General features: G+C 45.7%; 2 protein-coding genes across 5 annotated transcripts; one reads left to right on the top strand and one right to left on the bottom strand.

Annotated features, from left to right (window-relative positions):
• Nucleotides 1-43,406: 43,406 nt before the first annotated feature.
• Nucleotides 43,407-100,286, bottom strand: VPS11 (VPS11 core subunit of CORVET and HOPS complexes). Its single transcript, XM_056544812.1, has 16 exons — nt 100,112-100,286; nt 91,784-91,933; nt 82,983-83,118; nt 76,264-76,427; nt 75,403-75,635; nt 75,071-75,278; nt 72,510-72,661; nt 71,886-72,072; nt 71,532-71,675; nt 48,612-48,776; nt 48,318-48,479; nt 46,138-46,277; nt 45,811-46,013; nt 45,120-45,291; nt 44,785-45,007; nt 43,407-43,955 (listed from the first exon to the last, which is right to left on the bottom strand). The coding sequence occupies exons 1-16, from the start codon at nt 100,250-100,252 to the stop codon at nt 43,791-43,793; spliced, it is 2,745 nt and encodes a 914-aa protein (XP_056400787.1). The 5' UTR covers nt 100,253-100,286; the 3' UTR covers nt 43,407-43,790.
• LOC130294643 (protein kinase C delta type-like) lies at nt 85,694-134,582 on the top strand. 4 transcript variants are annotated; one of them, XM_056544815.1, is made up of 4 exons: nt 100,310-101,334; nt 102,016-102,130; nt 131,189-132,060; nt 133,211-134,582. In XM_056544815.1, the coding sequence occupies exons 2-4, from the start codon at nt 102,107-102,109 to the stop codon at nt 133,233-133,235; spliced, it is 921 nt and encodes a 306-aa protein (XP_056400790.1). In that variant the 5' UTR covers nt 100,310-101,334; nt 102,016-102,106; the 3' UTR covers nt 133,236-134,582. The 4 variants fall into 4 exon arrangements, with proteins under 4 accessions (XP_056400788.1, XP_056400790.1, XP_056400789.1 ...); XM_056544816.1 differs by lacking the exon at nt 100,310-101,334 and adding an exon at nt 101,366-101,830 and having other exon boundaries at nt 101,941-102,130; XM_056544813.1 differs by lacking the exons at nt 100,310-101,334; nt 102,016-102,130 and adding an exon at nt 85,694-87,498.
• The last annotated feature ends 9,597 nt before the right edge of the window (nt 134,583-144,179 follow it).

The raw sequence follows: 144,179 nt of genomic DNA, 5'->3' as shown, positions 1-144,179 counted from the left end.
GCTCCCCCCACATTTGTAGGCAGCTCCCCCCCCACAATATCAGGCAGCTCCCCCCAACAATATTAGGCAGCTCCCCCCACAATATTAGGCAGCTCCCCCCAACAATATTAGGCAGCTCCCCCCCCCATAATATCAGGCAGCTTCCCCCCCCCACAATATCAGGCAGCTTCCCCCCCCCACAATATCAGGCAGCTCCCCCCCCCCCCACACACAATATTAGGCAGCTCCTCCTCCCCCCCCCCCCACAATATTAGGCAGCTCCTCCCCCCCCCCACAATATTAGGCAGCTCCTCCCCCCCCACAATATTAGGCAGCTCCCCCCCCCCATAATATCAGGCAGCTTCCCCCCCCCATAATATCAGGCAGCTTCCCCCCCCCCCCATAATATCAGGCAGCTTCCCCCCCCCCACAATATCAGGCAGCTTCCCCCCACAATATCAGGCAGCTTCCCCCCCCCCACAAAATCAGGCAGCTCCCCCCCCCCCCACACAATATTGGCAGCTCCTCCCCCCCCCCCCCACAATATTAGGCAGCTCCTCCCCCCCCCCCACAATATTAGGCAGCTCCTCCCCCCCCCCACAATATTAGGCAGCTCCCCCACACACACACACACACACATTTGTAGGCAGCTCCCCCCCACATTAGGTCAGCAGTTCCCCCACCCCACAGACATACAGCTTCCAGCCATATACAGTGTATGGCTGGAGGCTGTATGTCTGTACTGCTGCCCCCACAATGTTCCGGTCATCGCTCCTCCGGCCCGGGGTCACATCTACTGCTATGGCCCATGGACCATAGCAGTAGGTGCCGGGACCGGAACACTGAAGAAGATGACGCGGTCACTTACCAGGCCCCGGCCGGCGTGCGTTCTCCTGCGACGATCCTGCGGTCCTCTTGCGTCTCTATGGTTGTACGCACGGGACGTCAGTGACGTCCCGTGCGTACGACCATAGAGGCGAAGAAGCGAAGGATCGCAGGAGGACGCCAGGGAATGGTGAGTGACCGCCGGACATCCTTATGTCCCGAAAAGATTTTTCGGGACACAGGGATGTCCGGGATAGGATTAGGAATACTTTTTATGTGCCCGGGCCGGCTCCCATGTGTGGCTGCAGGCGGGGGCCGGCCAGAGCATATAAAAACTAATACTGTATGCTAAAAATCAGGGGGCCTCCAGCTGTTGTGAAACTACAACTCCCAGCATGCCCGGACAGACTTTGCCGGTCCGGGCATGCTGGGAGTTGTAGTTTCACAACAGCTGGAGGCCCCTGGTTTTTAGTATACAGTATTAGGTTTTATATGCTCTGGCCGGCCCCCGCCTGCAGCCACACATGGGAGCCGGCCCGGGCACATAAAAAGAAGTATTCCTAATCCTATCCCGGAGAGCGCAACACCCCCCCCCCCCCCAGATGTTGCGGCCGGCCCCCCCTGCACCGCCCACGAGTGCCTGTTTGTAACTTGTGCTGTGGGCGGGCAGGGGAGGTGGGTCATTATCGGCAGATTTTTAGTTGTTTCGGCATTTTGCCGAAATAGCTATTTTCGGCCGATATGTATCGGCCGCCGATATATCGGTGCATCCCTACTTACAGCAGAGTCACCTGCACTAACTTGAATTTATAGGTAGATAGTGCAGGTGACCTGGTTTCAACCGCTGCTCACCATGTGATCGTCAGTGCAATCGTTCCGGAGACATACTACAGCAGCCGCCTCCATTGCACACAAGAACCCACAAATCAGCACGGTAAGCAGCGCCAGAAACCAGGTCACCTTGGTGTCAGATTCCCTTTACAATAAAAGTACTCGTACTTGGTATCGGTGAGTACTAGAATTAAAGTATCGGTACTCTGTCGGGACATCTATCGGGACATCCCTAATACCCATGATTATTATACCGCTTTAAAAAAATCGCAAACTTTTAAACCAAATTAGTGCGTTTAAAACCCCTCTAGTTTGCTTAACTATAACTTTCATTTTTACCTATATAACCGGCGGTATGAGGGCTTATTTTTTGCCCCGTGATCAAATTTTTTTTATACCACATTTGCACATATAAAACTTGTAATACATTTTTAATCAAAATTTTTTGGGGAATAAAATGTTATAAAAAAAAAAGCCACAATTTTGGACTTTTTTTTTTATTTTTATTTTTTTACGTTCACCGTATGGGATAATGAACATTAAATCTTAATAGTTCGGATATTTACGTACACGGCGATACCAAATATGTTTCTTAAAAAAAAAAATTGTTACACTTTTTGGGGGTAAAATGGGGAAAAACAAATTTTTTTTACACTTTTTTGGGGGGGGAGGGGATTTAAAAAAAAATTTTTACTTTTATTTTTTACTTTTATTATTCCACTTTAATAGTCATTTGATTGCGAATATTGTTCAGTGCTATGCATAGGACATAGCACTGATCAGTGTTATCGGCTATCTTCTGCTCTGGTCTGCTCGATCACAGACCAGAGCAGAAGATGCTGGGAGACGGACAGAGGCAGGTGAGGGGACCTCCGTCTGCCATTACAGATGATCGGATCGCCGCGGCAGCGCTGCGGGCGATCCGATCTCCCACATTAAGTGCTGCACTTCTGCAGATGCCGTGATCTGTATTGATCACGGCATCTGAGTGGTTAATAGCGGACATCAGCACGATAGCGGCTGTCCGCCATTACCGGCGGGTTCCTGGCTGCTATCAGCAGCCGGGACCTGCCGCGCATGACCTGAGCATCGCTCCAATGCTCGCGGTTATGTATAGGACGTAAATGTACGTCCTGGTGCCTTAAGTACCACCTCACAGGACGTACATTTACAACCTGCGTCGTTAAGGGGTTAAAGGGGAACTCCTTTAACTTCTAATAAAAAAAATCTTAATCCTTCCAGTACTTTATCAGCTGCTGTATACTACAGAGAAATTTGTGAAGTTCTTTCCAGTCTGACCACAGTGCTCTCTGCTGACACCTCTGTCCATGTCAGGAACTGTCCAGAGCAGGAGAGGTTTCTATGGGGATATGCCTCTAATCTTGACAGTTCCTGACACTGACAGAGGTGTCAGTAGGGAGCACTGTTGTCAGGCTGGAAAAAACTGCACCATTTTCTCTGGAGCATACAGCAGCTGATAAGTACTTGAAGACTTTAGATTTTGAAATTTAAGTAATTTACAAATCTGTTTAACTTTCTGGCACCAGTTGATTTGAAAATATTTGTTTTCCACCTGTTTCCACCAGAGTTCCACTTTAAAGGACAACTGCAGTGCAATATACACTTATCCCCTATCTAAAAGATAGGGAATAAGTGTTTGATCGCGGGGGGTCCGACCGCTGGGACCCCCCGAGATCTCCCTAACGGGGCGCCGCCATTAGCGCTCATAGTGAGAGCTAAGGCGCGTAGCGTCGACCTAGAGGTCGACTGTGACGCCCCGTCTCCTCCCCATACAGTTCTATGGGGGAGCAGGGGAGGCACGAACACTGCCTCCCTGCCTCTCCCATAGAGATGCATGGAGGAGGCGTGCTGGCCGCGGCCCTGTACAGGAGATCGTGGGGGGTCCCAGCGGTCGGACCCCCCGCGATCAAACACTTATCCCCTATCTTGTAGATAAGTGTATATTGCGCTGCAGTTGTCCTTTAAGGCCCCTTTCACACTTAATGGCAGTTCTCAACAGGGTGCTGCAGTAGTGTGAAAGTAGCCTTAAAGGGGTACTCCAGTGGGAAACTAATGTTTTCAAATCAACTGGTGCCAGAAAGTTAAACAGATTTGTAAAGTATTCAAAAAGTGGGTGCAGCTCACAATCACTGCCCGAGGTAAAATGGGCCATCACCTATACCCAAGGTGTATAATAAAATTTGGAACTGTGAGAAAATATAGCCCAAACCTCAAGGAGAGTGTGATATTATAATTTTAGTAATCAAAGACCGTGCCTCAAATAAAAGTTTTATTTTTTGTTAAAAAGACAAAGATTGCATAAATTCTCCTCACAGGGCCCTTGTGGGAAGAATGTAATATTAACCCTTTAACGACGCAGGGCGTAATTGTACGTCCTGGTGAGCTGGTACTTAATGCACCGTCCTGGTGCATTTATGTCCTATGTCCTATTTATGTCCTATGTTTATGTCCTATGTCATGCGTGGCAGGTCCTGGCTGCTGATAGCAGCCAGGGACCCGCCCGTAATGGCGGACATCCGCGATCGCGCAGATGTCCGCCATTAACCCCTCAGATGCCGTGATCAATACAGATCACGGCATTTGCAGCATTGTGGTACTTTGAATGGATGATCGGATCATCCGCAGCGCTGCCGCAGCGATCCGATCATCCAGCATGGCAGCCGGAGGTCCCCTCACCTGCCTCCGCTGCCTTCAACGGGTCTTCTGCTCTGGTCTGCGATCGAGCAGACCAGAGCAGAAGATGACCGATAATACTGATCAGTGCTATGTCCTATGCATGATAAGAGCAGACAATCTCCAGACAGCAAGGCGGGATGGATAGGAGCACTGAGACAAGGTAGAGATTTAAAATGGTTTATTTCCCATCATGCAACGCGTTTCACGGTTATCCGCTTCCTCAGGCAATCTCCCACCTTGCTGTCTGGAGATTGTCTGCTCTTATCTTGTTTGTACCCCAGCGGGAAGAAGCTGCAGAGACACTTTGATGAAACATCTTGTTCCATTGTTGTACTTAGCTGTAAGCGCAGTTTACATTTAGCGTTACCGATTACACTCTGGTGTTACACTACGGAGCGCATCCTTTATGTGCTTTTTTATTTCAATGTCCTATGCATAGCACTGAACAATATTAGCAATCAAATTGCTATAAATAGTCCCCTATGGGGAAAAAAAGTGGAAAAAAAAACTCCCACAATAAAAACGTAAATTGTCCCTTTTTCCCTATTTCACGCCCAAAAAGTATAAAAAAAAAATAAAATAAATAAAAAATTTTAATAAAAAAAAAAAATAAATTTGATATTCATATTTGGTATTGCCGCATGTGTAAATATCCCAACTATTTAAATGAAATGTTAATGATACCGTACGGTGAACGGCGGGAACGTAAAAAAAAAAAAGTCCAAAATAGCTGCTTTTTTTTTTTCATACTTTTTAAATTTTTTTTTATTTGGAATAAAATGTTATTAAATTTTATATAAGCAAATATGGTATGAATAAAAAGTATAGATCACGGCGCAAAAAATGAGCCCTCATACCGCCGCTTATACAGAAAAATGAAAAAAGTTATAGGCCTTCCAACTAGGGGGATTTTAAATGTACTTATTTGGTTAAACAGTTTGGGATTTTTTTTAAGCGCAACAGTAATAGAAAAGTATGTTATGATGGGTATCATTTTAATCGTATTGTCCCAAAGAATAAAGAACACATGCCATTTTTACCGTAAATTGTACGGCGTGAAAAGGAAACCTTCCAAAATTTGCAAAATGGCTGTTTTCTTTTTTATTTCCACACACAAATAGTATTTTTTTTTTTTTTGTTGCGCCCTACATTTTATGGTAAAGTGAGTTATGGAATTACAACAGACAACTGGTCGCACAAAAATAAAGCCCTCATACTAGTCTGTGGATGAAAATTTTTAAAAGAGTTATGATTTTTTGAAGGCAAGGAGGAAAAAAAAGAAACTTAAAAATAAAATTGCCTGAGCCCTTAAGGGGTTAATGCATAAAACATACAAAATAATATTAAAGAAAAAATAGGATTAAAATCACATATACTGAAGTGTAATGTGCTTGTACTGGCAATGATCTTCATGATTCAATCTGTAATATGTATCAGTATGAGCATATGTCCATATACAGTCATTGGTTATGTATATACAGTGTAGAATATGGTTACCGCTATGATGCAATACTCCTGATTTGCCCGTTCTGGTTCCCATCTCCTTGCTCTGTAGTGATGGTGCTTAGCAGAGCTCCGGCTGACCGTTGTGCGCTGGCAGACGCTGTGTGCGGCTGGTTCAGACTGCGCTGAACCTGAAGTGTGTTGCACGGTATTTGCCAGAGACTGACATGATGGCAGATCCTCGTGGCGATGGCGTCTGACGTCAGCCAGGAGATGGTTGTGTAGAACAGTGATAGGTGGTGGATCTCAGGAGCGACGATATCAGCAGGGAACCAGAATGTTGCGGTAAATGGATTTCAGGAACGGCAATTCTATTAGATGGATAGCGGTCCTTAGCTTTTGTAACAATGATGAATAGCGGTTGGAAATAATCCGGACTCACAGTGGCTAGCAGACAACTATATCTTCAGTGTGGCTTTTGGCTAAACTTGTTTCAGGGTGCTCAGGCATTAAGTATTCAAACCATTCCTCAGTAGCTATATCGTAAGTCAAAAGTTCATCATGCACATATATATATCCTTTAGGCTGAATTTGTGCAAGGGGGCGTGAATTCCCACGCCCCCCCCCCCCCCGCACCTACAGGCGGAGTCATGCAGGAGGCACCAATATAAAACGCCCCCGCAACATACAGGTGGGGCGGACGTGGTTTTCAGGTCGGAAGGAATGCAACAGCGCAAGGTCCCATGTCTACTAGGATCTGGTAACCCGGGCTCCCCGGCCCCCCTCACATAGCACTTTTATCACCGTCTGCTTTATCACTCGTCCAGCTGCGATCCCGGAGCCTGGCGGGTGACGTCACTCCCCCACGCCATGTGGTCCTTCATCCAGCATTCTCACTTCTAGCGTGGTATGCATGGTCACAATTCTCGGGCGGCGGACGGGGGTCCACCGACCCCGGGACCCGCTTCGGCTCCCCTCCGGCGGTGTGCTGGGTTGCTGGGGCCACACTGCCGAGCCACGCAGTTGGCGGAGAGCCGGAATCTCTGCCGCGGCTGGCTCCCTGGCAACACCACGCAGCCAAGCCGTGGCAGCGGCACCCTGGGACCCCGGGGCTCACGTCGAGGCGGGTGTCACCCCACGCGGCCAATGCGGGGTGAGGCACATGCAGGTCAATATAAGTAACCTGTTAAGGAACGATGCTGTCACCTCCACATCATCCATGACAGCCCAAGCAGTCACTATAACTTTGTACTGCAGTCACCCAGCACCCACACGTGCAGTCACTCAGAAGCTTTCACTCCGTACAGTCACTCGTAGCTTTCACTCCGTACAGTCACTCGTAGCTTTCACTCCGTACAGTCACTCGTAGCTTTCACTCCGTACAGTCACTCGTAGCTTTCACTCCGTACAGTCACTCGTAGCTTTCACTCCGTACAGTCACTCGTAGCTTTCACTCCGTACAGTCACTCGTAGCTTTCACTCCGTACAGTCACTCGTAGCTTCACACCGTGCAGTCACTAATAATAGCTTCCATACTGTGCAGTCACTCATAGCTTTCACACCGTCCAGTCGCTCATAGCATTTATACCGTGCATTCGCTCATAGCATTCATACCGTGCAGTCGCTCGTAGCTTTCATACCGTGCAGTCGCTCGTAGCTTTCATACCGTGCAGTCGCTCGTAGCTTTCATACCGTGCAGTCGCTCGTAGCTTTTACTCCGTGCAGGCACTCGTAGCTTTCACACCGTGCAGTCACTCGTAGCTTTCATACCGTGCAGTCACTCATAGCGGTCATACTGCGCAGTCACTTAGCGTTTCATTCTTCCAGTCACTAGTAGCATTTCATGCCGTACAGTCACTCATCAACGTTTCATACCGTGCAGCCACTCTTAGCTTCATACCGTACAGTCACTCTTACCATTTATACCGTCACAGTCACCCACAGCATTCATACACTGCAGTCACGCATAGCTTTCATACCATGCAGCCGCTCATAGCATTATACCGGGCAGTCGCTCATAGCATCATACAGTCCGCTCACTCATAGCGTCATACTGCGCAGTCACTCATGTCATTTATACTGTGCAGTCGCTCGGCACCCATACCACTATACTGTGCAGTCTCCTAGCATCTATACCATGCAACTACTCGCAGCACTCATACCATGCAGTCACTCATAGAATGTTTTCCACACGTAGCTTCACACGATACTTAACTCATGGCTTCACACCGCACGCAACTTGTATATGGTACATTTACTGCTCTTACGTTATGTCAGTACTATACCGCTCACCGCTTTATACTGCACATATGCTCAAGCATTTACACCGCGTATAAACATTCATAATATTTATCCTGCATAACAGGCGCTCTTAGTGGCACAGGCAGGGCATATAGTTACAGTGTTGTATAGAGCACACACGTCATAGTATTTCAGGCAGTAGGTTCAGCACGTCGTTTACAGCACACACGTGTTCAGGGTCACGTGCAGCAAGTACAGTCACGTCATTATATAGAATACACACCCAGTGTCACGTTACAGTGGGTACAGCTGTGGTATCGTGTGCGGTTCGTGCGCTCTTGGTATCACTTACAATGGGTACAGTTAGCTGTGGCATTCAATACACACGGTCAGTTGCACACAGTGGGTACACTTATAGTATCACACACAGTACACACGCTCATACTGTTACATACAGGGAGTACAGTCACATTGTCATATACAGCACACACGCTCATAATGTTATATACAGTGAGTACAGCTATAGTATTGTTACAGTTCATATGATAATAGTTTCCATGCAGTGGGTAGAGTTCCATTATATTCACACAGTACATACGGGTATCACGCCCCATCCTGTGAGTACAAGCATAGTGCTGAACGCTCATACCACCTAGCACCGCATTGTGCCCGTCATGGTCATACTGCACTCACGTGTGCCGCTGCATCCACACATGTGCGCATACAGGTTGCACTGTACGTACGCTCATAACTGTTGTCGTATTGAGCGCCTCGCTGGGTTACCACACACGCTCAAAATTAGTACTGTTCATACGCATAACCTTACTCAGCATACCTTACACACGCTTGCAGCTTCTTACTGTACAGATATTCTCAGGTTGTACGGTACAAGCACAAAAAGTCACTCTGCACACACGTCTGTACCGGCTATTAGTCCCTGTAGCTGACATACCACACTCTCGTTACCATATTAACTGCTCAGTCACAGATCAAGCATTCGTATCTCGTCATACGCTCACCACTTACCTTCTAACTGGTCCCACAGCATGCACTAAAATTGTGGTTGCTGACACGTTATTCTGCACATTCATACCACGACACAAGTGGTCTACACCCACGTCACCTGCCACGTTCTGCAGTGAGACGCTACTTATTTGTTGTTATTGACATATCTTCTGAATAACACATAGGTGGTTGTTTCCCCGTCATACATGCCACGTCTGCAGGAGGCAGCACTGCGTAGTGGCTGTTACTGACATTTCTTCAGAGCACGATATAACGAAACACAGATGGTCGGCATACCCCTCATATGCCATGCCCACAGGGAGTTACACCGAGCAACAGTGGTTGTAGACTCCTATCAGATCTCAAACTTAAAAAAAAAAAAAAATGAAGGGAAATATGTAAACTCTTTTGTATGTACTTCACAACACGTACCCACTGATCAATGTTACTTTCACCACTCTTGTTTGCTTACCACAGTTATTCGCTTCACACACTGATGCTGCTACTGACACGTCTTCAGAGCCTCGCGCATCCTCTCACCCGCCAAGTTCCTCAGGTCTGACTCGCTTCAGTCGGGGTCCTGGGGAAGTCTGTTGTTCCTGACTCTGCTTCAGTGCAATATGACTCGACACACATAGGCAGCGGGTCAACCGTCTGGCTGACACCGCCTCAGTGAGGGCCCCTGCGTATGCTGTTCTGACTCTTCTTCAGCGCAACAGCATACACTTAGTCTCATCCCACTACACCAGGCATAAATCATGTCAGGCACCCAGCTGCCATTTCACTCCCGCATTACAAAAAAAAAAATATATATATATATATAGATATATGAAAGAAAATCTGTACACTCTTATGTAGGTACTTCACAACACGTACCCACTGATCCATGTTACTTTCACCACTCTTGTTTGCTTACCACAGTCACTCGCGTCACATACTGACGCTGCTGCTGACACGTCTTTAGAGCCTTGCGCGTCCTCTCACCCGCCAAGTTCCTCAGGTCTGACTCCCCTCAGTCGGGGTCCTGGTGAAGTCTGTTGTTCCTGACTCTGCTTCCGTGCAATATGACTCGATACATATAGGCAGTGGGTCAACCATCTGGCTGACACATCTTCAGTGGGGGCCCCTGCGTATGCTGTTCTGACTCTTCTTCAGCAGCATACACTTAGTCTCAGCTCATTACACCATGTATACATCATGTCAGGCACTCAGCTGCCATTCACTCCCGCATTACAGAAATAAAAAAAATAATAATAAAGATGAACCCAGGGGTTGCATACCATCTCCACCTGCCACGCCTGCAGGGAGATTCACGGCTTAGTCAATGTTTCCCTAACACAGGTCATAGAGTTACAATTTCGCGACTCATAGGTGGTTATTTCACGCATTAATCTGTCTTGTCCACTCATGTCAGCGTCACGCAACAGCTATCACATCCACAGACACAAGGGTTACTCAAAGACCTGTGATGCCTACAGGTACGAGGTTCCAACCAGACTGCCTTTCCAGGCACAGCGGTTACGCAAAGACCTGTCACATCCACAGGCACGAGGGTATGCGAGACCTGTCAGTCTACAGGTACGATAGTCACATAAAGGCCTTCCACATGCACGAGGGCATGCAAGGCCTGTCAAAATCTACAGGTACGATAGTCACGGAGAGGTCTGTCATGTCTGCGGACACAGTGGTTCTGTTGATGCCTGTCTGCAAGCATGATAGTCCTTAGGCTTAATTGTTACTGAGATCTGTCGAGTCTGCAGGCACGGTCAGGATGAGGAGGCCCGTCATTCGCTGCAGGGAATTACTCCTGAGACCATATTCGTGACGGTATGTTGGCAGGTTAGTATATGGCTCACAGTACAGTCCAGTCAACTCTTCATATCACTTAACTAACAATGCAGATTTTGCCACTTATCAGCAAGGACAGGAGGACATGTTATGCCCGACAAGCTCTATCGGTTTCCCCTTTCTGCAATTACCACAGTGAGCTTGTCAATATGAACAAATCAGTTAGCACGTAGTCAGGTCCCGTTCCAGTGCCGGGCCGGACGCAGTAGGCGTCACCAACATATCTTCTCAGTGTCAGGTACTGCCTCATGCGGTTGCCAGCCGGCAGGCACAACTCTCTTGGTTTCCTTGAGCCTAGCAAGAACAGTTTAGGGGAAGATAGACATGACTAATTGTGGTGTTGGTTATTATGGTCAGGAATGTTGTTATTAATTCTACTTCTTGATTCTTTGCCCTCTATAGGCGTGCCCTCATACGCGGTTATGGGCACAACTCAACCGCTTCATCAGTCATTCTTATTTATATAGGTACACAGTTTTGTATGTAGGGTGCAATCTCAAGTACGGAACATCTCAAACCGCTTGGTAAGTCAATGCATGGTTTGCATAGTTGTGCATTCAGCGCTTGCTACCACAAGCTCGAATGTAAGCCCTGAGCACAAATATATATAAACCTAATAAGGTCTTGATTAACAGGTGCTGTGAATATCTTCTTTAAAATAAGACTATGGATCTTAGAAATGGATGAGAGAGTGAACAAAAATCATTGGTAATAGGCATTAGTTCACACTGGATAGAAAAAAATTGCATGGGCAAAATCAAACAGTACATAGGGCACTTAGTAACTGATGGAACACATGTGAACAACATTAGTGCTACAGATATATGGAAACCAAAAGTACACTTAAAGGAGTACTTCAGTGCAACATAACTTAGCCGCTATCCAAAGGATAGGGGACAAGTTATGGATCACGGGGGCCCCCGCGCTCTCATGGACGGGGCCGTGGCAGTCTGCAGGAAGTACAGTTTTGTCCCCAACAGAAAGCCATGGCAGACACACCCCCTCCATGCATCTCTATGGTGTACATGGAGGGGGCGTGTCAGCTGCCACATCATGTGGGGACAGAAAGCCCTCTTTCCAGCATACTGCCACGGCCCCGTACAGGAGATCCCAGGGGGCCCAGCGCTCTGACCCCCCTGCGATCTATAACTTATCTCCTATCTGAAGGACTACAGATCTCCTTAAAATAAAATAATGGTAATAATAGTGAATGTTGCTGAATTATAATATAAAATAAAAATATAAATTGATAGTGATACAAATAATAATAATTTGTTTCTCACTAGAGAAGTATAAGTAAGAATGTAAAAGAATAAAATGAGAGTAACATTGAAAGAGGATACAATGAAGGTAACAGTATAAAAGGATAGCTTTGAGATCCTGTAGAATAAGTAATGAGTGAGAATTGTAGATGAATATAATAGAAGATAAAAATAAATAAAATTAGAAGAATAATAGATAGCAAAAGGTAAATGATATTAGAGTATTATAGATATGCAGATTGGTTATGTATATGCAGTATAGAATATTGTTAATTTCAACATTTCATAATCCTATAACCTATGACTGTATATGGACATATGCTCATATTGATACATATTACAGATGAATCATAAATATAATTGCCGGACTATGAGAAGGCTAGCTAAAAAAGCACATTACCCTATTCAGTATGTGATTTTAATCCTATTTTTCTTTTATATTTTGTATGTTTGATACATTAATATTACATTCCTCCCACAAGGGCCCTGTGAGGGGAATTTATGCAAGCTTTATCTTTTTAACAAAAAGCAAAAACTAAATAAAAAACATTTTTTAATTGAAGCACGGTCTTTGATTACTAATATTATAATAGCTCTCTCTCCTTGAGGTTTGGGCTATATTTTCTCACAGTTCCAGATTTGTAAAGTACTTCTGTTTGAAAACCTCTAGCCTTTATAGGAGGACATTTATCATTATATGTCTATTGTAGACACAGATTTACCCCTTTCCACTGCTTCTCTAATTTACACCCTTGTGCAAAATTTACTAAAAAGACACATGTCCCTTGATAAATTGTGCACACCAGTAGAAACACCGCCCTTGCTCTACCGTGCACTCCATCTCTGCCTCACATGTAGTAGAGCGCCCCTTCACAGACCAGTGGCGTTTTTCCGCAGCGGAGCCAGAGAATTCTGACTTCCCTCCCATCCTCGCCGGTTTGTGCCTTCTTATCGATCAAAGTTGCCTTATGCTAACATTATTCTAGATCTGTAAAGCCTAATTATCGGCTTATCTAACAAATAATAGGGTTAATTAATTAGTAAACTGTTCCCCTGTCCATTGATCGGAAGATCTTGAGGCAGCAGGATATATCTCTGTTGAAAACTGGGGAATGTAGTCATCAGGGAGAGCATCAGTTGAATAGCATTTTTTGCATGGTTTGAGCTAAACTAGATTAGACTTATGTCAACCCACCGTTCGTGACATTCCTGCATTGTAAACTTCAACCATGACAAAATGAGAATAACAAATAGCTTGAAAATATTAAACTGTAATTGGATAGTTACAAAAAAATAATAAAATTCAAGATTGGGAAAAACCATTAAAAAAAACATTATATAATATGCTCAAGCTTATTTAAAAATACTTGTCACCTAGTCGAGTATAAAGCCACTATTTGGGAAAAACAATTGAAAATTTGTAGGCTGTTCTAAATATGTATTACATATTGCTGGATGTATTCTGACACATTTTTACATGTCCTCCGTGATGGTGTATATTTGCGCAATTAAATCGGGACTTGCGCAAAGTGTGTGCATGTAAACATTAAAGACGCAGTTAATAAATCGATGTACACTGCATTATCAGCTCTAACATACACCGTGACTTAGAATTCCACATGAAAACTTCTATCAGAAATTACACAAAAAAAAAAACACTCAAATAAAGCAACTGCACAAAATATTTTACACAATATAGACAGTGAAAACGTATACATAATAATAAATGTCCCCCATAGAGTAGGAACTCTCCAGGGTAGAATCTAGCAAACCTCTCATGCTCTAGACTGTTCCTGACACGGAGAGAGATGTCAGCAGAGAGTACGGTGTTCAGACTAGAAAGAACTGCACAACTTCCTCTGGAGCATACAGCAGCTGATAAGTACTGGAAGGATTAAGAATTGAAATAAATTATTTACAAATCTGTTTAACTTTCAGGCACCAGTTGGTTTGGAAAAAAAAAATAATTCCCACCAGAGTGCTCCTTTTAATAGAAAAAATTCAGTCTGCCTAGCAATTCGAAGAGGTTTACTCCAGGATCTTTCCCATACCCAAGTCTGAAGGCAGAGAAAGGCTTACAACAGATTTGACTGACCTGAATAGTCAAGAAAATAATCAAAATGGACACATTTTCATCTGTAATTATATTGCTACAACAGACTTCCAGTAGCAGTCCAGCAAAAAAAATTTTTTTATTAGGGTGGGATAATGTGCTACCTTAAAACCATTGATGCAACTTCCTGAAATGGGCCCTGGCCCACAGAATAACCTCTACCAGTGACATGAGTAGACAAAGAAGTCTCAAAGCTGATCGCACTGTCATACAAGGATGAATGATGACTTTATTCATAGCTGTCTTGAAAGATGTTCCCCTTTGTGGTGAGCGTGTCATTTTAGTTAAATTCAGAAGGACCCGAAAATCCAAATATGCAAATGAATGGTCTGGTGTACTAGGGGCATTTTCAGCCCTTTGGTGCATTCTTCTGCCTGCCCATCTCTGCCCTGTTTAATACCCCCTTTATAAATGTTCATGGCTATGAGCTCCTTTCTATACAGGGAACATGTAATTCAAGATCCGCCCACGCCTGTCACATAATCATTATCACAGATCCTTCAGCCACATTCTCTTGTTTTTTAAAAGTATTTATTTAACATTTTTTCAGAGTAGGCAAACATAAAAATAGTTATAAGAGCACGCCTGGAGCAACAACAGCGCAGGCCAGTGGAGGATAAAACAGTGGCATTATAACCCCCGACAATAGCCTCCTGGGGAGGAGTAGGTAAAAAATAGATGAATAGAAATACAATGCCAGATGCAACAGCAGCAGGTCAGGAGATCAGCAAACACTGCAGAACTCCTAGCATAAACTAGGCCCAACAACCTAACACACAATCACACAACAAACAAACACTCACCAGAGTTTCCTCCTCCAAGTATACCAAAGCTAAGCCAGAACACAGCTAATTCTAAGTTGTCTGAGCGGGAGGGTCCATTGAGGCCTCCAAGAGCAGCCAGGGCATCCAGACCTTATCAAATTTCTTGGGACGTTTCCTCCTAGTATACAGGGACTGATATAGATATAGGGGAACGTTCTTATTCACCAAAGCTATCCAACAAGACAAAGGCAGGGTAACAGTATCCTTCCAGGTCATAACAATCACTTTATGCCTATGAGAGCATGACTACAGCCCATTAATGAGTCCCAAAAGACAGACTGCAGGGGTCAGAACAAAAGGGAAATTCCAAGTGGTCTGCCAGAAACTGAACCACTTCCCTCCAGTACGGAGCTTCACATACGCACCCCCACAGCGCATGGAAAAATATGTGCCCACCTCCGACTGGCACTGAAAGCAGTCATCAGAAGGGGAAACACCAATCTGCCAGGGTATAGCATAGATGTAGAATGAAACGGAACTGGATCAACACGTTTCTGGCACTAACAACAGTAGAGTAATAAGTCTGCTCAACCTCCTTTCACTGAGCCTCAGACAAAGTAGGGATATCCTCCACCCACTTCACATAAGCATGGGAGCTCCAGAACCTGGCATCCTCCAATCCCTCAAGGAAAATGGACATTCGCCCACAGGGGTGCTTAAGGAGAAACAGCAGGCTCTGGAAAGTGCCCAGACACAACAGACCACACCGCAGCCACTGTTTTAATAGGACCCGTGAGACAGTATGCCTATACAGTATATTAGTGAGAGACTCTTACGAACCCATCAATGCACCAGCCAATGCCGTAGCCACATTAGAAAGATCCAGGTCGATCCACCAGGCTGCATACACCAGCTGTGAGGCAAGAAAGTAATTATGCATATTTGGAGCCAACAACCCACCATATTGCTTGGAGAAGAGACTGATAACCTAGGAGGCCTGCCTTGCCAATAGAAGGATTTCAGACCAGCATTGAGCCATTAAAAGAAACAATTAGGGGGATAGTGGGTGAAAGATGAAAAAGGTACTAGACCGGGAAGGGGGAAGAGAAGACCAGAATTGGAGCCTATTTTCAGTGTGGGACAGGAGGGGTTCTAAATTAAAAGTGAAATAGTTCCCCAGGGAAGCAGAAACATCCACCCCTAGATAACAAAACCTATCCACCACTTGTAGACCAACAGGTGGGAGAACCGTCCCCCTAGCAAGCAGCATTAAGAATGATTTGGCCCAGTTGACCCGCAGGCCCGAAAAGGAGCCAAACTGGTCAAGAAGGAAAAACAGTGAACTAAGGGAGCGCTCTACATCTGCTAGATTGACCAGGGTATCGTCAGCATATAAAGCCACTTTCTCGACCAGGGAACCCCTACAAATGCCATGAATATCAGGTGAGGCACGGATAGCCGCTGCCAAGGGCTCAATCGCAAGGGCAAACAAAAGTGGGGACAACGGGCAGCCCTGACAGGTCCCTCTACCCAGGGGAAACCGAGCTGACACATCCAAGTTTGTGCGGATCCTAGCCGTAGGCCTATCATACAGGAGACGAACCCAAGAACGGAAAGCGGGCCCAAAATGAAAAACCCTCAAAGTCAAAAGCCTTATTAACTTCAAGACTAGCGACAAAGCCTGGAGAGGCATCACCGGCCGTTGCCACAATATTGAGCTGAAGCTGCAGGACATTAATGTCCGTCGCCCTGCCTGGCAAAAATCAAGACTGATCAGGATGAACGAGAAAGGAGATGGCCCCATTAAGTCTATTAGCTCGAGTTTTGGCCATAATTTTAACCCCTTAAGGACCCCTTTGAGTTTTTGCACTTTCGTTTTTTCCTCCTTACCTTTTAAAAATCATAACCCTTTCATATTATGGCTTATTTTTTTTGCGTCACCAATTCTACTTTGCAGTGACATTAGTCATTTTACCCAAAAATTCAAGGTGAAACGGGAAAAAAAATCATTGTGCGACAAAATTGAAGAAAAAACGCCATTTTGTAAATTTTGGGGGCTTCCGTTTCTACGCAGTGCATATTTCGGTAAAAATGACACCTTATTCTGTAGGTGCATACGGTTAAAATGATATCATACTTATATAGGTTTGATTTTGTCGTACTTCTGGAAAAAATCATAACTACATGCAGGAAAATTTATACATTTAAAAAGGTCATCTTCTGACCCCTATAACTTTTTTATTTTTCCACGTACAGGGCGGTATGAGGACTCATTTTTTGCGCTGTGATCAGAAGTTTTTATCGGTATGATTTTTGTTTTTATCAGACTTTTTTGATCACTATTTAATGGTATAAAAAGTGACCAAAAATAAGCCTTTTTGGACTTTGGAATTTTTTTGCGTGCGGTTTAATTAATGATATATTTTTATAGTTCGGACATTTACGCACGCAGCGATACCACATATGTTTATATTTTTTTTTATTTACACTGTTATTTTTTTATGGGAAAAGGGGGGTGATTCAAACTTTTATTAGGGAATGGGTTAAATGACCTTTATTAACACTTTTTTTTTGCAGCGTTATAGGTCCCGTAGGGGACCTATAACACTGCACACACTGATCTCTCATGCTGATCACTGGCGTGTATTAACACGCCTGTGATCAGTGTTATCGGCGCTTGACTACTCCTGCCTGGATCTCAGGCACGGAGCAGTCATTCGTCGATCGGACACCGAGGAGGAAGGTAAGGGCCCTCCCGGTGTCCTGTAAGCTGTTCGGGATGCCGCGATTTCACCGCGGCGGTCCCGAACAGCCCGACTGACTAGCCGGGATAGTTTCACTTTCACTTTAGAAGCGGCGGTCAGCTTTGACCGCCGCTACTAAAGGGTTAATACCGCATATTGCCGCGATTGGCGATGTGTGGTATTAGTTGCGGGTCCCGGCCGTTGATGAGCGCCGGGACCGACGCGATGTGATGCGACCCCGCTTCATATCGCGGGAGCCGGTGCAGGACGTAAATATACGTCCTACGTCGTTAAGGGGTTAATATCCACATTAAGTAAAGATATAGGCTGGTAGGAATCAGGTTTAGTAGGGTCCTTACCAGGTTTGAGAAGGACCACAATCAGTGCTTCCCTCATGGAATCAGGAAGAGATCCCATCTCAGTAACAGCGTGATACAGTTTCAAAAGGGGAACCAACCTCTCCTTGTTCATCCTTTACCAGTCCCCAACCATACCATCCAAACCCGGAGTCTTCCCTGGTGGAAAAAAATCTTTAATGGATTGAGGTACCTCTTCTGTGGAGAATGGAGCATCTAGGGCAGAGAACTGGGAACTAGACAAGGGGAGTAAGGGGCAGGTCCCTCAGAAAGGAAAGTAGGCCCTTGGGGACAGAAGGGGTTTGTGAGGCATACAGATTACTATAGAACTCCTGAAACACCCTATTGATAGCCACTGGGTCTGACACACGGGTCCCGCCTGTATCCTGAATGCAGGGGATTGAAGCCACCGGCCTACTCTCCCTCGCCAGAGAAGCTAGCAATTTCCTGTTCTTATCCCCAAACTCAAAAATCGCAGCCTCCCTGTCCACCAGCTTCTAATAAACCCTCGCATGCTGCAAAATTAGAAGAGCCCTCTGCGTCTTAGCCCAAGCATGCTCTGTATCAGGGAAGGGGTCCCAAACTACTGCCACCTCAAGCGCACTGATCTCAGACTGTAGGAACCGCTCTCTAGATTAATACACTGCCCACTGACCCTCAATCCCAGCAATAAAGCCTCTCTGGATTGTAGCTTTATAAGCATCCGACTGGATTAAAGTATCAGGGTGACTAGCATTATGAGCCCAGTAATCATCTTGTGTGAAGCCACATTCTCTTCTATCCTGCACCCCCACAGGTACAGCTTCTTGCAGATATAGAGCAGGTCCTGGTTGGCAGTCACTGAGGAGCAGAGATCTTCACATACAACAGCAATGACAGCCTGACCAGGACCTGCTGTGTATCTGCTACATGTTGGGGGTGTAGGACCTGCGGTGACCAGTATATGTGGAGGCAGCGCTGGAAAGGCAGATGATAGAAAAGCAACAGTGACTCAAATAACCACTTGTTACAACCAAATTATGCAGAATATAATCTCTGAATGCAAAACATCGAACCTTAAGGACTCAGGGTTTTTACATTTTTGCACTTTAGTTTTTTTTTTCCTCCTCGCCTTCCAAAAATCAGTTTTCCACCAACAGACCTATATGATGGCTTGTTTTATGCTCTACCAATTTTACTTTTACAAATTTACCACAAAATCAAAATTTTCTTCTGTTGCTTCCGTTTCTACGTAGTGCACTTTTCGGTAAAAATGACACCATATATCTTTATTCTGTAGGTCCATTCAATTGAAATGATACCCAACATATACAGTATAGGTTTGATTTCTCGGTCGGTACCATTGGGGAACACAGAAATCGTGGTATATGCTCTTGCCACTTGGAGGCGCTGACACTAGGCATGCAAAGAAAAGTCGTCCCCTCCTGGGAGGATATATCCCGCCTACTGACCCTGAGCGCATCAGTTTTTAGCTTAGTGTCAGTAGGAGGCAGACCTGTTCTCTCCAGACCTGGTCTTTTTTTTTTTTTTCTAGCTAGGGCCTGTGTTAGATTCTTTTTATTTTCTTGTTTTCAGGTGGGGCTTCAGGAGCATGGCGTTACCTGTTCCCCCTTCTGTGGCTACGGGGCAAAGAGTATTCAACGTTAACCCCTAAACCCCCCCCCCCAAACGGCCAGCGCCTGGGGTTGCACCTTGGGTCAAGGTCCCACTATCTTCCCTGCTCGTCCCGCTGTCTCAGCCTGACGTGATGCAGGGGACTATAGCTGGCTGAAGACATCATTAGGTGAGTATGGCGGTGTCCTATGTAAGTATATCCCTGACTACTTATATTGCTGACTACTTTTACTAGCTACTATGTCTGACCCGAACCCCCCATCCCCCCCCCAGGCAGGTGACCGCGGCCATGGTCACCTACTATGCTTGTGTGGGCTGCAAGACCAAAATACCCGTTGGTTCCACTGAACCCACCTATTCCGCCTGCTCCTCCAAGAGCGCCTTGCAGTCTGTCTCGGTATCTCAAGATGTTCCTTTGGAATGTGTGGGGTCCGTCCCTCCCCCAGAGCGGGTTTCTTCCCTTACCCAGTTGATTTCCAAACTGGCTAGGGTCTCCAAATCAGTGGCTTCCGCTTTGGAGAGGTCTTAACTGCGTACTCCTTCCTGGGAGTCTCTTTCAGTATCCCCTGACCCCCTATTCCAACAAGCGCAAGCGCTCTAAGGTTATGGCCTCTGGCTCTTCTCCAGAGTTGCGTGCTCGCGATAGACACTCTTACCGTAGGTCTCGCTCCTCTTCCCCAACTCTCCGGAAGTGCCCCCTCTCCAGGTCTCTGTCTCAGTCTCCTCACTCCAGGTCTCACACACCTCAGTCTAAGGCTACCTCCGCAGGTCCCCACTCTCCAGAGGAAGTAGCCGATGATGGGTCAGAATCCATCTTGGATCATGAGGACCACTCCGCAGTGTCTGAAATGGTGGACAGATTGGTGTCAGCCATCAGGGACACTTTTCATCTGGAGGACCCAAGAACTTTGGATCCTGATCCGGAAGTTTCTTTTCGCCGCTCTTTGCGTTCTCCCAAGGCTTTCAGTTCTCATGCGGAATTTGACGCCTTGTTGGACGCGGCTTGGAAGCATCCAGACAAACGTTTTCAGGGAGCCAAGAAGATCCAAGCTCACTTTCCCTTTCCTCTGGATTTGATTTCCAAGTTGACAGTGCCACCAACGGTTGATCCTCCAGTCTCCAAATCTACTACTCTGCCTCTAGTGAACACAGCATCGCTTAAGGATCCTGCAGACAAAAGGACTGAGAACTTGGCGAAATTTGCCTTTGACCCTGCTTCCCACCTTTGCATCCGCTTGGGTGGCCAAGGCTGTTTCGGTCTAGGCTTCCCAATACGCCAGGGCATCCTGTTGGGTACTCTACGGGAGGACTTGGCGGATATTGCTTGCCAGCTCTCTCAGGCCGGTGACTTTCTCTGCTCCGCAGTCTTGGAGTCTGCTCGTTGGCTGCCATTCGCCGCTCCATGTGGCTGAAGGCGTGGGATGCTGACGCTGCTTCAAAGAAATCTCTAACAGAGTTACCCTTCCCGATTCCCGACTCTTTGGGAAACGCCTAGATGAAATTATTTCAAAAGCTACAGGGGGTAAGAGTTCTCTGTTGCCGCAGAACAAGCCTCGTCGCTCTGATACCCAGCCAGAAGACGTCTGCATTTTCATGGCCAAGTCTGGTACCCGTAAGCCTTCCTCTTCCTGAAGGGGCGCCCCCCACCCACGTCATTTTCTCGGGTGGAGGTCATCTTTCCCTTTTCCGGGACACTTGGCTGGCTCAGTTTCAGGACTCTTGGGTACGGGATGTCATTTCAGACGGTTATCGGATAAAATTTGCTTCCATCCCCAGGGTTCGGTTCTTCTGAGACGCCTATCTTCACATCCCTATTTTCCCAGCCCATCAGCGTTTCCTTCGCTTCGCTGTTCCTGCGTGTCACTTTTAATTTGTGGCTCTTCCTTTTGGTTTAGCTACAGCTCCCAGGATTTTCACCAAGGTCATGGCGGCGGTGATTGCCATCCTTCGGAGCCGGGGAATCTCTCTTCTCCCCTACCTAGACGACCTTTTGATCAAAGCCCTGTCCCGGTCCCAAAACCTGGAGAGCCTTCATCTCACGCTACAGACTGTCACCTTCGGTTGGGTGATCAACCGAGAGAAGTCTTACCTGTTCCCCTCCCAGTCTCTGATATTTCTGGGGCTACTGTTCAACACGGCAGCAGCCCGTGTTCGTCTTCCGTTGGACAAACTGCTCTCTCTGCAACAGGGTGTCCGTTGTCTCCGGCACCTCTCTGATTCCAATTTGTTTCTGCATAGAGGTACTGGGCAGGATGGTCGCTGCCATGGAGGCAGTTCCTTTCGCCCAGTTTTATTATCGCCCCCCTCCAACTAGCTATTTTGGCCAGGTGGGACAAATCACCGTTATCCCTGGATCGGCAGATTCTTTTGCCCCCAGCTGTTCGGCGGTCCCTTCTGTGGTGCTTTTATTCTCCCCTCCTTCAGGAGAGGTCCTTCCTTCCCCTCCACTGGCAGGTCATCACGACCGATGCGAGTCTCCAGGGCTGGGGGGTGTATTTTGGGATCTGATGGTCCAGGGTTGCTGGTCTCCTCCGGAAGCTTGCCTTCCCATCAATCTTCTGGAGCTCCGGACCATCTTGTTTTGCCTCCTCCACTGGGAGATCCTCCTTCGGGATGGGCTGGTCCGTGTTCAGTCGGACAACGCCACGGCTGTCGCATACACCAGTAGCCAGGGCGGCACGCTCAGTCGCTCGGCAATGGAGGAGGTCTCCAGGATTCTGATCTGGGCCGAGGCTCAAGTTCCCGCTCTCTTCACGATCCACATTCTGAGTGTGGAGAATTGGGAAGCGGACTTTCTCAGCCGCTCCTCTGCAGATCCAGGGGGAGTGGTCTCTCCATCTGGAAGCGTTTGCGCAGATCTGCGATCTCTGGGGGACCCCGGACGTGGATCTCTTCGTGTCTCGCCACAACAGGCGGGTTCCCCGCTTTGTTGCGAAGTCGTGAGACCCTCTGGCTCTGGACGCTCTGGTCATTCCGTCGTCATCGTCGTTCCATCTTCCTCATCTCTTTCCGCCTCTCCCTCTCCTGCCCAGGGTTCTGTGGAAACTCAAAAGGGAGAGCGTTCCAGCCATTCTGGTGGCTCCAGACTGGCCCAAGCACACATGGTACGCCGACGTGATTCGGATGGTCGCCGACATTCCGCTGCGTCTTCCACTTCGGCCCAATCTGCTCTCCCTGGGTCCTCTCTGCCACCCCAGTTTACTGTCGCTGCATTTGATGGCATGGTGGTTAACACCGCGTTTTTGAGAGCTCGGAGGTTTTCATCCGGGGTTATTAGCACCATGCTTCAAGCTCGGAAGCCTTCCTCCACCAGGATTTACCACAGCACTTGGAAGGTTTATTTCAGGTGGTGCAAGGCGCAGTCCATTTTCCTTCTTGCTTTTCTGCAATCCGGTTTGGATCAGCATTTGACCCTCAGCTCTCTTAAGGGTCAGGTGTCTGCTCTTTCTATTCTGTTTCAACGGCAGTTAGCTTCTAATCCTCATGCCCGCGCTTTTCTGCATGGCGTCGCCCATAAGGCACCGCCTTTCAGGTCTCCAACTCCTCCTTGGCACCTCAACCTGGTGCTTTGAGGGAGGCTCCGTTCGAACCTTTTTAGGACACCTCTCCTCCCCTCATCCTTTCGTGGAAGGTCGCCTTTCTCATCGCTATCATTTCTATTAGGAGGGTCTCTGAGTTGCCTCTTTCCTGTCGCTCCACTCTTTTGATCCTTCATCAGGACAAGGTGGTTTTTCGGCCACCTCCCTCCTCCTTGACCAAGGTGGTTTCCCCCTTTCACGTGAACAAAGAGATTGTTCTTCCTTCATTTTGTCTGGCTCCCTCCAATGCCAAGGAGCATTCTCTACGTAGTCTGGACGTTTTCCGAGCTGTCCGGGTACATCTTTCGGTCACTTCCTCTTTTCGGCAGGGTGACTCCTTCTTCGTGATTCTGGAGGCTAGTCGCAAGGGTCTTCCGGCTTCCAAGGCGACAATTTCGAGGTGGATCCGTTTTGGAATCGTACCATTTCGGAATCGTACCATCGCAAAGGGAAGGTTCCACCTTTTCGGGTGACTGCCCATTCTACGTGTTCCGTTGGGACTTCTTGGGCTCTCCGCAATAGGGCTTCGGCCCTGCAAGTCTGTAAGGTGGCCACCTGGTCGTTCTTGCACACTTTCACCAAATTTTACCAAGTGCACCTTTTTGGCGTCAGCTGACGCCGGTCTTGGCCGCAAGGTGTTGCAGACGGCAGTGGCTCAGTCCTCTGCCCGATTCTGTGTTGGGTGTTTTTTTCACACCCTGGGGACTGCTTTAGTACGTCCCACGGTTTCTGTGTCCCCCAATGGTACCGACCGAGAAAAGTAGATTTTTTTATGCTTACCGTAAAATCTCTTTCTCTGAGGATCCATTGGGGGACATAGCACCCACCCATGGTTTGTGTCTAAGGTTCGGTTTGTTTTTGTCCAAGGGGTGGTTTGGTTCCTTTTTTTTTTTTTTTTACCTGGTTCCCTCGGGCACCTGCTGGTTTATTTTTCTGTCAGTTTCCTCCTACTGCTTTGGGACTAAACTGATTAGTTCAGGGTCAATAGGCGGGGTATATCCTGCCAGGAGGGGCCGACTTTTCTTTGGATGCCGAGTGTCCGCACCTCCTAGTGGCAAGAGCATAAACCACGGTTTCTGTGTCCCCCAATGGATCCTCGGAGAAAGATTTTACGGTAAGCATAAAAAAAATAATAATCTACTTTTTGTTTTACTTAAACAATTGTTAAACAACTATAACTTTGTGCATGGAAATTAGTACATTTAAAATTTTCTGACCCCCATAACTTTATTTCCTGTTCATCCGTGGCAGCAGACAATGGGTTGATGGTTTTCTCATTAACTTGGAATAGAAGATAGTAAAAGCAATGGCATAGAGACAAGCAAATAACGTTAATAAGGTCCTGCCCTCTATCTAGTCTATAAATACCCCACAAAACTCACCAAGAAGCGTATTTTTTTTCTCGTTGAGCTTTTGCCCGATCCCTGGGGCACTGATACGGCTGTCTGCAAACCAGGAGTTTTCCCACTCCCTCAGCCTTCCCACTACCCTCTCGATGCTAACCGGCAGTCTTGAAGATTCCTAGAAGGGTAGGAAAGGGTCTGAGTCCTCTTCTTGACCGGGAGGTAAGTTTGGATGTCTCCGGTCTTCTTATGGCCGGTAGGTGGCGTGTGATGCCGTTTTATATTATTGCAGAGCTCCGCTGCTGGTAGCACCAGTGAGAGGAAGCTGCGCATGCGCCCAGATTGTTTGATCTGTTCTGCGCATGCACAGGGCTGAATTCTGTGTGGAAGATTTGAAATTGCCGGGAATTTTCATTCTCAACCTGACACTCTGCTGGGGCAGCAGATCCACTGAGCGGTTCAGGTATATACCTCCTCCCTCTTCCTCTCTGGAGCTTTTTGTATTCTAAATTTTTTGCCTCCATGACTTCTTAGGATGTCAGGTCCAGGAGGAAAGAGAGTGTCTAGGCATACTGCCTGCCTGAAGTGTTAACAACCTTTGCCGGAGTCCTGGGATCAATATATATGAGAGCTGTCTATCCTCTGATCAACCAACCCCGATTGAGCTGGGTATGTTCCTGGGCTGGTTTAACCTCTTAAGGACTTAGGGCGTACCTGTACGCCGAGTCCGCTCCTGTACTATAACGCGGGTCGGGCCCGGCCTCTAACAACGGCTAGGACCCGTGGCTAATAGTGCGCGGCACTGATCGCGGTGCCACATGCAATTAACCCTTTAGAAGTAAAAGTGAAAGTAAAATGCTGCCGGTTAGCTCAGGGGCCTGTTTGGGACAGCCGCAATGAAATTGCAGCTTCCCGAACAGCTGTAGGACAGCAGGAGGGTCCCCTACCTTACTCCTCTCTGTCCAATCGCCGAAAGACTGCTCAGTGCCTGAGATCCAGGCATGAGCAGTCAAGCGGCAGAATCATTGATCAATGGTTTCCTATGAGATCAGTGTGTGCAGTGTTATATCCCCCTATGGGAGCTATAACATTGCAAAAAAAAAAAAAACAGGAAAAAAAAGCGAATAATGATCATTTCCCTAATAAAAGTTTGAATCACCCCCACTTTCCCATAAAAAAAAAACTGTGTAAATAAAAAAATTTAAAAAAAACGTGATATCACAGTGTGCGGAAATTCCAGAATTATAAAAATATATTGTTAATTAAACCGCACGGTCAAAGTCCAAAATAAAATTTTTGGTCACTTTTTATATCATGAATAAAAAGCGATCAAAAAGTCCGAGCAATACAAAAATGGTACACAGCTAAAAACTTCAGATCACTGCACAAAAAAATTAGCCGTAAAAAAAAAAAAAATTACCCGTCAAAAAGTTATAGGGGTCAGCACATGACAATTTTAAATGTATACATTTTCCTGCATGTAGTTATGATTTTTTCCAGAAGTACGACAAAATCAAACCTATATAAGTAGGGTATCATTTTAATCGTATGGACCTACAGAATAAAGTGTAATTTTTACCGAAAAATTTACTGCGTAGAAACGGAAGCTCCCAAAAGTTACAAATTTGCCTTTTTTCTTCAATTTTGTCACACAATGATTTTTTTACCGTTTCGCTGTAGATTTTTGGGTAAAATGACTGACATCGTTACAAAGTAGAATTGGTGGCACAAAAAAATAAGCCCTCAAGGATTTTTAGGTGCAAAATTGAAAGGGTTATGATTTTTAAACGGTAAGGAGGAAAAAACGAAAGTGCAAAAACTGAAAAATGCTCAGTCCTTAAGGGGTTAAAGGCAAACTTACCTCTGCTTTCCAGGAAGTGGTATCTTCCAATAACAGGTAAGAAGAAAAGCAAACCTTCTGCTAGCTGTGCTTCTCCAAAATTATCGGGTTCATCTATTGCTATTACCCTGATTCTGAGGAAGAAGAGGATATTGAAGACCTTTACCTTCTTCATAAAGAAAAGGTTCCTTAACTTATTTCAGCGGAAAATGGAGTTTTGGAGTCAAAGACGTCTCGCCGAAGCCAGCAAAAGATTGGCTGTTTTACTTTCCACCCAGTCAAGTGAGGGAGTTTCCATCCCACCAGTTAATTTCTCAGTGGCGTGAGAAAGATTGAGACAAGCCTGAAAAGCATACAGATCCGGGAGCAAAGTTCAAGTCGATTTACAAACTCAACCAAGCCTCCTGCTCTTCTTGGGATAATCCTCCAAAAAGGTAGACATTTCTGTGGTGAAGTTGGCAAAAAAAAAAAAATTGTTTTCCTTCAGATGAAACCTGCCGTCTTCCTGACCCATTGTAGAGGAAAGCAGATTCCATATGCAAGAAAACCTCCGGCAGCATCTTTGGCAGTTATAGTGGCAGAATCATCGATGCCTGTAGCAAGGGCACTTCAGGTCTGGCTTTCCCATCTTTCCCAAGATGTTCAAGAGGGAGTTCCAAGGGAAGAAATTTTAAGCAATATGTCTGTCATGAAAACCACAGCAGATATTCTCTGTGATGCTCCCTAGAATGTGCTAAAGTTTTCGGCAAGATCCATGGTATTATCCAGTGTGACAAGGAGAGATCTATGGATCAAAAAGTGGGATGGTGACATCCTGGCCAAATATAACTGTGTCTTTGTCTTTTCATCCTTCTTCGCTGTTTGGGCCCCAGCTCAAGGATATCCTGAAATCCTTCACAGAGGAAAAAGGTTTATTTCCTCGCAAAAAGAAATCTAACTTCAAGCCCCACAGGAGAAAGTATAGGAGGTCGCCCAGAAGGCAGTATTCCTTTCATAGATCTGACCGGGGAAGACAAAACATAGGAAGACAAGACCAGGGAGGTGTGGCTAAGAAGAAATCCTTCACCTCAAAGAATGAAGATCAAGGACGCCAGTCCTCCAGTGAGAACCAGGCTTCTAGATTTTGCCAAACTTTGGTCTTTAACATCTTAAAATGTCTCGGTCACAGCCACTATATCCAGAGGATATTCTCTGGAACTCAAGGAACGGCCTCCCGACAGATTTCTTCTCGGCAGAATTTCGAATCCGGTTATTCTTCAGCTGGCGAATCAGTTTATTCAAAAGAGAGCCCTAGAAGACATTGCGCTTTCAGAGAAGGGCGATGGTCGTTACTCTCCAGTGTTTGCAGTTCCCAAATCAGGAGGAGATTGGAGACTCATCATAGGTTTCACTTCTATTCAGTTTATAAAAAATCCAAAAATGCTTCTCTATTATTTAATCTCTGGATACTGTAATTAATATATATATATATATATATATATATATATATATATATAAATATATATAGAGTGGAATAGTTTCAAGAATAGTTAGTTATCAGTTTTCTACTCACCTATCATGTTTTATAAGGCGGTGTCGGGAAATGCTGTGAAGCATAAACCCATTTTTATATTCGACCTGTGCTTGTTCATACGGGACCGCACTGTCTGAACAGTGTGGCCCACGTAATGAAGTCAACAAGCACATGTCAAAAGATAAACTGCAAAAAAAACTATCGCAAGTATGATGATTTTTTTATAGGGAACTTTTTTTTAGTAGTGAAAAAGAGAGAGTTGGATCACCAATCATTGAGCAACACCTAGTCCGGCCACAGGCAAAAGTACCTGGCACCCCCATAGATCTATCCTTAACCTTGTCAGGGAGATGGAATTTTAACCTGCTGTGTGCTACCATATTGCACAAATTAGGGGGATCTACAGAATGTAATCCCTGGTTTGTGAAGTAATAAATCTTTTAGAATTGGATCATCTTTCAGAATTGACCAATGTTTACACAGAATTCCTAATTTTTAGCAGCACAATTAAAATTGGTTATGAAGTTACCATATTTATCGGGGTATACCACGCACTGACTTATAAAAAAAAAAAAGTTTTTTACCCAAATATCCTTGGTTAAAGGAGGGTGCGTGTCTTTGCATGTGTGTTCCCTGATAGCAGCGGCTTTTGCGGGGTCAGAGACCGCCGTTGCGCCAGCTTTAAATCATTGTACTCCTGCGGCTTCTGCACATTTTTTAAGTTTATCGGCGTATAACATGCAGATAGACTTTAGGCTAAAACTTTTAGCCTAAAAAATGCGTGTTATACGCCGATAAATACTGTATATCTATAACTACTATCATTGTACGATTTATCATTTTTTTCCCAACAGTAACTGTATGCTTATTTTCTCCAGTGATATTAGATTTTTTATCTTGACCAACTCCTCCTGAGATATATTTTTTACCTTATTGTAAGCATGAGTCAGAATAGATTTGGGGTAGCCCTTATTACAAAAACAGTCACGGAGTAACCGGGATTGTCTCACAAAATCTTGATCCCTTGTACAATTTTTACGGACACTTAAATGTTGCCGGTAGGGCACATTATTTATCCACTTTGGGTAATGGGAACTATTATAATCAAGCAGACTATTGACTTCTACTGATTTGAAAAAATGTCTCTGTATTAATTTTACCAGTGCCATCTTTTTTAAACAAATCAAAGAATTAAATCTCGCTCTCAGAATAATGTAATGTGAATGTGAGACCTCAAGTGTTAGAACGAATTCCTCTGCTAGTTGGGGGGTGCCAGACCAAATTAGAATGAGGTCATCAATGTAATGCTTATAAAAGGCTATGTAGGAACTGAACTGAGGGGACTGTGCAATGTGGAGAGACTCGAAGCGCCCCATAACCAAATTGGCATAACTTGGGGCGAAACGAGCCTCTATCGCGCAATCCCTCGTCTGTCTGTATATAATATCATTAAACTGAAATGCATTGTGTTCTAAAATAAATTTCATGGCCCCAATCAAAAATAAAACCTGGGTCGGGTCTAAATCGGGGTCACTAAGAAGAATGTCTTGTGTGGCTTGTAAACCTATATGTGTAGAAATATTCAAATAAAGTGCACATACATCTAAAGTGATAATGTGTAACTCCCTAATTAATTGTGTTGCATTTTAAATACATGGGTAACTGTAAAACAAAAGGTTGGAGGAACAAATCAATATAGTGAGAGGTTACAAGTGTGGGAACCTATTCCAGAAATAATAGGGCAGCAAGGTGGGTTAGTAATCGATTTGTGGAGTTTTTGTAAATAATAAAAAAAAGCAGTAAAGAACTATTTTTTACCAACAAGAAATCTTTTTCATTTTTGTTTAATAATGATAAATCAATAGCCTTCTTGATCAATACATTATATTCAGATGAATATAAATCTGAAGGGTCTGTAGTGAGGACCTCATAATAATTTTTGTCCAAGATGTTTAATGCCTCGCTTATATAGTCATCTCTATTCAAGATGGCGATATCCCCCGGGCGGATGATTATTGTATTATATTGCAGTTTTTATTGCATTTCCTTCATCTGTGTAAACATTGGTTAATTCTGAAAGATGATCCAATTATGAAAGATTTATTACTTCACCAACCAGGGATTACATTCCATCAGTCCTCTAATATGCGCAATATGGTAGCACCCAGCAGGTTAAAATTCCATCTCCCTGACATTGTTAAGGATAGATCTATGTGGGTGCCAGGTACTTTTGCCTGTGGCTGGACTAGGTGTATGTGTTGCTCAATGATTGGTAATCCAACTCACTCTTTTTCTTCTTACACTACTAAAATAATGTTCCCTATTAAAAAAATCATACTGGTGACAGTTTTGCAGTTTGTCTTTTGATATTAAAAAATATAAAATTATATATAAAATGGGTTTGTTTCACAGAATTTGCCGACACATCCTTAGAAAACATGATAGATGTGTACAAAACTGAAAAAGAACTATTCCTGAAACTATTCCACCCTATATCCATATCCAGAGATTAAATAACAGAGAAGCATTTTGAATTTTTACCTTGGTAACTTTATTTCCCGATGGATTAAACGTAATAATAGAAAATGCTTGTTAAAATCATTAGTATTTTTATAGAGAGTATGTCTTCCCTTTTTTTTTTAAATACTTTTTTCTATGTATTAAGTCTATTAGCTATTTTGGATTTTTCATAGCAATTTTATATATATATATATACAGACAAAGAATAAGTCAGCCAGCACTTTAGTTGATACCAAACTATTATATGGACCTGGCCTACAGGTGCACGCTACTAGGCTAAATATACAGCAACAGAAGAATGCAGCAGCACACTGCCAGCACAAGGATATAGGTGAAACATGAAAATGCAGTTAAAACATGGAGAGCTATACAGCTATGGTGTAATAGATGCAAATGTGAAACTATGAAATAGTGAGGCACTTAGCTCGCGGAGACAAATTTGCGAGCTAAGTGCCTCACTATTTCATAGTTTCACATTTGCATCTATTACACCATAGCTGTATAGCTCTCCATGTTTTAACTGCATTTTCATGTTTCACCTATATCCTTGTGCTGGCAGTGTGCTGCTGCATTCTTCTGTTACTGTTTTTGTTGCTATATATATATATATATATATATGTATATATATATATTCATGAATATTATTTTGATATGCAACAATTATGTTTGTTATGTGTGTTAATGCTCCATTAACCCCTTAAGGACCGAGCCCTTTTTCACCTTACGGACCGGAGCGTTTTTTGCAATTCTGACCACTGTCACTTTAAACATTAATAACTCTGGAATGCTTTTAGTTATCATTCTGATTCCGAGATTGTTTTTTCGTGACATATTCTACTTTAACTTAGTGGTAAAATTTTATGGTAACTTGCATCCTTTCTTGGTGAAAAATCCCCAAATTTGATGAAAAAAATGAAAATTTTGCATTTTTCTAACTTTGAAGCTCTCTGCTTGTAAGGAAAATGGATATTCAAAATAATTTTTTTTTGGGTTCACATATACAATATGTCTACTTTATGTTTGCATCATAAAATTTATGAGTTTTTACTTTTGGAAGACACCAGAGGGCTTCAAAGTTCAGCAGCAATTTTGAAATTTTTCACAAAATTTTCAAACTCGCTATTTTTCATGGACCAGTTCAGGTTTGAAGTGGATTTGAAGGGTCTTCATATTAGAAATACCCCATAAAAGACCCCATTATAAAAACTACACCCCCAAATTATTCAAAATGACATTCAGTAAGTGTATTAACCCTTTAGGTGTTTCACAGGAATAGCAGCAAAGTGAAGGAGAAAATTCAAAATCTTCATTTTTTACACTCATGTTCTTGTAGACCCAATTTTTGCAAGGGGTAAAAAGGAGAAAATTTTTACTTGTATTTGAAACCCAATTTCTCTCGAGTAAGCACATACCTCATATGTCTATGTTAATTGTTCGGCGGGCGCAGTAGAGGGCTCAGAAGGGAAGGAGCGACAAATGGTTTTTGGGGGGCATGTCACCTTTAGGAAGCCCCTATGGTGCCAGGACAGCAAAAAAACACACATGGCATACCATTTCGGAAACTAGACCCCTCAGGGAACGTAACAAGGGGTAAAGTGAACCTTAATACCCCACAGGTGTTTCACGACTTTTGCATATGTAAAAAAAATTATTATTTTTTTACCTAAAATGCTTGGTTTCCCCAAAATTTTACATTTTTAAAAAGGGTAATAGCAGAAAATACCCCCCAGAATTTGAAGCCCAATTTCTCCCGATTCAGAAAACACCCCATATGGGGGTGAAAAGTGCTCTGCTGGCGCACTACAGGTCTCACAAGAGAAGGAGTCACATTTGGCTTTTTGAAAGCAAATTTTGCTATGGGGGCATGCCGCATTTAGGAAGCCCCTATGGTGCCAGGACAGAAAAAAAAAAAAACACATGGCATACCATTTTGGAAACTAGACCCCTCGGGGAACGTAACAAGGGGTTAAGTCAACCTTTATACCCCACAGGTGTTTCATGACTTTTGTATATGTAAAAAAAAATTTTTTTTTTTTTTACCTAAAATGCTTGTTTTCCCAAAAATTTTCCATTTTTAAAAAGGGTAATAGCAGAAAATATCCGCCAAAATTTGTAACACAATTTCTCCCGAGTACGGCGATACCCCATATGTGTCCCTAAACTGTTGCCTTGAAATACGACAGGGCTCCAAAGTGAGAGCGCCATGCGCATTTGAGGCCTAAATTAGGGACTTGCATAGGGGTGGACATAGGGGTATTCTACGCCAGTGATTCCCAAACAGGGGGCCTCCAGCTGTTGTAAAACTCCCAGCATGCCTGGACAGTCAGTGGCTATCTGGCAATACTGGGAGTAGTTGTTTTGCAACAGCTGGAGGCTCCGTTCTGGAAACAGTGGCGTACCAGACGTTTTTCATTTTTATTGGGGAGGGGGCTGTGTAGGGGTATGTGTATATGTAGTGTTTTTTACTTTTTATTTTATTTTGTGTTAGTGTAGTGTACTTACTGTAATCCTCCGCCCATGTGAGTGTACCCTGTACATTCACATTGGGGGGGGGGGGGAACATCCAGCTGTTGCAAAACTACAACTCCCAGCATGTACGGTCTATCAGTGCATGCTGGGAGTTGTAGTTTTGCAACAGCTGGAGACACACAGGTTGTGAAACACCGAGTTTGGTAACAAACTCAGTGTTTTGCAACCAGTGTGCCTTCAGCTGTTGCAAAAGCTACAACCCCCAGCATGTACGGACAGCGGAAGGGCATGCTGGGTCTTGTAGTTATGCAACAGCCGGAGGCATACTACATTGGCTGGGGATGCTGGGGATTGTAGTTATGCAACAGCTGGAGACACACTGGTTTGCTACATAACTCAGTGTGCCTTCAGCTGTTGCAAAACTACAACTCCCAGCAGTCACCGACAGTCAACGGGCATGCTGGGAGTTGTAGTTATGCAACCAGCAGATGCACTACTACAACTCCCAGCATGCACTTTAGCTGTTTGTGCAAGCTGGGAGTTGTAGTTACACAACAGCTGAAGGTACACTTTTCCATAGAAAGAATGTGCCTCCAGCTGTTGCAAAACTACAAGTCCCAGCATGCCCATAAGGGCATGCTGGGAGTTGTGGTGGTCTGCCTCCTGCTGTTGCATAACTACAGCTCCCAGCATGCCCTTGTTGCATGCTGGGAGCTGTTGCTAAGCAACAGCAGGAGGCTGTCACTCACCTCCAACGATCCACACAGGACTGTCCCTCGCCGCCGCCGCTCCTGGGGCCCCGATCCCAACAGGGACGCCGGGGATCGGGGTCCCCAGCACCCGGGGTCGTCTTCCCGCACCCGCTCACGTCCTCCGGAAGAGGGGCGGAGCGGGTTGCGGGAGTGACACCCGCAGCAGGCGCCCTGATTGGTCGGCCGGTAATCCGGCCGACGAATCAGGGCGATCGTGAGGTGGCACCAGTGCCACCTCACCCCTGCAGGCTCTGGCTGTTCGGGGCCGTCTGACGGCCCCGATCAGCCAGTAATTCCGGGTCATCGGGTCACTGGAGACCCGATTGACCCGGAATCCGCCGCAGATTGCTGGACTGAATTGTCCAGCGATCTGCGGCAATCGCCGACATGGGGGGACATAATGACCCCCCTGGGCGATATGCCGGGATGCCTGCTGAACGATTTCAGCAGGCATCCGGCTCCCCTCCGGCTAGCGGTGGGGGCCGGAAATGCTCAGGGCGTATCCATACGCCCTCGGTCCTTAAGGACTTGGAAACGGGGGCGTATGGATACGCCCTATGTCCTTAAGGGGTTAAATGTCTATGTGGTGCATTTTTTATGCTGTAAATGTACTAGCACAATGCAACGGCTTTTTACTGTGTGTCTATTAGGATGACTGTAAAGGGTTAATCTATGCCCCACATGGGGGTTAACATTATCCTATAAAATCCCTGTGTTTACCCCATCCTATATGCCTGAAGAGGCGGCGTTGCATGGTGGGTAATAAACCTCACCTTTTATCTGGTCTCAGCGCCTGATTCATCCCGCTGTTTGTTCGGAGGAAGGATTGTTGTTTTATGCTGTTTTCAATTGCGTGGAGTGGCTGAAGGGACCAATAGTTTGATATACGCAACCCCAATGTTGTACTTGGCCATTAGTACAACAACTTGCAGTAAGCGCAGTTCACATATAGCGTTACCACTGTGCCGAGGGTATTACACCACGGAGTGCATTTTTTCTTTTCTTTTTAGTTCCGAAATTGAAAAGTCATCAGAGATTCCTACGCATAGCAGTCCGGGACCATCAGAAGATTCGGCATCTGCAGATTACATGTCTTGGGATCACTTCAGCCCTGAGGGTATTTACCAAGATTGTGTCAGTGATATCGGCGGACATAAGGATGGTGAGGGTGCCAACAAAGCAGATGTTGAATCTTCATCTTCAAATGACTATTCAAGTCCTACAGTCTCACAGCTTCCTGAAGAAGTCCCATCTCACTCCAACCACCTGTCTTACATATCTAAGATTCATAATCGATTCCCAGGCTATGAAGCTTCTAATCTCTAGCGAGAGGAGAAGGAACATTTGCCAGGCGATTAAGGTTTTTTTCTGTCTCTCAACAGTTGTTCCATCAGATGTGTCATGAAAATCTTCGGTCTTCTTACATCCACTCTGGAGGCAATTTCTTTGGGGAAGGTGCATATCAGAGCCCTTCAAGATCACATCCTAAAATCTTGGAACAAAGCTCAAGACAGTCTGGATTGCTCTTGTTACATTTTATAATCCTCCCAGTTCACTGCCCCATCATGATAAACCACCCACTACCTTTATTTTTTGTTATTTTTTTAGTTCTCTACCTTGATATTGCTCTGTATTTTCGGCTCAGTCAGATTCACAGACTGGGGAGTACTTCTTTCCTTGTGTGTGAGGTGATCTATTAATGGTTTAGGCTGCAACAATGGGATTTCCCGATTTTGGACTTCTGCCAGGCCAGCAGGAGTCTAAAGTCTGTGCATAAGATGGGGGGGAAATGTGCTCTGGACAAGTAGGGACACCTAGTGGCAGCTTTTTAAAACCCAAATAAAACATAGAAAACTTCATTTTTCTTAAACCAAGTACATTAGAAAGAATTTTTATTTACCATAAGGAGTGCAATAAGCAAAAAAGTTTTAACCCCTTAAGGACTGAGCGATTTCACGTTTTTGCATTTTCGTTTTTTCCTCCTTGCCTTTAAAAAATCATAACGCTTTAAATTTTGCACCTAAAAATCTGTATTATGGCTTGTTTTTTGCGCCACCAATTCTACTTTACAGTGACAGTCATTTTACCGAAAAATCCACAGCGAAACAGGAAAAAAAAAAAATTGTGCGACAAACTTGAAGAAAAAATGCCATTTTGTAAATTTTGGGGGCTTCCGTTTCTAAGCAGTACATTTTTCGGTAAAAATGACACGTTATCTTTATTCTGTAGGTCCATACGGTTAAAATGATACCCTACTTGTATAGGTTTGATTTTGTATTACTTCAGAAAAAAATCATAACTACATGCCGAAAAATGTATATGTTTAAAATTGTCATTTTCTGAGCCCTATAAATTTTTTAATTTTTCTGTGTTCAGGGCGCTATGAGAGCTCATTTTTTGCGCCGTGATCAGAAGTTTTTAGCGGTACCATTTTTGTTCTGATCATACTTTTTGATCGCTTTTTAGTGGTATAAAAAGTGATCAAAAATGCGCTAGTTTGGACTTTGGAATTTTTTTGCGCATACGCCATTGAACGTGCGGTTTTAAAAGCGGTATATTTTTTATAATTCGGACATTTCCGCACGCGGTGATACCCCATATGTTTATTTTTATTTACACTGTTTTATTTTGTTACTAGGAAATGCCGGGTGATTTAAACTTTTAATTCAGAAGGGAATACCTGAAAGGGTTAACTTTTTTTTTTTACACTTTTATTTTTGCGAGCTCATAGCTCCTATAGGGACCTATGAGCTTGCAATGGCTGATTGCATGGCAACAAGCTGTGTAATCGGCAGTTGATTGCTCCAGCCTGTAACTCAGGCATGGAGCAATCAATCAGAGCCAGGACGCCGACAGAAGGTAAGGACCTTCTTCTCTCCGGGTAGCTGATCAGGGCATCGCGATTTTATCGCGATGACCCCGATCAGCCCGACTGAGCAGCCGGGAAGCATTTACTTTCACTTTCGAGCGCCGCATCTGAAGGGTTAATAGCGCGTGGCCGAACGATCGCGGTCGCGCGCTATTAGCCACGGGTCCCGGCTGTGATCCGGCTTATAGACAGGGACTGGACTTAGGACGTACTCATACATCCTAAGTCCTTAAGGGGTTAATGAGTGTGCCCATTTAAAGAAGACTTGGCAAGGAAAAATCTCTCTGGAACCAACCACCAAGCTAAGTAAATATTCTGTTTTTCAGATTAACTCAGGGATGGCATTGTGTCTCAGGGCTCTTTTGATCAATGAAAACAATCTCGGACACCTGTGATAATTAGATTGCCAGGTGAGCCCAATTTAAGGAAAAACTACTAAAGGTGGGGGTGTTCCACATTATTAAGCAGAGAACCATTTTCAAGAAATATGAGGAAGAAAAGGGATCTGCTGCCGAAAAGAGTGAAATAGTTCAATGCCTTAGACGACGTATGAAAACATTACATATTTCACAAAAACTTAAGCGTGATCATCGCACTATTAAGAGATTTGTGGCTGATTCATAGGGGTCCTATGTTAAAATGTAACATGACCTGTTAAAATGTTTAAAAATGTAAAATGTTGTTAAAAGTCTGAACTCTTAATAGTTGATAACATGAGAATTATGCTGACTGTTATTTACATCAATTATTTAGGAAAATGAGAAAAATATAATTTGCATAATCATTTGGAACAGGTTGTAGACTGACTACCAGGTGGAGTCAGGAGTTCATTTATGTCTTCCAACCAATCCCTCTCATCCCCAAAGTTCTGAGGAAGACCCAGAATGAGAAGCCCGATGCCATAGCCTCCCGTACTGGACCCACAGGGCCTGGTTTCAAGTCGCATTCATGTGTTCGAAGGGGGAATTCTGGAAGCTTCCAGCATGCAAATATCTCCTTCTCCAGTCAGGAATGTTCCACCCAGACCTGACCAGACTGCGCTTAACAGCATGGAGGATGAAAGGTCAGTCTTGATTCAGCAAGGTCTCTCACACTAGGAAGAGTGTATTCTAGAGTATGGAGCATGTACTCTAGCTGGTGTTCGAGGCATAAAGTGGCTCCGTCAGAAGTATCTGCTCTGTTGCATTTTCTACAGGCGGGTTTTGATACTGCCATCAACGCTCAATTGGCTATCAGCAAGTTGCATCCTTCTTTTCATGATCCCATTCCATCTTGGGATTTGCCTCTGGTTCTCAAACACCTTTGTGAGCAGCCATTTGAGCCTATGGACAAAGCTTCTATCAAATTTATTTCCTTCAAGATCATCTTCCTGATCACCATCACGTCTGCTAGAAGAGTTAGGGAGTTACAGATATTGTCCAGCAAAGAACCCTACCTGAGGCTTCACGCTGAAGTTCTTCGGACTATGCTGGGATTCTTACCTAAAGTCCAATCTGAAGTTAATCTAAATAAAAAAAAAATATTCTTCCAGTTTCCTCCTCTCAGTAGGGTAGTAATATGCATCTTCTGGACATGAAGAGGGCAATTGTGATCTACCTTGAAAAAACGGTGGCCTTCAAACTATCGGAGGGATTGTTTCTTCAGTTTCAAGGCACGAATAAGGGTAAGAAGGAGAGATACTATCAAGATGTGTTACTCCATGAAAGGAATTCAGTCTTCACTGACAGAGCTCATTTTACAAGATCAACCGCAGCTTCTTGGGCAGAGAGGTACCACATCCCCATGGAACAGATCTGTAAATCGGCCACATGGGCATCACCTACTACCTTCATGGGCATCACCTACTACCTGTAGTGCTTCTACAGATGTCACAGCCTCTCAGCGATCAGCCTTTGGCTTGAGTGTTATCCAAGGAGCGGGTAACCTTTGAGTCTCCCCCCCCTTTTTTTTCCCTCCTTTTCTTTTACTGCTGGGTTTGTCCCATTGTGTGCTGCCACGGATGAACAGGATGTGGAAAATGTACCTGAAATTTAAATTTCCTGGAATCCATGGCAGCACATATACCCACCCAATAAATTCTCTCACTGCTGCATCAAATACACTTCTTGGTGTGTTTTGTGGGGTACCTATAGACTAGCTAGAGGGCAGGCTCAGCCGAGCTCGTGGAACGTTTCGCGGGTTGTCCGCTTGGTCCGCTGCATTACATTGATCTATGAAATCTGTGCTAGATTTCTAAGGGCTATCTAAGTGAGCCCTAAGCAATCACAGAGCCAGGGAAGACCTTGGGCTTCCCTAGAAATCCATAGCCCCCTGCAATTATATCGCCACTAGACACCAGGGAATAGTGGAATTTAGTCTTTATATGCTATGATTTGTATAGATCGCGGTAATTAACCGGTTAAAAGACAGACATCCGCGCGATTGCCGAAGTCCATCATTACTGGCAGATGTCAGCTGCTGATAGCAGCGGACATCTCCAAGTCATGACGCAGACCCGACCCGAGGGACTCTGTCATGTCCGCCCACCCGACCCATGACGTACATGTATGTCATGGGGCGGGAAGAAGTTAATTAACGCTATATTTTTATAGTTCAGACATTTACACATGCAGCAATACCACATATGTTTATTTTTTAAACTATTTTTAGCCCCCATAGGGGACTATTACATGCAATCCTTGGATTGCATACACTGTTCAACACTATGATATAGCATAGCATTGATCAGTGTTATCTGTGCTCAATTGCTACAGGCTGCTGAGGCTTCCTGGAGCATTGAGTCAACGATCGGACGGCAAGGAGGCAGGTAAGGGCCCTCCCGTTGTCCGCTCATCTGGTCGGGACACTGCAGGGTCCTAACTAACTCTGATGAGCTGCTGGGATTGATTTTTCTCTATTTTAGATTCAACTTTGATCGCAGCGCCTAAGGGGTTAAGGCCGGGCATCACCGCCATCAGTGATGTCCGGCGACCACCCCGCTATGATGCAGGCTCAGCTCCTGAGCCCACATCATAGAAGGTAAGTGGGTGCAGGGCGTACTGGTACGCCCTGTATCCTTAAGAGGTTAAAAATGATGGACTACAGCAGAAGACAACACCGGGTGTCACTCCTGTCAGCTAAGAACAGGAACTTGAGGCTGCAACTTGTACAGGCTCACCATATTGAACAATGGAAGGCAGAAAGAACGTTGCCTGATCTGATGAGTCTCAATACCAGCTGCAACAATCAGATGGCAGGGTTAAAGGTTGGCATAAACGACATTAAAGCATGGATCTATCCTGCCTTGTATCTGGTTCAGGCTGGTGGTGGCGTTATGGTGTGTGGGTGACATTTTCTTGACACACATTTTCTTGAAAACACTTGCTTACCTGAAAGCTTGAGTTGTTTACCTTCCTAACCAGCCACACATTTTTTGGCGCAGTTTTCAAAATATAACAACAATTCAAAGCAAATTACACAACATATATCAATGAAAATTCCCCCTAAGAGAGTTATTAGCATTCCATTCTGTGATGGCATAGAAGGAGATCTGTGACTGAAGTGGAGGAAGAACAGGACAGAGGATTGCTTGATTTCCCAGCAACTAGAATGGCAGCCCAGATACCTCCACTAAAGCACCGAAGGTGAAAAGAAAAACCTCCGTCAATACCTATGGAAAAGAAAAAAAATGCAAAGGCTTATGTTTGCTTCCTACAGACACTGCTTCCCATAGTTTGGATGCGGTGCAATTCTTGACATCAAGCCAGACTGAGCCTCCAACAACAGTGTCAATACATTAAAATTATATAGTTCAGTGCAGCAACCCTTGTACAGGCAAGAAATATGTCAAATCGCTTAATCCGTGTTTTCTACTTGCCATCTGGATATGATGCATAACAAAAGTGCCTGCACTACAAGACTGGTGAGTTGCTCCGCTACATCTCTTTACATTGGTACATATAAATATATATATATATTACTTGCTCTCCTAATGAATTGTAACCTCCGATGTTCACTTAAATATACCTGATAAGTCTCTATTCTAGAGCCAGGTGCTTGACAGTTTATGTACACTATCCTCTGGTGTTGCAGTTACTTTGGTCAGCATGTATTATAGTTTTATAAATAGTATTGCCGGCATTTGTTATCTGAGGGCGGCATATATAACGGTCTGCTACTGTTGGGAGATATAATACACAAGTAGAAATAAGTGTTTAAATACCCGGAAGCAGTATGTTCACTGTCAGCTTGCGCCATGTACCTGTATATCCTCCGGTATTGGTGCCCCGTACTGTGCTGGATTTGTTTATTTGGGTGATGGTCCAGCTTTTTGTGGCCTCCAGATCGAGAACGCCCCGGCTGGTGGCGTCTCAACCAAGCTGCATTCAGCTACTGAGTTGTTCGTTGTTGCTAGCTGGGAATAGTGATGTCAAGTTCCACAAGGCTTTCGAAGCGTTTCGGAAACAATCATTTGGTTTCCTTCATCTGGAATAGCAGTTGTGGAATGGAAGCGAGCATTTGTAGCTGAATCCCGCTTGGCATTAACCTCTTAATGTCCACATCTGTAAATGAACCTCTTAATATCTGTTCAAATGTCTTTTTAATCCTTTTTACTGCTGTTTAAGATAAAAAGCCAAATAATTCAAATTCCGCATTCAGTCCAGGGGGAATTAATGAATTTAAATAGAATATCCATTTTGATTCCAAATCTGGATAGCTGAGATATATAATTCTCCCCTCTCCAATCGGGGAGAACCTTTTCTATTCCAAAAATACGGATCCACTGATAGATTGTGTTTTTGCTTATAGTGTACTGACAGGGAATGTCCGTCATACCCTCTTCAGATGTTATATATATGCTCCATTATTCTAACTCCCAATAGTCTTTTTGTTCGCCCCACATATATTTTTTGGCAGGGGCAACAAATAGCATATATAACCCCCCTTAGTTTTACAGTGGATGTGACTCTTGATTTTATATTGAGTTTTATCTATTTTATTATCCACTGTTAATATTGGACAGTGGATAATACCGGAGGATATACAGGTACACAGCGCAAGCTGAACTAGTGCTTCCGGGTATTTAAACACATTTCTACTGGTATATACTATCTCTCAACAGCAACAGACCATTATATGCCACCCCCAGATAATAAATGCTGGCAATACTATTTATAAAACTATAATACATGCTGACCACAGTACCTGCAACACCCGAGGATAGTGTACATAAACTGTCAAGCACACGGCTCTAGAAGAGAGACTTATCAGGTATATTTAAGTGAACATCGGAGGTTACAATTCATTAGGAGAGCAAGTAATATATATATATATATATATATATATATATATATATATATACACATACATACACACACACATACAGTGATCCCTCAACTTACAATGGCCTCAACATACAATAGTTTCAACATACAGTGATCTTTTCTGGACCATTGTAAATTGAAACCAGACTCAACATACAATGCTACGGACAGTACAGATCTGCGAAACCCGTCAATGGCTGGAAGAACCGACCAATCAGAATGGGCATTCACTGGTAAAACACCTGTATTACTGAAGCGTATGCACTGGTGTTTGGTAGTGCCCCCTACAGTACAGGGAGGTATTACAAGTTCTGTACTATTCTTAACCTCTGCCACAGTTAGCTGTTCCTTTGTACACCAGGTGAAGGCGGCTCCCTTTTACTTTTTTAGGACATTGTGTGTACTGTACAGGACCCTGAAGAAGCTCCTGTCCTCTACATAGACAGTGATTACAGCTCTCAACAGATCTTTCTTACTTTTATATGTAAAGACTTGCTTTATCTGTATTAGGTATCTACTTATTTTTGTTTAATCCTCAATTTTTCCTATTTTTGGATGACTTTTTGGTGGTTTCAGAACCAATTACCAGGTTTCCATAGAGTTATGTTCTCAACATACAATGGTTTCAACATACAATGGTCGACCTGGAACCAATTAATATTGTAACTTGCGGGACCACTGTATTTATATGTACATGATTTTATCTCTTTTAGTTCTTATGTAGCCAGACCCTTTTGCTCCTTTTTATGGCTATACCAAAGGATAATCATTTCATGTTATACAGGTATGCTAACATACAGTGGTCCCTCAACATACGATGGTAATTCGTTTCAAACGAGCCATGGTTTGTCGAATCCATTGTATGGTGAGGGATTCGTGCAAAGTAAAGTATAGGAAGCTGTACTCACCTGTCCCCGCCGCTCCGGACCGCGTCCCGCAGCTCCTGATGGTGTCCCCGCCGCTCCCGATGGTGACCCCGGGCCTCCGCTGGGCTCTCCTGGTCTTCTCCGGTCCTCTGCTGGGCTCTCCTGGTCTCCCGTCCTCCGCTGTCTTCCGCAAGGCCGTACTGGGCCTGCGTAGCGACGTCATTGCGCCGCTGCGTACGCCGTTCCTATTGGATGACGGGACGGCATGCGCAACAGCGTATTGACGTCACCGGAGGACCAGCGCTTGACCCGAAGGTCACCCCGGAGCATCGTGGAGGGGTAAGTAATACTCACCGCACCACACGGGGAACATTAAGCTGTTATCTTGCAGCAGCTTAAGCATTTTGCGCTGCGGGATAGCATCGTATGTCGGGGGGGGGGGGTCACTGTGTATGTTTAAGTGGTAATATAATACATTTATACTTAAGTCACTCTCAGCGCACAATATTTAATATATATATATATATATATATATATATATATAAATATTTTATTAGTCTTTACCATTTTGCACGCATATACAGGGAGACGTTCATATAGTGTAGCAGCAGATGGGGCATCACGCAAAAGATCCAGCGTTAGTGATTTTATATACTGATTATAAACACTAGCCACACACAGCAAATAGAACACATATCAGACTTTAAATAAAACTGGGGTCAAGATGTACATTACATTTACTGACAATCTGTGCCACCCAATGCCATTGTTAGCCAAATAAGTTGCATTCAAAAGGGCCGTATTTACAGAGCAGAAACAATAACTCTGTTGTTTCTGACCACTGACTTCTGTGGAGTTTTCATATATTGACTGACCTCTTCACATTCTGTAGCATTTCAGCTCCTATTCTTTTAATATGGTTGTCAAGTAACTATTCTGACATGTCCATGGGTTCACAGCTTAGTTACCACAGACTTAACGTGTCCAATATTATACAGTATGCATTGTCTGTGAATTAAAAATTTCTCCTGGTATTGATAAGAAGGTCCCGCTGTAGTCCGGCATCCTTCACCCCAGTCATCCTTCCTGTAGGAGCATCTGTGATCAACGTCAATTTGTTGAATACACCACGCCCAAAGTATTCTGCGACCACGCTGAAGCCATCATTAGAGCACTTTAACTTTGGTAGAAACAAATAAAATTAAAAAGTTAATATAAATAAACTCATGGTAAACCAGACTCGTGTAAATGAAGATTACAAAGAACCGGTCAGGTCCCTGGTGCTCCTAGCACTTGCCCCAAGAGTTGTCAAGTGAGGAGATAAGAGTTACGATGCTGTCCTCCTCTGCTCTATGCCATGCTGCATAGAACTAAAAAACAACTCTTAACAGTGCTTGCCGTATGCCAGTGACTGGTATCCATTCAGGGGCAGTGTATGTGGCGGTGAGGTTTGACTGAATCGCGTGTATTCTAGAATCCTGCATTAAAGCTGAATAAAGAAGGAATATTCTGCAGCCACTCCTATTAAGAGTGTTACATGCAGTGGTTCAAAAATGACTAATCTCTAGAAGTGTACTATGGCACTAGACATGTAAATGTAAATGTGCGATATCACAACTGGTTTTCATCACAGTTTCTGTCAGTTGTCACTGTTAAACTGTTACTCATTTAGGTGACATCACAACTGGTTTAGTCCGGTAAGATACAGTGGATATGCTGTTCTAGCACAGTGGCCCTCTGTTGTCTAAGTATACACTCAGAGGAACAGCTAAAGTGATCCTAAAAAATTATGTGAACCTGGCATAACCGATACATAACCCTAGTGCTCAACAGGATAGACAACGTAGGTAACTGGCATTTCTGGAAATAACCATTTAACAGACTTACATCTAAAGACAACTACTCCATATTCAAACATAATAATAGAAATGTGACTGGAGGTGCTTATTCTCCAGCAAGTATAGTTGAGGATTATGGAAAGATTGCGTAAAGGATAGTGTTATACTGACCTGGTGTTGGAAGTGGTCATAGAGGTCCTTCTTCTCTTCCTGAGCCCTGATCATATCAAGGACCTGACGGTTCTCTGGCAGGCAAGTGGGGCAGTCAGAGTCACTCTCCGCATAACTCTCAAAGCAGTGTTGGTGGAAAGAATGACCACACAAAAAGTGTACCGATGGCAGCTCCAGAGCACTGCTGCAGATGCTGCACTTAGTCTTCTGAAAGATCTTAGGGCTTATGAGGGGAGAGCACATACATATAGTCAGTCCAAAATGATTTCCAAATGATCACTTGAAGGTGTTTTAGACATTCTGTACAGACCGAAATACCAGCATTTGTCTCTCACCTGTTCCGCAATTCATGGATTTCCTGTCGAATGCGAGCAGTTTCCTCCCTGTACTGGTTCACGGTCCTTTCATCTTCCTCTGCCTGCTGACTCAGTTTCTGCATTTTGTTTATCAGGTAGTCTCTGATCACAGACAAGGTGGCAGTGGAGTTATGTGCCAGCGTCTGCACCACTACAAAAAAACATCAATTACTATATCAAGTTGCATAGTACGTGCGTGGTGATTACAAGAAGTGCCAATAACTCAACTGGTGGCCATGAACACTGGTTTAGTTGTATTATATTATGTATTTTTATTTTCTTTCTTAATATGCAAATGCCTGTAGGTAAACTTAAAACTGCTGCTCTGTAAATAGCTGAAAAGACAAACGTCTGCACATTCTGGACCATCGACAAACAGAATGCACCTAAAAGAATTAGCAAGCCTTTGCCAACCAAATAAAACACTGCTCCGTCCTCTCTGTCCTACATCCAGCCCCTACAGCTGAGTACAAAGAGACTGGCACATGAAAGACTGTGAGACAGAAAACCTGCTCATTTAGTATATGTTCACACATAGCACTTTTTGTAAAGTATGGCTGCTGTAGTCATTTATTACAGAAACCAGATACAGTATATGCCAGAAGTAAGGAGAGAATACAAACAAACTGCTTTAGGACAATTTCAAAAAGGTAATAACTCTCAGACTCACCCAATAATGGAGGCATGAGGTTTTTGCTTTCAATATGCCGTAACACTGTGGCAATGTGTTCCTTGCAGTCTTCTTCCTTGCGGGCAAAGTAACTAAGTGCCTGCTCCCACAAACAGTTCTCCTGCTCCCCATACTGCTTGCAGGCTTCTATTACCTCTTGGTACTGATCATTCTGCATGTGGTAATGCATGATCTGCTGGAAGCTATGAGGAAAATAATGAAAGTCATAGTGACAGAACAAATGCGTCATATCAATGGTGTCAAAATGTCAGAATATAACACAATTATACAAAGTAGTAGAAAAAGGGAGTAGAATCATACACTCACAGTTTTCCTTGCTCATACAGATACAGCACTCCTTTCTGAAAATTATGCATCTGGCACAGGACAAGCGCTTTATCAAACACGTTCTTAAAGCGCCCGCTCTTCAGGAGTGTCATGGCATCATTCTGCAGCTGCTGCTTTGCCTGTTAAAGAACATACCTGTATTGGCTTTGGAAGCACAGAATGGTGTATGTGTTCTGTGCAATACATTAAATATTCTGAATTATGGCACTTTACAGTATATACATCTCTACATTTAGAATCCAAGGGGGTAGGTGTTCTCGTAACTTCAATAACACAACTCTAATATTACTATAAGATGTATTTTTTTTTTTCATCAACTGATTCAAATTCTTGTAAATAAACTTCAAAAGTCAACTTTCCTCTGGTCATAAATCATCTTAGAAGTTTATTCAGGAGGGGAGAAAATGGGCTGAAAACAAACCAGACAAGGTGGCTATTTTGACTGATTTCTCTGAGAACAAGACCCAGAAGCCAGCACTATGGGGTAGATCAAAACCTCCCCAGAGGAAAAGTTGTCCATAGCTACCAATCAGTTTGCTTCTTTCATTTTTAACAAGGCCCAAAATGAAAGAAGCGATCTGATTTGTTGCTATGGGCAACTTTTCCTTTGCACATGTTTTGATAAATCTCCCCTTATGTGTGTAAACAAAGAGGCTGTACAAGAGAAACCGGGGAACATTTTTAACAAAAACCTATAAAGAAATTTGTTGTTGTAAGATATGTACAAAACAAGAATAAAAAACATGCATTTAAAAGATGACACAGCCTTTAAAGCTGGTTACACATTGCAAGGGTTAAACCAGAAAAGTGGTCCAAAACTAGGGAAAATCTGGCTTCTGTACGCAAGCCTTTTTTAAGCAAACATCTTTGTTAAAATTTGTTTAAAGGGTACCTCTCATCAAAAAAACTTTTGATATATTATAGATTAATGTATGCAGAATAACTTTACATTTGCATGTTATTAAAAAATATGCTTCTTTCTATTTAATTTTCCACTTTGAAGAAATGACTACTAGGGGTCTCCCTACCAGTCCTGGCAGCAAGCATTTCAGACTCATGCTGGAGTCCTAAACACTACGAGCTGCCAGTCTGCTTTCTTCACAAAGGAGAACACTCAGAGCTGCCAGCCTGCTTTGTTCACAGCCTGTTTGGCTTTGAACAAAGCAGGCTGGCAGCTCTGAGTGTTTAGGACTCCAGCATGAGTCAGAAATGCTTGCTGACAGGACTGATCGGGAAAAATACAATAGAAAGAAGCATATTTTTCATTAACATGCTATTGGAAAGTTATTCAACATTCATTAATCTAAAATACATCAAAAGTTTATTTGATGAGAGGTACCCTTTAAAGTGTCATTAGTAAGGAAGAAAAAAAAATGCTCAAGTCAGTGTTGTAATGTGCTCGAAGACCTGTTTGCATAAAAATGCAAGCTCACTTTGCTTGCAGACCTCCTAAAGGCTGGGGGCGTTTCTCCAGGAGCATGATGAGCTCCTTTCCTCCCCCTTCCCTCCTTTGTCATGAGGTCTGCACAAAATTTTTACATTTGCGAAACTTTGTGCCTAGAGTGCATGCTCTATATAACTCTATTGCAGCCATGTGGAACCTATATTATGCAAATACACATGAAATAAGTTCATAAAATGACCAAAGAAAACCCGTATTGCATAGAAATAATTTAGCACCTTGTATTGCTTCAGTGTGCATGGAAATGCTCCTCTTCTGAAAAGGTTGCAAGCTGTCTGGATCTTACAAGGGCTCAGCTCATACTGGTGAAAGCTGGATTATACACTGCACTGAGGCACAGCAGAGGGATAACCACACCTACCTCCACCTTCCCTCAGAAAAAATGGTCCAAAAAGAGCTAGTTGATGGACCAAAAAGGCTTGTTTTCCAGTGTTCGTTTGCAAAATTAAAGAGACAGAGACCCCCTAGTGGCCATTTTTTCACAGCTTTAGCAATCACATTTTTAATTAAGTATATTAGGAAAATGCTTAATTTTTATGGAATTATTGAATGAAAAAAGTTGTTTCTAATGACAGTAACACTTTAAATATTACAACATACAGAAAAGCTAGATGGACAGAGCATATCTGCCCCAACAAAAGGGGTAAAGGCACAAACCAAGCTGAAGGTAAAGATGGATGAAGTACTTGTGGCTTACCTGTGGGTTACTCTCATGTGCCCAGTTCTGCAGACGTAACTCAAGTAAAGTGTCATAAACACCTTGAGGAGAGTCACTCTGTAATTTCGTCATATGCTCCAAAAAGGTCTTTAGCTCACAAGGATTGTTAGCAAATATTGGAATAAATTCTTCAGGGTTTGCCTAAATGACAAAAATACAAGCAGTCTGTATAGAGCACCAAAGACAAAAGGGTTTCCCTAAAGGTTTTTACAGCAAGGGTTTTTTGGCTTCTTTTAAAAGAGGTTATGCATGCTAATAGCAAATATGGCTTACCCTGTTCCCTCCACCAGGCTGCGGGAAGTCAGTGCAAAGATCATTTAGTAACTGGGTTGTCTCATTGGGCACATGATACATGAGTATTTTCCCATAACATTTCATATTGCTCTCAGCTTGAGAAAAGGGGAGGCGTCCAATGTATCGCAGAGCTTCCTGAAAGTTCTAGAATAGAGGACAGAAGTATCAAAAAACTGAAATCCACAATACAGCAATTTTTTACATTAAAGGGAGCATTTGGGTTAATAGTGTGCAGACAATGAGGCAAATTACCAAAGCCCATGGCACTAGGCCCAGGGCACAAGATCCCTATTGGGACAACTCCCTTAAAATTTTACTTTATCGGCTCCATTGGGGGACACAGACCGTGGGTGTATGCTGCTGTCTCTAGGAGGTGTGACACTATGGTAATAAAAAAAGTCAGCTCCTCCCAGCAGGATATATCCGCCTTCAGGCCCTGAGCTAATCAGTTTAAGCTTAGTGTCTGAAGGAGGTGGACATGGTCTGGAATTCTCCAGAGCAGGTCTTCAGATTTTTTGTTTTCCTAGTATAGGGACGTGTTAGTTTTTTTTTTTTTGCGTAATCTATGTTTTACATTGGGCACTTCACTGTATGTGTGTGTTTCTTGCGACCATGTCCGCAGCGCCTTACATGCGGCTGACAGCCGCGGCGCTGGTACGGGCCGGGCGCTCTCAGCGCCGGCTTACTTTCACTTTCTCCGGCAGCATATGCGGCTGACATGTGCGCTCGGGACAAGGAGGGGAAGCCATTACAGCTTCTTCTTGGCAGTCTATAGCTCCACCCACAGGGCGGTCGGAGCTCTTCAGAGGTGCCAAGTAGCCTCCAATCAGCGCCGTGGACGCGAATTTCAGTTAGGAGGGGCCAATTAGTTAGTGCCTCTGCTTCAGGCACACCCCTCTCTCCCTATTGGCTGGCACTCTAGCTGCACGGAGCAGAGTTCTCCGTACTGCAGCTGCCTGGGGACACAGACTAGAGTGAGAATGTTCCTGTCTCTTTTCTCATTATGTCCGTACCCAGAGCTGTTCCTCCCTCTAAACAGAAACCTGGAACGTCAGTGACTTATTTTGTCTGTAAGCACTGTAATACCAAGATGCCTGGCTCTGCTGAGCCCACTTGCCCTGCCTGCTCCACTGCTCTCCCAGACCCCCTGATGCCCTTTCGGTTCCGGTAGATTCAGCCGCTTCACCAGCCTGGGTTTCTTCCCTGACCCAGTATATGGCTGACTTGATTCAAGTCTACCGTTCGGTGGCTGCCACGCCAGAGCCGCGTACCCGGTCAGGGTCGCCCCCCTCCAGGACTGCCTCTACTCGTTCACATTCTCCTGGTGAACTGGCGGACGAGGCTTCCGAGCCGGCATCTGACTCAGAGGACCGCTCGGATTCAGTTGAAACGGTGAACTCATTGGTGACAGCCATAAGAGACACCTTTCACTTAGAGGACCCAGGATCTTCGGATGTCACTCCAGGAGTATCCTTTCATCGTGCTAAGCCAGCACCTCAAAGGTTCAGCTCTCATGCCGACTTCAACGACATTCTGGAATCTGCATGGAAACATCCAGACAAGAGGTTCCCGGGAATCAAGACGATTCAAGAATGTTATCCATTTGACAAGGACTTTGTCAATTAGGTGGTTTCCCCTTCCTCTGTGGATCCACCAATCTCCCGGATCTCTAAGGCGACTACACTGCCACTGGCAGATGCCGCTGCCTTCAAGGATTCCACGGACAAAAAGGTAGAATCCTTAGCGAAGTTTGCCTCTGAAGCAGCTGGCTCTTCTCTTCTTCCCATCTTCGCCTTGACATGGGCAAGGCCCTGTCGGAGTGGTGCCAAAAGCTCCATCAGGATATATTAGCGGTATCCCCCCCAGAGGATCTATCTGCCCCTGCTCTCCAATGATCTAAATCTGGGGACTTCCTGTGCGCAGCTTCCATGCAGTCAGCCCGTTGTTCTGCCTTTGCTGTGGGTCACCTAGCGGCTCTCCGCCGCTCTATGTGGCTTAAAGCTTGGAATGTGGATGCCGCTTCCAAAAGGTCTCTCTCTGTGCTTCCTTTTACGGGTACCGTCCTTTTGGCAAGCGCCTTGATGAGATTATCTCTGAGGAGACGGGAGGTAAGAGTTCCTTGTTGCCTCAAAATATGGCTCGCCCTACTTCCCATAGGAAGTCCTCTTCCTTTCGGTCCTTTGGCTCCAGCAAAGGGTCCGGGCAGGCGCCTTCGCGGGACAAGAAGGCTCCCTCGTTCCGGGCGCGCCCGTCTTGGAAGTCGGACTCAACCGTTCTGGCCGTTTTGTGCCCAAATCAGGCCACTGCAAACCCACTTCTGCATGAAGTGAGGCCCCCACCCACGTTTTTTTCTTGGTGGGAGGTCGTCTCTTACTTTTTCGAGACATCTGGACCTCACACATTCAGGACTCTTGGGTCAGGGACGTGGTGTCCAACGGTTACCGAATCGATTTCGCCTCCCTTCCGGGGGAATCGCTTTTTTCGATCCCGGGCCCCCCGGTCGCCTTCTCTGGTGAAGCAATTTCGAGAGGCTCTCCAGTCTCTGCTTCTCCAGGGGGTTATCGTTCCCGTTCCTCTAGGGGAACGGTTCCGGGGTTCTATTCCAATCTTTTTGTGGTTCCCAAGAAGGACTGTTCTGTGCGACCAATCCTATACCTCAAGCGTCTCAACCGTCATCTTCTCATCCGTCACTTCCGAATGTAATCTCTCCGTTCGGTGGTGGCGTCCCTGGAACAAGGGGAGTTTCTTTCATCGGTGGACATCAAGGATGCCCTACCTCCATGTGCCAATATTTCCAGGCCATCATTGGTACCTCCACTTTGCGGTTCCGGAGGGGCATTTTCAATTCGTAGCCCTCCCCTTCGGTCTGGCCTCGGCTCCTCAGGTCTTTACCAAGATCCTTGCGCCAGTGATGGGCCTGTTACGGTTGAGGGGAGTCTAGGTGATACCCTACCTGGACGACCTTCTCGTCACTCTTCACACTCTGGATTGCTTCGGGTAGATTGTCAACCGGGACAAGTCAGTCCTCTGTCCTACCCAGTCTCTAACCTTCTTGGGACTTCGCTTCGACACGGCCTCTGCCCGAATTTGCCTCCCGCCGGACAAACGTCTGGCGCTTCTGTCAGGGTCCGCTGCCTTCGGACCCAGGTCTCAGTCCCCATCCGCCCCCTTTGCGATTCTCTCTCGATGGGACAGGTCTCCTCTGTCCCTCGATCGTCAGATTGTTCTCCCTCACAGGGTCCATCAGTATCTGCTCTGGTGGCTCCGCTCCCCCCTTCTTCTCCAAGGGCGGTCATTTCTTCCCCTTCACTGGCAGGTAGTTACAACGGATGCCAGCCTGTCGGGCTGGGGCGGCGTGTTCAGGGATTGGATGGTTCAGGGACTCTGGTCTCCCCGAGAGACCCTTCTTCCGAAAAACATATTGGAATTACGGGCGATTCTTCTTTGTCATCTTCATTGGGAGTCCCGGCTTAAGTCCCGTCCTGTCCGCGTCCAGTCGGACAACGCCACGGCCGTCGCGTACATAAATCGACAAGGCGGCACTCGCAGCTCGGCAGCCATGGCCGAGGTGACCAAGATTCTCATCTGCGCGGAAAGCAAGTCCCGGGACCCTCAGGCTCTGGCCGTTGGCATCCTAGTGATTCCTTGGGCGGGGCTTGCCCTACCCTATCTGCTCCCTCCCCTTCCCAGGGTTCTGAGGAAGCTCAAAACAGAGGGCGTCCCCGCCATTCTGGTAGCTCCGGATTGGCCCCGAAGGTCGTGGTACACCGACGTAGTCAGGCTCCTGGACAACGCTCCACTGCGCCTTCTGCTCCGTCCGGACCTGCTCTCTCAGGGTCCTCTTTGCCACCCCAATTTACAGTCTCTGCATTTCATGGCGTGGCGGTTGAGACCGTGGCTTTGAGGGCCCGCGGGTTCTCTTCCCAAGACATTCACACCATGCTCAGGGCTCGTAAGCCCTCCTCCGCAAGAATTTACCACCGTACTTGGCGGTCTTATTTTCGTTGGTGTGAAGCTCAGGATTTATCCCCTGTAACCTTCTTGGTTCCCCGTCTTCTCTCCTTTTTGCAGTCTGGTTTGGAACTGGGGTTGTCTCTCAGTTGCCTTAAAGGTCAGGTTTTGGCCCTTGCTATTCTTTTCCAGCAGCCCCTGGCTTCTATTCTCCTGTCCGGACCTTCCATCAAGTAGTGGCGCATGCTGTTCCTCCTTATCGGTCACCCTCTCCCCCTTGGGACTTGAATTTGGTTCTGAGTGCCCTCCGGGGTGAACCCTTTGAGCCCCTTAGAGAGGTGTCTCTCCGCCTCCTTTCTTGGAAAGTGGCGTTTCTTGATGCCATCACCTCCATCCGGAGGGTGTCTGAATTGGCAGCTCTCTCCTGCCTTCTCAGTTTCTGGTGATCCACCAGGACAAGGTTGTTTTCCGGCAAGATCCTTCCTTTTTGCCTAAGGTGGTTTCGACCTTTCATCTCAATGAGGACATTGTCCTCCCGTCTTTTTGTCCTGCTCCTTCTCATCCTAAGGAGCGCTTAATACACAAGCTGGATGTAGATCAGGCTGTTCAGTCTTATCTCTACATCACTTCTTCGTTTCGTCAGTGTGATTCCTTTTTCGTCCTTACGGAAGGTCGTCGTGAGAGACATCCTGTTTCCAAGGCCACCATTTCTCGGTGGATTCGGTCCGCCATTTCGGAAGCCTATCGCTGTAAGGGGAAGATTCCTCCTTTCAGGGTTGTGGCTCATTCTACCCGTTCTGTTGGGGCATCCCGGGCTCTCCAGAATAGAGCCTCGGCCTCGCAGATTTACAAGGAGGCTACCTGGTCGTCTTTGCACACTTCTCGAGGTTCTACCGAGTTCATACCTTCGCATCGGCTGATGCTAGTCTGGGTCGTAAAGTGTTGCAGGCGGCAGTGGTTTGGCCGTCTGCCTGACTGTTTATCTGCCCACCCAAGGGACGGCTTTGGTACGTCCCACGGTCTGTGTTCCCCAATGGAGCCGATAGAGAAAGGGAGATTTTTGTTTAATTACCGTAAAATCTCTTTCTCGGAGGATCCATTGGGGGACACAGCTCCCGCCCTTTTTGGGGTTTCCTTTGGTTCTCTGTCCGAGGGTGTGTTCAGTTGTGTTTTTTTCTTCTGGTTCTCGGACAGTTTTGGGTTTTTTCTTTGACCTGTTGGTTTCCTCCTATTGCTCTGGAACTTACACTGATTAGCTCAGGGCCTGAAGACGGGTATATCCTGCTGGGAGGAGCTGACTTTTTTTTATTACCAGAGTGTCACACCTCCTAGAGACAGCAGCATACACCCACGGTCCGTGTCCCCCAATGGATCCTCCGAGAAAGAGATTTTACGGTAAGTAAACAAAAATCTCCCTTTTATTAAGTAAATTATAAAAATCTAAGTGAAAAAAGGGTTAAAAACTCAGTGTCACAGGACCAGAAGTAAACATAATAGGGGATGAACCCCTTGTAGACAGTATATAGGGAACTGCAGTTTCCCTTATTGTTGGACCACTGAGACACTTATTAAAACCACTGTAATTTCCCCCCCCCCCCCCCTTCCCTCTGCCTATATATCCTCCTGAGGACCAAACTAGTAAACAACTCTACACGTGGGCTTCCCATCCTTATATAAGATAGGTGTGGGGCTGTCATAATTTTACGTCCCTCAACCTGCCATTCACCTGTTCTGGATAGAGGGCACCAATCATACTACTATTGCTGATTTACCTGTACGGGAATCAACCATTCCAGTTCCTCCCATACCTGTCAGACTCTTACCTTATTCCTGACCATATTCTCCCATGTCGCACTTCCGTGCGCTCTCTGATCACGTGAGGCAGTCACATGATTGGGCCGTGACCTCTTCCTTACTCACGCATGTGCGCAGACTTAATCTTCGGTCAGAACAGAAAGTCATGCCGCGCTTGCGTTCGTCATGTGTTCGTCACTGGATAAACGGTCTTCTGCGCTTGCGCTATTATAAAGAGATCGGTACCCTCATCAAAACCGCCTACATCTTCCACCTTTGGGTACTACTATATTTAGAAGTATTTTGTGAACTAATATTATAAGGATAAAATATTTATCCAATTACGGTAAGTTATAATGCAGGTGCAAATAAGTTGACATTGTTAAACCTATCCAATATCGTTGGTTATTATTATTAGCTCATATGTCTCTGGTATTAGAGCTGGGCGGTATGACCAAAAATGTGTATCAGCCTGCGGCTGTCTGGGCATGCTGGGAGTTGTAGTTTTGCTACAGCTGGAGGCACACTGGTTGGGGAAACAGCGTTGTACTGTATACTCCCCCGCTGCTGTCTATCACAGCTCTGCACTACAGGGGATGAGGAGTCAGGGCAGCAAAAATCTCTCCATTCACCCCATCCTGGCCCTCTTTCCATTCACCCCCCTGCACCCATTAACCCCCCTACACGCATTAACCCCATCCTGCCCCTCATTCAATTAACCCCCCTGCTTCAATTACCCCCCTGCACCCATTAACCCCCCTGCTCCTTCCATTTATCCTATCCTGCCCCTTATTCCATTACCCCCTCTGCTTCCATTAACCCCCCTTCCTCCTCAGCTGTGCGCTGATGCGGCTGCTGGGAAGTGCCCCTGTCATCAGTGCAGTAACGTGGGCACTTCCCGCCCCGACACAGGATCCTCTCTGGCGGAAGCGTTCAGCGCAGGATGCTGACGCTTCCGCCAGGAGGGAATTTGAAATATTGATCTAAAGTGCCCACTGCGCTATTATGCGCCACGGCCACTTTAGAACAGTGAGTAGAAGCGGCGCAGCTCACATGCGTTGTGTGAGGGGGCCCGCCACTCTTTCAAAGATCAGCGGGCCCCCTCATAGGCTGTCTGTCCGCCCCTGAAGCGCTCACTCCCCTCAGTCCTGCGGCGTGCACAAGGGGCCTCAGGAGCGGGCGCCGGAACTAGAAGAAATGCGGCGCAATGCTCTGCCTTACGTCGCAGGACCAAGGGGAGCGGGCGCTTGTTATGAACACTCCCTGAAGTAGGCGAAGAGGGGGGAGAAGTGGACTGGAGCAGGGAGCCGGTTCGGGGGTCCGGGAAACATCAGAGCCAGGGGATGCAGTTTCTGCGCTTTCCCCTGGCTCTGATTGCAGAGAGGAGCCGGCCTGAAACTGCAGGGGGAGCGGGGATGAGGAGTCTCATCCTGCTCTCCCCTGACAGAGCAGAGCCGTGGGCTCTGTAATTCATTCATGGGTGGGGTGAGGGGCCCCACCGGTATAGTGGTATGGGGCAAAATTCGTACCGTCGGAGAAAAAAAAACGGTATCCGGTATGAACTGGTATACCGCCCAGCCCTATCTGGTATATACCCAAACATTACACAAAAATTATCAGGTGAACATAGCTTTATCTACATGGTTACCTTAAACTAGGTGAATTCCACATAATGTTTTTTTTTTTTGTCCTTTTTCAATGATCTGAATGATCAGGCTCGATCCCCAAAACGCAATAAGGCTCAGGTATTCAGTGTCACAGTGGTCCAGCAATAAGGGAAACTGCAGGTCCCCATATACTGTCTATTATGCTTACTTCTGGTCCTGTGACACTGAGTTTTTAACCCTTAGTCACTTTGATTTTTATAATTTACTTACTAAAGGTTAAATTTTAAGGGAGTTGTCCCAAAAGGGATCTTGTGCCCCGGGCCTAGTGCCCTGGGCTTTGGTAATTTGCATCATAAAGTGGTCCCTGGCTCCTTAAGGGGAGCCTTTGGGCTACAGACAATGAGGCTCTGCAACTCCTAAAATCCACTGTATACATGCACAAATGCAAACCACACAAACAATTCTCAGATTATGCAAAACTAAACTTTCATATTTCTGGTCAAGAAATCCACGATAGTGTCAAACATTATACAATGTTACAAGATAAATAATCACGCTAATGTGATCACAGTTCTTAGAGTAAAGTCTCCCATGAATTGAGCTTTATTCCAGAAGGAGCATATTTGAACAGGAAACAGTATTCAAGGAGGAGAGCTTGTGTTCAGGCACTCACGTGCTGATGTGACCTTTCTCTAGCATATCCCAAGTGCACCCCCCCCCCAAGTTACATAGGTATGAGCTCTCATGAGACCAAGTCTGCTGAAGGAAGATGCAAATATTTTACACTATATAAAAGTAGATTTTTGGACTTACCGTAAAATCTCTTGCTTGGAGCTTTTGCTTTTATTGGGGGACACAGGACCATGGGTATAGGCTGTTGCCGCTAGGAGGCTGACACTAGGCAAAAAACAAAAGCAAGTAGGATGCCGGCAGGACATACACCCCCCCCCTCCCGGAGCTTGTCGTCCGGAAGAGAGAGACGAGAAGCCGCCGTGTTGAAGCGGATCCCGAGAAACACCCGGGATTGGGATGGAGACAGGTTGGATTTCGCGTGATTGATGATCCAACCAAAACTGGAAAGGGTCTGCAGTGTGATGTTGAGGCTGACCCGATTCTGCTCCAGAGAGGGCGCCTTGATATGCAGGTTGTCCAGGTAGGGGAGAACAGCGACACCCCGAGAGTGGAGGAGGGTCACCACTACCACCAGCCTCTTTGTGAATACCCGGGGCACGGTCAGACCGAAGGGCAGAGCGGCGAATTGAAAATGTCTCGCAGGAAAAGTGAACCTGAGAAAACACTGGTGGGCCGGAAAGATAGGGATGTACAAGTAGGCATCCCAAATGTCCACGGAGGAGAGGAACTCCCCTCTGATCCATGGAGTCGACTACAGACCATAGGGATTCCATCCGAAAGTATCGCAGTCGCAAATGACTGTTCAAGAGTTTCAGATCGAGAATAGGGTGAACTGTGTAGGGATCGACCGATTATCGGTTTGGCCGATCTTATCGGCCAATATTCACGATTTTTGACATTATCAGTATCGGCAATTACCAACAATTATTTACCCCGGAATGGGTTAGGGTCAATTCAACATAACACCATTGACCTAGGGATAATCCCTAAATCACTAATACCCTTATTAATCCCACCCCCTAAAACTTAACTTTTATTAAGATGACCATAATAGTATTGTGATCAAATAGGTTAAAAGACTGGCCTACTTGTGTGTAATAACTGTGTGGATGGTTGCAAGTCAATTGCTATCTTAGCAGTATAGTCACAGCCAGTGATCTGCAGTATCACTGGTTACTGAGACACAGGAGGTTTGATAAAAGCTAGCTATGTCCCCTCTACATGTTTCGTTGCAGCAGCAACGTCTTCAGGAGGGAAATGGGCATCAACCTGTGTTGTCAACTCGCCAGCTATTTATGAACCGGGCCCTCTTATTGGCGCCGCCCCAGACGTCATTCTGACCAACCAGAATACCCCATTCCTATAATGATGTCATCCGCACCTGTTACTACAGACAAATCTTTAGTGCCACCAATCATATTGGAGCTTACCTGCTGTCTCATCTGTGTGCGCCTCCTGACGCATTCACCTACGTTCTTCAGCGCATCTGTTTACTTTCGTATTCGTTTCGGCGCATGCGCATTATTGCACGTCTATCTCCTGTCCCTGAGCAGGTGCACAGGGTCTTGGATAGCACTTAGAATTATTCTCCTGATGTTCTGAATGGCGCATGCCGTTAGCAGGTTGATCTATGCTCGATATTTCATTCCTGTGATAGATTCATTATTTAAAACTTGGCATTAGCGCAAGCATATCTTAAAGAGGAATTGTTTGACTAGATCTTGTTATTATAGTCCTTTTCTTAGGCATTTCACTTTGAACAGCAACACACATATGACAATACAGTGTCAGTATATATGTCATCTAGATCTTAATATCCATAGGGTGAATGACATTAACTATAAGGTGTAGATTAGATCATAAATGTGAGTATCTTATATATCATGAATATCAAACCATAGATAGTGAGGATCATAGGCTCCTACGATCTTCTGCCAGATGTGAAAGGCAAAGATACATATAACAATAGTATAGTTAAATAATCATCACTGTCCCATGGAACATATCTCATGGTCACTCCGCTGTTAAGATTAATCCCTACCGAATAAGGGTGCCTTGATGTTATCACATAGTGACTATACAGATTTTTCAGTGTGTGTGGTCCCTAGAAAAGTCCCATATATCTTATCCTGGGGTAATAACATTGTATCTGGTCCATACTGGATAAAAGCGTTGACATCTTGAATAAAGATCTACCATTATAACTAATTAACAAAAATAATAATACTTATAACATTGTCGCAATATATCATAGAAAGGCTGTGAAGTAAAATCCTTCATTCAACCCATTAGGAGACAGGCTTTTCAGCCTGTAAATCCACTTGGCTTCCTCCTTGAGGAGGATATTATCAATATTCCCCTTTCTAGGGCCCAACCATAGCTGACACATTCCCCAGAACTTCAAATCCTGTAATCTGCCTCCATGCATAGCATGCATGTGTCTTGCTACGGGTGTGTCAGTTCCCAACCTGATGTTACTAAGGTGTTGGCAAATTCGTCTCCTAAATTCCTGCGTGGTTTTGCCCACGTACAACTTTGGACATCCACAGCTAGCAATGTATATGATGTTTCTAGACCTGCCTTTAATGAACTGTCTAACTTCATACTCTCGGTTATCCACTGGATTGACGAATTTCTTAACCTTTGGTAGGTATGGGCAAAAGCTACACTTGCCACAGCTGTAGGAGCCAGTTGTTTTGCTCTTCAACCAACTGTGGGATTCGTTTTCTTGTGAGAAATAACTCCTCACTAGGAGATCTTTCAGATTGGGTCCCTGACGAAAGTTTACACACGTTTTTTTGCCTATTGCATCTGCTAAGTCAGGATCCCCTGATAGCATATGCCAATGGCGACATCTATATATCCATCATATGTGCTGATGTAACAGATCTTCTGTTGAGAAGGGCTATCGCTGCCTCCATGTCCTCTTGGTTTATCATCCAGGAGAGATTTCCTCTCACTCCCTATTGCTCTATGGTAAGTCGACTTTTTAAATGTATTTTCGGGTATCCCCTCTGTCGGAAGCGGTTGTACAATTCACGACTTTCTTTCTGGAATGTTATCTCCTCAGAGCAATTCTGTTTGGCCCTCAAATACTGGCCAACCGGTATACTCCTCTTCAAAGATCCCGGGTGCCAGCTCTCCCAGTGCAATAGTGCGTTAACCGATGTAGGTTTCCTATAGATCTCTGTTTGTAGCCTATTATGTCCATCCACATAAATGTGATATCCAGGAAGTTTATTTCCTTACCTCCAATTTCGTAGGTGAAAGCCATGCCTATCTCATTACAGTTTAAACGTGTGACTAAATCAGAAAATAAATCCCTCTCACCATCCCACAAAATGAGGACGTCATCTATATAACGTCCCCAAAATAAAATGTGCTCTGTGTAGTGATTTAGTTTATCCCCAAAAACAATAGTGTCCTCCCACCACCCCAAAAATAAATTTGCATAATTAGGTGCACATGAAGCCACCATGACGGTGCCTTGTGTCTGGTGATAGTGTTTGCCATTAAAGAGAAAATAATTGTGTTTTAAAGGGTAGCTCCCATCATCCTTTTTTTTTTTTTTTTTCTGTCCCTGCCTATTGGATATCTATCCCTAACCCCCTCCCTGCTTTAAATTTTTATTTTTACTATATTAAAAATGCTTTTTGTCTGCCTGGCAGTGTGCTCACTACCAGGCAGACTTCCCCAGCAGGCACCACATCACTGATGCCTGCTGGGGGGGGGGGGGACTTCCGCCCTTAGTTCATCTACACAGGGTGCCTCCAGCTGTTTCATCACTACAACTCCCAGTTGTAGTGATGAAACAGCTGGAGGCACCCTGTGTAGATAATCTATTAGTTACATGAGGCGCTAGCCCGTCCCCTCTGTCTCCCCCCCCCGCCTTGCCCCGTTCCCTCCATCACAACACCCCCCCCCCCAATTACACTTACTGCAGAGTCCGGCAGCGGGCGTGCAGGGACAGTGGCGGCAGCGACGAGGCGGCGGTGTGAGGTGGTTTTTTGAGCCCCCTTAGATCCATGCGTCCGCTCCTCCCCCAGCTCTCCGAAGATTTCCGAAGCTAGAGCTGGGGGAGGGCAGAGCAAGGGGAGGGAGGAGGTTTACGCCCCCTCCCTCATCTCCCCTCCCTGAGCTCGGCTGGACGCAGATCTCTACGGCAGAGGACATAGATCGCCACGGCAGGTCCCCTCCCTCATCTCCCCTCCCTGAGGAGGTAAATCTCCACGGCAGGTCCAACCACCTCACAGCGGCAGCAGCGGCGATGTGCGGGAGGAGTGGCCTCCCAGCCAGTGGCCGGGGAGCCAATGCGCTCGCTCCCTGCCTGTCTGATTGACAGGCAGGGAGCGAGCGCAGGCTGAATGAAAAAGGACCGATGCCCGGCATCGGTCCTTTTTCAGGCGTGACGTCACGCCAGGCTGCAGCCGGCCACTAGGAGGGAGACCCCTAGTGGCCAGTTTTCAAATGTAAATTAAACTATTAAAATTTTAAAAAATAATAATAAAAGTATATTAGAGATATGTTGTAGTACATAAGTACTACAACATATCAAAAAATAAAGTTGGTGACAGTGCCCATTTAAAACAAAATCCAAAAGTGCATATACAAAATCATTGTGCTCCACAAAATAAGTGCTCCTAGTGCTTAGAAAATGTCTTATAGCTGTCAGGCCTAGTTCGTGTCGGATGTTACTGTATAAACTTTCCACGTCCAGACTGGCCCAGATCATAGACTCTGTGACTGTGATATCCTGAATTTTCTTAAGTGTATCTTTTGTGTCGCGTAAATGTGATGGCACCATCAAGGCACCCTTATTCGGTAGTAACATCAAGGCACCCTTATTCGGTAGGGATTAATCTTAACAGCGAAGTGACCATGAGATAAGTTCCATGGGACAGTGATGATTATTTAACTATACTATTGTTATATGTATCTTTGCCTTTCACATCTGGCAGAAGATCGTAGGATCCTATGACCCTCACCATCTATGGTTTGATATTTATGATACATAAGATACTCACATTTAGGATCTAATCTACACCTTATAGTTAATGTCATTCACCCCTTTCTGTTATTGTCTTTCTGAAAATGTTAAATGATAAAATCATAAATAAACAGTTATATAAAAAAAAAAGATCTAGATGACATATATACTGACACTGTATTGTCATATGTGTGTTGCTGATCGCTAGTGAAATGCCTAAGAAAAGGACTATAATAACAAGATCTAGTCAAACAATTCCTCTTTAAGATATGCTTGCGCTAATGACAAGTTTTAAATAATGAATCTATCACAGGAATGAAATATCGAGCATAGATCAACCTGCTAACAGAAAGAGGAGGTACGCTTACGCATGCCCCATTCAGAACATCAGGAGAATAATTCTAAGTGCCATCCAAGACCCTGTGCGCCTGCGCATGGACAGGAGATAGACATGCGATAATGCGCATGCGCCGAAACGAAAACGAAAGTAAACAGACGCGCTGAAGAATGTAGGTGAATGCGTCAGGAGGCACACACAGATGAGGCAGCAGGTAAGCTCCAAAATGATTGGTGGCACTAAAGATTTGTCTGTAGTTACAGGTGTGGATGACATCATTATAGGAATGGTGTATACTGGTTGGTCAGAATGACGTCTGGGGCTGCGCCAATAAGAGGGCCCGGTCCATAAATAGCTGGCAAGTTGACAACACAGCTTGATGCCCATTTCCCTCCTGAAGACGAAACATGTAGAGGGGGCATACCTAGTTTTTATCAAACCTCCTGTGTGTCTCAGTAACCAGCGATACTGCAGATCACTGGCTGTGACTATCGGCAATTACCTTGCCGATAATGCACCGACCCCCGCCCCACCCCGAGACTGCCGCCGCTGCCCCATTGCCTCCTCCATCCCCAGTTTTATAATTACCTGTTCCCAGGGTCCGCACTACTTCTGGCTTCTGCGACGTCCTGCGCGCTACACATCGCAATGACGAGTGACGTCCTCAACGCGACATCACCGTCAGTGCGCACAGTGACAGCTCAGGACACTGCAGGAGCCAGAAGTAGCGCGGACCCCCGGAACAGGTAGTCCCCTGCATGAGCGATTTGTTGCATTAAATCTGCCAAATCGCCGGAGTGACCAGCCCAAACTGAGAGTGCTTTGGAAACCCAAGTGGAGGCAAAAGCTGGGGACAAAGCCTCAAATGCCGCTTTAAATGCGCTTATCTTAGTGGTCTTTAACCAATTAAGGACTCAGGGTTTTTCAGGTTTTGCACTTTTGTTTTTTCCTCCTTACCTTTTAAAAATCATAACCCTTTCAATTTTCCACCTAAAAATCCATATTATGGCTTATTTTTTGAGTCACCAATTCTACTTTGCAGTGACATTAGTCATTTTACTCAAAAATTCACGCGAAACGGAAAAAAATCATTGTGCGACAAAAATCGAAGAAAAAACGCCATTTTGTAATTTTAGGGGCTTACGTTTCTACGCAGTGCATATTTCGGTAAAAATGACACCTTATCATTATTCTGTAGATCCATATGGTTAAAATGATACCCTACTTATATAGGTTTGATTTTGTCGTACTTCTGGAAAAAATCATGACTACATGCAGGAAAATTTATACGTTTCAAAATGTCATCTTCTTGTCAACTTTTTTATTTTTCCACGTACAGGGCGGTATGAGGATTCATTTTTTGCGCCTTGATCTGAAGTTTTTATTGGTATGATTTTTGTTTTGATCAGACTTTTTGATCACTTTTTAATGGTATAAAAAGTGAGCAAAAATACGCTTTTTTGGACTTTGGAATTTTTTTGTGCGTACGGCATTGACTGTGCGGTTTAATTACCGTATATACTCGAGTATAAGCCGACCCGAGTATAAGCAGAGACCCCTAATTTCAACCCAAAATCCCAGGAAAAGTTATTGACTCGAGTATAAGCCTAGGGTGGGAAATACATCATCCCCCCCTGTCATCATTCAGACCCGTCATTAACATCTTCATCATCATCACCACCTGTCATCATCCAGACCCTCATCATCATCACCTGTCATCATCCCCTTGTCATCATCCCACACATCCCCCCTTCATCATCCCCTTGTCATCATCCCACACATTCCCCCTTCATCATCCCCTTGTCATCATCCCACCCCCCTTCATCATCCCCTTGTCATCATCCCACACACCCCCCTTCATCATCCTCTTGTCATCATCCCACACCCCCCCTTCATCATCCTCTTGTCATCATCCCACACCCCCCCTTCATCATCCTCTTGTCATCATTCCACACCCCCCCCCTTCATCATCCTCTTCTCATCATCCGCCCTCAGTGGTCTTCAACCTGCGGACCTCCAGAGGTTTCAAAACTACAACTCCCAGCAAGCCCGGGCAGCCATCGGCTGTCCGGGCTTGCTGGGAGTTGTAGTTTTGAAACCTCCGGAGGTCCGCAGGTTGAAGACCACTGCGGCCTTCAACATCATCCAGCCCCCTCTCACCCCCTTTAGTTCTGAGTACTCACCTCCGGTCGGCGCTGGTCCGGTCCTGCAGGGCTGTCCGGAGAGGAGGTGGTCCGGTGGGATAGTGGTTCCGGGCTGCTATCTTCACCGGGGGCGCCTCTTCTCCGCGCTTCCGGCCCGGAATAGAGGCGTTGCCTTGACAACGACGCAGAAGTACGTTGGCAATGAACGCACCTCTGCGTCGTTGTCAAGGCAACGTAACTATTCTGAGGCCGGGCCCGGAACCACTATCCCACCGGACCACCTCCTCTCCGGACAGCCCTGCAGCACCGGACCAGCGCCGAGCGGAGGTGAGTACTGTACAGAACTAAAGGGGGGTGAGAGGGGGCTGGATGATGTCGAAGGCCGCAGTGGTCTTCAACCTGCGGACCTCCGGAGGTTTCAAAACTACAACTCCCAGCTTGCTGGGAGTTGTAGTTTTGAAACCTCTGGAGGTCCGCGGGTGGAGAGTTCACTCGAGTATAAGCCGAGGGGGGTGTTTTCAGCACGAAAAATCGTGCTGAAAAACTCGGCTTATACTCGAGTATATATGGTAATGATATATTTTTATAGTTCAGACATTTACGCATGCGGCGATACCACATATGTTTATTTATTTATTTATTTTTTATTTACACTGTTTTATTTTTTTTTTTTTTTATGGGAAAAGGGGGGTGATTCAAAGTTTTATTAGGGAATGGGTTAAATGACCTTTATTAACACTTTTTTAACTTTTTTTTGCAGTGTTATAGGTCCCATAGGGACCTATAACACTGCACACACTGATCTCCTATGCTGATCACTGGCGTGTATTAACACGCCTGTGATCAGTGTTATCAGCGCTTGCCTGCTCCTGCCTGGATCTCGGGCACGGAGCAGTCATTCGTCGATCGGACACCGAGGAGGCAGGTAAGGGCCCTCCCGGTGTCCTGTAAGCTGTTCGGCGGCGGTCCAGAACAGCCCGACTGACTAGCCGGGATACTTTCACTTTAGAAGCGGCGGTCAGCTTTGACTGCCGCTTCTAAATGGTTAATACCGCACATTGCTGCGATCGGCGATGTGTGGTATTAGCCGCGGGTCCCGGCCGTTGATAAGCGCCGGGACCGACACAATGTGATATTGCGGGAGCCGGCGCAGGACGGAAATATACGTCCTGCATCGTTAAGGGGTTAAAGGAAGCTGCGTCAGCCAGCGGCAGAGTAGTGGATTTAGAAAGCCGCGACACAGGAGGGTCCACTGTAGGAGGAGGAGACCACTTCGTAACTAGATCCGGAGGGAAGGGAAAGATAGCCCTGAGACTCTTAGTCTCGTAGAAGCGCTTATCCGGATGCTTCCAAGCCGCCTCTAACAGCTCATCAAATTCAGTGTGTGGACTGAAAACCTGGGGCGCGTGACGAACGCGGCGGAAGAAGACTTCATGGGTTGCATCGGAAGTTCCTGGGTCCTGTAGATGGAAGGTGGCCCTGACTGCAGACACCAGGCTGTCCACCATATCTGACATGCAGGAAGTCTCTTCCGAGTCAGAGGGAGGGTCCGAATCAGAGTTCACAAGCTCACCAGGGGACTGGGAGTGCTCCGGAGGAGTTCTGGATCGGGAGGTGGACTGGGAGTGGAGGTGCGGAGACCGGGAGCGAACACTGGGTGACCAGTTGCGGTGGAGGTTGAATGAGAGCGGAAGCTGACATACTTAACTATATAGCTACATACTCACCCACATAGAACACAGAACATACTCACCCCTGAAGTCTTCCACCATCTAGGGCCACCTGCCTTAACCCAGACCCAGCTGGCAAACAGGGGCAAATGGGGGACCCGGACCCAGGGTACACCACCCAGCGCTGGTTGCTGGCGAGGAGGGGTTAACGGCCCATTCAACAATGCACCATGCCCCTAGCTCGCAAGTGGGGGATCAGGCAGCGCCATGCTCCTGTCGCCCCACGCTAGAGAAAACAAAAAAGAAAGAAAGTATCTAATCATACCCTGAAACTAGGGGGAAAAAAAAAAAGAAATAAGACCAGGTCTGGAGAGCACAAGACCTGTGTCTTCCTCCTGCTGACACCAAGCTAAAAACTGAGTTGCTCAGAGTCAGGGGGCGGTTATATCCTGCCAGGAGGAGCAGACTTTCTTTAGTTTTTTTGCCTAGTGTCAGCCTCCTAGCGGCAAAAGCATATACCCATGGTTCTGTGTCCCCCGATGAAGCGCTCGAGAAAATTACATCATCATATATATTAATATATAATAATTAATGGAGCAATATAAATTATACAAATTACTATACTTTTATACGAATACACTGAAGTTGCAAGATTGGTTCAGTCTATTCAGGCTGGGTGCATCAAGCTTCTAGATCCAATTGACCTTGCGCTGTAGAAGTTTAGTTTTAACCTGTTCCTGGCTCGTACAAACTACCTCCTAATATTGTGGCTGCACTTAAAGGACAACTGCAGCGTTCTAACACTTATCCCCTATCCACAGGATAAGGGATAAGTGTTTGATTGCAGGGGGTCCGACCGCTGGGACCCCCCGCGATCTCCTGTATGAGACCCCCGCATTAGAGCTCATTGAGAGCGCTCATGCACGTAGCATCTACCTAGAGGGGTCAACGGTACACCCCCTCCACATACAGCTCTATGGGAGAGGCGGGGAGGCAGCAGGGAACAACACGGAGGAGCAGTGTCAGCCGCAACATCATGCTGCGGCCGGCACGTCTCCTGCACGGGAAAGCCGTGGCCCAGTGCATGAGATCACGGTGGTCCCCCCCCCGTGATCGAACACTTATCCACTATCCTACGGATAGGGGATAAGTTGTTTTTGGCCACAGATGGCCTTTAAAGTGTCTTTCTGTCTTTGTTGTTTCTGTTTTGCAAATTACATCTTATGGCTCTATGATGCTCATTCAAACTTATTTTTATGGCTTTGCTTGTCTGGCCTATGTACATTTATTTTTTATCAGAAATTTTTATTAAACATTTTGTAGTTTACAAACAAACAACAAAACAAAAACCATAAACCATATCCCCCCTCCCCCCACCCACACAGAGCACCCACCCCTATGTCCCGTGTCTTACCCTCGTAAAAGAATAAGTATAAAACTTCAAAATAGAAAAATAGTGCAATATCTGTCCATAAGTTGCATATACTCGGTATAAGTAGAACAGAAAAACAGGAAAAAACAAATAGAAAAGGGAAAAAGGGTCAGAGAGGCCATAATAGAAGCAAAAAGGGGGGGGGGGGGTCACCACCCACGAGAGTACGCACAAAGTGCAAATAAGCACATTTAGAGAAGGTAACAAGAGAACATGAAGAGGGCCGTACACAGAAACGCAGAAAGTCTCACAGCATTAGGACATAACGCATCGAACATATACAAGACAAGCAGAACAGAAACGACACAGAAAAGACAAAAGAAAACACAGATAGGCAAATTATCTCGCTACCCCCAACAACACTTCCATAGGGGTCCTCCGTAAATATATGGAAGGCAGACCCAGAGTGTCAATCCAGGGCCCCCAGATACGCTCAAATTTGTGTATGGCTTTCCGTTTAAGATATACACCCTTCTCCAACCTAATAATATGGTTCAATTTAGTAATAAGCTCGGATATAGTAGGTGGAGAGGCTCGCAGCCAATGTTGTGCAATCAACTTGTGAGCCTGATAGGGAATTCTACTGGTACCAATGTATAAGCCACCATCCTCATCCAAACCATCCAAATACCCCAAAACACTCGACAAGGCAGACAAGCGAAACGGGCAACCAAATACTCTCCCAAGCAATTGTCCCACATCAGCCCAAAATTGGCGCGGGGTCATAATCTGTGCCCATTGTTCATCTGACAGGGGACCCACGTCTGTCTCCCATTTTTCCTTAACATGTAGGGGATAAGCCTCATAGTAAGAAAGCAACAGTTCCCTATACAGCATGGATAGCACTCCTTTAGTAGAAGCCTGACCGAATAAGCCTGTCACCACTGTTGAGGGACCGATAGTCAAGGCACCCGCTCGTGACTGCACATCCAGTGCATGCCGTAGCTGCAGATAACGAAAGAAGAATGAGTGCGGTAAATAAAATTTCTCCTGCAGCTGAGCAAATGACTTCAGTACCGGCCCATCATACAGCTGGGAGAGGTACAATATCCCATATGAGAGCCATAGAGCAATATCAGGCAGGGAGTGCAATTCAGGAAGACCTGGGTTAAACCACAATGGTGAATATGTCCCAAAAACAGGATAGTGGAGGAGAGACTTAAACTTCAACCACACCTTACGGAGAAGAAGAAAAGTAGGAGGAAAGTCTGGGGGGCGCGTTTGTGCCGTCATTTCCAACAGATAGAGAGGGGTCACGCCCCTGATACATTGTGAGATCAGAACCCCTGTACGTCCCACAGTATCCAACCGTGCCCAACCCTTCAGCTGCTGAACCTGCGATGCTAAGAAATACAACCAGGGGTTAGGGACAGACAAACCACCCGCCTCCTTACCACGTTGTAACGTTTCAAGGCGGATCCTAGCTAATTTGCCATTCCAAATAAGTTCTCGAAATAAGCACTGAATCCTATGAAAATATTTCATGGGAATCCAGATAGGAGTGTTATGCAAAATATAGAAAAACTGGGGCATGAGAACCATTTTAGTTAAGTTACACCTGCCTATCATAGATAAGGGAAGCTTGCGCTGGCCTATGTACATTTCACTTGAGCAAATAGATGACTTGTCTGCCATCGCACGAAACCATCATCTCACAGTATTGTGGGTTCCCTTCATAGGATGAATCACCTTATACCAAGCAAATGTCCACTTTTTCCTAGACTGTAAAAAACATCCTGTCTAGGTACTCCCTTAAGGCTAATATCTGCTATCACCAGATACTTAGCCCAAGATTTCCCTCTCTCGTATACAAAGCTTTAGCGCTAACAGAGGATTCAGACAGGAATATGTACAGTCTAGGAAAAAGGGAACATTTACATGTCACTCATGTCAAAACTGCAATTACATTATTATAGGAGATAAAGTGATGCATCCCATGATAGAAACCCCCATTACTGTGAGCGGATGGTTTTTGTGTGACAGCAGACATCCATTTGCTCAAGTGTCCATGTGGCAAAAATTTACAAAGGCCAGACAAGCAGAACTATACAAATAAGAATGAAAGAACACCAAAGTGCCATAAGTGCCTGAGAAGTTTGGTGAGACCAGTGTGGCCAGACACTTTGCTGAGTGCAGCCACAGGGTTAGTGAACTTTAATGGATGATACTGGAGGAGGTAGTTTGTACCAGCCAGGAACAGGTTAAAACTACCGTATTTATCGGCGTATAACACGCACTTTTTAGGCTAAAATTTTTAGCCTAAAGTCTATGTGCGTGTTATACGCCGATACACCCCCAGGAAAGGCAGGGGGAGAGAGGCCGTCATTGCCCGCTTCTCTCCCCTGCCTTTCCTGGGGTCTAGAGCCCTGCTGCCGGCCCTTCTCTCCCCCTGGCTATCGACGCCGCTGCCCGTTCTGTCCCCCTGACTATCGGTGCCGGCGCCCCATTGCCGACGCCGATAGCCAGGGGGAGAGAAGCGGCGCCGACAGCCAGGGAGAGAGAAGGGGCAGCGGCACCCATTGCCGGGGGCGCTGCCCCGTTGCCTCCCCCCATCCCAGGTGGCATAATTACCTGTTGCCGGGGTCGGGTCCGCGCTGCTGCAGGCCTCCGGCGTGCGTCCCCTGCGTCGTTGCTATGCGCTGCACGACGCGGCGCATGACGTAAGTGCGCCGCGCCGTGCCTACAACGACGCAGGGGACACACGCCGGAGGCCTGCAGCAGCGCGGACCCGACCCCGGCAACAGGTAATTATGCCACCGGGGATGGGGGGAGGCTGCCCCTTCTCTCCCCCTGGCTGTCGGCACCGCTTCTCTCCCCCTGGCTATCGGCGCCGATAGTCAGGGGGATAGAACGGGCAGCGGCGCCGATAGCCAAGGGGAGAGAAGGGCCGGCAGCAGGGCTCTAGACCCCAGGAAAGGCAGGGGGAGAGAAGCGGGCAGCGACGGCCTCTCTCCCCCTGCCTTTCCTGGGGGTGTATCGGGGTATACACGCGCACACACGCACCCTCATTTTACCATGGATATTTGGGTAAAAAACTTTTTTTACCCAAATATCCTTGGTAAAATGAGGGTGCGTGTTATAGGCCGGTGCGTGGTATACCCCGATAAATACGGTAAATATCTACAGCATGAGGTCAATTGGATTTAAAAGTTTGATGCACTCTGCCCGAATGAGCTGAATGTATCTTGCAATTTTGGCATATTTCTATAAAAGTATAGTAATTTGCATAATCTATATCTCTTTGTTGGTTTTAATATATTATGTATAGTAATGTATTACTATTTTGCATACTGTAATAGATTTTAATTGCATCATCGATCAGACTCTGACTCGCAAGATCACATACCCATGTAACTTGGTGGTGGGTACACTTGAAATATGCTAGAGAAAGGTGGACATGACCCCTGAAACGTCGCATCGGCACAGGAGTCCATCAAGGTCACCCGAAAACTCTACTGTGTTCATTGAGAGGAAAGCAAAAAAATCTATGAGGCTAATGCAAATTGCCCCATGACAAAGGATACATTCTTTCCTGACTCCAATATGGCATCAGAATATGTACCAATTTGTAGGAAACATTGTAGCCACATAAATCTAGTATCCATAACCTGTAAGATTATATTTTTTCAGAAAAACAAACAGGCCCTCCTGAACTTGTTTATGGAGTAAAACATCACAACATCATGTGGCAGAGTTCTATAGTCTCACCATCATCACAGAGATTCTTTACTGTAAGAGCATTACAGTAAAGAATCTCTGTCTGCGATGATGGTGAAACCTTCTTTCTTCTCTGTACTGTCTATTCATATTTTTTTTTCTTTTTTATATAACTTTCTTGCAGAAAAATATACACAGAAATACAACAACAAAACAACAAACAAAAGCCCCCCTCCCTATATATATATATATATATATATATATATGTAAAAAAGGTGGAAACACAGAGCACATGAGAAACATATACACTGGTGGCAAGGAGAACACTTGGCCCATAGATGGTCCAAAGAAATTCAGAACAATAAAGGGAGAAAAAGCAGGACAACCTCCTTGGTAGCCGCTGCCTGGCACTAGTCACTAAATGGGGTGATTATGTATCTTTTAAATACTAAAAGCTATACAATGGGGAAATTTATCATTGCCTTCACCAGCGCAGAGTACCAAAATTGTCAAAATTTGTGCAATCTCCATCTTCGTGTAACATTTTTTGTAACCGAAGACAGACCATTTTGCCACCCTGCGCTGCTGTAGAGTATGATAAATCCCTCATTGTCTTCTTTACAATACATATATTTAGAGCTCAGGCTTTGTTTTTGTTTTTTTATATATACTGAGCTATAAAGTCACCTTGATGTCTTCTAGTTGGATCTTCAAGTACCACTCATGATGGGCATGTTTTTCTGCCAAATAGAGAGCATGTGAATGGTAGCCAGCTTGTCGAAGAACTTTGATTGCAATTTCTACATCAAAATGTACTTCGCCCTCACTCGCCTGGCAGAACAAATGTAAAAACATAATTATTTTATTTGTATATAAGACACTATAACTCTATGCCCATAATACAGAAAAAAATTACATTTTACTTGCAAAGAAGATATCAATTACTAAATGTTATTGTAAATAAAGAAAACAAAACCAAAGCAGAGATTTATTTAAATAGTAAAAAATAATTATCTGTTTTAAAAAGATAGTGGTGGCTACCTTAATAAATTCTTCTAAGCGGGCGCTGTCCTTTAGCTTAGTATAGCAATTCAGTAGCAGGGTGGTGTGATCTGCATTCGCTAGGGACTGTAGATGCAATGCCTGTAGATACGCTGTCAAATTGTGTATGCGCTGAGCATCTAGAAATTTGCGGATAACATAGGAAGGCTCCAACTTCCCAATTGTTCTGATGGACAGAAATAAAGAGAAATGATTAACATGAAACAGAAAAACATATAAACCATTAAAAAGTAGACAAATATAGCGAACAGTAGCCTTTCCTAAAATCTAAGGCAAAGAATGGACCAGTGTATGACTTCCATAATACTACAATAAAATGATGTGCGTGGAGGAAAAATGTACTTGTCTACATACAAGATGACACCAGGATTCCTCTAGAACAGTGTTTCCCAACTAGTGTGCCAAAGGCTGTCCAGGCATGCTGGGAGTTGTAGTTCTGGAACAGCTGAAGGCACCCTGGTTGGGAAACACTGTTCTAAAAACGATATATTGCAAATAATAGTAATGTATGAAAAAATCTCTCACTACAATATCAAATCCCCAAAACGTATTGGTTAAATTTAGGCATGGCTGTGTAGATATAAAGGTGGAACTATAAGATACCGGATATATTGTTGGATGGCTCCATCGTGGTCTCCTTTGCTATACAAGTGGTCTCCATACTGGCGGAAGATCTCAGACAGCCCATCGCTGTCCAAATGCTGGCCCTTGGCCAAAGAGATAGCCATAACATAAAGATTCTTCTTAAAAAGCATCTGAATAGGAACAAGAAAAAATATATACACGCCAACTTAGTACTGTCTATTTCATTCCCATGAAATATCTGATATAAAATACGATTTCTCGGTCGCTTCTTCATTGGGGGACACTTATACTGATGGGTATATGCTCCTACCACGAGGAGGCGCTGACACTAGGAAAAAAAAATCAGCTCCTCCCTGGCAGGATATACCTGCCCACTGGAAGTGAGGTAATCCGTTTTAGCTAGTGTCAGCAGGAGGCAAGACACAGGTCTAGGAGCTCCCCAGACCTGGTCTCTTTTTTATTATTTTCTAGTAAGGGCTGTTTAGTCAGGTTCTTTACTTTTCCAGTCGGGCTAGCCCTCTGTCCGATGCTGTTTTCCTTGGCGTTGTTTTCCTACTTCCTTCAAGGTGGTTCCTGCCTATCTTGCTTCCTAGTCTACCTTTTCTTGTCTCTCCATATGGACGTTGGTTTAGAGTCTCCACTAAGCACAGTCCCTTCCTTGGTGTCCTAGTCCATATCCATGGATGGGGGATTCCGGGCCTTGGATGTCTCTGGCCTGGGGTTTTGTGCGCAGGCCTTACGGACGTGTGGGTTCAGTCTCAGGACTGCTCCCCTTTCGCTAGTGGTTGTTTTTTCCCAACCTAGGGGACTGCTTTGGTACGTCCCATCAGTATAGGTATCCCCCAATGAAGAAGTGACGGAGAAAAGGAGATTTTTGTACTCACTGTAAAATCTCTTTCACGTAGCCTTCATTGGGGGACACCGCACCCACCCATTTCTTCATTATAATTTTTTTTTTCTGGGATTCTTTCTAGGGTCCTTCGGACATGTTTTTTGTTGGCTTCTCCTACTGCTTTGTGACAAAACTGATTACCTCATTTCCAGTGGGCAGGTATATCCTGCCAGGGAGGAGCCGACTTTTTTTTCCTAGTGTCAGCACCTCCTAGTGGCAAGACCATTTACCCATCAGTATAGGTGTCCCCCAATGAAGGCTACGAGAAAGATTTTACAGTGAGTACAAAATCTCTTTATTACTGTGGAAGTGACAAAAGGGGGGAGGGTGAAGGTGAATCATGTAGGAGTGTTCCATTTCTTAAGCAATGGGCAGCAATTCCAGAAATTTAGGAATATAATTTATCTTGTCCATACCAGAAATTGCTTATTACTGCACAAACCACGATAATGCAGCAGTGATTAGTGGAATGTGTGTCTAGTAACAAAGATTGAAAAAAAAGGAGGGGGGGGGGGGATTCCTTTCTGACTCCAATAAATTCCTGGATCAATGTTCTATCCTCATTGCCTCATAAATCTAGTATCCATAGCCTGTAATGTTATTACTCCAGAAATGCATCCAGGCCCCCTTTAACGACAATGGACGCAAATGTATGTCATGGTGCGGTGGCATTTAACTCACCATGACATAAATTTGTGCTGCCGCCACGAGCACCGGTCTGGTCACGTGCAGCAGGGACCCGCCTTAATGGCGGACATCCACGATCGTGCAGATGTCCACCATTAACCCCTCAGATGCCGTGATCAATACAAATCACGGCAACTGCAGCAGTGCGGTACTTTAAATGGATGATCGGATCGTCCGCATAGACGCCGCGGGGATCCGATCATCCATAATGGAGGGCGGCTGTCCCCTCACCTGTCTCATGCCCTATGCATAGCACTGAACAGTATTAGCAAATCAAATGATTAAAGTGTAAAAAAAAAAGGAAAAAAAATGAAACAAAAGGCCAAAATTGCTGCTTTTCTTGTCACATTTTATTCCAAAAAAATTAATAAAAAATTAATAAAGTAAAATATAAGCAAAAGTGGTACCGATAAAAACTACAGATCACAGAACAAAAAATGAGCCCTCATACCGCCCCGTATTCAGAAAAATTAGAAAGTTATAGGTGGTCAAAATAGGGCAATTCCAAACATACTAATTTTGTAAAAATAGTTTGAGATTTTTTTTGAAGCGGTACAATAATAGAAAAGTATGTAATCATGGGTATCATTTAATCGTATTGACCCACAGAATAAAGAAAACATGTCATTTTTACCATAAAGTGTATAGAGTGAAAACAAAACATTTTTTTCCCCGAATTAATATTTTTTTGGTTGCACCGTACATTTTATGGTAAAATAAGTGATGCCATTACAAAGTAAAATTGGTGAAGCAAAAAACAAGCCCTGATATGGGTCTGTGGGAGGAAATATAAGAGTTATGATTTTTAGAAGGTGAGGAGGAAAAAATGAAAATGCTAAAATAAATTGGCCTGGTCTTTAAGGGGTTAAACTAATTTCACATGAGTTCACATGACCACTTCATCTGACAGAGTACCATAGTCTCACTGCTCTACTAAAGCTTCTTTATATACCTTCTAGCCAGTGTTGTGTATATACACGAAAAGAGATAATTTGTGTACCTCTAGCTTGGTTTGTGTGTCCTTCTCATGTAAGGCATGAAGGAGTCCATCACGTGTAAGAACATAGAGGGAACCCCACTCTGCCAGAACATCCACCACATCACTGAGAACACAGCTGTAAGCAATAAGCTTATTTCCTAGGTCATATATGGTCAGTGTCTGCCTGTCAGGTGCATGGCTATCCCCACCACGTCCAGCAAAATCTGATCTGTAACACAAGAAAACCATGAGAGCAGATATCTTTTGTTTGTAATTTTAATACACAAAACATCAGAAATCCATTTAAGAAAGCAGATTATGGCATTATGCTGTTTGTAGGTTTTTTTTCATACCTCTCTCTGGATACAATCACAAGATAACCACGATACCAATGTACTATTAGTTTCTGGCCTTCAAATGCAAAGCAGGGTCCCCTCTCGTCCGACTGGTAAAGATATATACATTCATTACCAGCAACTACAAATTGCATGTCTTGAGATGGGTCAGACAAAGTGGAGCAACGCAGGCCACAGCCATGAGAATCCAACTCTGTGTATGGATAATCCTTCTGACTTAGCTCATATACCTACACATAGAGCAAATAAAAATAACTATGTAAAACAGCAGACTGCAAGAGTATGTAGGAAATTGTAATGGGCACGGTTATAAAACTTTTTTTGTTAATATGTCATACAGACAATACAAGTTCAGATAGGACCCTAAGGTTAGGTTCACACGTCGGAATTTCTGTGCGTAATTCCGCTTGGAATATCCGAACGGAAATTCCGCTGCAGCAGAGTCCCGTTGAATTCAAAGGGATTCTGCTGCACTGTGCACACAGCAGAATTTCCTTGGCAGATGTTTCCAGCACGGAAATTCCAATTTCCGTCTCCGCACAAAAAATTAACATGTACTATGAGACAGCGCATTCCTATGCGGTCCTAGCACAGATTATGCCGGCGGCCACACTTTCCGGAATCTCTGTGCGGACATTCCCGCGTGTGAACCTAGCCTAACTGAAGAATGAGTCAGAAGAAGTGTAAGCTTATTGCATACTCTTCTGGCTCTGTATCACGTGACCCAGATGGAACTGTAATTAAAGTTATACAAAATATACTTTACAAGAGTTTAGCTGCCATGTTAACACATTTAGGCTAGAAAAGGTAGCTCAGGAGAGGAGGACATACACACAAGAAAATGTGCTAGCTGCCTACCCTGACACTTTCTGTTGTGACCACAAAGAGATGAGTGGTCTTCCCAGTTTGCCTGAAAGCCATGCCTGTGATGGGGTAACTCCCCTCTTGCAGGATCTGCGTCTTACTATGTCTGTCTCTAGTTATATCACCCTTGGTTAAGACAACACTTCCATCGGTAAAACCTTAAGGCAAGAAAGAAAAGAGATCATGAAACATAAGTAGTATGCAGTAGATATATGATGCTAAGAAGAAATCCTGGAATTGAAAGATATCACAAGTTATTTATTTTATAATTATTTTATTATGCAATAAAAATAAATATTTCTAACTCTTTTACCTTGGGGACAGAGGGTTTTTCCATTTTTTGCACTTTCGTTTTTTCCTCCTTACCTTTTAAAAATCATAACCCTTCCAATTTTGCACCTAAAAATCCATATGATGGCTTATTTTTTGTGCCACCAATTCCACTTTGTAACGCCATTTTGTAAATTTTGGGGGCTTCAGTTTCTACGCAGTTAATTTTTCGGTAAGAATGACACTTTCTCTTTATTCTGTAGGTCCATACGATTAAAATGATACCCTACTTATAGATTTGATTTTGTCGTACTTCTGGAAAAAATCATAACTACATGAAGAAAATGTATACGTTTAAAATTGTCATATTATGACCCCTATAACTTTTTTATTTTTCCATGTACGGGGCGGCATGACGACTAAATCTTTTGCGCCGTGATCTGAAGTTTTTAGCGGTACCATTTTTGTATTGATCGGATTTTTTGATCGTTTATTCATTTTTTCATGATATAAAAAGTGACCAAAAATAAGCTATTTTGGACTTTTTGCGCGTACGCCATTGACCGTGCGGTTTAATCAACGATAAATTTTTATAATACCGCACGCAGCGATATCACATATATTTTATTTACACTTTTTTTTATGGGAAAAGGGGGGTGATTTAAACTTTTATTAGGGAAGGGGTTAAATGATCTTTAATAACTTTTTTTTTCCACTTTTTTTTTGCAGTGTTATAGCTCCCATAGGGGGCTATAACACTGCACACACTGGTCTTTTACAATGATCAATGGTTTCTCATAGGAAACCATTGATCGATGATTCTGCCACTTGACTGCTCATGCCTGGATCTCAGGCAATGAGCAGTCATTTGGCGATTGGACAGCGAGGAGGAAGGTAGGGGACCCTCCTGCTGTCCTGTAAGCTGTTCGGGATGCCGTGATTTCGTTGCGGCGATCCCGAACAGCCCCCTGAGCTAATTGGCATTCGTTTACTTTCACTTTAGACGCACCGTTCAACTTTGAACGCCTCATGTAAAGGGTTAATAGCTTGTGGCTATTAGCCATGGATCCCGACCCGCTATGACGCGGGCCTACGGCGTGGCCCCACATTATAGAAAGGGAGTGGGCGAAGGGCGTACAGGTCCCCAACAGGTTAAAGGACAGGAGCATCAAGAGTTACACCATAAATGACCACAGAAATAGCTGGAATATGTTAGAATACATTTTCAATCATTTGCAGTAGGGATCGACCGATTATCGGTATGGCCGATATTATCGGCCGATAATCACGATTTTGGGCATTATCGGTATCGGCAATTACCTTGCCGATAAGCCGATAATGCCCCGCACCGCCCCCACCGCACCGCGACCGCCACCCCCCCCGACCCGCCGCGCAGCACCCCCCCCCACCGTGATGCTGGGCGGTATACCGGTATGGATTTTTGCCCAAACCGCTATACCGGTCGGGCCCCTCCCCCACCCTCCGAGTCAATAAAAAAAAATTAACTTACTCGTAATGGGGGTGGTCCGGGCCATCCATCCTTCCTTCCTGTAGTGTCCGGGGGCGTTCCGGGTGAAGAGTGAACCGGTCCGGGCTTTCCTTCTTCTCCGGCAGTCATCTTCTCCACTCCGGGAAGGCTCCGGCCTCGTACACTGCATAGACGCCACTACGCCGTGACGTCAGGGGCGTCACTGCGCAGCGGCATCTATGCAGTGTACTAGGCCGGAGCCTGCCCGGAGTGGAGAAGATGACCGCCGGAGAAGAAGGACAGCCCGGACCGGTTCACTCTTCACCTGGAACGCCCCCGGACACTACAGGAAGAAAGAATGGATGGCCCGGACCACCCTGACAGGTAGGGGGAGAGAAGTGGGTGGCGTCAGCGGCCTATGGCACTGCAAAAGCCACTGCAGATCATTGATTTAAAGCGCCCGCTTTAAATCAATGATCTGCAGCGGTGTCGCAGGGGGTTAAATAGCCGATAACTTATACTGATATTCCGGTATAAGTTATCGGCTATCGGCCCTAACCTGCACCGATTATCGGTATCGGCCCTAAAAAACCGATATCGGTCGATCCCTAATTTGCAGTGATAAGTGTTTGTTGGTAAATAACAGAACTGAAATGATTTTCCAAAATAAGGTTTGACATTTTACATTTTTATTGTTTAAGAAAAATGTCATTGACCTGATTTGTAGAGCACAATGAGTATTCACTATGGTCAAAGCTCTGGCACAATTATGTGCCGACATTTATCAATGTGTTTAGGGTGAAAAAAAAAAAAAGGAGATTTTTTTTTTTAACACTTACCGTAAAATCTCTCTCTCGAAGCATCCATTGGGGGACACAGACCGTGGGTGTATGCTGCTGTCTCTAAGGAGGTGTGACACTATGGTAATAAAAAAAGTCAGCTCCTCCCAGCAGGATATACCCGCCTTCAGGCTCTGAGCTAGTCAGTTTAAGTTCCAGAGCAATAGGAGGAGACCAATAGGTCAAAGAAAAACCTAAAACTGTCCAAGGACCAGAAGAACAAACATAACTGAACACACCCTCAGACAGAGAACCAAAGGGAAAAAAAAAAAGGGCGGGAGCTGTGTCCCCCAATGGATCCTTCGCGAAAGAGATTTTCTCTTCGGCTCCATTGGGGGACACAGACCATGGGACGTACCAAAGCCGTCCCTTGGGTGGGCAGATAAGTAATCAGGCAGACGGCCGATCCACTGCCGCCTGCAACACTTTACGCCCCAGATTAGCATCAGCCAATGCGAAAGTATGAACTCGGTAAAACCTCGAGAAAGTGTGCAAAGACGACCAGGTAGCCGCCTTGCAAATCTGCGAGGCCGAGGCTCTATTCTGGAGAGCCCAGGATGCCCCAACAGAACGTGTGGAATGAGCCACAACCCTGAAAGGAGGAATCTTCCCCTTACAGCAATAGGCTTCCAAAATGGCGGACCGAATCCACAGAGAAATAGTGGCCTTGGAAGCAGGTTGACCCTTGCGACGACCCTCCGCAAGGACGAAAAAGGATTCACACTGACGAAACGAAGAAGTGATGAAGAGATAAGACTGAACAGCCCAAACTATGTCCAGCTTGTGTAGTAAGTGCTCCTTAGGATGAGAAGGAGCCGGGCAAAAAGACGGGAAGACAATGTCCTCGTTGAGATGAAAGGCCGAGACCACCTTAGGTAGAAAGGAAGGATCCGGACGGAAAACGACCTTGTCCTGGTGGATCATCAGAAACAGAGAACGGCAGGAAAGAGCTGGAAATTCAGGCACCCTCCGGATGGAGGTGATAGCCACAAGAAACGCCACTTTCCAAGAAAAGAAGCGGAGAGACACCTCTCTAAGGGGCTCAAAGGGTGCACCCTGGAGAGCACTCAGAACCAAATTCAAGTCCCAAGGAGGAGAAGGTGAGCGATAAGGAGGAACAGCGTGCGCCACTCCTTGCAGCAAGGTCCGGACATGAGAATTAGATGCCAGGGGCCGCTGGAAAGGAACAGCAAGGTCCGAAACCTGACCTTTAAGGGAACTGAAACAATCCCAGTTCCAACCCCGACTGCAAAAAGGAGAGAAGACGGGGAACCGAGAAGGTCACCGGGGAGAAGTCTTGAGCTTCACACCAACGAAAATAAGACCGCCAAGTACGGTGGTAAATTACTGCGGAGGAGGGCTTATGAGCCTTGAGCATGGTGCGAATTACTTGGGAAGAGAACCCGTGGGCCCTCAAAACCGTGGTCTCAACCGACACGCCGTCAAATGCAGCGACTGTAAATTGGGGTGGCAAAGAGGACCCTGAGAGAGTAGATCCGGGCTGAGCGGAAGGCGCAGAGGGACGTCATCCAGGAGCCTGACTACGTCGGCGTACCATGACCTTCGGGGCCAATCTGGAGCTACCAGAATGGCGGGAACGTTCTCTGCCTTGAGCTTCCTCAGCACCCTTGGAAGGAGCGGAAGAGGAGGGAACAGATACGGTAGGGCGAACCCCGCCCAAGGAATCACTATCGCATCCACGGCCAAAGACTTTGACACAAACGAAAGAATTTTCCGATTGTGCCGGGACGCGAAGAGGTCCACGTCCGGAATGCCCCAGAGGTCGCAGAGCTGCGTGAAGACCTCCGGATGAAGCGACCACTCGCCGGGGTCGGGTGACGACCGCTTCCCTGTTGAGCACTCCCGGAATGTGAATCACCGAAATGGCCGGAACCTTGCTCTCCGCCCAGGTGAGAATTTTGGTCACCTTGGCCATGGCAGCCGAGCTGCGAGTGCCGCCCTGTCGATTTATGTACGCCACGGCCGTGGCGTTGTCCAACTGAACGCGGACAGGACGGGACTCCTAATGAAGATGACAAAGAAGAATCGCCCGTAATTCCAATATGTTTATCGGAAGAAGGGTCTCCTGGGGAGACCAGAGTCCCTGGACCGTCCAATCCCTGAACAGGCCGCCCCAGCCCGACAGGCTGGCATCCGTTGTGACTACCTGCCAGTGAAGGGGAAGAAACGACCGCCGTTGGAGAAGAAGGGGGGAGCGGAGCAACCAGAGCAGAGAATGACGGACCCTGAGAGGGAGAACAATCTGACGATCAAGGGACAGAGGAGACTTGTTCCACCGAGAGAGAATCGCCAGTTGAAGGGGGCGGTAATGAAACTGGGCAAAGGGTACGGCCTCCATAGTTGCCACCATCCGACCCAGGACTTCCACACAAGTGCGGATGGAGACTGATACCTGAGTCCGCAGGGAGCGGACCCCCACCCGGAGAGCCAGACGTTTGTCTGGCGGAAGACAAATCCGGGCAGAGACCGTGTCGAATCGAAGTCCCAGAAAGGTTAGAGACTGGGCAGGCCGGCGGACTGACTTGTCCCGGTTGACCATCCACCCGAAGCGAGTCAGAGTGTAGAGAGTGACGTCCAAATTCTCCAGAGTCTGGGCTCTGGTTGGAGCCTTGATGAGAAGGTCGTCCAGATAGGGTATCACCGAGATTCCCCTCGACCGTAATAGGCCCACCACTGGTGCAAGGATCTTTGTAAAGAACGGAGGAGCCGTGGCTAGACCGAAGGGGAGGGCTATGAATTGAAAGTGCCCCTCTGGAACCGCAAAGTGGAGATACCGATGATGGCCCGGAAATATTGGCAAATGGAGGTAGGCATCCTTGATGTCCACCGATGAAAGGAACTCCCCTTGTTCCAGGGACGCCTCCACCGAGCGGAGAGATTCCATCCGGAAGTGGCGGATGAGAAGATGACGGTTGAAACGCTTGAGGTCTAGGATTGGTCGCACAGAACCGTCCTTCTTGGGGACCACAAAAAGATTTGAATAGAAACCTCGAAAACGTTCCCCTGGAGGGACGGGGACTATCACCCCCTGGAGAAGCAGAGACTAGAGAGTCGCTCGAAATTGCTTCGCCAGAGGAGGAGAACGGGGGGCCCGGGATCGAAAAAAAGCGATCCCTTGGAAGGGAGGCGGATTCGATCCTGTAACCGTTGAACACCACGTCCCTGACCCAAGAGTCCTGAATGTGTGAGGTCCAGATGTCTCAGAAAAACAAGAGACGACCTCCCACCCGAAAAGAAACCGTGGGTGGGGGCCTCACTTCATGCAGAAGTGGGTTTGCGGTTGCCTGATTTGGGCGCAAAACGGCCAGAGCGATTGGGGAACAGAGCGGGCGGCCAGAATGCCAGCAGAGGCTGCCGGCGAAAGTGAAAGTAAGTCGGCGCTGAAGCGCCCGGCTCGTAGCAGCGCCGCGGCTGTCAGCCGCGTATAAGGCGCTGCAGGCACAAGGAAAGTAAACCGGTGCTGAGAATGCCCGAAGCAGCGCCGCGGCTGACAGCCACATATAAGGCGTTGGAGTAGTGCACCAAAACACACACACATATGAAAGTGTCCCATACCACATGCCCCATAAGTAAGGTGCCTAATAAAATATGCCCCCTCAGGTGCCACTGCTCCCCCAGCATAAGAGCAGCCCCTGTATATCAAGCCCCATAAACTGAAGGTGGGCCACAACAGGGGGTCTCCAGAGGTTGCGAGTCCTTACCTATGGAGAAAAAGGGGGAAGTACTTACCTCAGTCAGAAGAACTTACCTAATGGAGGCTTCAGTGAAGTCTTCAGTCAGCTTTTTGTCCCTGCATCACGCCTAGCAGCATACACTCACGGTCTGTCCCCCAATGGAGCCGATAGAGAAAGACCAATTTTCCCATAGAAGCCAATCACAGCTCAGCTTTCATTTTACAGGAGCAATTTGGGAAATTAAAGGTCTGTTATTGGTTGATATGAGCAAATTAGACTGTTTTGTCTGGGACAAATTCATTCAGTACAAGATTATTATACATTAAAAGACTGGGGGCATACAATGGCATCATATGTAAAAGCAATGCAAAGCTTTGGGGAAAGGATTTCTATAGATTTCTAGACAATTATGCAATATTTTTTACATTATACAATACCTACCGATTGCCATAAAGTTGAGGTTTTCATGAACTGTGATGCATGATACAACTGTCGGCTTATTACCGGGAATTGCAGGAAAGATTCTGGTGCACAGCGGATTTCCTCCATCACGCTTTTCCAGGTTCCAAACTTTGACCTTAGAAAAAGTAAAGAAATGTTGAAACTGGTAAAGTTAGCAGCAACCAGGATTAGACATGTCTCTCCAAAGCTCTGTGCATTAAAACAGTTGGAAAGGCTTGGGGGTAGATGGCTTTTCCTGTTGGAGAACCAAATATTTGTAAACTTAAAACCTATTAATAAAAATATTAATTCAAAAGTAAAAAATAAATCTAGAAACATCCTATTTTATCACAAGGCCACAACATAACAAAATGTGAAATAATGTATGGGTTTAATAACTTTCCAAATGCATTGTATATGCCAACTCAAACATTGTCAATTACCAGCTTTTTTATTATTAATTTAGGAGTATAGGGTATTTATAAAGCTACTTAACTTCATATACAGAGTAATTATTTATGTAAACAATTAAATAGTGTTGAAAAGCATACAACATTAACAATGTTTGAATGCGACAAAGCTGTAAGAAATTGTCATCCCAGGAATAATTATTAGGGTACATTCACACGCGCGGATTTTCGCAGCGTATTTAGCTGCGGATGCGCTGGTGAAGGCCCTGCTGTATGCTGGCTTTATATGTGCCTGCTGGTAGCGGCAATACACCGCTATGAGCAGACACAGTGCAGCGATGTGCGCGGCATACTCGCACATCGCAGCTACTCTCCCTGCTCTGAGCTAGGCAGAGAGCTCCCGCAATGTGCGAGTATACTGAGACTCGCACATCGCAGTGTGTCTGCTGGTAGCGGCGTATTGCCACTACGAGCAGGCACATGTAAAGCCAGCATAGAGCGGGCCTTCACCAGCAGATTTGCAGCGTAAAATACGTGTGAACGTACCCTTAGGCTCCACTTGGTTTTTTTTCTGGCAGTTTTTGGAATACTGCCACTGCAGTTTTTGAGCCAAAGCCAGAAGTGTATTCAAAAGGAATAGGACATATTAAGGAAGGATTTACACTTCTCCTCCCTTATGGATACACTTCTGACTTTAGCCCAAAAACTGCCAGAAAAAAAAAAAAAAAAACAGGTGGAAACTTAGTCTTAGAAGTATGGAGCTGTGCCTGATAAACAATGAAGGTGGCAAGGGGCTGGCTGTACTGAGGCCCCTAAAACAGCTTATCCACAGGGGGTCCCCAGTGTAACATTTCCCAGTGATCTAATTAATACTCGTGCACAATCCACAAAATATGGAATGTTTAACAAAAAATACATTTTATTTCAGACAGCAAAACAAAAACATAGAAGAAAAAAAACTTTACAATGAATATGCGCAACCAAGTGTGCTATATGAAAGTGAGGCATAGGTGATATAAGGCACTGCATACCTAACCACACCCTCTTTCTTTGCTGCTACCGCAGGATAAGTACACACACACACACACACATATATATGTATATACCGTATTTATCGGGGTATATCACGCAACGGCCTATAACACGCACCCTCATTTTACCAAGGATATTTGGGTAAAAAAAGTTTTTTCTACCCAAATATCCATGGTAAAATGAGGGTGCGTGTGTGCGCGTGTATACCCCGATACACCGCCAGGAAAGGCAGGGGGAGAGAGGCCGTCGCTGCCCGCATCTCTCCCACTGCCTTTCCTGGGGTCTAGAGCCCTGCTGCCGGCCTTTCTCTCCCCCTGGCTATTGGCGCCGCTGCCCGTTCTGTCCCCCTGACTATCGGTGCCGGCATCCCATTGCCGGTGCAGATAGCCAGGGGGAGAGAAGCGGCGCCGACAGCCAGGGGGAGAGAAGGGGCAGCGGCACCCATTGCCGGGCCGCTGCCCCCCCCCCATCCCCGGTGGCATAATTACCTGTTGCCGGGGTCGGGTCCGCACTGCTGCAGGCCTCTGGCGTGCGTCCCCTGCGTCGTTGCTATGCACGGCGCGGCGCACTGACGTCATGCGCCACGCAGCGCATAGCAACGACGCAGGGGACGCACGCCGGAGGCCTGCAGCAGCGCGGACCCGACCCCGGCAACAGGTAATTATGCCACCGGGGATGGGGGGAGGCAACGGGGCAGCGGCGCCGGCAATGGGTGCCGCTGCCTCTTCTCTCCCCCTGGCTGTCGGCGCCGCTTCTCTCCCCCTGGCTATCGGCGCCGGCAATGGGGCGCCGGCACCGATAGTCAGGGGGACAGAACAGGCAGCGGCGCCGATAGCCAGGGGGAGAGAAGGGCCGGCAGCAGCGCTCTAGACCCCAAGAAAGGCAGGGGGAGAGAAGCGGGCAGCGACAGCCTCTCTCCCCCTGCCTTTCCTGGGGGTGTATCGGCGTATAACACGCACATAGACTTTAGGCTAAAAATTTTAGCCTAAAAAGTGCGTGTTATACTCCGATAAATACGGTATATACACCGTATATATATTCGTAAATATTCTATTCTCGTCTTTTCTGACCATTTATTTTCATAAAAATCCTATTTACTTTATTTTCTTGGCATATTTAATTCCATTTTCCTAATATTCATTTATTTTCATTTTCTGTTTTGTTCACTTCATTACTTCTACATCTTTAGTTTTTCCCTCCTTTTATCTGTTTTTCCTCCTCCCCCCCTTCATTGGTGTATGTTCGCCACTTTCTTTCATTCTTACCGTGTTCTCTCCTTCCTCCGTGTCACCATTATACTGTGATGCGCTTTTACTTAAACTCTCACGAGTTTTCAGTTCAATTGGAGATCAATTGGACTGTTCCCGCCCTCCCCTCTCCTCAGACGCGGCATTTTTAGACTTCAGTCTCTTCACGTAACCTCCGTGTATTCCTTCATATTTCCTGTCACTGACTGGCTTAACTGCGGCTTGAGCTGTATATTTCCGACCGCAATTTCTAAAATCTGCTGCCCCCTTATGTCCTTTTTAGGGTGGTGCAGCTATAAATATATATAATTTTTTCCTCATTATTATATATTATCCATTCCTAACTATATATAACAGTTTACTAACTAGTAATTAATTATATATTAATTGGTTATTACCTAATTCATAATATGTACAATACATCATACTTCATCATTTTACAAAATACAAATATGTCTTCTGAACAAACTTCTACTAAAGATTGTGAATATGTGTCTACTGAGCAGATACAAGATATTGTTGACCAATCTGTGTCAATGTCAGAACAAAAGGCAGTTAATTCTGCAATGGTTACTATGCATGAGTCTGTGACGAAGTCGGTTGCTATGGCAATCTCTCAGTCTTTCGCTCATAAAGCAGCCCAAAGCGCTAAACATACAAAAAAATACTCCTGTAAAGAGGCATTCTGATTATGAAGGCCATAACCCTCAGAAACACAGAAAATCTATTCCTACTGAGGTGTGCCAGGAAACTGAAGAAGGCATGCGTCCTTATTGCAGCCATACTGCAGATGCTCCTTCATTGCATCTTTCACCCTCCATTCGTGAGGAAGTAAATAAAGTACAGATTAGTAAAGCCTCTCATCAGTCAAAACCGAATTCTTTTCAGGAATGCTCTGAGGACACTTCTGCAAAGGATTCTATTTCCTCAGATTCTGATGACGCCCTCCTATTACCCAATTGATTCGGAGGGCAGTGATACAAATTTCGATGAAATTGATACTGGGAATGCCACTATCATATTTGATAGCACAGGCATCCCCTTTTTCGATCCCTCCCACATCAGGCATCCTAGGTTGGGAGAGTGGATCAATATTTATCCCACTGGATTAAAAAAGGGCTTGATAAAAAGTCCCGTAACAAACTTAGAGCAGAGTACCCTAGGCCTACTCTTCCCGCTAATGATGCAGCAGCTCCTGAACTTGACCCCATTTTGATCAAGTATCTGCAAAAATCAGGGAAAAACCCTAAGAAGGGTGTTGACTATGCCTTCAGGACATGTCAGGATAAGGTCCTCGACCTCCTGGGCCCCCTTACAAAAATTTTGGAGCTATCTGAAGAGGCCTCTGTGTCAGATACTCCTATTGATGTTAACACCCTAAAGGGTTGGTCTCAAAGAGCATTCACTAGCATTGCCTAAGAGGCATATATCTCCAATGAACGGACACGGTCAATTTTAATGAAGTTGGATCCCCAGTTGGCCCATTTAGCCACTTCTGAGTCCTTCACACCTACTGAGGGTCTCCTGTTTGGGGATAATTTCATAAAAGAAATCTCCAAATATGTCGGCCTATTTTCGTCTTTAGAAAAGGCACAGGCCTCATTAAAAAAAAGGTATTTTCAAATAAAATTTGTGAAGGCTGGGAAAAATCGGGCCATTTTCCCAGCCGAGCCCCACAGTTCAGATCACAGTTTTGAGGCCCCCCTCAACAAGACAGACAATCCTACAGTGTTTCTGTTCCCCAACTCCAGCCTTTCTTCCCCTACCGAGGACAGCCCTGGAGCGCAAGGGGTCAAAGAGGTGCCAACCGGTCAAGACCTTCCTCAGGTAAGTCTCCATCATCCTTCTTTTCAATTTCCAGTGGGCGGAAGGATCATTCATTTCTTCCACAATTGGGAAATGATATCCTCCGACCAGTGGATTCTCAACACTGTACTGGGTTATCAGATAGAAGTCCTATCCAATCTCTTCCAGGATCTCCTACCGAACCCAATATATTTTTCCAAAGTAGACCAAATGTTGGTGCAATCAGAGATCTATGTGCGAAAAACGCTATTGTTCAAGTACCTCTAAACTACAGGTTTTGTAAGCAATCTGTTTCTAGTAAAAAAGAAAGACGGCGGCCACAGACCTGTCATAAACTTGAGACTTCTACTTCAGCAGCTAATAAGTACAGGAAGGATTAAGATTTTTTAACCCCTTGGGGACCGAGCCCATTATTACCCTAAGGACCAGAGCGTTTTTTGCACATCTGACCACTGTCACTTTAAACATTAATAACTCTGGAATGCTTTTACTTATCATTCTGATTCCGAGATTGTTTTTTCGTGACATATTCTACTTTAACATAGTGGTAAATTTTTGTGGCAACTTGCATCATTTCTTGGTGAAAAATCCCAAAATTTGATTAAAAATTTGAAAATTTTGCATTTTCCTAACTTTGAAGCTCTCTGCTTGTAAGGAAAATGGATATTCAAAATACTTTTTTTTTTAAATTCACATATACAATATGTCTACTTTATGTTTGCATCATAAAATTGACGTGTTTTTACTTTTGGAAGACACCAGAGGGCTTCAAAGTTCAGCAGCAATTTTCCAATTTTTCACTAAATTTTCAAACTCACTATTTTTCAGGGACCAGTTCAGGTTTGAAGTGGATTTGAAGGGTCTTCATATTAGAAATACCCCATAAAAGACCCCATTATAAAAACTGCACCCCCCAAAGTATTCAAAATGACATTCAGTCAGTGTTTTAACCCTTTAGGTGTTTCACAGGAGTAGCAGCAAAGTGAAGGAGGAAATTCACAATCTTCATTTTTTACACTTGCATGTTCTTACAGACCCAATTTTTGAATTTTTACAATAGGTAAAAGGAGAAGTGTAAAGTGTTCGGCGGGCGCAGTAGAGGGCTCAGAAGGGAAGGAGCGACAAGGGGATTTTGGAGAGTACGTTTTTCTGAAATGGTTTTTGGGGGGCATGTCGCATTTAGGAAGCCCCTATGGTGCCAGGACAGCAAAAAAAACAAAACACATGGCATACCATTTTGGAAACGAGACCCCTTGAGGAACGTAACAAGGAATAAAGTGAGCCTTAATACCCCACAGGGGTTTTATGAGTTTTGCATATGTAAAAAAAAAAATTTTATTTTTTTTTCACTAAAATGTTGGTTTTCCCCCAAATTTCCCATTTTTGCAAGGGATAATAGCAGAAAAGACCCCCAAAAATTTGTAACCCCATCTCTTCTGAGTATGGAGGTACCCCTTGAGTGGACCTGAAGTGCACTACGGGTGAACTACAATGCTCAGAAGAGGAGTCATATTTGGCTTTTTGAGAGCAAATTTTGCTCGGGGGGCATGTCGCATTTAAGAAGCCCCTATGGTGCCAGGACAGCAAAAAAAAACCCACATGGCATACTATGTTGGAAACTAGACCCCTTGAGGAACGTTACGAGGGGTACAGTGAGCATTTACACCCCACTGGTGTTTGACAGATCTTTGGAACAGTGGGCTGTGCAAATGAAAAATTACATTTTTCATTTTCACAGATCACTTTTCCAAAGCTCTGTCAGACGCCTGCGGGGTGTAAAGTCTCACTTCACCCCTCATTACATTCCGTTAGGGGTGTAGTTTCCAAAATGGGGTCACGTGGTGTTTTTTTTTTGCTTTTGTCAGAACCGCTGTAACAATCAGCCACCCCTGTGAAAATCACCTCAAATGTACATGGTGCACTCTCTCTTCTGAGCCTTGTTGTGCGCCCGCAGAGCACTTTGCGCCCACATATGGGGTATCTCCGTACTCGGGAGAAATTGCGTTACAAATTTTGTGGGGCTTTTTTCCCTTTTACCGCTTGTGAAAATGAAAAGTATGCGGCAACACCAGCATGTTATTGTAAAAAATTTGATTTTCTTACACTAACATGCTGGTGTAGACCCCAACTTCACATTTTCATAAGGGGTTAAAGGAGAAAAAGCCCCTCAAAATTTGTGAGGCAATTTCTCCTGAGTACGGCCATACCCCATATGTGGCCCTAAACTGTTGCCTTGAAATACGACAGGGCTCCAAAGTGAGACAGCGCCATGTGCATTTAAGGCCTAAATTAGTGATTTGCATAGGGGTGGACATAGGGGTATTCTACACCAGTGATTCCCAAACAGGGTTCCTCCAGCTGTTGCAAAACTCCCAGCATGCTAGGACAGTCAATGGCTGTCCTACAATAGTGGGAGTTGTTGTTTTGCAACAGCTGGAGGCTCTGTTTTGGAAACACTGCCGTACCAGACGGTTTTCATTTTTATTGGGTAGAGGGGCCTGGTAGGGGTATATGTATATGTAGTGTTTTTTACTTTTTATTTTGTGTTAGTGTAGTGTTTTTAGGGTACAGTCACATGGGCAGGCTGGGAGTTGTAGTTTTGCAACAACTGGAGAGACACTACACTAATTTTTTCTATGAAAAAATGTGCATCCAGCTGTTGCAAAGCTACAACTCCCAGCATGATCAGACTACCAAAGGGCATCATAACTCCCAGTGCATGCTGGGAGTTATAGTTTTGCAACAGCTGGTGGCACACGGGTTGGGAAACACTGAGTTAGGAAACAGACAATGTTTCCCAACCAGTTTCTCTCCAGTTGTTGCGAAACTACAACTCCCAGCCTGCTGAGACTGTCCAGGCATGCTGGGAAGGCTGAGATGTGTAGTTTACAACATGTGGAAGAGCACAGATTGAAGATCATTATACAGTGGTCTTCAAACTGAGGCCCACCAGATGTTGCAAAACTACAACTCCCAGCCTGCCCAGACAGCCAAAGGCTGCCTAGGCATGCTGGGAGTTGTAGTTTTCAAACTGTTAGCAGCAACAGTAAAGATCACCGAATCTTCACTGTTGCTACTAACAACGCCGCCGACGTCCACTTACCCACCAACGATCCGCGGCCGTAGCCGCTCCTCCGGTCCCCCCCGCAGCTGCTCCTCCAGAGATCCAGGTACCACGGTCCCTCTGCCGCCATCTTCTTTCTTCCCCTGGTCTCCCCGCACGCCTAGGGGCGGGGAGACCAGGGGAAGTTAACCCTGACCCCGGCCTGCGATAGGCCATTCACAAGAGAACGGCCTATCACAGGTGATAGGGTGCCACCTTGCTCCTATCAGTTAGGATGATCGGGGATGTCTATGACAACCCCGATCATCGCCATTTTACGGGCTGGTCGGGTCACAATAGACCCGATTAGCCCGGAATAGCCGCAAATCGTAGGTGCGATTTCACCTGCGATTTGTGGTGATTGCCGACATTTTTGGGGGTCTCAGGACCCCCCTCGGCGATGTCAGGGAATGCCTGCTGAATGATTACAGCAGGCATTCCCCTCAGATCACTGCCAGGCGCCGCGGCAGTGATCTGTTTTTGCTAGGACGTTTGAGAACGTCCTCTGTCCTTAACTACTCTAGACCGAGGACGTTCTCAAACGTCCTATGTCCCCAACAGGTTAATAGAAGTAATTTCCAAATCTGTTTAACTTTCTGGCACCAGTTCATTTAAAAAAATAAAAGTTTTTCACCGGAGTACCCCTTTATTATTCGGAAAGAAATTCGGTCCATCCTCAACAAGGACAAAATTTCTCTTTGATCAATAGCTCAAATTGTGGGTCTCTTATCCACAATTCCATTCAAGCTATCTTTCCAGTCCCATTACATTACAGGGCTCTTCAAAAAAAAAAAAATCTGTCATCTAAGAGAAGGTCTAGGATACTCAGACGAACTTTGCCTGTCTTCAGAAACCAAGGAAGAACTCCTATGGTGGCTTCAATACATTCAGGAATGAGAATGGAGAGAGCCGACACCTGACCCTTAAGGGAACTGAGAGAAAATCTAAATCCACGTCCCTAAACTAAAAAAAATACGGACAACTAAGCTAAAACTGATAGCTCAGAGTCTTTAGGCGGGGTATATCCTGCCGGGAGGGGCCGGCTTTCTTTTGTTGCCTAGTGTCAAGCCTCCTATAGGCAGCAGCATATACCCACGGTCTCTTTGTCCCCCAATGGAGCCGAACCAAAAAATTGGTTATAACTTCCTAGTCTGTACTTAATATTACAACAAAAAATAAAAAAGGACTCTTGAATTTACTTACCACTGGATTAACCCCCTCCTCATCCTCGCCTACAGAGACAAGGATGTTGTGTTGCTTTAGCTGATGAAGGTGGGTGACTCTGAGTTTATAAGCCTGAAAAGAGGTGAGCTGTAGGGACCGAGGCAAGAACCAGATCTGTCCTGTCATATCTGATTCTCAGTTAAGGATACAGACAATTGACTCCATATAGGTGCCCAGCATGTCCATCTCCAAGACAGAAAAAAAAATCCATAAAAGAGGTTTTTCCATGAAGTTCAGTTATCACATTTCCATATTACAGGTGACAGATACACAATATGGACAAAACTATTGTCCCCAACCTCCTTACTATTGCATTGAGGTGTTGCATTCAGACCATTGCCACAAGTGTATAAAATCCAGCCCTTTCCAATGCAGTCTGCCTTTACAATTTTTGTGAAAGACTAGGACGTTCTAAAGAGTCATGAACTCCAGCGTGGTACTATAATAGGACAACACCTCTGCAACAAGTCAGTTCATGAAATTTCTTCTCTTCTATATATCGTACCATCATAAAATACCCAATACACTCTATTAGATCTTCCACAATCAGCTGTGTTTACAAACCACAGCAACATACCCACGAAGCGGAGACTATATAAAGTTACAAAGCGTGATGATGTGCATAGTGCAGAAGAGTTGCCAACACTCTGCTAACTCGAGGACTTCAGAATCCAATTCTCATCTGGTATTAAAATCAGCAGAAAAATATAAGCGTGCTCTGAAGGTATATACCAGTGTTTCCCAACCAGGGTGCCTCCAGCTGTTGCAAAACTACAACTCCCAGCATGCCCGGACAGCCTTTGGCTGCCCGAGCATGCTGGGAGTTGTAGTTTTGCAACAGCCGGAGGCACCCAGGTTGGGAAACATTGGTACATACTAGGGCCGCACGATATGGGGAAAATGTGCGATTGCGCTTTTGGGCCTAAAAATTGTGATTTCGATATGCGATGCGATATAATAAAAAAAATGGTGAAATCCATTTCATGTCCAATCGCCCCCATTTCACACCTACCTACCCATTTTATGCCCACTCCCCCTCATCACATTCACATGTCACACCTACCTACCCATTTCCCATCTCCCCCTTGTCACATTCTTGTACTGCAGCAATACACTAGGTTTCCCGGGCAGTTTTCAAATCTTCTGCGGGAAACCTAGTGTGTTTGCTGCCGCAAAAGACCTTTAGCCAATCACTGGCTTGACATGTGACACCACTGCGGCCAGTGATTGGCTGAAAAGGGAAAGGTCCTACTAGTTGAATGGTGAAAAGAGGACACCCTGGAGCGCATGGAGGGGAACGGCATCTGCAGGGACCGGGAGTAGGTGAGCAGAAGTTTGTTTTTGTTTTTCTCCCTGCGCCATTTTACTTCAGCTCAGTGTTGTTCTATCAGGATGCCTCCAGCTGTTGTGAAACTACTACTCCCAGCATGCCCGGACAGCTTTTGTCGGTCCGGGCATGCTGAGAATTGTAGTTTTGCAACAACTAGAGGCACCCTGGTTGGGAAACACTGACTTTTAGTGCTGTATTTATGGCATATAACACACACAAACCCATTTTAACAGGGAAATTTAAGTAAAAAAAAAAATGTAATATGAATGACTTGGACTAAATGCCACATCATCCCCCCCAAATTTGATTTCTTCTGCTCCTCAGTTTGGTCCCGTCCCCTCCAGTGTCACATCATTCCTCCCCTTTTATCAGTCCCTGTGCCACATTTACCCCTCCCATCGCCTCCTCCCCCCCCCATGTCTTATAATCCCCCCCCTCATCATTTCCCCCTTGTGTCATCATCATGTTCCTCCTATGCCATTCTTCCCATGCCTCATCACTTCCCCCTCCCTGCTTTTTAGATATATTTTATTTTCCCCAACTCCCCCCTCCTTCATCACTTCCCCCTCCCTGCTTTTTATATATTTTTATTTTCCCTACCTCCCCCCTCCCTGCTTTATATATATTTTTATTTTCCCTACCTCCCCCCTCCCTGCTTTTTATATATTTTTATTTCCCCCCCTGCTTTTTATATATTTTTTTATATTCCATACCTCCCCCCTTCCTCATCACTCCTCCCCCCTGCTTTTTATATATATTTTTTTTATTTTTCCCTACCTCCCTCATCACTCCCCCCCCCTTGCTTTTTATATATATATTTTTTTTATTTTTCCCTACCTCCCCCCTCACTCTCCCACCCTGCTTTATATATATATATATATATATATATATATATATATATATATATATATATATTTTATTTTCCCTACCTCCCCCCTCCCTCATGACTTCCCCCTTTCTCCTGCTTTTTATATTTTTTTTTTACTTTCCTTACTTGGCTGCTCTTCGGCAGGCTAGGTCAGGCGGGGGGTCTTGCGGGCTGCGTGGTCAGTGAAACAGATGAGTGACGTCCTCTCTCGGCTCCTCTGCGCGGCATCAGTGACGTCACTTTTCATTTCCTGCAGTCGCCGCACTCCGAACTCTGACTCGCAGGAAATGAAAAGTGATGTCACTGATGCCGCGCAGAGGAGACGGGAGAGGACGTAATTCATCTGCTTCATGACCACACAGCCCACAAGACCCGCCGTCTGACCTGGCCTGCCGAAGCGCAGCCAGGTAAGGAAAAAATAAAACTATAAAAAGCAGGGGAAAAGGGGGAATGATGAGGGAGGGGGAGGTAAGGAAAATTAAAAGCGCAGCGGGGAGGAGCCGCCGCTGGTCACTGATTTAAAGTAGCCACGGCTGGGCTGCTAATACTTCACAAGCAGCCGCTACTGTGGCCGCTTTAAATCAGTGACCAGAAGATTTATCGGCATATAACACACAGGCAGGGGTGCGGGTCATATGCCAATAAATACGGGTATTTACATTTGTTTTTACCTGCTCTGGCCACCCAGCCACGGGAGCCGGCCCGAGCAGATAATCCCATGTTTTCCTGGGGGGCCGTATTGCTATATTGCAAAAAGCAAAAATCGTGATTTGATTGCTATTGCGATATATCATGCAGCCCTAGTACATACCCTGTAGACGAGCACCCCGTCCCTACAGAATTGCATTCACTGTAATGGAGACTGACGGATCCAGAAACCAATTCATTCCTTTTTCCTGTCAAGGGGGCTTTTTACTGGAGGGCACAGCACTATCTTCTTCTCCAGTGAATGTGGAGATCTGTCCCACACTTTCAGGATGGGAATAATGCTGACATCATGGTACTGCCAGAATGCATGACATCATCAATCCTGTTTACTGAACCTGCAAAATCAACATGGTGGATGAGGAAGTTACTTAGGGTCCATGCACACTGCGGAATCTCAGCCTGGAAAAACCCTGAACAGAGATTCTAAGGGCAGCCGTCGCTGGCTGATTTAGTTCGTGCGAGGATATCGTCCACATAAGGGATTATGGAAACTCCTTGATGTCTTGGGAAGTATATCAATTCTACCATGACACTGCTAAACAAACATGGTGATTAACCCCTTAAAGGGGTACTCCGGTGGAATTTTTTATTTATTTATTTTTTAAATCATCTGGTGCCAGAAAGTTAAAAAGATTTGTAAAGGACTTCTATTAAAAAAAAACTTTACCCTTCCAGTACTTTTTAGCAGCTGTATGCTACAGAGGAAATTCTTTTCTTATTGAATTTCTTTTTTGTCTTGTCCACAGTGCTATCTGCTGACACATCTGTCTGTGTCAGGAACTGTCCAGAGTAGCATAGGTTTGCAATGGGAATTTTCTCCTGTTCTGGACAGTTCCTGATATGGGCATCAGGTGTCAGCAGAGTACTGTGGTCAACACAAAAAAGAAATTCAAAAAGAAAAAAAAAATTCAGGTTTGGAGCAATCAAATGCCAATCAGACAGCCAGGAAGAAGGTAAGGCACCTCCCACTGTTCTCTAAGCTGTTCGGGATACGGCGGTACCTATCAGATCCACTAAGCTAGCCAATATGGATTTCTCCCGTTTTAGATGCCGCGATCAACTTTGTTTGATTGTGGCGTCTAAAGGGTTAATACCAGACATCAGGCCGATCGGCGATGTCTAGTATTAGCCGTGGGTCCTGGTTGCTGATAGCAACCAGGACCCCACAGATACGAAACGTAAATATATGCCCGTGGTCGTTAAGTGGTTAAAGGGGTACTCCACTGAGAAAAAAAATTGAAATCAACTGGTGCCAGAAAGTTAAACAGATTTCTAAATTATCCCATAAAGCAAAGAAAGTATGCTCGGCACTACTGTATTCACGCTATATGGTGTAAAATTACCGGGTTTTAGTATCCCGGAATCCCGGTCTGACGAAGCGCTTTGGTGCCAAACGGTCCGTCACCGAGAGGGCACCCCCGTCCGCACACCCCTGCTTGTATCCCCTGAAGACTACATGAATAAAGTCTAATCGCAACAAGAAGCCTGATATGGCGAGTGCTCCGCTTTTTCTACCTTCATTGTTTGGAGGAGATTTCTAAATTACTTCTATAAAAAAATCTTAATCCTTTTAGAACTTATCAGCTGCTGTATGATCCACAGGAAGTTCTTTTCTTTATGCATTTCCTTTCTTTCTGACCACAGTGCTCTCTGCTGACACCTCATTTTAGGAAGTAGGAGCAATTTCCTATAAAAAAAAACCTTTCCTGCTCTGGACACTTCCTTACATGGACAGAGGTGTCAGCAGAGAGCACTGTGGTCAGACAGAAAGGAAATTCAAAAAGAAAATTACTTCCTGTGGATAATACAGCAGCTAATAAGTACTGGAAGCATTAAGATTTTTTTTAATAGAAGCAATTTACACATCTGTTTAACTTTCTGGCACCAGTTGATTTAAAAATATATATATTAGGGTTTGGCCGATATTATCGGCCGATATTCACGATTTTGGACGTTATTGGTATTGGCAATTACCTTGCCGATAATGCCCCGCCCCCACGCACCGCACCCCCCACCACCGCACCGCGCCGGGTCATTATAAAACCGGGAATGGGGGAGGCAATGGGGTAGCGGCGGCGGTGGTCTCTGGCCAGTGGTGCGGTGTCATGGTGATAGGACTCAGGAGGTCCCCAGGACCGTCAGGGTGAGAGAAGCGGGTGGCGGCGGTGGTCTCTGGCACCGCAACAGCCGCTGAAGTTCATTTATTTAAAGCGCCCGCTTTAAATCAATGATCTGCAGAAGTGTCGCCGGGGGGGATAAATAGCCAATAACTTATACCGATATTCCGATATAAGTTATCGGCTCTAACCTCCACAGAGTATCGGACCTAAAAAAATCGATATCGGTCGATCCCTAATATATATATTTTCCAGTGGAGTAACTGTTTTAGCTTTTCCAAAAGACTTGAATTGGTACTGGAACATCTGTTGCCCTAGTTCAGAGGTCTCCAAACTGTGGACCCCCAGCTGTTGCAAAACTTCCAGCATGCCCGGACAGCCAAGTTGTAGTTCTGCAACATCTGAAAGTCCACAGTTTGGAAACTAATGAACTAGTTAAAAATGCAAACTCAGGTATTTCTGCTGTGCTGGGAGGATTAGAAGATGGAAATATGCATAAGGGTGCATTCACACCACATTTTGTGCATACGGGTGCCGGATCCGTATGTACAAAACCCGTATGCGGTTTCCTGAACGGACCTAAAACCGTAGTTTACTACGGTTTTAGGTCCGGTCCAAAACCGCATACGGCTCGAAACTGAGCCGACCGGAGTCACCGTTTGACTCCGGTCAGGTCATTAAAGTAAATGGGAGTCACGGAATGATCCGGCCAGGGTACAGGAGTGCCCGGTTTGCCCCTCCCCCCGCCGGATCCGGCACCCGTATGTACAAAACGTGGTGTGAATGCAGCCTTACTATGGATGCTCTCTTCTGAATTTTAGGTTTTATGGTTTCCCTTTTGAACTTCTTGTATCACACAAACTTTTAGGTTTAAAATCATTTTGAGGGTGCTGTTGAGCTTTTGTACTGAGAAAAGGGTGGAGTAATGCCCTTGTCCTAGTTGCTCTGGAGGTACCAGGAGAATTATATTCAGGAGGAGGAGATCTAGGATTCAATCCAGTCTCTGAACAGTTACAAGAAATCTTGGGAGGAGGGAGGGGAATCTATTTGGTGGCATTCGCACTTGGTGTCACCCTCTGCGATCGTGAGTTATAACCCTGTGAAGTGTGCTGCAGCACACCTCACTCACCGGCTGTCACTCAAACCTGACTTCTATGGAGTGAAAAGGTCGGATGTAGTGGCCGGGTGGGGAGTGAAGCGCACGCTGTTGTGCACTTCACTGGCGAGTAACTTGCAGTGCCAGTGGGTCTCAGCACTAAGACCCGACGTGATCTAAACTCATGACCTGTCTGGGTAACATGTCAAAAGTTTATTCAAATGACAATGATGCCTTAAAGGGAATCTGTCACCAGTGTCACCTGCACTAACTTGCTGGTACAGGGTAACAGTGTGGGTGACGTTAATTCCAGTGCTGTTTACCATATATGCTTATGTTGCCCTGTACCCCAAGTTATGTCCTTAAATCTGCAAATATGCAAATTAAGCATTTCCGTGCACGGAAGCCATTCCCAGCCCCTCGGTTCACTCTGGCTCCACCCACTTATCACATGATCATCCTTACAGGTCCTTTAGCCACATTCTCTTCTATCCTGCTCTGCCCCACATGTACTGGTCACATGATTGTGACATCATCACAGGTCCTACACCTCCAGCATGTAACAGATACAGAGCAGGTCCAGATCGGGCAGTCACTGCTGTTATGTGCGGAGATCTCAGCTCCAGGACCTGCTCTGTATCTGCTACATGCTTTGGATAGGGGATAAGTTGTCCACCATGATAGTTCTCCTTTAACTAATTTAAAGGCAGCAGTTTGTTTCTTGTTTAAATCAGAATTCTCCTTTACCTCTTTTTATAACACTACAGTATTGAAAAAACTATAGTTATATGGATAAACAAAAAGGCACATAGACATCAGGTGCTACAGTGGGAGTGCCACATCTGGTGAAAAGTGAATGTGACATTATTAAAGGGTAGCTCCCACCATCTTTTTTCTGTCCCTGCCTATTGCCCATCTATTCCTAACCCCCTCCCTGCTTTTAATTATTATTTTTTTTTATACTATATTAAAAATGCTTTTTTGTCTGCCCGGTAGTGAGCTCACTACCAGGCAGACTTCCCCAGCAGGCACGATGTCGCTGATGCCTGCTGGGGGGTGCCCACTTCCGCCCTTAGTTCATCTATACAGTCTATTGGCTGCCAGGGCATGCTGGGAGTTGTAGTAGTGAAACAGCTGGAGGCACCCTGTGTTGAAAACAATAAGTCAGGGCCATGGGCACCGCACCGCCCCCCCCCCCCCCCCCCGTGTTGAAACCCTGCTCTCCCCCAAACCTCCGTGTTAAAACCCTGCTCTCCCCCAAACCTCCGTGTTAAAACCCTGATCCCCCTAAACATATCTCCCCTAAACAAACATACATGCCGCAGAGTCCTGCAGCAGCAGCGGCGACATGTGAGGGAGGAGTGGCCAGGGAGCCAATGTGCTCGCTCCTGCCTGTCTGTTTGACAGGCAGGGAGCAAGCGCAGGCTGAATGAATTCGGACCGATTGCCCGGCCGGCATCGGTCCGAATTCAGGCGTGACGTCACGCCAGCCTGCAGTTATCAAACGTAAATTAAAAGTTTTAATAAAAAAAAAATTATGAAAATATATTAGAGATATGTTGTAGTACATATCTACTACAACATATAACAAAAAATGTTGATGGCAGTGCCCATTTAATGGTATCAGATCCCTGACCTGCAGGAAGTGGTCACCCCAATGTGCAGCTTTCATCTGGGGGCAACAACCATATTGGGGGCCCTGTAAGAAGCCAGGACACTGGATTAAGGCAGTGTTTCCCATGCACTGTGCCTCCAGCTGTTGCAAAACTACATCTACCAGCATGCCCATGCTGGGAGTTGTATTTTTGCAATAGCTGGAGCCATACTGGTTGGGAAACACTGGAGTAATGTATAGAGCAGTGTTTCCCAACCAGGGCGCCTCCAGCTGTTGCAAAACTACAAATCCCAGCATGCCCAGACAGCCTTCAGCTGTCTGGGCATGCTGGGAGTTGTAGTTTTGCAACAGCTGTAGGCACCCTGGTTGGGAAACATTGGTATAGAGTAAAGACATGGGCAGGATAGCAGGTATTGACAGACATCATGATGCCCAGCACATTACACTGGGTGGAGGAAGTGTTCTGGGGACAGCACTTCACCTCACACCAGGGAGTATAACCCGCAGCATGCAGAGTCAGCCACAGACCGGTGCATACTGGGAGGAGTAGTTCTATACACGGAAAAGGATATCCCCAAACAGCAGACTACCGCGGCCGGAATCGCACACAGTCAGCCCGGGTGGCAGTGTGAGAGGTTTCCCGCCCTCCCCAGGAAGCCGGACCGGCTCTTTCTCAAAGAAAACAAATCGCCTCCACTGCAGATACGCCGCCATTTCACAGTCTTCCGTACTGCCCGGTCACATGACATGTGAGGACGAGCACGTGATGGGTTGAACTGTCAAACGTCGCCGCTGCTTCCGCCCCTACTAAGCGTCCCGCCCACAGCCATGTTCCTTGTGGGCAATATGCCCGAATGTTAATTATATCCTGAAGATTACCCTAATTCTTTAGTGTTGTGTGGATCCATATTAGAGCTCTAGAGCAGTGTTTCCCAACCAGTGTGCTTCCAGCTGTTGGAAGACTACAGCTCCCAGCATACCCAGACCGCCAAAGGCCTCTTATTTTATATCTACAGTGTCCATTTTAGAACATGTCAGCCGTAACTATGTACAGCCTCATCCCTCCGAACAATCTCTGTCAGGTGTCAGCCACAACCCCCTCATCCAAAACTCTGTCATCCCTCAGACGAAAAACTTTCCTGCCGTGTAGCAGATCCGAGTCAGCATTGGCTCCCTGCTATACGGGTTCTGCTGTACAAACTCTGTAGTACATGTAGTGTCTGTAGTACACACATGCAAGTTTCACAGTTTCGACTCTGCTATACATGCTGTGCAGCATAGGCTCTGCTATGCGGCAGGAAGTTGCGTCTGAGGGGGAATCGTCTGAGGGATGATGGCGTTTTGGACGAAGGAGTGTTGGATGAGGGAGCTGTGGTTGACGACTGACCGAAGATTGGTCCAAGGGAGGAGGCGGGATGCTGTTTCGCCTGACAAGGGCGGAGTTGTGGCTGTGACAACTGACGGCGATTGGTCCGAGGGTGGAGGCAGGATGCTGTTTCGACTGATGCAGAACGGAGTTACGGCTGACAACTGACGATGTCCTAAAATGGACGCCATATATATCATACCTAAATATGATATAAGGTGGCTCTCAGAATAAGGGGAAATGAATGGTCGACATCCTCACATCATAATCATAAAGTAGCACATTATATTTGCCTCTCCTTATTCCTGTAGTTCTCCTCGCTTTAGTCTCAGCAGATGGTGTCAAGACTTTGTGTACAGCAGTGGCACCTGAGAGTAAGTTCAACATCCAGCAAGTAAACTAACGGCCCAGATGGTACTAATACCTAAAGGTCAGTGCCGGTCTTTAATTTATACTGGCAATGATAGTTGATAGTAATTTTCCTGAAAAAGTATCTCTTATCAGGGTTGATATACTCCTCAGCAATTTATGATACATAGTTGTGATTTATTCCATCTTAAATCTGTATAATGCAACTCAGTTGTTCACTTATTTTACATTAATATTTTCTCCAGCAAGCAATGGTTTCTCCAGCAAGAGCAGAGAAGAACAGTGCCCCATCCCTCCGTTACTTACTGCTTAGGGACGATGGCCCTTTTTATAGTCTGGTTTTAAGACTATAAAATGTTTCCGACTAATCCCCTAAGCAGTAAAGACATGGGAAAGCCTTCTTCCAACATGCCTGGCATCATTGCTTGTTAAAGCATAGTATGTAGCACAGTGTTAGGGCTCTTTTACACTACTGCTAAGCACTGTAAGGGGTATTTCCATTATAAAATGACGCAATAGATGAAGATCCCTGGGGCTCCGGTTCACGTGGTAAAAAGGTGTGTTAGAGCGCTCACTCCTGTAGAATAGCTTGACTGGGATCGTGGCAGTATAGAAAGAAGTAGCCGGACACGGTTGAGTTTAAGAGATAATAACCGGATTTTATTAGGGTAGAGCACAGATAACGCGTTTCGAGGGGTGGGACCCCCTCTTCGTCAGATCCAATGATCATTGCATCCTCCAGACGTCCAGGAATCCCAGGACGTCACGGTGTGAGCTGCACCCCCTGATCTCATTCTTCCCTTTGAAACGGGATACAAGCGCAATATGGTGTTATGCTCACTGCACAACTCCAGAAGGTGAGCAAGTTTTTTTTCACCTCTTTCCCTTCTTTTTATCTGGATACTTTTACGGCACATTGTTGCGCTTCCCTTTTGTGTTTCCAATTTTTCTGCATATCAAGCATTATAAAATGACAGAAGTTTAGCGAGAAATATACTGCATGTCCACTACCTCAATGTCCACTACCTCTTCCAAAATAATTAACACCCGACGGACCCCATGCCAAAACAATGGGACCCATTGGTGCCTGCTGTGCTCCAACCTGTTCAGGGTCCATTAAGCACACAAAAAAAAGCCTTAACGGGACAAAGTTTAGTGGTAGTGTGAACCTAGCCTTACCAGTGTTCTGTTACCAGTGCTCTGCTTATATAGGCAGCCAAGGATACCCTAGCCCCCCTAACCCACCAGCAACTGGGGAGATACAGTGGGGATGAAAAGTTTGGGCACCCCAGGTAAAAATTTGCATTAATGTTCATAAAGAAGCCAAGGAAAGATGGAAAAATCGCCAAAAGGCATCAAATTACAGATTAGACATTCTTATAATATGTTGTGGTAACCACGAGTGAAACCCGTTACCGCCACTACGCTGGGGTTAGCTACTTGGTTCTTGGGGGGTTATGAACCCAGGGTCGGATGGTATTAACCCTTAATGTCACGTGACGCCACTGTAGTCTTGGTATCTCCCGGGATACTACAGGTCCGGGGAACTCTGTCTCCCCACAGACTAGCAAGGAAAGAATTGACTCCACACTAGGTTGCAGTTTAACGGAGGCTTTACTAACTTGAAGATAGGTGGTACAATCTCCACAGCGCTCAACCAAAGTCTCCCAAAGGTTTAACAGACAGTCTCTAGAGGACCACACAGCTTGCAGTGCTTGGACTTGATATTGCATATATATGCTTGGCTCTTACGGCCGGACTAGGAGTTTTAGGTCTGCGCTATATTAGGCTTGAGATTAAAGTCACTTACTGAAGTGTCGGTAGATTTGTGGCTTTTCGCCGGAAGATAATGAATTGTCCTTTAGGAATTCTCTGATCAAGGCTGAAGTAAAGGCTTGCTATTAGTTGGGGTTACTTCATGCTTTTCTTATCTCTCTCTCTCATCTTTGCTCTCACTCCTCTGCGGATTCTTTACTCTGCACTCTTAACTCAACTCCTTTACTCCTCTACTCTCCTACTCTCCTTCACACAGGAAATGCCACCCCTAATAAGGGCAGGCTAAACTAAAGCCCATTGGCCAAGCAGCTGTGGATCATAGAGTTGTCTGTATCCCCTTTAGGATTTACAATAAAGTTACATGCAAGTGATAACATAATATAACACCTTACACAAAAGTTTAGTCTAGCCCTCAGTCCTCCACTCTCACATACCCTGACTAAGCATGAGGTTACATAGTTACATAGTACGGTCGAAAAAAGACATATGTCCATCAAGTTCAACCAGATGTCCATCAAGTTCAACCAGGTTGCTAGGTAACATACTTAAAGCTACAGACACCTAATAACGGATTGCTAAGTTATAACAGTGCAAATACACATTAGAAATGGTTGAGTCCCTGCAGGGGAGCCCCCAGGACACTGGAGGTTTCAATCTGACAGGGCCTAAAATACCTTGACACAATGTACCTGTACTGGGACACCACAAACCCCACCACTAAACAGAAGTCGTCCTCAACGGTAAAGGTACTGTCGGATTGAAGAGCGAAGTGGCCTTGGGGCCATAAGAAGTCCTGAGGCATTTTATGCACAAACGTCCATTTCAGGCTTTGGAGAAATAAAAACATAATAAGTCCTGAGGCATTTTACACACAAACGTCCATGTCAGGCTTTTAGAGGTAAGATACAAAACATTATTGGTGTAGGATACGTGGTTATTTGGGTCACAGACAGAATATATACCTATTATATCTGATCAAAGTGTTTCGAACAGGATTTTTTTTTCTTTAGTTGGACCTCTAACATAACCTTCAGACTATACCTATGTGTATAAACTATTTATATTTATAGTTATAACTAGGATATTATTGTCATTATATGCTTTGCTTAATCACCTGTATAATAAGTAGGTGTAAATGGGATAGCATTTATCCAAGTATACTAACAGACTGGTTTAGTAGACTGATTACCCAGAGTATTGAAGGGTTCTTAGTAATAAGATTTAGCTATTTTACTATTTATAACCTGTACACATGTATATACATTTGTAAAGACCTTTCTATGTACTTTCTATAAGTGGACTATGTATATGATACACAATTGACATGTCTAACTAGACAATTTTGTAGCTGAATATACAGACTTATATAACTTTACTGTACATTATATCACCTTATATTATGTACATTAAATACATTAGATACATTTCTTATACTAATAGGTGCGGATTGGGCTGCCAGAGGCTCTCTACTCAATCCCTTGGCTACTGGGGCCCTTGGGCGATCAAGCACTTCTCCCCAGAACACATTTTATGCTAGACATTTTTATGTATACATGTAATACAAAGCTAGCCTTTTTTATATAACCCTTTTTCTTTACTGTAGTGCTTATGTTCGGGACAGTATACTTACTGGCCAGGTAGGTTCCTGTGCACAAACAGGGTTAAGAGGCTTTGAGCTGACAATGGTTTACCCATTAGATACACTTGTAGTGAATTATCAATGAAGTATACTTGAGGTGTATACTGACTTATGTGTATGAAGTTTATCTACATATGTTTATGTACATGTTTTTAGACTAATCCCTATATCTTGCTGGGGGTTGTCCAAAATTAGAACGTGTGGATCTACGCAACACCATCTCTGAATTTTCTGGAACAACAATTTCTTCTTGAGGATTTGATTCTGCTGGACTGGCAACATCGCTTTCGTTCTCGGCAACTGGGACAGGTGATGATTCCTGATTCACAGAGCCTTCTCCCACATTGGAAGGTTCAGATGAAATTGAGGCAGGTGGATGGATGACTGGAGTAAACTCTGAGGCTTCTGGTGCCAAGACTGGGGTTGATGGGGTAGCCTTGGCTGGCACGTAGCCGAAGAAGACAGTCTGATCTGAAGGGAAGAAAGGATCATCTTCAAACATTAAGAGCGGTCTCTCAGGCTCAACCGTTCTTGCTGGCTAGACTTGTGCTGGCTGAACTGGAAGTGGAAGATTTGGGGTTGCAGAAGAAGGCGGCAATAAAGGCAAATACCCTTTATGACACATCTTGATCCGGTTCCGGTGAACAACTTGCGGCTCATACCCTACTTTTTGGACTGTGTAGACATTGGTGTCTGGGTAGGGTACGGCGATCACCGTATAAGGTTCCGTTTCCCAAATGGAGTCCAATTTATGAGTCCTGGGGAATTTCTTCAACCAAACTTTGTCACCAATCTGCAATGGCTGGGCAGAGGCATGGCTGTTATAGTCCTGTTGCTGTCTATAGTGTGCCTCACCCATTTTTTTTGTTGACAATCTCTTTTGCTTCTTGAATCCTTTTCTGGTGTTCAGAGACCCATTTATTGTTATAAATTTCCAAAATTCGGGCATCAATCGAGGCCACTCTTCAGGTCGAGATACAGATGCAGCTCTCAGCATGTGGATGAACACCTGGTTGATTCTTTCACAAAGTCCATTCCCTTGCGGGTGATAAGCAGTGGTTCTGAGTTTCTTACACGCATGGAACTGGCACAATTCCTGGAATAGTTGGGCCTCAAAGGCCGGTCCTCGGTCAGACAAGACAGTCTCAGGACATCAGAGTATCTGTACCCAATGGGTGTAGAACATCTGGGCTGTGGTCTTGGCCGTTAGATCTTTGACTGGCACAACCACTACCCACTTGGAGTAGTGATCCACCATGGTGAAGGCATACAAATAGCCGGACCGGGTAGGCGATAGCTTGACATGATCCAACATGACCAATTGGTTAGGCCTCTCACTCTGGATGGAATGGAGGGGTGCTCGGGCATCCTTGCGGCCATTCTTGGTGATACTGCAAACTGCCCACTCACTGCACCATTTTTCAACATCACTTCTCATCCCAATCCAGTAGAACCGGCATCGGACGGTGGCTTCTGTCTTGTGAACCCCAAAGTGTCCTGACTGATCGTGGTAGGCATTCAGAACCATTGCAGCATCTCTCCGAGGAATCAGGATCTAATGTAGCCTTTCGCCAGACACAGGGTCCAAGAAGTTCCTGTACACCATTCTCTTTTGTACAAACAGCCTCTTTCTCTGGCGCCACAGACGCTTCAATTCATAGTCACTCTGACTCCGGCGTAAACGGGGAGGTACCCTTCTGGTCAATAAGTACTCTAACAGATCCCCCATGGTCTGACTTTCTTCTTGTAAGGTCCTCTAGGTATACAAGTCCTCCTGGACTGTTTTAGACCTAGACTCCCTCCCCTCGAGGGTGGTTGCAACATCTTGGTTCACGAACCTCTGATAGAATGGGGGCATCTCCACATCTTCCCACCTGTCCTCCACTGAGGGATCTTCGCCGGGAGTCATTCGAGATAGCACATCCGCATTGACATTGGATTTGCCACTTCGATATTTAATAGAGAAGTCATAGTTGGCCAGCCTTGAGGCCCATCTTTGTTCCAGAGCCCCTAGTTTGGCGGTGTTCTGTGAGCCAGGGGGTTGTTATCGGTATAAACAGTGAACGAGGTTGCTGCCAAGTAGTCCTTGAAATTTTCGGTGACCGCCCACACGAGGGCCAGGAGCTCCAACTTGAATGAACTGTAATTGGAATCATTCCTCTCGGCTCCTCGCAGGTTCCGGCTGGCGTAAGCTATCACTTGTTCATGTCCCCCTTGCATCTAGGATAACACCGCCCCTGGTCCTTCAAAACTGGCATCTGTATACAGTCGGAAAGGCCGGATAGGCCAGGATGGGGGGCTCTGTCAATAGATGTTTCAGGGCTTTAGCCCATTCCACAGGTAGCTTCCCATTATAATTCTCTTTCGCTGTGCCTCGCAAGAGAGAGGTCAACGGCTCGGCAATTTGGGCAAAATGAGGGATAAAGCGGCGATAATACCCCGCAAATCCTAGGAAGCTCCTGATATCCTTGACATTGCGTGGGGTAGGCCAATTCTTGACGACTTCCACTTTAGCTGGGTCAGGTTGAACCCCTTCAGCACTGACGACATGGCCCAGGTAATGTACTTGTGGCTTGAGTAAGTGACACTTGGAGGGCTTAACTTTTAAACCATGCTGGATCAATACTTGAAATACATCAGACAGGCGAGTCAAATGTTCCTGGTAAGACTTGGAAAACACGATCACATCATCAAGATAGAGTAGGACACTCTGAAAGTTAAGGTGCCCTAGGCATCGTTCCATCACCCGTTGGAAGGTAGCCGGAGCGTTGCATAGCCCAAAGGGCATGCTCTTGAATTCAAACAGACCCATGGGGGTTACAAAGGCTGTCTTTTCTCTATCTTCTACGACCATGGGCACTTGCCAGTACCCGCTGGTCAAATCCAACGTGGAGAAGTAGGCTGCAGAACCCAATGCAGTGAGTGACTCCTCAATCCGGGGGAGAGGGTATGCGTCTTTATGGGTGATATCATTCAATTTTCTGTAATCGACACAGAAACGGATGGTCCCATCTTTCTTCTTGACCAACACCATGGGAGCGGCCCAGGGACTCTGACTTTCTTGGATCACATCCGCGTCCTTCATGTCGGTTAACAGCTTCTTGACTGTTTGTTACATACCCAGTGTGACGGGCCGATGCCTTTCTTTGATGGGAGGTTTATCACCAGTCAAGATTCGATGTTTGATCATAGAAGTTCGTCCAAAATCGGTTGGATGTTTGCTGAAGCCATATTGATACCTCTTCGCCACTTCAATGACCCCTTCGACTTATTCCGGTGGGGTAAGGGAGCCTCCTAATTGTAGCATGGCGCCACCAAGGTTCTGGAGAACTTTCAGTATAACTTGGTGTAGTTTGTGCAATCTGTTATTGAGCCACCTTTCGTGAAGAGAGAATATCACTGGAGTCCAAGAAGAGGAGTTGGGCCACTGGGGTGTATTTTGGCAACACAGTGGCTGCACCGGACAGATTGGCCAACCGAACTGGGACTCGTCCATTTATCACTGTCACTATACCAAGGGAACATCTTCAGACTGTAGAGGTTCTAACAAGGCCTGATAATCTTGATTCCTTATGCCAGGACGCGCTCGACACCATAAAATTGTTTCTGTATTTGGCTGTAGGGTCACTGACCTCATGTCCTGGATCCGGACTTTACAGATCTCTCCTTTTTGGTTCACAAACTTCTGCTCCGCCCGCAGAATTTTGAGATGGTGCTGCGCAGTCCTTTGTCCTGAAGGAGACATGTAAGGGAGAGAGGCGTGCAAAGCATCTACAATATCAGTGAAGCAATGTCTCATGATGTTCATCCCTAGAATGAACTCTGTGGCCCCTGGTGCCGTCACATCAGTAACAATTATTCCTTGCCCCCTAAGTTTGTGACCTCTCAACTGAATAGTGGGCTCCCAGTACCCATGTCTGGGAATTGGTTTCCCTTCTCCTGCCATGACACTAAAATCCATACCGTCTGGCTCACACAAGGAATCAACATTCCAAGATTTATAAAATAGGCCCTTAGAGATGGTAGACACCTGCAAGCCTGTGTCAATCAGTGCCTGCAGCTGGATACCATCTATAGTAACATTTACATAGGGGCAGGATGCAATGTACAATGATTGTCCTGAGTGGGGTTGCTCTTTTGCTGGACCTGTGATTCGTTTTCCTGAGGGCCGGCCCTCGACCTCAGGGAATGCCCGTTTAAAGCCCAGCACTGCATCTTCCAATGCCCGGGTTTGTTGCAATAATCACAAAAAGGCCGACTAGAAGAGACTGGGTGAGAGCCACTGGAACGTGAAGGAGGAGCAGGGGTAGGTCTCTTAGTCACTGGGGGCTCTCTATTGACCTTAGTGGCTTGATTAGCTAGCTCCTTTACCACTTGAGTGAGCTGGGCAATGTCCTGCTTGATCCCTTGGATTTCAGAAATTGTGGTGGGGGTTGGAGTGTCAGCCACGGGTGTGGGGGTTGTTGGTAACATTGGCGTAGAGCTAGCTGCCGCACCCATGGGCTCTGATCTATGGTCAGGACTTTTCTCCGGGTCTGACCCCTGCTCTATGACTTGAAGCTTAAACGCAGAGAAAGACATATTGGGGTTCTGCACAGCCAACATCTTTAACTGGGCATTGTCCCATTTATTTTGGACCCCTTCAATAAATCTGTCCAGCAAAAGTTTATTACCCTGATCGGGGGTTATGCTGTCTAATTTTTGAACTGCCTCCAGGGCATTTTGTAAGGCTACTACGTATGCCCTTAGTGTCTCACCTGGCTTTTGGCGCCTCTCATATAGTCGGAGGCGGACCTCTGAGGGGGAGTGGGACTCAAATACCTGGTGCAATCCCTCGAAGATCTGTTCTACTGTAGTCCTCTCAGAAGTGGGCCAGGTGTGAACTTTTTCACGTGCAGGTCCCTGCAATTTCCCCATGAGTAACAGCACCTGTTGGTTAGGGGGGAGAGAATAAAGAGAAAAGATGCTCTGGAAGCTCTCTTGGAAATCTTTGAGCAAAAAGGGATCCCCTCTGTAGTTAGGAAGTACAGGCTTTCCCAGGTAGAACGGAGGAGCCCCGCCATCATGGCGTCGTACTGGAGGGGAGGAGGGCAGCAGTCTCCGACCTTCTGAAACAGGAAATGATCTGGCTGAGGATGGCCCTGCAAGAGGTGATGCAATAGGGAGGGACCTAGCCTGGGGTGATCCCGGCGGGATAGCCTGCACAGGAGCCGCAAGAGGATCTGGCACATCACCTGCGTCCGGTGATCTTGGATCTGACATCTTGTCGACTTGATTGAGTGCGCTGTCGCTTTAAGGAATTTTGAGAGCGCCGTCCTTGAGTGCGTTGTCTTTGAGTGCGCCGTCGTTGAGTGCGCCGTCTCTTTAAGCTGGCTGGATGCTGCGGGAGTGTCTGCGTGCCGTGTGGTGCTGCCCAGGGTTAATGCTGGGGGTATCAGAGGCTTCCGTACCCAGCCTGCGCTGCCGCGGCCACTTGCTGGTCTTTTGCAGCTTGGGTGATGATCGCCGGACGCCAGGGACGTGCACAGACATTTTGAAGGGCAGGGGGTTCAAGTAAAAAAAGAGGGCACTTTTCATAATTTAAAAAACGTCTGCCAGACTTAATGGGCAGATGTGCTGCGGCCCAGGGACACAGTGGACTCCCGCCGGGCCTCCTCGACATTCCTATCCCCCATAAAAGTTGGTGTTTTTGTAAAATTGAGTCAAGAACAGTTTCTCTGAGGTCTGCCATGTGTATATACACTTTGGCTGTGTGACAGCTGCCCTATAATATACTGTATTATAGAGGAGATTCGTCAAAACCTGTGCAGAGAAAGAGCGGTGCAGTTGTCCATAGCAACCAATCAGATTGTTTTGCAGAAGGATTTTCCTCTGCAAAGGTTTTAATAAATCTCCCCCTATATATCCCCGGTCTGACCTCTATATGACAGAACCCATCACCAATCACCCATCACCAATCACCCAGCACCCATCACCAATAACCCAGCACCAATCACCCATCACCAATCACCCAGCACCCATCCCCAATCACCCAGCACCAATCACCCAGCACCAATCACCCATCCCCAATCACCCATCCCCAATAACCCATCATCCATCCCCAATCACCTAGCACCAATCACCCAGCACCCATCACCAATCACCCATCCCCAATCACCTAGCACCAATCACCCAGCACCAATCACCCAGCACCAATCACCCATCCCCCATCACCCAGCACCAATCACCCAGCAACAATCACCCAGCACCAATAACCCATCCCCAATAACCCAGCACCCATCCCCCATCCCCAATAACCCAGTATCCACCTTATGCAGGAATCTCCACACAGCTCTGGTTCTTACACTGAAGAGATGGACACCACACTAATATATACTTACATGCTACAATATACAAGAGTTGGCAAAAAAAAAAAAAATTATAAATATACAAAGACGGCCGGGTATAGCACAGCATACAGGATGGAGGCAGGGAAGCTCCGCCTCCATTGCGCACAAGACTGACTTTGCATATTAGCAATGTGGGGCAATACCTAGAAAATGGAAAGACCAATTTTTGTATACATGCACTGTAACTTAGTGTATTGGGTTTAGTGCGAGTAAACAGCCTGTCAGTTTCCCTTTAATTATATACCGTACCCCCCTTAATGAACTATATACTGTGCCACCATTCATCTATTAATTCCCTATATACTGTGCCACCATTCATCTATTAATTCCCTATATACTGTGCCACCATTCATCTATTAATTCCCTATATACTGTGCCAACATTCATCTATTAATTCCCTATATACTGTGCCAACATTCATCTATTAATTCCCTATATACTGTGCCACCATTAATGAACTATATACTGTGCCACCATTCATCTATTAATTCCCTATAAACTGTGCCACCATTCATCTATTAATTCCCTATATACTGTGCCACCATTCATTTATTAATTCCCTATATACTGTGCCACCATTCATCTATTAATTCCCTATATACTGTGCCACCATTCATTTATTAATTCCCTATATACTGTGCCACCATTCATCTATTAATTCCCTATATACTGTGCCACCATTAATGAACTATATACTGTGCCACTATTATTTAACTATACTGTGCCACCACTAAGGGTGCGTTCACACGTGCGTATTTTCTGCTGCAGATCTGCTGCAGATTTGCTTTAGCAGATTTCTCTTCCCATTGTCAATTTGAAGCAATATCTGCAGCAGCAAAATCTGCAGCAAAAATAGGCACATGTGAAATATAATGTTCCAATATAATGAAATATATACTGTGCTTCCATAAATTCCCTATATACTGTGCTTACATTCCTCCAATAATTCCCTAATAATGTGCTTCATACAATACATACAAACACATAACATAAAGGCATATACAGTACATAGGTAATATACACACATACAAAGAGACACTTTGACACATACATACAGGTACAAATATACATTAAGAAACATAAATACAAAGACACACATATAACATGGAATATATACTAAAAGATATAGCCAATAAGCACATCATACATACAGGTACACACATACAATCACTCACAGATATATACACATATACACTTGTATATATATATATATATATATATATATATATATATATATATATACACACACACACACACACACATACATACACACATACAAAGATTCACTTGCTCATATATATACACACATACATACACACACATACATACACACATACAAAGATTCACTTGCTCATATATATAGGCATATACATAGAGATACACAGACACACACACACATACATACATGCATACACACATACATACATATACATACACACATACATACATACATTCACTTGCTCATATATATATACATACATGCATACATACACACATATATACACACATACACACATACATACATGCATACATGCATACATACACATACATAGATTCACTTGCTCACATATAATATAGGCATATACATAGAGATAGACACACACACACATACATACATACAAAGATTCACTTGCTCATATATATAGGCATATACATAGACAGTGGCGTTGCGACCCGGGTGCGGGGGGTGCGGCCCGCACCGGGTGACACCAACCTAATGGGGTGACACCAAGACGCTCCGCAGCACCCACACCCCCTCCCCAGCTACACTGACACCCCCCTATGTGCCCGACCGGCCTCCCATCCGTCAGCACCCCCCCCCCCTGTGCTGTGTGTGCGGTGCGCCAGTCCGTTAGCAACCCCCCCCCCTTTCAGTGCGCCCATCCGTCATCACGCCCCCCCCCCCCTCACCTTCACCAGTACTGTGCCCGGCCTCCGCTCCCACGTCTGCGCCGGCCTGACGTCACACCGCATGGCCGCGCAGGGGGACGTCAGTTACGTCACTCGCATTGCGCCCGGTGAGAAGGATCGCTGCGCTGGATGGGTGAGTGTGTGTGTCTGTCTCTATCTATGTTTGTGTGACTCTGTGTGTCTGTGTGTGACTGTGTGTTTGTGTGACTCTGTGTGTGACTCTGTGTGTGTTTGTGTGACTCTGTGTGTGACTCTGTGTGTGTTTGTGTGACTCTGTGTGTGACTCTGTGTGTGTTTGTGTGACTCTGTGTGTGACTCTGTGTGTGTGTGTGTGACTCTGTGTGTGACTCTGTGTGTGTGTGTGACTCTGTGTGTGACTCTGTGTGTGTGTGACTCTGTGTGTGACTCTGTGTGTGTGTGACTCTGTGTGTCTGTCTGTGAGTGTGTGTCTCTCTGACTGTGTGTTTGTGTGTGTGTCTCTCTGTGTTGTATGTGTTTTTTTTTGTGTGTGTGTGCATGTGTGTGTGTGTGGGGGGAGACTTTGACGCATTGTGGGGAACCTGCGGCCTAATGTGGTGAGTCTATGCTACCTAATGTGGGAAGTCTATGCTACCTAATGTGGGGAGTCTATGCTACCTAATGTGCGGAGTCTATGCTACCTAATGTGCGGAGTCTATGCTACCTAATGTGCGGAGTCTATGCTACCTAATGTGGGGAGTCTATGCTAGCTAATGTGGGGAATCTGTGCTACCGAATGTGGGGAAACTGCTACCTAATGTGGGGAAATTGCTACCTAATGTGGGGTAACTGGTACCTACCTAATGTGGGGAAACTGGTACCAAATGTGGGGAATCTATGCTGCCTAATGTGGGGAAAAGATGCTACCTAATGTGGGGAAACTGCTACCTACCTAATGTGGGGGAACTGCTGCCTACCTAATGCTCCCCCCCTGGCAGTAGCACCCTCATCATCCGCCAGCAACTACACCCCCCCCCCCCCAGCAGCAGCACCTCCATCAGCAGATCCTGATGGTGGATGATGGCGGTGCTCCTGCCAGGAGGATGATCATGCCGATGGATGATGGGGGTGATACTGCCAGGGGGGATGGCCAGTAGCACCCTCATCATCCTTCAGCAACACCCCCCCCCCAGTAGTAGCACCCCGATCATCCACTAGCAACACCACCAATACCCCCCTCCTGTGGTAATAGCATCAGCTAACGGATGTTGAGGGGTGTTACTGCGGTTGTGGTCTTATATTCAGAGGGTGCACTGTATGGCAACGTTATATTCAGAGGGCGCAGTTTGTGGTAGTATTATATTCAGAGGGCGCAGTTTGTGGTAGTATTATATTCAGAGGGCGCAGTGGGTGGTAGTATTATATTCAGAGGGCGCAGTGGGTGGTAGTATTATATTCAGAGGGCGCAGTTTGTGGTAGTATTATATTCAGAGGGCGCAGTTTGTGGTAGTTTTATTAGAGATGAGCGAACTTACAGTAAATTCGATTCGTCATGAACTTCTCGGCTCGGCAGTTGATGACTTATCCTGCATAAATTAGTTCAGCTTTCCGGTGCTCCGGTGGGCTGGAAAAGGTGGATACATTCATAGGAAAGATTCTCCTAGGACAATATCCACCTTTTCCAGCCCACGGGAGCACCGGAAAGCTGAACTAATTTATGCAGGAAAAGCCATCAACTGCCGAGCCGAGAAGTTTGTGACGAGTTGAATTTACTGTAGTTTGCTCATCTCTAAGTATTATATTCAGAGGGCGCAGTGGGTGGTAGTGATATATTCAGAGTGTACAGTATGTGTTGGTATTATATTCAGAGGGTACAGTATGTGATAGTATTATATTCAGGGGTACAGTATGTGGCAGATTTATATTCAGAGTGTACAGTATGTGTTGGTATTATATTCAGAATGTACAGTGTGTGGTAGTATTATATTCAGTGGGTACAGTGTGTGGCGGTATATTCAGGGGTACAGTATGTGGTAGATTTATATTCAGAGTGTACGGTATGTGTTGGTATTATATTCAGAATGTACAGTGTGTGGTAGTATTATATTCAGTGGGTACGGTGTATGGAAGGTTTATAATCAAAGAGTATAGTGTATAGTAGTATTATATTTAGAGGATACAGTGTCTGGCAGGTTTATAATAATTATTGTTTTCATATAGAGGATGAGAATCCGCTGACATAGTGAGGAGACGTCTGGGCGTCACATTCTACAGACAGAAGTTTTAGCTGGACCAGGCGGTATGTACCATCTGAATTAGATAAGGGAAGACTATAGAGAAGATGTCACCTGTAGTCACTGATATCATTGTGTATTCTCCTCACTATAGAGAAGACGTCACCTGTAGTCACTGATATCATTGTGTATTCTCCTCACTATAGAGAAGACGTCACCTGTAGTCACTGATATCATTGTACATTCTCCTCTCTATAGAGAACACGTCACCTGTAGTCACTGATATCATTGTACATTCTCCTCTCTATGTCCTATCAGAGCTGTAGTCGCTTGTCAGTTCTACAGTTATGGTCAGTGAAACTACAACTCCCAGCATAACCTCACCACTGCTCAAAGGGATACTCTACTGGAAAACATTTTTTTTTAATTAACTGGTGCTACAAAGTTAAACAGATTTGTAAATTACTTCTATTTAAAAATCTTAATCCTTCCAGTACTTATTAGCTGCTGTATAAGTGATTCACAGGAAGTTATTTTCTTTTTTAATTTCTTTTCTGTCTGACCACAGTGCTCTTTGCTGACACCTTTGTCCATGTCAAGAACTGTCCATAGTAGGAGCAAATCCCCATAGCAAACCTATCCTGCTCTGGACAGTTCCTGACATGGACAGAGGTGTCAGCAAATAGCACTGTGGTCAGATTGGAAAGAACTTCACAACTTCCTGTGGAGCATACACCAGCTTATAAGTACTGTAAGTATTAAGATTTTAAATAGAAGTAATTTAAAAATCTGTTTAACTTTCTGGCACCAGTTGATATAAAAGTAAATGTTTTCCAGTGGAGTACCCCTTTAAGTAATTCTGGGAGCTGTATATTTAAATGGTGAAAACTTCTTTAACATTTTCCTATTCTGTGGCAACTGGTATATCTGATTATTATACTGGAATTTCTCACAATGCGCTACACCAGTGGTGTCTGTCACAACAGGCTAAAAACTTACTGGGGGGAGGGGGGGAGGGGGGGGGGGGTATGGGGGTGACACCATTTTCTACCGCACCGGGTGACACCAACCCTAGCAACGCCACTGTACATAGAGATAGACACACACACACACATACATACATATACACACACACACATACATAGATTCACTTGCTCATGCATACACACACATACACACACACACACACATACATACATACATACACACATACATACATACACACACATACATACATACATACATACACATACATAGATTCACTTGCTCACATATATAGGCATATACATAGAGATAGACACATACACACACATATGTATACATACACACATATATACATACATAAGCACATATACACACACACTGACATACAATCCCTCACATATATTTACAGTTACTTACAGTAAGGGCTGCATAGGCTAAAGTCTGTGGCCGGACATGCTGTGGGCGGGGCTTCTCTCTGCCTCCTCTGCTCCTGTCTCCTCCGTGTGGAGAGAAGCATAGAAATGGCAGATAATGACAGGGTGAGTGGCGCCCCCTTGCTGCAGAGAGGGCACAGCACCCTCCATTAAGCCCCATACAAATCTCCCCAGCAATGGATCCTTTTTACTTCACCTGTCACCCTGAGTCTGCAGCTCCTTTTGTGAGGGCACTAGAGGGGCAGGTGAGGAATAGGGCAGGGGCTAGGGTTTCGTTTTCACGCCTTACAATTTATGGTAAAAATGACATGTGTTCTTTATTCTGAGGGTCAATACGATTAAAATGATACCCATTATTACGTACTTTTCTATTATTGTTGAGCTTTAAAAAAATCACAAACTTTTTAACCAAATTAGTACGTTTATAATCCCTTTATTTTGATGACCTCTAACTTTTTTATTTTTCCGTATAAGCGGCGGTATGAGGGCTCATTTTTTGCGCCATGATCTGTACTTTTTTTTTGATACCACATTTGCATATAAAAAACTTTTAATACATTTTTTATAATTTTTTTAAATAAAATGTATGAAAAAAGTAGCAATTTTGGATTTTTTTCCGTTCATGCCGTTCACCGTACGGGATCATTAACATTTTATTTTAATAGTTTGGACATTTACACACACGGCGATACCAAATATGTGTATAAAATTTATTTTTTACGCGTTTTGGGGGTAAAATAGGAAAAAACGGACGTTTTACTTTTTTATTGGGGGAGGGGATTTTTCCCATAGGGGACTATTCATAGCAATACCATGATTGCTAATACTGATCTGTTCTATGTATAGGACATAGAACAGATCAGTGTTATCGGCGATCTTCTGCTCTGGTCTGCTCGATCTCAGACCAGAGCAGGAGACGCCGGGAGCCGGAAGGAGGAAGGTGAGGGGACCTCCGTGCGGCGTTCTGAATGATCAGATCCTCGCAGCAGCGCTGCAGGCGATCCGATCATTCATTGAAATCGCGAACTGCCGCAGATGCCGGGATCTGTATTGATCCCGGCACCTGAGGAGTTAATGGCGGACGCCCGAGAGATCGCGATCAGATCGCGAGAGATCGCGATCAGCAGCCGGGATCAGCCGCGCATGACACGGGCATCGCTCCGATGCCCGCGGTTATGCTCAGGACGTAAGTACCACCGCACCAGGACGTACATTTACGTCCTGCGTCCTTAAGGGGTTAAAGGTGACCGTCCAACATGCTTAGTTCTAACAGAATTTACAATAGACTAGGGCAGTGTTTCCCATCCAGTGTGCCTCCAGCTGTTGCAAAACTACAACTCCCAGAATGCCCGGACAGCCAAAGGCTGCTGGATGTTGTAGTTTTGCAACAGCTGGAGGAACAGTAATGGGAAACCCTGCAATAGATTGAGGCTTGACTGGCGGCTGCCGTGAGACTTTTTACAGGGACTCCTGCCGAAGGACAGATCTCCTGCTCCCGTACAGCGAGTGGTACTTTACATGTACAGAATAAGCAGTGATGCTCACCTCAAGGCCACCAGGGCTAGGATAAGATATTTTTTGTATACCCCAGTATGAAGATAGGAGCCCCCCTCTTATACACCCCCAGTATGTATATAGGAGCCCCTTCCTCTTGTACACCCCCATATGGCGTCATGAACGTACATTGGATTGTTTTCGCAGCCCTTTGCTTCCAGAAGTTGTTGGCTGCACATCCCCTATTGCACAGGGGAATGTGGAGCTGACAAACAATGGTTTTTCAAACTGTCAAAAAGAAATGGTCAGCTAATGAACAATCGAGTGAACATTTTCCGGCTGATTGCTCACCCTATTAGGCTTTGTTCGCACGGCGGGATATCCGCAATTTTGCACTAATTTTGTTTTCGTCAGAATTATGGTGGAATTTTGTCGGAAATCTGTGTTGTCAATTCTGCTTATTAAAGATTATTAGAATTGGGGTTACAGTGGTCCCTCAACATACGATGGCAATCCGTTCCAAATGAACCATCGTTTGTTGAAACCATTGTATGTTGAGGGATCCGTGCAATGTAAAGTATAGCAAGTATAGCTGTACTCACCTGTCCCCGCCGCTCCGGACTCGTCACCGCTGCCCTGGATGTCGCCCTCCATCGCTGTCGCCGCGTTCCGTGGTGTCCCCAACGCTCTGGACGTCTCTGCTTCCCCGGGATCCTCGCTCTCCGCTCTCCATCGCCGTCATCACGTCACTACGCACGCACGCCGTTCCTATTGGATGACGGGACAGCGTGCGCGCGAAGTGATGACGACGATGGAGAGCGCCGGCGATGGAGGGGATAGTGAAGATGAAACTCCGGAGCCCCGAGGATAGGTAGGAGACCATAACCGGAGCACACGGGGCACCGTAAACGGCTATCCGGCAGCAGCTGAAGCAGTCAGTGCTGCCGGATAGCTGTTTATGCGATGAACATGAGCTGTGCCACTATGCTCCCATGTACTGTGCCACTATGCTCCCATGTACTGTGCCACTATGCCCCCATCTACTGTGCCACATTCCCCATGTACTGTGCCACTATTCCCCCATAATTGGTGCCACTATGACCCCCCCTAAAACTGTGCCACTATGCCCCCATAAGATGTGCCATTGTGCCCCTATGAACTGTACCACTATGGCCCCATTTACTGTGCCACTATGCCCCTTTGAACTGTGCCCCTATGCCCGCATGTACTGTGCCACTATATCCCCATATATTGTGCCACTATTCCCCATGAACTGTGCCACCATGGCCCCATGAAATATGCAACTATGCCTCTATGACCTATACCACAATGCCCCCTATGACCTGTGCTCCTATGCCCCATGCACTGTGCCACTATGCCCCTATGAGCTGTGCAGTTAAATCATCATGCCACCTGTATAACAAAAGAAGCGCTGGGCCGCCGGGCAGGGAACAGAGTGTCTTGAAGACACCGATATAAATGAATGAGGGGAGAGCTGGCTAGCGGTCTGGATGTTTGGCAGTCGCAGTCTGGATCTGGACCACGATCCACCAGTTGGGTACCACTGCTATACATTATATCTGGTGCTGAGTGTGCAGCAGATTTACAGGAATAGTTGTAATAGGAACACATTGCTAATTAAACTTACATAGAAAACTGAGAGTGTTTTATCTACTATATTTAGTACTAGCTGAAAACCCGGCATTGCCCGGTTTTTCCTTCCTAATCCTTGTTGGGGAGGAAAATAAACAAAGGAGGAAGCTTTTGACTTCATATTCCGTCCTCATGTATTGTTGTCATATCCCAACCCCATATCCTGTCCTCATATCCTGACCTCCTATCCCGTCATCATATCCCAACCTCATATCTCGTCCTCATATCCCGACCTCCTATCCCGAACTCTTATCCCAACCTCCTATCCCATCCTCCTATCCCGACCTCCTATCCCGACCTCCTATCCCGACCTCCTATCCTGACCTCCTATCTCAACCTCCTATCCTGACCTCCTATCCCGTCCTCCTATCCTGTCCTCCTATCTCGACCTCCTATCCCGACTGTCACGATGCCGGCTGGCAGGAGGTGGATCCTCTGTGCCAGAGAGGTATTGGCGTGGACCGTGCTAGTGGACCGGTTCTAAGTTACTACTGGTATTCACCAGAGCCCGCCGCAAAGCGGGATGGTCTTGCAGCGGCGGTAGTAACCAGGTCGTATCCACTAGCAACGGCTCAACCTCTCTGACTGCTGAAGATAGGCGCGGTACAAGGGAGTAGACAAGAGCAAGGTCGGACGTAGCAGAAGGTCGGGGCAGGCAGCAAGGATCGTAGTCAGGGGCAACGGCAAGAGGTCTGGAACACAGGCTAGGAACACACAAGGAAACGCTTTCACTGGCACGATGGCAACAAGATCCGGCGAGGGAGTGCAGGGGAAGTGAGGTATATATAGGGAGTGCACAGGTGAACACACTAATTAGAACAACTGCACCAATCAGGGGCGCAGTGGCCCTTTAAATCACAGAGACCCGGCGCGCGCGCGCCCTAGGGAGCGGGGCCGCGCGCGCCGGGACAGGACCGACGGAGAGCGAGTCAGGTACGGGAGCCGGGGTGCGCATCGCGAGCGGGCGCCACCCGCATCGCGAATCGCATCCCGGCTGGAGGCGGTATCGCAGCGCACCCGGTCAGTGGATCTGACCGGGGCGCTGCCGTAGCGAGGATGTTGCGAGCGCTCCGGGGAGGAGCGGGGACCCGGAGCGCTCGGCGTAACACCGACCTCCTATCCTGTCGTCCTATCCCGTTCTCCTATACCGTCCTCCTATCTTAACCTCCTATCTCGACCTCCTATCCCATCCTCCTATCTCGACCTCCTATCCCGACCTCCTATCCTGACCTCCTATCTCGACCTCCTATCTCGACCTCCTATCCCGACCTCCTATCTCGACCTCCTATCCTGTCCTCCTATCCCGATCTCCTATCCCGTCCTCCTATCTCAACCCCTATCCAGTCCTCCTATCTCCACCTCTTATCCCGACTTCCTATCCCGACCTCCTATCTCAACCTCCTATCCCGTCCTCCTATCCCATCCTCCTATCTAGACCTCCTATCCCGACCTCCTATCTCGACCTCTTATCCCGTCCTCCTATCCTGTCCTCCTATCTCCACCTCATATCCGGTCCTCATATCCCGACCTCCTAACTCGACCTCCTATCCTGACCATCCCGTCCTCCTATCTTGACCTCCCATCCGTCCTCATATTCCGACCTGTAATATGTGTACCAGGTATTGATATATCTCGAGCAGTACAGAAGTTATGTGAGAACATACATTTCCCATTGATTTGCATGGGACTTTAAACAAAACCCCTGACCCTCACAGATGGGGGTAGTTAAGGGTTAAATTAACTATCCTATATTTTAAGTGGACATATAAGTAACATGTGACCAAGTATTATCAAAATATCTCCAGCCGTTTGGAAGTTATGCAGTAACATATATTTCCCATAGACTTGTATAGGATTTTAAACATAAACCCCGCCCCTGGCAAATGTAGGTAAGTAAGTGTTACATCACCTATCCTATGTTTGTTGTTGACATATAAGTAACATGTGTGCCAAGTTTCATGTTAATATCTTTAGCCGTTTGGAAGTTTTTGTGGAACATACATACACACACACACACACACGTTGAGTTTTATATAAATAGATTACTATACAGAGATTTATATACAGTATACCGACTATACGACCACTGTGCCAATATATACCACTTCTAGTTCCACCACCTACCCCCCCCCATGAATTATTATTGTCTTTGTTCACTTTAGACCATGACCAGGGGTATGCGACCTATACTAGGACACTAGGGGCATCTCCAGCCCTTACTAATGGAGGTGCCCAATGTCCTTGACACCTTGAGCTTGTATCCCAAGGAACATAATAGGTGCCTGAACCCATATAGTTCACCATTTGTCTCCTAACTGTGGACCTCCTGATATTGCAAAACTCCAACTCCCAACAAGCCTTGCTGGGAGTTGTAATTTTGCAACATCTAGAGGTCCATAGTTTGGAGACCACTTGGTCCATCATAAGGTCCCTTAAACTGCAGAGGGTACCAACCAACCTAAGGCCAACTCTAGATGTCTTTCATGATGCTCACATCACATTGTATAAGGTAGAGCAAGTTTATAGGGCCACTGCCTGGCATGTGCCACCTGAGGTCCATGGCCGATGACATCACCTGCACACGGCCAACTGCTGTTTACTTTCTGCTGGCGACCGACGTGACTGGACAGAGGTCTACAGGCTGAAGGAGAACTGCGGAGATGGCGTCTACTGGACATGGAGAAGATGGCGAGGAGGTGAAGAGGAAGAAAGAAGACAAGAGGAAGGGGGAAGAGGAAGGTGAAGATGGAGTCAAGAGGAGGAGAGGAGATGATGATGGAGGATCAGAGGATGAGGAGCCAACACCTGGGATGGCGTCCACTGGACATGGAGAAGATGGCGAGGAAGAGGGAAGAGGAAGGCAAGGATGGAGTCAAGAGAAGGAGAGGAGACGACAATGGAGGATCAGAGGATGAGGAGCCAACACCTGGGATGGCGTCCACTGGACATGGAGAAGATGGCGAGGAGGAGAAAAGGAAGAGCGGAGGCAAGAGGAAGAGGGAAGAGGAAGGCGAGGATGGAGTCAAGAGGAGGAGAGGAGACAGCGATGGAGGATCGGAGGATGAGGAGACAACACCTGGAAGCAGCCAAGGAACATTGGGCACCTACGCCATACTAACGGTCAGCAGCTACCATCTCCACCAGCTCCTGGATATGTGTTGTAGGGGGAGATGGGGGAGGGGGGTGGTGCAGTGTTGTGGTTAGTTGGTTTTTCTGGTACTTGTAGTCCCACAATGTATATTTTCCTGATGGCTTTAGTTTTTATGCAGACCCATATAAGACTCCCTGAAGGGCCTACACTTGGTACTAGGTGTGAACGGATCCCTTGGGGCGCGTCCATGTACTGTGTTCTGGTAGATGGTAGATGGAAGTCGGGGTGCCCAAGATGGTAGAAAACCAGATGCAGGGAGAAGAGGAGAAGATACAATGGGGTCTTTACTTCTGGAGCAGGGTGTAAACGGTACATACATGGGGAGATTTATTAAGACCTGTGCAGAGGAAGAGCAGTGTAGTTGCCCATAGCAACCACTTTCAAAAGGCCTCTGAAAAATGAAAGAAGCCATCTGGTTGCTATGGGAACTGCACTGCTCTTCCTCTACACAGGTCTTTATAATGGGCACGGGAATAAGCAATAATATAAAGTTGATTTATAAAAGTGCATATGTGCTAATATTATATCGCTTGTAATGAATAATAAAATCTCTTCACGTGTAATGTCTATAGGACTCATATAAACACAATAATAAAGTGCAAGTGCAACAAAAGAGTTCCCCCAATGGGATTACGGTTCTCTATTCATTATTGTCTATTTTTGCCGTATATCACTGTATGCTCTGTTGTATTTGCTTTTTTTTGCACATTTTCTTTCTTTTCTGCATTACTTGGAGGTCAGATGGTACTTATTACATATATTTGCCTTTGTTTTCCCTGCCCCTGGTTGAACCCTTTTGTAGTCCAATGAAATTGAGCTAACTGGCCTGGATATTCCTGACGGTGGACTGAGGAAAACCTGTAGGATCCCAACACCATTTACTTTGTATAGCCCCTCCCCACACCACTTACTTTATATGGCCCCTCCCCACACCACATACTTTATATGGCCCCTCCCCACACCACTTACTTTATATGGCCCCTCCCCACACCACTTACTTTATATGACCCCTCCCCACACCACTTACTTTATATGGCCCATCCCCACACCACTTACTTTATATGGCCCATCCCCACACCACTTACTTTATATGGCCCATCCCTACACCACTTACTTTATATGGCCCATCCCCACACCACTTACTTTATATGGCCCATCCCCACACCACTCACTTTATATGGCCCATCCCCACACCACTTACTTTATATGACCCCTCCCCACACCACTTACTTTATATGGCCCATCCCCACACCACTTACTTTATATGACCTATCTCCACACCACTTACTTTATATGGCCCATCCCTACACCACTTACTTTATATGGCCCATCCCCACACCACTTACTTTATATGACCTATCCCCACACCACTTACTTTATATGACCCCTCCCCACACCACTTACTTTATATGGCCCATCCCCACACCACTTACTTTATATGGCCCATCCCCACACCACTTACTTTATATGACCCCTCCCCACACCACTTACTTTATATGACCTATCTCCACACCACTTACTTTATATGGCCCATCCCTACACCACTTACTTTATATGGCCCATCCCCACACCACTTACTTTATATGGCCCATCCCCATATCACTTACTTTATATGGCCCATCCCCACACCACTTACTTTATATGACCGATCCCCACACCACTTACTTTATATGACCCCTCCCCACACCACTTACTTTATATGGCCTATCCCCACACCACTTACTTTATATGACCTATCCCCACACCACTTACTTTATTTGGCCCATCCCCACACCACTTACTTTATATGGCCCATCCCCACACCACTTACTTTATATGACCGATCCCCACACCACTTACTTTATATGGCCCAACCCCACACCACTCACTTTATATGACCCATCCCCACACCAGGGCCGGATTAAGAGCATCATGGGCCTGGTGCTGAGAATTTTTCTGGGCCTTTTTATGAAAATATTTACATAATATATAAAATGAAAGCGCAAAGCAATTTTATTACTCGGCCGCACAAATAGATTAGTGACTTCAGCACTGATGGGACACAGTCAGAAGAATACACAATGATTTAAGTGACTTAAAGGCAGGGCTGGACTGGGACCAAAAATAGGCCCGGGCATTTTAAAATAAGCAGCCCATTTTTATGGTGGGCGTCAGACTGCTGGGACCCCAACCAATCCCCTCGGTTCAAGTGGCTCTCCAGCTGTTGCTAAGCTGTAACTCCCATCATGTCTGAAGAGACTCAGGAATTAAGGAAGTTGCTGTTTTGATACAGCTGGAGAGCCACATAATGGTGTACAGTGTCACCCATCATCACTGCGGAACTTACAAGTGACTTCAGCTGATGGGACAGTCAGGAGAATACATAATGATATCAGTGACCTGAGTGATGTCTTCTCTGTTGTCTTTCCTTTCCGTCTTTATCTGGGCCAGACGCCAGGAATTCCTCCAGCTCCATCTTCTCTGCAGAGTCTGACGCCCGGACATCATTGGCTCCACACATTGTCAGCAGATCTCTGTATAAAGCCAATGGGGGAGATTTATCAAAACCTGTGCAGAGGAAGAGTGGTGCAGCCTGCTTCTTTCATTTTTAAAGAGGTCTGTGAAAATGAAAGAAGTGATCTGATTTGTTGCTATGGGCAACTGCACGACTTTTCCTCTACACAAGTTTTGATAAATCTCCCCCAATATTCATTATAACACATTATAATTCTGCCAAATACCGTGCAACCTGAATATAATACTGCCACGCACTGTACCCTCTAAAGATATTATTGCCACACACTGCACCCCCTGAATATAATACTGCTTACCACTGTACCCTCTAAATATATTATTGCAACACACTGTACCCCCTGAAAATAATACTGCCACACACTGTACCCCCTGAATATAATACTGCCTACCACTGTACCCTCTAAATATATCACTGCAACACACTGTACCCCCTGAATATAATACTGCCATACACTGTACCCTCTAAATATATTAGTGCAACACACTGTACCCCCTGAATATAATACTGCCTACCACTGTACCCTCTAAATATATTATTGCAACACACTGTGCTCCCTGAATATAATACTGCCATACACTGTACCCTCAAAATATATTATTGCAACACACTGTGCCCCCTGAATATAATACTATTACAACCTGTACCCCTGAATATAATACTGCCACAAACTGGACCCTCTAAATATATTATTTCCACACACTCTACCCCCAGAATATAATACTGCCATACACTGTACCCCCTGAATATATTACTGCCATGCACTGTACCCTCTAAATATATTATTGCCACATACTGTAGCCCCCTTAATATAATATTGCCATACACTGTACCTCCTGAATAGAATACTGCCACACACTGTACCCTCTAAATATATTAATGCCACACACTGTACCCCTGAATATAATACTGCCACACACTGTACCTGCTGAATATAACACTGCCATACACTGTACCCCCTGAATATAATACTGCCATGCACTGTACCCTCTAAATATATTATTGCCACATACTGTACCCCCTTAATATAATACTGCCATACACTGTACCTCCTGAATAGAATACTGCCACACACTGTACCCTCTAAATATATTAATGTCACACACTGTACCCCTGAATATAATACTGGCACACACTGTACCCCTGAATATAACACTGCCACACACTGTACCCCCTGAATATAATGCTGCTGCATACTGTACCCCCTGAGTTTAATACTGCCACACACTGTACGTCTGAACATAATACTGCCACACATTGTACCCTCTGAAAATAATGCTGCCACACACTGTACCCCCTCCATATAATACAGCCACACACTGTACCCTCTGAATATAATACTGCCGCACACTGTACCCTCTGAATATAATACTGCCACACACTGTACCCTCTGAATATAATACTGCCACACACTGTACCTCCTGAATATAATACTGCCGCACACTGTACCCTCTGAATATAATACTGCCACACACTGTACCCTCTGAATCTAATACTGCCACACACTGTACCTCCTGAATATCATACTGCCGCACACTGTACCCCTCGAATATAATACTGCCAAACACCGCATACCCTTCATCAACCCCCCCCCACCCTTTGCTTGGTTAGCTAATCACCCCAATGCCCCCTCTGCCACATCCTCACTTTTCTCATCCCCCCATACACCCCACCCATCCTTGGCTCTTCACCCCCGCACTCCATATTATTCCCCCCCATCCTCAGTCTCATCATTGCAACCCCCCCCCCGCACCTCATCCTCAGACTCCTCCTCATCATCATTGCAACCCCCCCACACCCCATTCTCAGTCTCCTCATCATTCCACCCTCCTCCTCCTCATCATTGCCCCCCCACACCCGATCCTCAGTCTCCTCATCATTCCACCCTCCATCTCCTCCTCATCATTGCACCCCCCCAGCATCCCCTCCTCCTCATCATCGCATTCCCCCCCACCCCATCCTCAGTCTCCTAATCATTGCACTCCCCCCAGCTTCCCCTTCTCCTCCTCATTATCATTGCATCCCCCCAAACACCCCATCCTCAGTCTCCTCATCATTGCAACCTCCCCAACACCCCATCCTCAGTCTCGTCATCATTGCAACCCCCCATCCTCAGTCTCCTCATCATTGCAACCCCCCAACACCCCATCCTCAGTCTCCTCATCATTCCACCCTTCTCCTCCTCATTATCATTGCACCCCCCCAGCATCCCCTCCTCCTCATCATCACATCCCCCCCCCACCCCATCCTCAGTCTCCTCATCATTGCACGCCCCCCAGCTTCCCCTCTTCCTCCTCATTATCACTGCATCCCCTCCAACACCCCATCCTCAGTCTCCTCATCATTGCAACCGCCCCCCCAGCACACCCCTCCACCTCATCATCATTGCAAACCCCCCTCCCCCTGGGTCCCGGTCCTCATTCTCCTGCTCATCAATATTACATCACCCCAGCATCCGAACCTCGATCTCTTTACCTTCCTAGAGATTCGCGGTGCTGCAGTGTGAGGATGCGGGGAAGGCTACTGCTCATGTCACTCTCGCATTGCAGGGGTCAGAGGCTGTGACGCGTCAGAGGCTTGGTGCAGACGTGCGTGCCTACGCGGTGCACGTCTACTCCCATAAGCCCCTGTCCTTTCCATGCAACCCGGAAATTATTTTTAAAGAGCCCGCGCCTTTGCAGGTGATAGTGCTGGCAGCGGTGGGCCCAGGCCACGCCTGAGGTCCCGGCCTGTTGCTGCAGCATGTAGCATAGTGTAGTGGCAGGGGGGCCGCTCCTCGGTGGCCTTTTTGGCGGCCAGCTTGGCCTATTTTACTGTAGGGGCCTGGAGCTGCAGCTCCATCAGCCCCTATGTTAATCCAGCCCTGCCCCACACCACTTACTTTATATGGCCGATGTCCACACCACTTACTTACATGGCCCACATGTGATACATCATCCAAGGTGCATCCAGATGAAGTATCCTCCTGACTCTATAGGTGAGTGACTGGACCAGGACCAGACGAAGAAAAGCACCCAGTCCTCTATGAAATAAAGTCCTTGAATTTTGTTCCCTTCAATGCTGCTCTTTTACTCTTTTAGGTATCCATACATGGACCTCTATAGCTTCATTACAATCTTACAGAAACCTACTTGGATCAGGAGATGAGAACCACACTGATACCAACCAACTCAAAGACATGTCAATTCATTTTTCAAATTATTAATAGAGTTGGGAAATAAAGTAAGTGAACCCCCTGGAATTCCCTCTATTTGTGCATTAAAGGGGTACTCCGCTACTAGACGTCTTATCCCCTCTCCAAAGGATAGGGGGTAAGATGTCTGATCGCTGCTGAGGCCCACTGCAATCTTCATGAAGCAGTAGTCTTGACGTCACGCTATGCCCCCTCCATTCATGTCTATGGGGGGGGGGATTGTCGACTGACACGCCCCCTCCCATAGATATGAATTGAGGGGGCATAACGTGACATCACAGGGGGACATGGCAGTGACGTCACGATCACGGGCTCCGGCTCTGAGCGTTCTGAACAAAATGTCCCTTTAACTACTAATAAAATTTGTTCCCCAAAAATGTAAGTGAATTCTTCTGATTCAGAACGAATTACTTGTTATACCTCCGGGATGTTGTCCTGTGACTGACCATGTCCGGCTCTCCTCCTTTTGGACCATCTGTGAACAGATGTTGGAATTCTCTGTGTCCATATGGATCCATATGTCCTGATCCTGGCACAAGTATCTTTACTTGGAGAACTAGACCCGCTGTTTTCGTGGCCCATTCTCATCCTCTTTCTCAATGAGGATACTATTTTTCTTTTGCCTTTTCTACTTTCCCTATTTCACAGGGACTGTAACACTAATCTGGTAATCTTTGTTCCTTGAAGAAAACTGCAATACCATAAAGTGGACTATTCTGCACAGGAATATTCATATATTGAGCAAATTTTTGAAAAATTTGATTCGGTTGATTTGCCGAATTTATTTGCAGTAAATCTGTATAAAAAATGGCTATTTCTGGCCTACAGAGAGCCTCAATAGGGGTGTAGAACACTTTGCCTTACTGTAACACGCATAGGGTGTGTGCTGGGTTAGTGAAATAGTACTGTTATTCAGTATGACATGCAGATTAGAGGTGTCACTATTAGAATCGCTGTCACACCAATGGCCTGAGAGCGTGGCGATGGAAGTGGTGTGACCTGTCCAAGTTGCTGTTGTGGCCCACCTTCTCTTCCCCAAAATTGTGCAGGGCTGGTACTGCCTTCTTCGCAAAGAAATGACTGCTTGGGACTCTTCAGCTCGGCTCAGCACAAGCCATCAGTTCTCTGAAAGGTGCAGAGTCCACCACTTGAAAAGGGAGGGACTGCAGCACCAGCAACTTAAACAGGAGCACATTCAGCTTCTGCGCCATTGGATTGGAGTGGGAGCATAATGTTGTCTCTTGGACATGGCTTCGCCAATGGATTGCTGGCGGAATGACTGACTCGAAGTAGGAAGAGCAGGAGCATCTGGAGCGACATAAGATAGGTATGATACACAGCTCCCTTTGGCTGAGGTGGTGGAGCCTTGGGACCTTGGGAACATTGGGACCCTGGCCACGCTTCACCTTCTGCCGACACATCTTGCATATGGCCATGTTAACCTCCTCCGGATGCTTGATGAAAAACTGCCACACCGCCGAGTAGCTGATTTTCCCACCAACAGTCCCCACTGATTGACTGGTACTGCCACCGACTCCAGAAACCCCTGTTCCACTACCTCCCGAGAAGGTAGGCTGTTGCCTCTGTTCCATTTTCCAAGCCTCAATTCATAGATTGTTTATCTTATGTAATAAATATAAAATTCTACTGTTATATATCTGCATTATAGACAGGTGCAGAGGGAATATACCTGATATTCATTTGGTCGCTTCCCCCTTTACGCATGCGCATGGGTCTTTTTCTGCCAATTAAATTGGTAAATGTTCATATCAATAGGGATGTACATGTAGTTGGCAAACGCCAACCTATTGCCTTTATATATTACATATCCTTATTTTTATTTATTTTGCTTGTGTAAGGAAGCCTGAACATATGCACCAATACATACCACTTTTGTACTTATTGTGCCCCAGCCAATTATTGCGCAAACGCATAAATGATTCCAAGTGCTGTCTGAACGTGCGTGTAATATCTTTGTAACTTTCGTATCTACTGCTTCTGTACGCCTGAATGGCAGGTTTGATACCACATCTCCACTATTAGCTGAATTGCTTTTGATTTCATCACATCGGCATCACCATTACGCACTGAATGCCCCTTGATATCATCACACTGACTGGCGCCATCTTGCGAAGTGGATTCCGGCAGGATTCCGCCACCAAACCTGCCAGGTATCTTATTGGCGAGCAATATGTGAAATATCACTTTATTTAATCTCCATAGAGCATCCAATAGCAGACATATAAAGATGGTAGCTTAGTTGTCCTAAGCCGGTGGTCTCTGGGTGCTATACAGCAGACCCAACACTTAGTCCCCCCCCCCCTTCCATCTATATCAGTTTTTCTCAAGCAGGGTCCTCAAGACCTCCCCAACAGGTCATGTATTCATGATTTCTTTAGTCTTTCACAGGTGATATGACTGTGGTGATGTCTCATTCACTGACCATAATTATATCACCAGTGAAAGACTAAGGAAATCCTGAAAACTTGACCTGTTGGGGGGTCTTGAGGACCGCGCTTGAGAGACACTGATCAATATCAACTTTTTGATGTCTTCTAATGAGCCTCCTCTGTTTGTTTTCCTTTAGGTGGTCCTGGCATCAGTCCCTGGTCAAGACACCTACATGGCCATAAAAATCATCAACAAAAAAGAGGGCAATGAGGATACCATCAAGAGAAAGTTGCGGATACTCCTGGCGGCCCGAGACTGTCCGTTTCTATGCCACCTCTACGCCGCACATCAGTCTTTGGAGCGTGCCTACTTCATCACAGAATATCTGTCTGGCGGCAGTCTGGAGGATTTGATCAGGGTGTGCGGCTATCTGGACATCAACAACATAAGGTTCTACGCAGCAGAGATGGTATGTGGGCTCCAGTTCCTCCATGGACAGAACATCGTCCACAGAGACCTCAAGCCGGAGAACATCATGTTGGATGCAGAAGGCCACATCCGCATCATTGACCTGGGCCTGGCACAAGATGGAGTCACAGCCTCCAGTAGGATCGATGGAGTGACAGGAACATTCTACTACATGGCCCCGGAGGTGCTTCTCGGGAAGGAGTATTGTACAGCAGTTGACTGGTGGAGCCTCGGGATTGTGTTGTGCAGGATGGCAACAGGACGCTTCCCATTTTACATTGGCCACAGCAAGCAGAAGGTTTTCAGAGCCATCACCAGAAAGGAGCCGAAATTTCCACCCGGGCTGGATACTGCTATTGAACATCTCATCACTCAACTGCTACGCAAGAATCCGGACAAGCGCCTGGGGGTGCGAAGAAACATCCGGACGCATCCATTCTTTTCCACCATTGGCTGGGAGGAGCTGGAGGAGAAGAGAGCAGAGCCACCATGGAAGCCGTATAAGACAGTTCTGCAAAATCACCATCTGCAGTGGCCAGAGGACACAGAGACTCCCCATCATGTGACCGGATTCAATTATACGTCACCAAGCTGGGCCCGGTAAGATCCTTCTACTATAAACAGGCCTTAAAGGGGTATTCCAGGCAAAAACATCTTATCCCCTATCGAAAGGATAGGGGATAAGATGTCTGATCGTGGGGGGGCTTGCCGCTGGGACCCCCCACGATCTCCCTGCAGCAGCCCGCATTCTATACGTAGCTGCGCCTGCATTCTATACGTAGCTTCCGAGACCGGGACGTGACACCACACCCCCTCCATTAATTTCTATGGGAGGGGACTTAAGGACCACAACGCCCCCTCCCATAGACATGAATGGAGGGGGCGTGGCGTGACGTCACGTCCCCGTCTTGGAAGTGGTTTCCAAAACTGCAGACGCAGCTACGCATAGAATGCGGGCTGCTGCAGGGAGATCGCGGGGGGTCCCAGCGGCGGGCCCCCCCGCAATCAGACATCTTATCCCCTATCCTTTGGATAGGGGATAAGATGTTTTGGCCTCGAATACCCCTTTAAGAACACATGTAGAGGTGCCAAAACCACACAACAATTTAACCCTACCGGGTTAACAAAACCTATTTTAATCCATGTGTTCATTATAAAACATAACTTTTATAAAATTAAACTAATATTATAAACCGATGAGAAAACACACACACTTAAAAACACAATCGTATTTGCATCTGTAACTGCATAGTCCACACGTGTTGCACTGGGAACCGCAGTTAGGAACCTGAGGAATAGGTAATAGGTAAGTATTTCACCCTAAATTTGTAGTAACCAGTGGAGAAAGAAATATACCACTACTATTGTGCCACTCTCAAAAGGAGGATGTATATTTGGGGTTAGCAACCCTGGATATACATCCTCCTTTTGAGAGTGGCACAAAAGTAGTGGTATATTTCTCTCTCCAATGGTTACCACAAATTTAGCTGGCGAAATACTTACCTGTTACCTATTCCTCAGGTTCCTAACTGTGGTTCCCAGTGCAACACATGTGGACTATGCAGTTACAGTCGCAAATAGGGTTGTGTTTTTAAGTGCGTGTTTTTTCACCGGTTCATAATATTAGTTATATTTAATAAAAGTTATGTTTTATAATGAACACATGGATTAAAAGAGGTTTTGTTAACCCAGGTGGAGTTAAATTGTTGTGCGGTAAGATCCTCCTCACATGTTCTTCACTTCTCCATAGGTATATGAGAAGATCTGGACTCTGAGGACCCCGCGGCTACTGCCCAGAACCTCCGGTCTCTTGACCCCATGCCTCATGTCTCTGCTGCTGTTACCTTGGCTGCCCTAGAACATCATCTCCCACCTCAACATAGACTTGGCATCCTTCAATCCAGGGCTGGCATCCAACATCACTGCAGCCCGAAGATCCTCTATGCCCCAGGAGTGGCCTGTGCTTAGATTCCATCTGGTGAGTTCAGGAACAATAGTCGCATGTTGTGGTCCTGGGATGCTGAGTGATGTCTATTATCCCTGAACTCACCCAAGCACAGGCCGGGTAAGTACCACACCCACCACAACCCACACACACTACAAGATAGGGATAGGTGCACACACAAAGACACATACCACAGATAGGGGACATATATCGGCTCGATCCAGGGATTTATTCTGACCGCCATATTTGGGGTCGGGAAGGAATTTTTTCCCTGATTTGAGGACAATTGGCTCATTCCTTACAGGGGGTTTTCGCCATTCCCCTGGATCAACATAGCCATAAATAGGTTTAGCAAATTAATATCATGAATTACCCTATTAGTAACAAAACAAATTCTAAAAAAATAATAATAAAAAATAATAATAATAAAAAAATTAATATATATATATATATATATATATATATATTTATATATTATCTTAAAATTGTATTTGTCCCAACCATAAACATTAGACTAACACACATGAATAATTAAATAAAATAATAATTTAAATTAATTTACCCCCCTACCTATCACTCAGGTTTGGTACCAGCCTTTGATCCAGGGATTTATTCTGACCGCCATATTTGGGGTCGGAAAGGAATTTTCCCCCATGAAAATAAGGACAATTGGCTCATTCCTTACAGGGGGTTTTCGCCTTCTCCTGGATCAACATAACCGTAAATAGGTATAATATTTAGTGTATGTGTGTATATATATATATATATATATATATATATATATATATATATTTTAATAACATAAAAATTCCCTTTTACAAACAAAAGATATATTAAAAATATATATATTTGCCCTAAACATATACTTTAGACTAGTACACAATTATAATAAAAAAAATTATTTAAAACTAACCTACACCCCTACCACACACATAGATTAGGTATCGGCCTTTGATCCTGGGATTTATTCTGACCGCCATATTTGGGGTCGGGAAGGAATTTTCCCCCCTGGTAATAAGGACAATTGGCTCATTCCTCACAGGGGGTTTTCGCCTTCCTCTGGATCAACACGGTTCAGTACAACAGACCACAGACTTACACATACACATATATATTAGTATAAAGCAAATTTGTTCATCACTGTCCCCCCATCCCTATAAATAAACTCTTTCTTTTACCCCCTACATGGTTGTACTTGTCTTTATTTCCATTGGACGTCCATCTAATAAATGTTGTGTTCACGCTGCTAGTAGCCTCCAGGGCCGCCGTCAGGGGGGGTACAGCCAGTACTCCAGTAAGGGGCCCGAGCTCCCAGGGAGGTCCGGCCCCCCACTGCAGCAGCCTCAGTAAAGAATTAGCAGACCAGTTCATGCTCCCGGGGGCGGTCAGGCACTCAGGCACTGACCAAGCCTGAGAAGGGGCCCGCCACTGCCAGCATCATTTTTATTTTTTAACATTGCGGGCCCATTAAATACTGCTCAGGGGCCGCGGCCATGCCGGGAAATGTGCACGGACGTTCAGGCCCCTCATGCTCCCCTGCCGTGCAGCCCTAGTGGAGCAGGCTTTTGCTTTATTTCCTGCTCCACTACATAACCTGACACCCACCAGCGCAGCTGGGAAACTAAAGACTTCCCCTGCCCATCGCTGGTGCCTCTCATCTGGGTAAGTAACTTTCTGGGGTGGGGTGGTGGGGTGTTAGAGGTTAGTGGCCAATTCCAGTGTTTCTCCAGCAGGGTGCCCACAGCTGTTGCAAAACTACCACTACCAGCATGCCTTTGGCTGTGTGAGCTGCTATTGTAGTTTTGCAACAGCTGGAGGCACCATACTGGAGAAACACTGATCTATCATCTATCTCTTATCTATCTATCTATTTCATATTTATCTATCTATCTATCCAATATTTATCTATCTATCTCATATCTATCTATCTCATATCTATCTATCTCATATGTATCTACCTATCTCATATCTATTTAATTATCTTCAAAAAGAAAATATTTGCAGCACTCAAAATAAGGTTATGGTGAAAAAAAGTGTAGCTTTATTCCATCCAAATAAAGCGACGTTTCGGCTGACTCACTCAGCCACTGGTAGTGCTGTTTCTTAACATTGGATATTTAATTATCTATCTATCGCATATCTATCTATCTATCTATCTATCGCATATCTATCTATCTCATATCTATTATCTATCTCATATCTATCTATCTCATATCTATCTATCTATTTATCTATCTCATATCTATCTATTTATCTATCTATCTCATATCTATCTATCTATCTATCTATCTATCTATCTCATATCTATCTATCTCATATGTATCTATCTATCTATCTCATATCTATCTATCTATCTCATATCTATCTCTATTTATCTATCTATAAACAGGAGAACACTGCTAGCACAAAGATACAGATAAAACATGAAATGCTATATTGCTACATGTATACCAGGTCCATGCATTAGTTTGTTATCAGTATGTGCTGGCCAACTTATCCTTTTTTGTGTTATACATATGGGGGTGGGGGGGGTGGGGTTGCTACCTCCATGTTGGTTCTTGCACCCCACCCATCTTATAAGGTGCTGGATGTTCCAGACTTTACAAGCCATGTAACTGATTGTACAGGGGCACATTCACAGTGTAGGGTCCGTCTCAATGAGGTCACCTTGTCGCGGTGGAATGGTCCAAACTATTTGGGTGCCAAATTGGGAGTGAAGAACCTCAATTTTTTTTGCATTGTAGCAATTTAGCATTTCATGTTTTATCTGTATCTTTGTGCTAGCAGTGTGCTGCTGTATTCTCCTGTTTATGTATATTCAGCCTAGGATCGTGCACCTCTATGCCAGGTCCATGCATTAGTTGATATCAGTGGGGGACATGTATCAAAGAATTGACACAGTTTTTGTTTGTAAATTCTTGCACAAAATTTAGCGCAAGCTGTTTTTTGCGTCTTTTTTTGCATACATTCTGATAGAGTATTTCCTCCTGATGTCGTGATTTGGGGTACCTTGGAGTGACACCTATAGTGTGCACGGATTTATTAACTGCGTACTTTTCCTTTACACCTCAAAATTTTCCGCAAGTACCTTTTTTTTAACGCAAATATAAGCCGTCTTGGACTGCACTTAGCGAGATGCTCTAAATCATCGATGTAATTTTTCAGAGCAGATTGCGGCGATTACTCTGCTTCTGCGTCTAGTCAGATTATCTCTGTTATACTTAAAGTCTTTGCATGTACCTTTTAAAAACAATGTAATGATTCTGGACACTTGTGATCACCCTGCTGTGGGAGTTTATAGGACTACAACTCCCGTCATGGACAGACTCTGCCCATGATGGGAGTTGTAGTCCGGGGGCTGAGGTGCAGATCGCACCGGGTCATTCTGAAGAGACCAGCTGAGAACCGCATTTCTTAACTTAAAAAGCCGGCGGCACATGCGGCTCCACTGCGCTGCCCACGGCTCCTGTATACACTGTCATAATTCTTAATTCCCACTGCATGGATACAGGAGCTCTGATTGGTCAATAGCTATCCATAAATCAAATACGTAAGAATAAGTATAAGTGGTCCTACGTAAACCACTAGATTTAGAAGACAAGTCCATCCAGCATTGGAAACAACAAAATAGAGAGTATCTTTCTCAGGATGTGCTATAAAACGTAACCTTTAATTATTATTACTAAGTTAAAAAGGTAAATTACTTAGTGTTGTTAATATGACATTTCACAATGGCAAAAAAAGAAGTTAGGTATGCACTGGCTAAGTGCGACTGGGCCCAGCCACACACAGTCCCGCACATAAACTGTTAAAAAACAGTGTCAGAAACTCTAAATATACTGCCAACGCGTTTCTACCACCAGTCTTGGTGGTGTCATCAGGGAGGTATATGCAAAAGACAAACGTAACTTCACATAGAAATGGAGCCCACTTAGGTCAAGTAAGTGGGGCTGTTTAAATCAAGACAACTATATGATGCTGTGGACACGATTATAGCCACAACGAGTCGCAAGAATCGGAGGCAATTTCAAGGCAGCCTCCAAAAGTTGCAGAATAATATGAAACAATTAGCCCATGGACCCAAACGACAGAATCATATGCAAAATATATGGCTAAATCTGCGCTGTGACAGTCCTGTAAGGGAAAAGAAATTGTAATTCCTCATATGTAGGAATATGTCCCAAGGCTCAATTGTTCAGATGCCGCTGATATTGTGCATCACCTGCAAAATAAAACAAAAGAATCCCACTCACAAAAGTGTCCTGTGGAGAGAATTTTCTATAGATCTGTACGGTGACAGACTATAGTACTCACGGTTACTGCAGTTAAACAGTTGTCCGGCGTGAGACACCTGCATCCAGCAGGGAGCCGGGAATTACCAGCTCTCTCGCAGGTTCCAGCGAGCGTGTGGCGTCTGACGTCACATCCGCTCATGGCCGCGGCTAAGTATGCGCTAGGCCCCGCCCCCGGTCGACGCAACCACCGAGGGCGTGTGCAGTAGCGCACGTCAGAGCCGATGCCTAATCACTTAGCGGCACGGAGCGCTGATGTGGACAGATGACTAAGACCTACCTGTCAAATACCTTAATATCTGTCCACATCAGTGCTCCGAGCCGCTAAGTGATTAGGCATCGGCTCTGACGTGCACAACTGCACACGCCCTCGGTGGTTGCGTCGACCGGGGGCGGGGCCTAGCGCATACTTAGCCGCGGTCATGAGCGGATGTGACATCAGACGCCAAACGCTCACTGGAACCTGCGAGAGAGCTGGTAATTCCCGGCTCCCTGCTGGATGCAGGTGTCTCACGCCGGACAACTGTTTAACTGCAGTAACCGTGAGTACTATAGTCTGTCACCGTACAGATCTATAGAAAATTCTCTCCACAGGACACTTTTGTGAGTGGGATTCTTTTGCTTTATTTTGCAGGTGATGCACAATATCAGCAGCATCTTAACAATTGAGCCTTGGGACATATTCATACATATGAGGAATTACAATTTCTTTTCCCTTACAGGACTGTCTTAGCGCAGATTTAGCCATATATTTTGCATATGATTCTGTCATTTGGGTCCATGGGCTAATAGTTTCATATTATTCGGCATCTTTTGGAGGCTGCTTGAAATTGCCTCCGATTCTTGCGACTCGTTGTGGCTATAATCGTGTTCACAGCATCATATAGTTGTCTTGATTTAAACAGCCCCACTTACTTGACCTCAGTGGGCTCCGTTTCTATGTGAAGTTATGTTTGTCTTTTGCATATACCTTCCTGATGACACCACCAAGACTGGTGGTAGAAACGTGTTGGGGGTATATTTAGAGTTTCTGACACTGTTTTTTAACAGTTTATGTGCGGGACTGTGTGTGGCTGGGCCCAGCCGCACTTAGCCAGTGCATACCTAACTTCTTTTTTTGCCATTGTGCAATGTCATATTAATAACACTAAGTAATTTACCTTTTTAACTTAGTAATAATAATTAAAGGTTACGTTTTATAGCACATCCTGAGAAAGATACTCTCTATTTTGTTGTTTTCAATAGCAATCCACCAATCAGAGCTCCCTTCTCCCGGCGGGGATTATGAATTGTAAGAACTGTATATAGGAGCTGGTGGGCAGTGCAGTGTAGCAGCATGTACCGCTGGCTTGTATAGTTAATAAATGCGGATCGCAGCAGGTCTTTGGAGAATGATCTGCTGCGATCTGCCCCTCTGCCCTTGGACTACTACTCCTATCATGAGTCTGTCCCATGATGGGAGTAGTTGTAGTACCGCAGCACTGCTGAGGGATGGCACTTGCACATCCCCTGGCTGCGGGACTTTATAGGACTACTACTCCCATCATGGACAGATTCTGTCCATGATAGGAGTTGTAGTCCAGGGGCTGAGGTGCAGATCGCACCGGGTCATTCTGCAGAGACCCGCTGCGATCCGCATTTAAGTTAGGAAGCCGGGCGGTACATGCGTCTACATCGCGCTGCCCGCGGCTTCTATATACACTGACATAATTCAGAATCCCCGCCGCCGGGAGAGGGGTGCCCTGATTGGTCAATAGCTGTTCTCCAATCAGAGCTCCCGTGTTCCGGAGGCGATTATGAATTATGACAGTGTATATAGAAGCCGCAATCTAGACGCATGTACTGCCGCTTTGTATAGCTAATAAATGCAGATCGCAGTGGATCTCGAGAGAATGATCTGCTGCGATACACATTTAAGTTAACAAGCCGGGCGGTACATGCGTCTATATACACTGACATAATTCATAATCCCCGCTGCCGGAACATGGGAGCTCTGATTGGAGAATACCTATTGACCAATCAGAGCTCCCCTCTCTTGGGGGGGGGGATTATGAATTATTTCAGTGTATATAGAAGCCGTGGGCAGCGCAGTGTAGACGCATGTACCGCCCGGCTTGTTAACTTAAATGTGGATCTCAGCGGGTCTCTGCAGAATGACCCGGTGCGATCTGCACCTCAGCCCCTGGACTACAACTCCCATCATGGACAGAGTCTGTCCATGATGGGAGTAGTAGTCCTAAAAGTCCCGCAGCCGGGGGATGTGCAAATACCATCCCTCAGCAGCGCTGCTGTACTACAACTACTCCCATCATGGGACAGACCGTGTCCCATGATAGGAGTATTAGTCCAAGGGCAGAGGGACAGATCTCTGTTCACATTATGCGTTTTGCATAATGGGAACAGAGCAGTGTGTTCCCAAACAGGGAGACTCCAGCTGTTGCTTAACTACTGCCCTCCATGATGGGAGTTGTAGTTTAGAAAAAAACTGGAGGCTCCCTGTTTAGGAACACGCTGCGCTCTTTCCAGGGGAGAGTGCAAAAAATTTACTAACCCATATTTCTTGTTTTTCTTTTCTTATCATTTCAGGCAGAGGATTACGTCATATTCGGTGGACTGCGACAATGAACAGTGTTTTTTTTTATTTCAATAAAATGGTTAACAAGGGCTGTGGGGGAGTGATTTTTTTTATTAATATGTCGTGTTTTTTATAATTGAATTTTCAGGCTTAGTAGTGGAAGCCATCTTATAGACGGAATACATTACTAAGCCAGGGCTTTGTGTTAGCCCCAAAATCAGCTAGCGCTAAGAGCCGGTGCCAACAGGCCCGGAGCGTCAACAATGGCGCTCCTCGGTCTAGGCAGTAACAGGCTGGCATTATTTAGGCTGGGGAGGGCCAGTAACAATGGTCCTTGCCCACCCTGGTAATGTCAGGCTGTTGCTGCTTGGTTGGTATCTGGCTGATACTAAACATAAAGGGAACCCTATGCATTTTTTCTTTATAAATAAAAGAAGAAAAAAAAAAGTGTGGTTCCCTAATTTTTTCAGCATCGGCCAGATACCAACCATGCAGCAACAGTCTGATGTATCCAGAGTGGGCGAGGACCATTGTTACTGGCCCTCACCAGCTTAAATAACGCCAGCCTGTTACCACCTAGGCAAAGGAACTCCATTTTGACGCTCCAGGCTTGTTGGTACCGGCTCTTCCCGGCACCCCTGTGGCGGTGGGTACTGGGTTAATAATTGGAGGTTATTGTTAGCTGTTTTGGGGGCTACTGCTAAGCCCCGGTTTAGTAATGGATTCTGTCTACAAGACAGCTTCCACTACTAAGCCTGAAAACTCAATTGTGATCGGGGCTTACACATTCGTACTCGTGATAACAATGATATATACTTACTTGTTATGTACACATTATGACTTAACCTATCGGTCTGAGATGTTCCCAATGACCGCGACGGAGGCCATACCTTAAGAGGGCATGCCCTGTAATGGATGAAATGAAGAATAAAAGAGGAAAAAGAAAGGGAGGGTTGGGAGGGGTCCGCAAACATCAGGAACGGCCCACTGATAGGAGGTAGGGGCGTTATATACCCCTGCCCCCGCCCACAACCCTATGTGCCGCCTGACGTGCGAGGGGGGGTGGAGATGTTACCGCCCCTCTCACAAATACAGCCTAACTAGGCTTCACACTTGTGATCGGGGCTTACACATTCGTACTCGTGATAACAATGATATATACTTACTTGTTATGTACACATTATGACTTAACCTATCGGTCTGAGATGTGCCCAATGACCGCGACGGAGGCCATACCTTAAGAGGGCAAAAAGTAAATCTAGTAGGGAATTAAATGTAATCAAGGACTAAAGCCCCTACCTTAGCACTGACCAAGATAAAGCTCTGATATTGAGATGGAATTGGTGAAGCGAACTGACTGGCCGAGGAATCGATGCCTGGAAACTGAAGAGTGTTGTAGTCATGCCCACCCCTGACCGAAACCAGAGTTGGCACTTGAGCAAGGTCAGGCCAAACCCCCAGCCGATGTCCGCTGTAGCATGCTGCCTAATATCAGTGCAGGAGTGAAACACTGTGACCTATCAGGCCTGATGAATCCTATCATGTTCCTGCTAATAAGTGGCCAAATATATAACTGTTAGCATATAGGCACAACCACCACCCCCCGATTACCCTTGGCGTTGAACAGCCTAATTTCCTGTAGATCAAACAATATCTGAGCACCTTACCTGAAAACTAAGCTAACCCAATGCCCCATTCCTAACACCAATGCCTCATGAATGGTGTTCCACTGTGAGTGACCCACTAGCTATCCTGTCTGTAATTTGCCTACCCAAATGTACCTGCAGACACTACCGCTCTGTGCCTGAGCAGTCGTGCCCACAAGCTGGACAATTGTGCAAATGATAATGCCGGTGAAGCAGGCGCTAATAGGGCCGTGGACCGTGTGAATGTGCTCTGCTGGAAACATGTTGGTGACAACCTGTGTGGTGTATCCCCTGGCAGACGTGTTGTCACACATGGTGACCCCATGTGTGTGGCGAGTTGCTTTTGCTCACCCGTGGTCTATTGCATTGCGACTGTGTCAGTAGTGTAGACCCGCGTGAGCCTTACCCTGCGGACGTGGCAGGCATGAAAGGTAACAAACCTAATTCGGAATGTTGCTCTGAAGACGTGTCAGTAACAATAACCTGCGTGGCAACTCCCCCTGCAGAGGTGGCAGGCATAACAGGTAAGCAGCCACCTATGTGTCGTGATGTTATTGCTCTGAAGACGTGTCAGTAATGATAACCTGCATGGAGCCTCCCCCTGCAGACGTGGCAGGCATAACGGGAAAATAACCACCTGTGTGGCGTAATGTTATTGCTCTGAAGACGTGTCAGTAACAATAACCTGTGTGGTACCTCCCCCTGCAGACGTGGCTGGCATACTGGGTAAAGAAACCACCTATGTGTCGTAACGTTATAGCTCTGAAAACGTGTCAGTAAACAATTGTAGCGTGGTACCTCCCCTGCAGATGTGGCAGGCATACCTGGTAAACAACCACCTATGTGGCATGATGTTATTGCTCTGAAGAGGTGTAAGTAACAAAAACCTGCGTGGTACATCCCCCTGCAGACGTGGCAGGCCTAACAAGTAAACAACCATCTATGCGTCGTGAAGTTATTGCTCTGAAGACGTGTCAGTAACAATAACCTGCATGGTGCCTCCTCCTGCAGACGTGGCAGGCATAACGGGAAAACCACCACCTGTTTGGTGTGATGTTATTGCTCTGAAGACGTGTCAGTAACAATAACCTGCATGGTGCCTCCCCCTGCAGACGTGGCAGACATAACGGGAAAACAACCACCTGTGTGTCGTAATGTTATTGCTCTGAAGACGTGTCAGTAACAATAACCTGCGTGGTACCTCCCCCTGCAGACGTGGCAGGCATAACGGGTAAAGAAACCACCTATGTGTCATAACGTTATTGCTCTGAAGACGTGTCAGTAACTTACCTGCGTGGCGCATCCCCCTACAGACGTGGTAGGCATAACAGGAAAACAACCACCTATGTGTCATAATGTACTTGCTCTGAAGACGTGTCAGTAACAAATAACCTGCGTGCTGCCTCTCCCTGCAGACGTGGCAGGCATAACAGGTAATCCACCTGTGTCGTGATGTTATTGCTCTGAAGAACGTGTCGGTAACAATAACCTGCATGGTGCCTCCTCCTGCAGACGTGGCAGACATGACAGGTTAAACCACCTGTGTGTCGTGATGTTATTGCTCAGAAGGCGTGGTAGTCATGGGAACTATAACGTAGTCCGAGCGTGGGCACCGCGAAGTTAAGAGCGTGTGAGTCGTGTGATGGTATGCGCGTATGTGTACTATTACTGCATGCACTGCATGGAAGCACCCATAATGTACAATGAAACTATGAGTATATATACTCAACCAAGCACTACCAGCTCGCCAATGCCATGCACCTTCACATGGCACTGACACCATGAGCGTCTGAACAGCCCGAAAGCCCGAGGCGCGTGAAACACAGAGAAACAAAGCACCACACATGCACAACCAGTCCCTCGTCAAGAGTGCATGTGTGTCATGAAAAGCAATGGATGTCTGACCAACGAGAGTGCATGATCAGCAAAGAACCGTGAGCGTATGCCACCGTAAGAGCTAAGGACAAATGCAACGGTATGGATGCTGATGAGCGTATGTGCAGTACGAATGGCAAAAAACGTAATGTCAATGCCAAGAGCATGTGGCCGTGTAAATGCCATGAGCAGATGAGCGGTATAGATACCATTGCGTATGATCAAATATAAAATCCATTGCATGTGGACAGTATAACTGCGTGTATGAACCGTGTGCAAGCCATGAGCAAATGACAGTAAAAAATGCTAATAGCGTGTGAAAACAGTGTGGTTAACAAACACAGTGATTATGCCATGAACATATGTACATGCGATGAGCGCATGGC

The sequence above is a fragment of the Hyla sarda genome, chromosome 10, assembly GCF_029499605.1.
Source record: "Hyla sarda isolate aHylSar1 chromosome 10, aHylSar1.hap1, whole genome shotgun sequence".
NCBI lineage: Eukaryota > Metazoa > Chordata > Amphibia > Anura > Hylidae > Hyla > Hyla sarda.
Note: the sequence above shows the minus strand (reverse complement) of the source record. Positions and strands in the feature narration are given on the sequence as shown.

Bases quoted from the DNA above. Each gene is read 5' to 3' on its own strand.
- LOC130294643 (XM_056544813.1), top strand. From the start codon at position 87,130: ATGAAGTTGGATCCCCAGTTGGCCCATTTAGCCACTTCTGAGTCCTTC. The intron at 87,499-131,188 runs GTAAGTCTCCAT...GTTTTCCTTTAG, and splicing joins CCGGTCAAGACCTTCCTCAG to GTGGTCCTGGCATCAGTCCC. The intron at 132,061-133,210 runs GTAAGATCCTTC...ACTTCTCCATAG, and splicing joins ACGTCACCAAGCTGGGCCCG to GTATATGAGAAGATCTGGAC.
- VPS11 (XM_056544812.1), bottom strand. From the start codon at position 100,252: ATGGCGGCGTATCTGCAGTGGAGGCGATTTGTTTTCTTTGAGAAAGAG. The intron at 83,119-91,783 runs GTAAGTAAATTC...ACTTTTTCTAAG, and splicing joins AGGAGGGGGTTAATCCAGTG to GTCAAAGTTTGGAACCTGGA. The intron at 72,073-72,509 runs GTATCTTATAGT...TCTGTCCATCAG, and splicing joins GCCATCCAACAATATATCCG to AACAATTGGGAAGTTGGAGC.